We start from the raw sequence: 127,109 nt of genomic DNA, 5'->3' as shown, positions 1-127,109 counted from the left end.
CAGAACTACGATCTGCTGGGGAAGACAGAGTTCAAGACTTGCTCACAACTTTTCAGCTCAGTTCCTGTTTTCGAATTTACCGCAATCTCACCGCACTTTGACAGCCAATTCAAATGTGGCCAGACGGGTGTTTGCTAGGTATGGCAAATTCAATCACTGACTCGGCCCATCACTTTACTTCTCCCATTCAGTTGTGGTACAACAAAGCAAAGTAAAGTGAACTTTATTGTCATCTCAATCATATATACAAGCATACAGATAGACAAAATAGCAAAGCTCAGGGTCTACAGTGTAACAACATGAAGTGCAGAGAAACATTTAAATTAAAAATGAAAACTTAAAAATTAAAATTAAAACACAAACAAGACAAGACATTGTGCAATGACAAGTGTGGAAGACGAATGTTCTCTTCGTTCCCTTGTACTAATTCATGTCTGAGAAGTAAGCTTTATGAAACCAAGTAATAGCATGCTTTGTTTTAGCAAACAGAAAAATGTTTGTGCAAAGGACTCAAGGTCTGAGCATTCCACACATGAGTCTGCCTTATCACTTTTTCCCTTAGCTTACATCTGAACGCCATAACAAAAGGAGCCAAGAAATCAAGTTGCACAAGGGGCGTTGAAGGGGCTAAAGGTTTGTGTATAATAAATGTGTTGACTGTTACATTTTATAATGATATTAAATTACGCATTCTTGGGGTATAAAACTGGACCCCACCCAACAGACGGGGTTCAGAAGAGCCCTGACGCTGTCATGTATATTTGATTGTCTGCTTTTCTGAAACTCTTCTCACCGTGACTCTGAAAATAAAGCTGCTTTATAACCGCACCTGCTGTCGGGTCTGAGATTTCGTCCACACAAGACAAAGAAGTAGCAGCAATATGACATGTAGTAGGCATTATGAACATTGATGCAATGTACAGTGGTGTGAAAAACTATTTGCCCCCTTCCTGATTTCTTATTCTTTTGCATGTTTGTCACACAAAATGTTTCTGATCATCAAACACATTTAACCATTAGTCAAATATAACACAAGTAAACACAAAATGCAGTTTTTAAATAATGATGGTTTTTATTATTTAGGAGAAAAAATCCAAACCTACATGGCCCTGTGTGAAAAAGTAATTGCCCCCTGAACCTAATAACTGGTTGGGCCACCCTTAGCAGCAATAACTGCAATCAAGCGTTTGCGATAACTTGCAATGAGTCTTTTACGGCGCTCTGGAGGAATTTTGGCCCACTCATCTTTGCAGAATTGTTGTAAGTCAGCTTTATTTGAGGGTTTTCTAGCATGAACCGCCTTTTTAAGGTCATGCCATAGCATCTCAATTGGATTCAGGTCAGGACTTTGACTAGGCCACTCCAAAGTCTTCATTTTGTTTTTCTTCAGCCATTCAGAGGTGGATTTGCTGGTGTGTTTTGGGTCATTGTCCTGTTGCAGCACCCAAGATCGCTTCAGCTTGAGTTGACGAACAGATGGCCGGACATTCTCCTTCAGGATTTTTTGGTAGACAGTAGAATTCATGGTTCCATCTATCACAGCAAGCCTTCCAGGTCCTGAAGCAGCAAAACCCCAGACCATCACACTACCACCACCATATTTTACTGTTGGTATGATGTTCTTTTTCTGAAATGCTGTGTTCCTTTTACGCCAGATGTAACGGACATTTGCCTTCCAAAAGTTCAACTTTTGTCTCATCAGTCCACAAGGTATTTTCCCAAAAGTCTTGGCAATCATTGAGATGTTTCTTAGCAAAATTGAGACGAGCCCTAATGTTCTTTTTGCTTAACAGTGGTTTGTGTCTTGGAAATCTGCCATGCAGGCCGTTTTTGCCCAGTCTCTTTCTTATGGTGTAGTCGTGAACACTGACCTTAATTGAGGCCAGTGAGGCCTGCAGTTCTTTAGACGTTGTCCTGGGGTCTTTGTGATCTCGGATGAGTCGTCTCTGCGCTCTTGGGGTAATTTTGGTTGGCCGGCCACTCCTGGGAAGGTTCACCACTGTTCCATGTTTTTGCCATTTGTGGATAATGGCTCTCACTGTGGTTCACTGGAGTCCCAAAGCTTTAGAAATGGCTTTATAACCTTTACCAGACTGATAGATCTCAATTACTTCTGTTCTCATTTGTTCCTGAATTTCTTTGGATCTTGGCATGATGTCTAGCTTTTGAGGTGCTTTTGGTCTACTTCACTGTGTCAGGCAGCTCCTATTTAAGTGATTTCTAGATTGAAACAGGTGTGGCAGTAGTCAGGCCTGGGGGTGACTACGGAAATTGAACTCAGGTGTGATACACCACAGTTAGGTGATTTTTGAACAAGGGGGCAATTACTTTTTCACATAGGGCCATGTAGGTTTGGATTTTTTTTCTCCCTAAATTATAAAAACCATCATTTAAAAACTGCATTTTGTGTTTACATGTGTTATATTTGACTAATGGTTAAATGTGTTTGATGATCAGAAACATTTTGTGTGACAAACATGCAAAAGAATAAGAAATCAGGAAGGGGGCAAATAGTTTTTCACACCACTGTATGGTATTGTGCAATCTAGATACATAAATATATTCAATAAATATGTAATATAATAAATAAATAGAGTGGAACCTCAGGTCACGACCATAATTCGTTCCAAAACTGCAACCCGATTTGGTTGTGACCCGAAGTAATTTCCCCCATAGGATTGTATGTAAACACAATTAATCCGTTCCAGACCGTACAAGCTGTACTGTATATAAATATATTTTTTTAAGATTTTTAAGCACAGAAATAGTTAATTATACCATAGAATGCACAGTGTAATAGTAAACTAAATGTAAAAACATTGAATAACACTGAGAAAACCTTTAACAGAGAAAACTAACTAAGTTTTAAGCACAGGAGAAAAAAATGAGCATTTGAAAAATCCTTAATTTATACAAAAACTAACCATAAACAACCAAGAAAACTAGCCTTGCATGAGTCGAGTTCTGGCGTGAAGAAAATGAGGAGGAACTGGGTGGAGAGAAGATTACAGTTTTGAGGTAAAGTCTGTGACGATGCAGGTTCGCTGCATGCTCCCATCTCGCTTCCCGGGAGTCCTTAAACCCGTCACCGTCTGTAATCTTACCGATGAGCACGACATTGAGGCACTACAATGGAGAAATCGAATGGTGCAAAAAGTGCCAAGTGCTTTTATTAAAATCAACGAAACAACAATCAAAAACAAAGTCCCAATTAAATGAAGTGCAGTGCTTTCAGAATCCTTCAATAAATAAATGATCCCATAAAAACAGAAGTGAAGTGGAGGTTAAAATCCAATAGAAAAAAGTCTTCATTAAATACGACGAGATTAAAACAATGCTCGAAGCAGTCTCTTTAAAAACCAGCCCGGTGCATTCTTTAACTGCCTTCTTGCGCTCTCTCTCTCTCTGTCTCTAGCACTCTCTTGCACTCTCTATATCTATCGCTCGCTCGCTGCACAGGGAGAGACGGAACACCTGCGGAAATCATCGGTGCGTACGAACCGGAAGGGAAACTATCTTGTTCGTCACCCGAGTGTGTGGTCGTGAACAGATGCAAAAGTTTGGTGAACTCTTTGGTCGTAATCCGATTTGTACGTGGTTCGAGACATTCGTGACCCGAGGTTCCACTGTAATAGATAATACAGCACAGTGTGAAGTAGTACAGAAATGGCTGCATGACTCAGTGTATGATAATAGTTGTTTAAGACATTTACAGTAAACGATGACAGGTCAGAATGTTTCAAAGAATGTCAAAGTGCAGTGTGCAAAATCCTTAAAGGTCAGCGTGAGATTTTCAGTTCTTCTCTACATGCACACTCGTCTTTGCAGGACAGTGGTTTTCATGTATAAAAGCTCTGTTTTCAGAGGTGGTTGAGGCCGTGTGGAAGATCCCAGGGGGCAGCATGGCGTTAAAGAGTCTGACAGCTTGGGGGTAAAAACTCTCCTGCAGCCTGGCAGATTTGGCTCTGATGCTGCAGTATCTTCTCTTGGACGGCAGAAGTGTGAAAAGTCAATGTGAGGGGTGTAAGGGGGTCCTGCACAATATTTCAGGCCTTGTGGACACCGCGTTTGAAAAATATGTCCTGAAGTGAAGGGAGAGGCAACCCCAATAATGTTCTCTGCTGTCTTCACTACCCTTTGCAGGCGCTTGCAGTCGGATATGTTGCAGTTGCCATACCAGACAGTGATGCAGCTGGTCAGAACACTCTCAATGGTGCCTCTGTAGAACATGGCGAGGATGGAAGGGGGAAGACTTGCTCGCTTCAGCCGCCTCAGGAAGTGTAGTCTTTGCTGGGCTTGATTAGTGATGAGGTGATATGCGCCCACGTAAGTTCCTCAGTTATGTGCACACCGAGGAACTTGGTACTCCTAACAGTCTCCACATCTAAACCATTGATGCTGATGTGGACAGGATGTGATTTTCTGAAGTCTACTATTATCTCTTTTGTCTTGTTGACACTGAGAGATAGATTGTTGTCTTCACAGCATGCGGACAGCCATTCCTCCTCATCTCTGTATGTTGTTCCATAAACCGTAGGACTGGTGGGCCTCCCTTCTGTTTGTTTGGCCCAAAACAACTGAGCTCCTTTCTTTTCTTGCAGCCACCTGAACACTCATAGATTGCCATTTCACAAGAACCAACCTCTATGACTTATTTTGTTGGGACAAGCCGTACATGACTGTGATAAGAGACTCTAGGGGATGCCACACTACGTGACTGGTGGCCTTGAGGGGCACACCATGAACTGTACACATCACAGTAAGACTATGTAAGTAAAGGCTACTGTTCTGCCAAGAGAAGGAAAATGGCAAAACATGGAGAGAAAAATCAGGAAAGACACCTAACAGACATCTAATCCCAAAACATTCTTCAAAATCAAAGTCAAGAAACAGTCGTAGAATCGGAGCTACAGGATTCAAAACCTGAAACAGCGAAACCTGGACAGTGACTGCACTGAGGAGCCGGTTTAGGTGTCATTGCCTTTAGTCGGGTCATTCAAAAAGGTTTGTGTTGCCGACCACAAAATGGTGACACCCGTAACAACAACAAGATGGCATAAAATAGCGGTTCTTAAACTTTCGTATTTCGCGCCCCCCCTTTTCTACGTGGAATAATTCTGCGCCCCCTGCATTATATAAGATAGATGAGAATAACCAATGATACAACTAACAAAGGTATGATACTCGTGTGGTGTCGCGGTATCCTATCATTTTTACTTCCATAAGATTTGCATGTGTTTGGCTAACCTCGATGAAATATTTGCAATTTATTTTTTTTAAAGTGCTTTAATAACTGTTAAAATGCCTTGTGGGTTTTTGGTAGTAATTCTAATCCCAAAAACAAAGAATAAATTATTTATTCTTATTTAATTATTTTTTATGAAAAGAAATGATTAAATATGTTTAATTTTTAAAAATCTCGTAAATGAGGACACCGATGAAGTCAATCTGCACGAGACAAACGTATTTTCGTCCGACAAATATTATACCGCTGTTAGTTGTATCATGAAAATAACCCAATAGGCAGTAAATTATTTAACTCAATTTGGCAATATCAATCAACATTTATTTATATAGCACATATTCATAGAAAAAAATGTAGCTCCAAGTGCTTTACAAAATGAATAGAAAAATAGAAGACACAATAAAAAATAAACATAAGTTGGCTACAGTGCCAGTGTGGTGCAGCCGCGCTGCGTTATCACCTGATCTACTGTTACCTGAATGTTCACGAAAGATACCGATACGTCTCGAACTTTCTGGATTGAATAAACTATATGCTTACAAATTTAAATTTAAAATAAAAATGTAAAAAATGTATTTTAATTTCTTGTTTATTTATTCGATGCTCCCCTTGTACAGCTTTGAGAACCGCTGGCATAAAACAAAAATGAACACTAACAAATTTATACACACACACAAAAATTTAGGGTGGAGTGGTGGCTCTGGGGCTAAGGATCCGCGCTGGTATCCTGAAGGTTGCCGGTTTGAATCCCCGTCACTGCCAAAAGAGATCCTACTCTGCTGGGCCCTTGAGCAAGGCCCTTAACCAGCAATTGCTCCAGAGGCGCTGTACAATGGCTGACCCTGCGCTCTGACCACAAGGGGTATGCGAAAACTTACAAATTCCTAATACAGTAGGATGCAAAAGTTTGGGCAACCTTGTTAATAGTCATTATTTTCCTGTATAAATCGTTGGTTGTTACGATAAAAAATGTCAGTTAAATATATCATATAGGAGACACACACTGTGATATTTGAGAAGTGAAATGAAGTTTATTGGATTTACAGAAAGTGTGCAATAATTGTTCAAACAAAATCAGGCAGGTGCATAAATTTGGGCACCGTTGTCATTTTATTGATTCCAAAACTTTTAGAACTAATTATTGGAACTCCAATTGGCTTGGTAAGCTCAGTGACCCCTGACCTACATACACAGGTGAATCCGAGTATTTAAGGGGGTCAATTGTAAGTTTCCCTCCTCCTTTAATTTTCTCTGAAGTGTAGCAACATGGGGGTCACAAAACAACCCTCAAATGACCTGAAGACAAGGATTGTTCACCATCATGGTTTAGGGGAAGGATACAGAAAGCTGTCCCAGAGATTGAAGCTGTCTGTTTCCACAGTTAGGAACATATTGAGGAAATGGAAGACCACAGGCTCAGTTCAAGTTAAGGCTCGAAGTGGCAGACCAAGAAAGATTTCGGATAGACAGAAGCGACAAATGGCGAGAACAGTCAGAGTCAACCCACAGACCAGCACCAAAGACCTACAACATCATCTTGCAGCAGATGGAGTCACTGGGCATCGTTCAACCATTCGGCGCACTTTACACAAGGAGATGCTGTATGCGAGAGTGATGCAGAGGAAGCACAAACAGAGCCGCTTGAGGTCTGCTCAAGCACATTTGGACAAGCCAGCTTCATTTTGGAATAAGGTGCTGTGGACTGATGAAACTAAAATGGAGTTATTTGGGCATAACAAGGGGCGTTATGCATGGAGGAAAAAGAACACAGCATTCCAAGAAAAACACCTGCTACCTACAGTAAAATATGGTGGTGGTTCCATCATGCTGTGGGGCTGTGTGGCCAGTGCAGGGACTGGGAATCTTGTCAAAGTTGAGGGATGCATGGATTCCACTCAGTATCAGCAGATTCTGGAGACCAATGTCCAGGAATCAGTGACAAAGCTGAAGCTGCGCCGGGGCTGGATCTTTCAACAAGACAACGACCAAACACTGCTCAAAATCCACTAAGGCATTCATGCAGAGGAACAAGTACAACGTTCTGGAATGGCCATCTCAGTCCCCAGACCTGAATATAATTGAAAATCTGTGGTGTGAGTTAAAGAGAGCTGTCCATGCTCGGAAGCCATCAAACCTGAATGAACTCGAGATGTTTTGTAAAGAGGAATGGTCCAAAATACCTTCAACCACAATCCAGACTCTCATTGGAACCTACAGGAAGCGTTTAGAGGCTGTAATTTCTGCAAAAGGCAGATCTACTTTAAACACAATAAACTACAATAAACTTCAGGTAACCTCTCAAATATCACTGTGTGTGTCTCCTATATGATATATTTAACGGACATTTTTTATCGTAACAACCAACGAAAATAATGACTATTAACAAGGTTGCCCAAACTTTTGCATCCCACTGTACAAGAAATTGTATAAGGTGAAATAAGCAACAAAAAAATTCATAACACCTATGACTGAAAATTGCTGGAAAACTCGTGCAGTGTGACAACAGCATAATGTGACTTTTACGTTTAATTCCTTTTTTACATTAAAATTAGACTTGGTTAAGGTGGCCTGGGTTTTGATGGGTTCCCCATTCCCGTTTTCGCCATTTTTACAATCATACAAATCATAGGTCTTCTTAATTAAAGTAGTTATGGGAAGCTGTGCTGCAGTGAGTAGGCAAGAACTGATACAGAAAACAAAAGACTAGATCAACAATTATTTTTATGTAAGAACATTTCTTAACATTTATTTACAGTACTAGAATGCAAGTACAGAGTGGCAATAAGGAGAAACAGGAGGTGACAACGGGCGTAGCAACCCACGTAAAGCTGGCAAGCTTCTCCTGCTGGGGGTGGCATCCATTAGAAGGTCACATGGCACACACAGCTGTCAGCTGATGGATGAGGTGGCTGCTATGGTCCACTGTGTGGGGGACAGCAGGCCACAGAACATCTAGATATTTGTAACTATTCTTCTTCTTCTTCTTCTTCCATAGCTATTCTCATTTTTATATCCCATGGACTATTCAGTCTCTTTGACACACCACACTCCAGCCGTCCATCTGTTTAATCCCATTCAGTGCCTCTTATGGAGTCAAATAGCAATACGGCCAAAAATGTCATCAAACAGAAAAAGAAAGGTTTGAAGAGTGAACAACACCTCAACATCCGGTTATGTTAACTAATGGCCAGTTAGTGCTTTAGTTGATCATCATTGAGCTTCCAGTTACTCATATTATTTTTCTTCTTCTTGTCATTATGATGATGTATTATTTTAACTGATGGCTTTATCCAAAGTGACTTACAACATTCTGGTTCCATTTCTTTTGTTTGTACAACTGGAGCACAGGCAGGTGAGGTAACTTGCTCGTGGTGACGCTGTGTCAGCAGTCAGATTTGAACACCCAACCTCAGGATGCCATGGAACAGGAGGTCACACTGGCAGAAATATTCCATTATAGCCTTGGCTCCTGAATGACATCTTTTTTCTCATCAGTACTTGAAAGCAAGAATTGCAGCTTGAGCCAAAACTATAGCACAGACAACATACAACAAGCCGGGCGCCCCCTAGAGAGCAGCCTGAGAGACGTTAAAATGAAGTTTTTATTTTCTTTTTAAATTTATGGCCTAATTAATGGGCACAAAGCTGGCACCATGTATGTTTCCCCACACTGACAGTATAAGGTGCACATGAGTTTGGTGCAGAGAGGCCTTTATGATTTCAGACACTGGCGGTTTACATTTACAGTGTACAAGTGCACATGAACTTTATACACATATATACATAAATACAACTACAAAAGGCTTCAGAACAGCTTAACTATATAAATAAGTGTAATAACTTACAATATGTACACCAATAATTACACTTCATTATATACAAATAAATACTCTATATACACACGCAGCACAAAATAATTAAACCTGGGACAAGAGGTCCAGTCTGCATGGAAAATGACACTGAAGAGCAGCCTGGCTGAGTCAGTTAGGGGTTTCTTTTGCATATTTGATTTACTGTTATTTTGAAGAAATGTACGGAATGGGATTGTTGGGCTCAATGGTCTGTTCTCATCAAAATTAGTCAAATATTCAAAATACTTTTGGGAGGACTTGAGAAATCCAGGGAAATAATATGAAGATGTTAGACCTTTTTGATGAGATGATTCATGAGTTTTGTTTATTTTAGCTTACCTACAGTTTTTATTTTAAATGACATTTTACATTGTAATGTCATAGATTGTTAGGTTAAATCCTTAGTTAGACAAACACAGGTCTTAAAATAATTTTTCTAATGCCAAAATCAGAGATCAGAATTCATGTAAAATGCAGCAAATCTATTCATCTTCCTATCTATTATATAGTGCCTTTCACATCTATCTATTTATTAAATAGTCTTTCACATCTATCTATCTATCTATCTTTTGTAAATGCTAAGGAAGACTGAAGGGCGTCCCGGCTGGGATGAAGGGTGATACCTTATTTGGCCGGGAGGCTGTACTGGAAGGACTGGATGGTTGGAGACACAACTTGGTTGAAGCGTCCTGCAACTTTCGTCCCAGCTGGAATAACTAGAGATGAGGACTGGTTTATTTTAAGCGTCTTAAGCATGGGAAAGGCGCTATATAAATAAAATTTGTTGTTATTATTGTCTTCCCTCATACAACAGGTGGCAGTGTCCATTCACAAGCCATCCATTTTGGACACCCGCAGGGCTGCATGGAATTTGGTGTGCAGAAGTGCAACCCTGTTGGGTTCCCTTGGTGCCACCAGAGTGTGTTTTTTCGGAGGACTATCCTGGTTTCCACATAATCCAGAAGAGCTTCCAACATGTTTTGTCGTGATACTGGAAGCAATCTCAGGTCCAGTGTAGAAGGGAGCCCATTGCCTTACCTCGAGGCAGAGGACAAAGCTCATGGAGGAGTGGAAGGAGGACGGAGGACTTGCATTTATCTCTGTATTTGGTACTTTGACTAGTCCTATCTGTCCAATAAGGTATTGTGAGTAATAAAAGGGACAAAGTTTGAGCCCATCATTGTATTGGGTTTGACTGTATCTGGGGTTTGGAGGCCTGCGGTGGGCTGGCACCCTGCCCAGGGTTTGTTTCCTGCCTTGCGCCATGTGTTGGCTGGGATTGGCCCTGGTGGACCCCCATGACCCTGTAGTTAGGATAAAGCAGGTTGGATAATGGATGGATGGATGCGGTTTAGTGGCACCCCTACTGTTCACACTATCTATGTATCTATCTATTATATATTGCCTCTCACATCTCTTTTTATTATATAGTCCCTTTCATATCTATCTATTATATAGCACCTTTCAGATCTATCCATCTATTTATTTATCTATATACCCATATTTTATAATATATATATATATATATATTTAGTTGGCCAACTTCTGTATGTCTAGCACATCTACTGTTTAAAGGATTCAGTGTTAACATTTGCAGTGAGCCACCTGTTGGAATGTGCTTTGCAATGCATACAGCATCCAACCTGCACTTCAGAAAAGGTCGTCCACCTGAAGCTAAGCATATTCAGTCCCAGCCCGTACACGGACGGGAGACCATCTATGAAGAAGCTTGGGTGGCAAATGGAAGAGGTGTTGGTGAGATTGTGTGGTCTGTGTGTGGATCCGAATGCCCCAGTGCTGTGAAATGGACAATGTGCTGTAAATAGAGCCCTGTAACTTTGGGTGAGACATAAAAAGAAGGTCCTGACTCTCTGCGGCCATATAACGATCCTTGGGCATCTTTTAAAAAAAGTAGAGTATACTCCAATGTCCTGGCTAAATTGCCCATCATGCCTCATTCATTCTGGCCCCCTAATCACTCCGTGTTTTTAATTGGCTAACTGTCTCTGTCATCCTTTCAACACAAACAAATTCCATAACTGATCTCCCTACAGGGGTTTAAACTTCTTGTCAGAGTTTCCAAAACTACTTTAGAATTTTTTTCCAAGAATTCGCAACACCATCAGACTACTTTCAACAGGGAGATTAAAGGAAATTTCACAAAAAAAAAATGCTAGATGCTAATTGAGAAATGATACTGGCAAAGCGATTCTCTACCAACTCCCAGACTTCATTCAATGTCAATCTGGCATTTCTGACTCCACTTGAAAGTACATTTGCTGATTGGTCTCCAGTTTGTACCCCACTTTTCATGCCAACTGGACCACTGCTTCTCGGTGCAAATATTTTTTCTTTACTACAGTATATTTACACAAACAGATATTTACAGGACAATTCACATGAAAACCTTCCTCGATAGCAGCTCACAGTTGACGCTCAGTGTGTTTTGGTTGCAGGTCTGCAAAAAAGACAAAGTCAGGTTGTTAAGCATTAAGCTTTACACCACTTTCACTAAACACTGAGAGCAAACGTTCTTCAGCTATCATCATTATGCTCCTGTGCATTGCCAAATTCAGAAACAGGGATGGAGTTCACCCTAGAAGCATTAGGAACAATAAGGGAATCACTCATACATCCATCCATCCATCCATTTTCCAACCCACTGAATCCGAATACAAGGTCACGGGGGTCTGCTGGAGCCAATCCCAGCCAACACAGGGCACGAGGCAGGAACCAATCCTGGGCAGGGTGCCAACCCACCACCGGACACACACCAGGGCCAATTTAGAATCGCCAATCCACCTAACCTGCATGTCTTTGGATTGTGGGAGGAAACCCACGCAGACACGGGGAGAACATGCAAACTCCACGCAGGGAGGACCCGGGAAGCAAACCTGGGTCTCCTAACTGCGAGGCAGCAGCGCTACCACTGCACCACCGTGCCGCCCCATCACTCATACAAACTCATCCAAATCAGAATCATCAGTGAACCAGACTTGTATGTCTTGGGGCAGTGACAAGAAATTCAAAAGTGCAGACATGGAGGGAACATGCAAACACCACACAGGGTGTGTGAGATCCAAATCTAGGACACTGGATCATCACCAAAAACTTAGTGGTCGTGCAGGAAGACAACGACTGAAGGAGGCCACCAAGAGACCTATGAGAATTCTGACGAAGTTCCAACCTTGGTGGCCTCCTTCACTTGCCATCTTCTTTTACCATCACTCAGTTTCTGCACACAGTCTGCTCTACCAGATTTACACCCTTCCATACTCTTTCCATTTCTTCACAATTGATATAACCAGATATTAGATACCAGATTTAGATATTTCCTTGCCTCTATCCCCTGATTTTTCTTTTTCACTGAACTGTTTGGTGTCAGGTTGTTAAGCATTGAGGATTGCTCCATTTTCACTAAACTCTGAGAGACAGGTCTTCAACTATCATCATTATGGATGGAGCCCTCCTTAGGAGCAATGAGCACAAGATGGAAATCACTCACACACACTTGTTCAATTCAGAATCATCAGTGAAACAGACATGTATGTCTTGGGGTTGTGAGAAGAAAACCAGAGTGCAGACATGAGGAGATTGATCTCTCTCTCTATCTATCCTGCCTACTATACTAAAATTAAAATCTATCATATAGTGCATGTCACGTCTATCTATCTGTTCTGCCTACTATACTACAATTAAAACCACTCTATGATATAGTGCCTTTCACATCTATCTATCTTGCCTACTATACTAAAATGAAAATCTATCTATCTATCTATCAATCATATAATGCCTGTCACTTCTGTCTATACAGTATATCCTGCCTAATATACTAAAACTAAAATCTATCTATCTATCATATAGTGCCTGTCACTTCTATCTATATATCCTGTCTACTATACTAAAATTAAAATCTATCTATCATGCCTACTACAGTGATCCCTCGCTATATCGCACTTCGACTTTCGCAGCTTCACTCCATCGTGGATTTTAAATGTAAGCATATCTAAATATATATTAAGGATTTTTTGCTGGTTCGCAGATTTCTGCGGACAATGGGTCTTTTAATTTATGGTACATGCTTCCTCAGTTTGTTTGCTTAGTTGATTTCATACAAGGGACGCTATTGGCAGATGGCTGAGAAGCTACCCAATCAGAGCATGGATTACGTATTAACTAAAACTCCTCAATGATATACGATATGCTTCCCGTGCTGTGCTTCGCACACTTCAAAACTCTAACAGCCCGTATTGATTTTTGATTGTTTGCTTTTTTTCTGTCTCTCTCACTCTCTCTGCCTGACGGAGGGGGTTTGAGCAGAGGGGCTGTTTGCACAGAGGCTGTTTGCTTAGAAGATACGGACGCTCCTCTAAAAAATGCTGAAAGACTACCTTAAAATTGATCCCTTCATTGCGGCCGCTTTATCGGGGGTCCTTCGTATATTTAAAAGCCCAACAGCATGTATTGATTTTTGATTATTTACTTTTCTCTCTCTCTCTCTGACATTCTCTGCTCCTGACGTGCACTCCTTTGAAGAGGAAGATATGTTTGCATTCTTTTAATTGTGAGAAAGAACTGTCATCTCTGTCTTGTCATGGAGCACAGTTTAAACTTTTGACTAAAGGGTGTTATTTTATGTCTAGAGGGCTTTAATAATGTTAAAACACGTATTTAGAAGGTCATAAACAGGTTTTCTATGCTCTAACTGCGAAAATATTAGATCTATAAATAAAGAATACTACTTCGTGGAAATTCATTTATCTGTCTGGAGCGGATTAAACGCGATAAATGAGGGTTTACTGTATAACTGTGCGGAGAATATTTATAAACAGTGTGGGAGAGTTTCTAAGGGCGTAAAATATATAAAAATAACCATACAAACTTAAAATATATAAAAATAACCATACAAACATATGGTTTCTACTTCACGGATTTTCACCTATCACGGGGGGGTCTGGAACGCAACCCCCACGATCAAGGAGGGATTACTGTACACAAAAACTAAAATCTATCTAATTATCATATAGTGCCTGTCACTTCTATCCATCTATCTATCTATCATATAGTGCCTGTCACTTCTATCTATCTATCTATCATATAGTGCCTGTCACTTTTACCTATCTATCTATCTATCTATCTATCATATAGTGCCTGTCACTTCTATCTATCATATAGTGCCTGTCACTTCCATCTATCTATCTATCTCTCTCCCATTTCTTTATGATTGATTTAATTAGATATTCGGTGATTTCTTCTTCTCTCCATCCCCTGACTTGTCCTTTTCATGAAGTTGTTCAGCATGTTCTTCGGTCTTCATTGTGTAGGTCAGCCCACCACATTAACTCACCACACGTTGTCCCTTCCACACTGAGGTGCATTTATACTACAATCAAGGTAAACCCCAGACTGGTGACCCTCATTGAATTAATTTTGGGACTTCTAAAACCAATGGCTGCAGCAGAGATGGTGTAGGGGGTGAATACTTCTGCTATCAGTTATTGTGTTTTATATTTGTCAATAATTAGGTCACTTTACAGATATCTGCCTTCATTTTGATATAAAACAATCTTTTTCTGTTGATCACTCTCAAAAAAAACCAAATTTGATCCACTGAAAGTTTTCTAACAATGAAATGTGAAAACTTCTAAGGGGTGAAGACTTTTTATAGGCACCCTATATAAAATAAGGCCTGCCTGACTGGATGAAAAGCTAGTCAGTCAAATCTGCAGTACCTGTTTGGCTGTCTCTTCCATCCTTCTTGGCACCGGACAAAGGTGAGTGCTTGGTCTAACATAAATTCAGGTGAGTCTTTGGAGCAGAACACCATCCTAAATAAAATGAGTGCATTTATATTACCAACTGGTACTCCAGTGCATCATCAATATGACTACATGGTTAGAAAAAGCAATGGACATCTGGAAGGCAGAAAGAAAAATACAGCAGAAGAAGCACATGCAAAGTATTAAAATGAATAGAAGCCTCGGAGATAACATGAGAGTAGTGAGAAGTTGAATATTGTGACCTTGTTAGTCATGTCAAGCCACCCATATGAACTGTTAATGGTGCTGGTGACGTCCCCTTGTTGCATTAAACATCTTTTGTGGTCATGTTTTAGTGTACTTGAGTTTTTTCCCTGACGTGCATATTCTGGTTATAAGTTTATTGTTTATTTAGCCTCCTTCTGAAAGAGTTCAATTTGATTTCCATTTGGATTTTCTCATTTATGTGACATTGTCAGGATACGTCACATGACAGCATTAGTCGCACTTCTGATGCCGTGAAAGTCACATTACAAATTTTCTACGGCTTTACTACCCGCTGTCCCTTTGGTGGGTATTCTATGAATTGATTCACTTTATAGTAGTTAGCTTTTTATTCAATTAGGCCCCAGCGCTAGGATTGTTTTCTGGTTTTCCGGCATGATTTTGCCTTCGACTAATAGATGTCCTGAGTTTTGACCCTTTGCTATTCCCGACTCCTCTATTCAGGCATCTCCCGGTTTTATTAATTTTCACAATAAGCCTAAGGCACTCCACGTGTTTCTTTTTTTTTTTTTAAGCGTTTAATTGACAATTACATATAAGTAAGCCAAACTTTAGAAAACTAAGTTCACACCAAATCAACCCCCATCCATGAGAAAGAGAGCAAGGCCAACAGAGCAAAACTTTAATAGTAGTAAAAACAAGTAAATAATTAGATAAATACATACATACATACATACATATACATACATACATACATACATACATACATACATACATAAATTCATCCATTATCCAACCTGCTATATCCTAACTACAGGGTCACAGGGGTCTGCTGGAGCCAATCCCAGCCAACACAGGGCACAAGGTAGGAATAAATCCCCAGGCAGGGCACACACACCCACACACCAAGCACAATTTCGGATCACCAATCCACCTAACCTGCATGTCTTTGGACTGTGGGAGGAAACCCACGCAGACACGGGGAGAACATGCAAACTCCACGCAGGGAGGACCTGGGAAGCGAACCGTGCCGCCCTACATAAATAAATAACTAAAATGAATTAAAATAAATAAGGGAAGAGAATCCACTTCCTCAATTTAAATGTTTATTCTAAAATGTTATTGATTGATGAGATCCTGCCAGATTTTTAAAAAGTTTTGCACAGATCCTCTAAGTTAGAATTAGATTTTTTCCAATTTTAAATAGTAGATAACATCAGGTACCCACTGACTTAGAACAGGAGAGTTAGGATTCGTCCAGTTGAGCGAGATAAGTCTACGTGCCAATACGTGCCAGTTTGTTTGTCCTTCTCCACTTTAAGCCCCTCTGTGAGCCCACCAAACACAGCTGTTAGTGGGTTAGGAGGGATTGTGACACCACGGCTGTCTGAAAGGCATTTAAAGATGTTTGTCCAGAATGATGATAATTTGGTGCAGGCCCAAAACATGTGGCCTGGTGAGGCTGGAGCTCGATTGTAACGTTCACAGTTTGAATCTCGCCCTTGAAACATTTTGGACAATTTTAAATAAGTTAAATGTGCTTGATAAAAGATTTTAAGTTAAATGATTGAATTCTTTGTGCATATGGAGCTTGAGTGAACTCCGTGCATTGCTGCCTTCCACTCCTTTTCCCACCGTACTCTGGGATCTTTGCAAGGGAGGGACTTTAAACTGTTTTTATATATTACAGAAATGTTGTCCGAGTCCTCAAGACTGAACAATATTTTTTCCGGCATAGACTTAGGTGGGAGGTGAGGAAAATTGAGCAAGTTTTGCTTAAGAAAGTTTCTAATCTGCAGGTAGTGAAAGAACTGTATTGTTGGAAAGTTTGATTTGGAGTGTCATTGTTCATAGGATGTGAAGATGTTGTCTATGTACAGATCTCTAAGTGATTTAATCCCAAATGTTTTCCAGACCTGTGGTGGGCTGGCGCCCTGCCCAGGGTTTGTTTCCTTACCTCGAGGCAGAGGACAAAGCTCATGGAGGAGTGGAAGGAGAGCGGAGGACTTGCATTTATCTGTGTATTTGGTAATTTGACTGGTCCTATCTGTCCAATAAGGTATTGTGAGTACTAAAACCCATCATTGTATTGGGTTTGACTGTATCTGGGGTTTGGTGGCCTGCGGTGGGATTGGCTCCAGCAGACCCTCTGTGAACCTGTAGTTAGGATATAGAGGGTTGGATAATGGATGGATGGATGGATGGATGTTTTCCAGACATTAAAAACTGCATACGTTTGCGAGGGTTGAAAAAGGTGGTTCTCATGCAGAGGTGCCACAGATAAAAGGTTCTCTATCTTAAAATACTTCCTACATTGGTTCCATATTCTGAGTGAATGAAACACAATTGGGTTGTTAGTATATTGGTGATAACTTGCATTTATTGGGGTGCAACGCAAATGTTTCTTAATACCTTCAATACTCTTCTGCCAGTGGAAGGAACAACGATGATTGAGTACTGGGAATGTCAACAGATTGGGTAAAGGAGCTAAAACACTAAAACTAAGCCACAGTAAAACATTATAAATAGGTTTTATGGAGAAGACTCTCATCTAAATCAAACCCCATCGAAAATGGTGTCAAATGAGGTTGTGATAAGATGGGAATTGGACGTTACCACCACTTTAAATAAAGCTATAAATGTTAGATTTTGGTTTACCACAAGCAGATCATTACACCACTAACTCACTTTCTAAGGTTGTACTGACCTCATCTGAGCTTCTCCAGACTTGACGCGGATTCTGTGGATGGGTACACTGGTGTCTGGCACCTTCTCTCCTGACCACCAGGTGGAGAACATCTTGAGCAGTGACAGACTGGACCAGCTGGCAGACTCCTCCCACCGAAACTGGATCATGAGCAGCTCACCAAGGTCCACTTCCGTGACCAAGAGGAAAGATTGCGTCTTGTTGGGGGTGATCTTTTCTTTGCTAGGTGGAAGGAGAACAAACCATCTTAGTAGAGCGAAGGGCCATCCACCATTACTGGGACAGGGAAGAGTAGCAAGGAAGTAATCCATAGGGGATAGAGAGGTGAGGAAGGCAAGGACCAACTAGAGAAAGGGCTTCAATGGGTAGGGGTGGGCTGTGACTTATTGCATCTATTCACTTTTGGAGATTTCATCCAACTTGTATTATTAATTACAATGAGATCTTTAAGCAAAATATAATTTGATATAAAAAAGTAGAGAAGGCAGGAACAGCCCTGGAAGGGATACCAGCTGATCAGCGGATAAAGTGACAGACACCCAGCACCAAAATACATGCAGAAGAATTATTATCCAAACTACATACTGTATTTTTAATAATAGAAAATGATCTGTTATTATAGGGCGGCAGTTCTCAATCTGTGAGGCGCACCCCCTGAAGTAACAAAAAAGGGGGCATGAAGATGTGAAAAAAAGAAAACAAGAATCGAAAATATGAAAAACACATCTATTAGAAACCAAAACAAATGAACATAAACTACATTCTGATACTAGAAAAATAAATATAGAGTTAGATAAATGTCGATAAAAGTTAACTAGGTATAATAAAACTTGTAGCAATGTATCGGCAGCAAAAAATATAGGAATACATTTTATTAGGGTTTCAAAAAAACGTTAGGGGGCATGATTAAAACTGTTATGAAAACTCGGGTCGAGGTTGAGAAACGCTGCTATAGGGGAAAAAACAACATCACCCCCCATTAGTATTGCACAATATTTAGACAGTTCAGTCTTCATTTTCATCTGTTTCTTTATTTTACACTATCTTATTGTTTGGAAGCAGAATAGCATATTTTGATTTCCTTTAGATTTTCCAATGCCTTCTTTAATTTAAAGTATATTAAATAATCAGAACATTTGCCATCTTCATCTATCCTACACATATCCCAGTTACTCCTGCACAAATATTTAATTTTATATGATCACTCCAGTTCATGAGCATGTCTTTAGTTTTCCATACACTTCACTGTTTATGTATGTACTATCAAGATAACTGAGTCCAGGAGAAAACATACACATGTATACTATATTATTATTATTAGTAGTACATAGAAGAGAAGAGAAGAGAAGAAAAATACTAAAGTCTGTGAGTCTCTCAGAGCAATCTGATTGGTGAATATGCCTGGGTATGATAAGTCAGTTTGGCTTTGGTTTGATTGGTCAGTATGGCTGTGGTTGTGATTGGTCAGTTTGGCTTTGATTTGATTGGTCAGTATGGCTTTGGTTGTGATTGGTCAGTATGGCTTTGGTTGTGATTGGTCAGTTTGGCTTTGGATTTGATTGGTCAGTTTGGCTTTGGATGTGATTGGTCAGTATGGCTTTGGTTGTGATTGGTCAGTTTGGCTGTGGTTGTGATTGGTCAGAATGGCTTTGGATGTGATTGGTCAGTATGGCTTTGGTTGTGATTGGTCAGTTTGGCTTTGGTTGTGATTAGTCAGTTTGGCTTTGGATGTGATTGGTCAGTATGGCTGTGGTTGTGATTGGTCAGTTTGGCTGTGGTTGTGATTGGTTACTTTTGCTTTGGTTGTGATCACTTAGTTTGCAGAGGAAGTGTGAGTGTGAGACACATGAGGAGGAGTAAAGGTGCTCCCTGAGAGCATCACCTTTAAAGAGGGAACGGTATAAAACCAGACAGGAGAGGAGAAAGGTGCATCGAAAATGATGAGTCGGAGAAGCAGGCTTTACAGGAACATGCTGGAGAAAGGGAGTGTCAGAGAAGAGATGGTCAGACACAGGCAAATACAGAGGAAAGGCGCTGAAAGTATATGAAGGGCAAGAGATAGGAAATATTTTTACATGATTCTACTATGTGTCTCTGACAGGTTCTGTGGCTAGAAAAATATAAAAAATATAGGAGGTTTTCATAACCCTTCACTTTTCACATTTTGTTATGCTCCAGACTTGTGTTAAAATTGTTTACATTTATTTTTTCCCTCATCGTCAATCAATAATAAATACTCAAAAATGACAAATAAAGTCATGTAGCTTTGAAGGTTTGTTCCTAAGATCACAGTGCCCTCCACAGTTCTTAAATGGAATACATTTAGAACGACCACAGGTCTTTCAAGAGCTGACTACTCAAACTTAATAACTGATGGAAAGGGGCCTTAGTAAGAGAGGAGACCGAGAACAAAATGGACATCATGGCCGAGCTCAAGAGATCCTGTATGGAAATGGGAGAAACATCCAAACGGACAACCACTCCATGCAACACTCCATTAATGAACAAACCAAAAGTGTCGAAACATCTCAGCGATGATCAGTAGAATGGGAGGCACCAGAGGCAGTGTCAGAGCAAAATGGTCTGAAACCTTCTCTCAAAAGTCATAAAATCCTCTTTTTACTTTGTCATTTAGGGTATTAAGTGTTGCTTGATTATTTTAAGACAAGGCTGCAACACAACAAAATGTGAAAAAAGTGAAGGGGTCTGAATATTTTCTGAAGGTGCTGCGTAAAAAGCTAATTGTGTGTTTATGCAGTGTGCAAATCAAACAGCTGAGGAAAGTAAGGAAGCGAGTGAGGAGGCACATGAGCGCGGGATGTCATTATTGTAGATAGGCAGGGAGCCAAAACATGGTAGGTACACGGACAGTGGCCATGTGGAAAAAGGAAGGGGGACCGGGAGCGGCCCATGTGCGTCTCTGCCGTCAAATAAATCGTCTGTTAACGGAAATAAGGAATGAAGTTCCTTACGGCATAATGGCGAGAACCACCAAAAAGAAGACATTATTTTCGAAAGTTCGTTACGGGGCACAGCGCAAAATGAAACATACTCAACATTTGTAAGTACAGTGTAAAGGATGAGCATGGGAAATATGGGCTTCCTACGTATATTGGAAGTCACAGAAATAGTGAGGAGGGGTTTCCCCTATCTATATATACAGTTTAGGGGGTACACTTGTGTCCCCCTCTTCGGTGTTGCAATAGGACATGAAACATACCTAACTTTTGTAAGTACACTGCAAGGAATGAGCACATGAAATTCAGCTTCCACCTGAATGGAAATTGGGAGAATTAGTGCTGAGTCAGTGGGGGCTTTGCCTTTTATACAGTATGTATTGATGATGGTCGCACCTGCTCTTTACTGGGTTGGGTACCTCTGCTAACATAATATAATATAATATAATATAATATAATATAATATAATATAATATAATATAATATAATATAATATAATAGCCCTGCCCGGGGTTTGTTTTCTGCCTTGCGCCCTGTGTTGGCTGGGATTGGCTCCAGCAGACCCCCGTGACCCTGTAGTTAGGATATAGCGGGTTGGATAATGGATGGATAATATAATATAATATAATATAATATAATATAATATAATATAATATAATATAATATAATATAATATAATATAATATAATATTTGGGGGTGGCATGGTTGCGCAGTAGTAATGTTGCTCCCTCGCAGTAAGTAGACTAGGCTTCTTCTCTCGGGTCCTCTCTGTGTGGAGCTTGCATCTTTCCCCCGTGTCTGTGTTGGTTTCCTCAGGGTGGTCTGGGTTCCCCCCGCAGTCCAAAGGCATGCAGGTTAGGTGGATTGGTGGCACTAAGTTGGTGTGTGTGTGTGTTCTTCCTGTAATGCAGTGGCACTCTGTCCAGGTGTTGCTCCTGCCTTGCACCCTGTGCTTACTGGGATGGGCTTCAGGTCTCAATGATCTTACTCAGAATTAAGTGGGTCATAATATACTATAATCCACTTAATCCAGTTTAGGATCATGGAAGGGCCAGAAACTATCCAATATTTTTTTAATGCAATATTATATAACATTACAGTATTGGCATATCATAAATAGGCTGCAGTGTCCATGACCTTTCTTATAATGCAATACAATCACAGAACATTCTCCGTCTGAATCAGAATCATAAGAAGGCTATCCTGCCTTAAGGTCAAGTCTAAGACTGGTCGTGATTCAGGGACACGGACTCAAAAGTGAAGCCACCAGTGTGGCCTTACATGTTTAATTTCAGGTTTTCTGTATCTCCTTTGGTGCCATAGAGGGAGGCGGTCAGCGTGGGGTTCACTTCTGCATGGTCTGGTGTGTCGGAGAACTGGATCTTCAGCTGGTAGTGGTAGACTGAAAACAAAGACCAGAGAAACAGATTTAATAATAATAATAATAGTAATAATAATAATACATTTTATTTATTTGTAGGCGCTTTTCTAAACACTCAAGGACACCGAACAATAGATAAAACACAGATTATAAACAAAAGTAAAATACAAAAGTTAAAATCAGGCAGAGCAATTGCAATCAAAGAGAAAAAGCAGTCTTAAACAAACAAGTTGTAAGTTTAGATTTGAAAAGTGAAAATGATTCAATATTTCTAAGCTCAGGTGGTAGTGAGTTCCAGAGCTGGAGAGCAGAACAACTGAACGCTGTGCTCCGCATAGTGGTAAGACAGACGAAGGGGACAGTCAAGTGGATGGAAGAAGAGGATCTAAGGGTACGGGAGGAAATGGCAACATGGAGGAGGTCAGACAGATATGGAGGGGCGAGGTTGTGGAGAGCCTTAAAAGTTAGTAGGAGAATTTTGAATTGAATTCGGAACTGAACAGGAAGCCAGTCAAGCTGCTGCAAAACGGGAGTGATATGGCGAGTAGAGGGGGTTCTAGTAATGATGCGGGCAGCTAAATTCTGGACCAGTTGAAACTTACAACACCACCAAAAACATTTATTTATAAAGCACACTTTCATACAAATAATGTAGCTCAAAGTGCTTTACATTAAGAGCTTATAAAGAGATTTGCGAGAAAGACCAAAGAAAAGGGAATTGCAATAATCCAGACAAAATACCTAATGTGTGGAGAGCGTTCGGACGCAAGAATGGCTGCCGTCATATCATTCAGGCGGATGTTACACATTGATGGTGGTTGAAGTCACTTCCCACTGTTTATGTAAAGTGGACTGAGTACGTTATAGAAGAGCCCTATGGGCAAGAGTCAACCTGTGAACATTGCAATCGAGCTCCAGCCTCACTGAGCCACATGCTCATTAACGATTAAGATCGTTTTGAATATAAATCTTTGAATGCCTGTCAGACAGCCTTGGTGTCACAAGCACTGCTAGCCCATTAACGGCTGTGTTTGGTGGGCTCCCAGGTGGGCTGAAAGTGGAGGAGGACAAACAAATCGTAATTGCCTTCACTTCACTATTAGAACGTAGGCTTATTTTGCTCAACTGGAAGAATCCTAACTCACCGCCTATAAGTCAGTGGGTAACTGAAGTCCTATACTTTCTGAAATTAGAAAAAATCAAATTCTCACTCAGAGGATCTCTTCAAAAGTTTTCTGTTTTTTTTTAAAAAATATGGTAGGATCTAATCAATAACATTTTAGAATAAGCTTCAATATTGGGGAAAAGGATACTCTTGCTTCCTTGTTGCTTTTAAAGATTTCTTTCTTTTGGGTAGGGGCTGAATTTTGGTTTTGTTAAGGTTGATTTGATGGTATGGATTGTTATTTGCTTTTAATTAAAATCAATAAAAAAAACGCTATGTAAATGTAATTAATTAATTAATTAATTAACATATTACCAGTGCTCAGAGCCACAACATCTTACTCAGGTGGGATGGGATCATCTGTTGTGTTTTTATATCCACATTTACTCATTAATGTTATGATTTGGTTTCCTTATAAATTTCTTTCCTAGTTTAATATGAACCATAATTGGAATTTTTATTTTATTTTACTTATTTATTTTTTGCTGTAAGGGTTTTAACATGTTCTAAACTAAAAGTCAAGAGGTGTAAAACCAAAAGCGTCAAAAATCGGGAGTGCGTTCCCCTTGACTTTCTCGTATACTGAGATGGAGGAAAAGGTCATCAGTACCACTTCTAGTTGAGCAAAATTTCTCAAATATCATATCTCTTTGTTTCTCATCATAACTAATTGATTATATTGATACACAATCATTTACCTCTATGTATAATCAAACTTTATATTAAAATGATATTTTCGCACAGAAGTTGAAAACGGCAGTGGAATTTTTTCAAGGTTACATATGCATTACCGTGCAAAGTAAAAAGAGTTATAGTGACCTAAAAAGTATTATGTCATTTTTCTTGCAATAAACTGCTAGAAGTAAAAACTGCACTTAGCTACATTTAATTATGAAAATGATGCTGAAAATAAAAAAAAAATATATCAAAAAATTAAATGCATTACCAGGAACACAACAAAGACGTGGCAGCTTATTGTTCCCATTACATCATTATACTTACATGGCATGTTCAATGTTTACACATTATTGTTAAACTGATGATGTATAAATTAAAATAAAATTAAAAATCGTTATTGAAAGAAATGGGCGGCACGGTGGCGCAGTGGTAGCGCTGCTGCCTCGCAGTTAGGAGACCCGGGTTCGCTTCCGGGTTCTCCCTGCGTGAGTTTGCATGTTCTCCCGTGTCTGCGTGGGTTTCCTCCGGGCGCTCCGGTTTCCTCCCACAATCCAAAGACATGCAGGTTAGGTGGATTGGCGATTCTAAATTGGCCCTGGTGTGTGCTTGGTGTGTGGGTGTGTTTGTGTGTGTCCTGCGGTAGGTTGGCACCCTGCCCAGGATTGGTTCCTGCCTTGTTGGCTGGGATTGGCTCCAGTAGACCCCCGTGACCCTGTATTCGGATTCAGCGGGTTAGACAATGGGTGGATGGATATTGAAAGAATATGTGTTATATTCAGGGCTGGATTAAAACGAAGTTGAGCCTGATGCTGCAGCGCATGAAAGGCCTATTTTTTCTCGGCACTGGTGCATTCGACACTCACCGTACCTGCGCACTCAGACCGACCAAACTATATAACTTAATTAACTTATAACTTAATTGCTTGCGACGCAACCAGCCAGCCTTTATTGAACATGATATGATTAATAATAACGACGTAGTGTCGTAACAACTCAAGATTAACATCAAACTATGCAACATCAACATTCAATAGCAATTGTCTGAAAAGTGCACTTAATGCAGAAAACCTAACAATGAAATACACAAAATTTCACAATTCTCTTACGAAACAGAGTAAGAAAAAATAAATTTGCCGAGACATTGGGTCAAAGTGACTCAGTTCAGGCTCTTGAGGGTAAGAATTTGTCCACGATTTAAATTTCATAATAGACCAGAATCCTGTTGAGGATTTTAAAAATTCTAAACATCCATGCCAGACCTGCGGGCCGGCTTTTCATTTTACCTTTACAGATAACCATTTAAATAGCCATCGACTTTTACTGTAAAACTAACTTTCAAGGTGAAAAATTGACTACGTGGCATTTACTGAACAATAATAAAGTGGCAAGAATTCCCCAAGATATTGCAAAAAAACGCAGCTAAATTACTAAGTAAGCTGTTTAACATAAAATTGATAGCATTAACTTGAAATCTTTGGTTTAACAATAAACACAACGACGTTATAGTTACATCGCAGCGCAAAGAACACTAGTAACTGTATAATAATTAGTAACGCTCTGTCTAGGCGTCCGAAAGTCGAACTCTAAGAATTTTTTTGAGGTTAAAATAGCAAATGAAAACTGTTCAGTTTCTGGAAAATTCTCGTCTGTTTTCATCTGGGCCTTTTTCAGGAATGGGCCTAACGCTGCAGCATCAATAGCACCCACCTTAATCCGGCCCTGGTTATATTGAATACAGTTTTTAATATCATGTACACATTTATATTTCCATGACACAAAAAATTTGGATGGTTGTTTAAATAAAAATAATACGGTTGTGTGATTTTTCTCAAATTTGATATCTACTTATTTTTCATCATTTCTAATATCCACACAAAATTTGAATCATATATCTTTATTTATAGCCATAGTTTACTTGAAAAAATATGAAACATGTTCAGTTAACGTACCATTTCCGGTTGGTGCAAAAGGCCCAAAAGTTGATAAGATTCCTTATTTTTGATATAACGCAAGTGCACACAATCTCATTGACCAGGTCAAAGCATTTTTGAGTTATCGTGTTTACACACAGACAGACACACAGACAAACGTAACTTCAAAAATGGTATTTTCGGATTCAATATTTTTAATATTCATCAAAATCTCAAGGCCAAATTTTTTTCACGATTCAGAAACTTTCTCAATACTATGTATACAAGAAAGTAAAAATGAAATACAAAAGGCAGCTGAAGGTTGCAAAAGCGAACTAAATCTGTGATAATTAGCTGATGGCCTGCAGGAGTCTCATACAGGCTGTCACCTCCTCCTAAAATATGTGGTACCACCCTGGGACAAGAAGGGGCACTGTTGCTAATAGTCTTGTCTCCCGTTTCCTTCACAGTCTCGAGAAGCCGTCCCCTTGACGCCAAGAGAGCCAAAGAAGCCCCGCCCCCTCTGGTCTGGCTGGTGTAAAGGAGAGACACTCCTAGGAGATCCTGACACGCCACGAGGAAGGTCATACAGATGCCTCGGAGCTTTACACACATTGGCAACTTGCCCAACCGAGTTTTTTGTGGCAACGAATTAAACATGGTTTTGTCCAGTTGGCACCCCAAATATTTTTCAGCTCACCTTGCATTGCCTGTTGCCCCAGTACAAGGGGTCTCAGGTAACAACTAAGTGTATTAAAGTAGCAGTTCATTGGTCTGCCTGGGGGGGTTGGCAACCAGGATCCCGAGCTGTTTTGGCGTGTGGTGGGTGCGGCAACGTGCTGTACCAGTGCAGGCTCCCCAACCTAACCTGACCTGAACCACATCTATTCCTTGGAAAGTTTATGGAGGACAACCACACTTGAAAATTAGTACAGAAACATTGAAATTTACATCAAATCTCACCATCTTTGAGGATCACATAAAGTGGTGACAATAAACATGGATCTCAACGTTCCACGGAAATGGAAAGCTTAAAAGACTGAAGCTACAGCCTCCTTCTAGAACTTGTACCTCGGAAGGGCATTGTTGCCCGGGTCCTGGTGAACATCTTGGTGCTCCGACGGTTGCGAACAGGCTGGACGTCGTAACCCACAGTGTTGCAGCGGTGCTTGCGGCAGCTGAGGCAGAAGCCATGATCGAACATCTCCTTGCTGCTGCAGCGGTACGCCAGGCTGGGCTCCTGCTTGTGCAGCAGGGAGTCGATAAAAAGATGAATGGAGCGTTCGTGTTCGCACTTTACCGCCTCGGAGAAACCTGCATGAAGGAAAGCCACAAACGTTAAGAGTTATTTACCCTCCAAAGGATCCACAGTTTTATTTTCACACTTATACACCTGTTTGACAGTTTGTTCAATGTTAGAGCATTAGCACTACGCTTAGCTGCCACTGATGAAATATAATAATTGTTTCTGAAAAATGTCGTAAAACACTGAGAACATGTCATATTACTAGAGCATGGAGACTTGTTAACACAGTGAAGCAGAGGAGAATGAAGTCATTAACCCGTGTCGGCAAGGTGGCCAAAAATAGAAGGAGGAAGGGAAGGCATGGCGTCTGTTACAGAGAGTTGGGTGCGGGGAGTGAGAAGGGGGCCGGGCGGGACGCCTGGCTAAGATCTCATTTTGGACGACCCTGCCAACTGCCCTCCCCACAGTGAGGAGTAGGGCCGGGGCAGGACTGGTGGAGGAGGGACATCTGCACTTGCCCCTCGAGACTCAGTAATGATCTTTCCACAGGTTCACTTACAAAAACCTTATTATGACTTTTACTTCCTCTTGATCAGGGTGGGCAGCGTCAGTCCTGGAGGGCCGTAGTGGCTGCAAATTTTTGTTCCAACCCAGTTTTCTTAATGAGATGTCAATTATTGCTGATGAAGCGCTTCTTGCTCCAGTGACATTTTGATGCTTCATTTTTAGTGGTCTCGCGTGTTAAGGTTGTCCACCCATAATTGCTTATTTCAGTCTTAAACAGCTGCTTTTGTTGTTTTTGGTGGCTTCTTATTAACAATAAGATGCAAATAACAAAGTCACCAATAGTTCTACATCTAACGTGTTTCCATGTGCACCTGTGTAGATTCATCATTAACTTCTTCTTCTTTTGGCTACTCCCGTTAGGGGTTGCCACAGCGGATCATCTTCTTCCATATCTTTCTGTCCTCTGCATCTTGATCTGTTACACCCATCACCTGCATGTCCTCTCTCACCACATCCATAAACCTTCCTCTTCCCTGGCAGCGCTATCCTTAACATCCTTCTCCCAATATACCCAGCATCTTTCCTCTGTACATGTCCAAACCAACGCAACCTCGCCTCTCTGACTTTGTCTCCCAACCATCAAACTTGAGCTGACCCTCTAATGTCCTCATTTCTAATCCTGTCCATCCTCGTCACACCCTATGCAAATCTTAGGATCTTTAACTCTGCCACCTCTAGCTCTGTCTCCTGCTTTCTGGTCAGTGCCACCGTCTCCAGCCCATATAACATAGCTGGTCTCACTACCGTCCTGTAGACGTTCCCTTTCACTCTTGTTGATACCCGTCTGTCACAAATCACTCCTGTCACTCTTCTCCACCCATTCCACCCTGCCTGCACTTTCTTCTTCACTTCTCTTCCACAATCCCCATTACTCTGTACTGTTCATCCCAAATATTTAAACTCCTCCACCTTCACCAACTCTACTCCCTTATCCTCATAATTCCACTCACCTTCCTCTCATTCACACACATATATTCTGTATTGTTGCTACTGACCTTCATTCCTCTCCTCTCTAGAGCAGATCTCCACCTCTCCCGGGTCTCCTCGACCTGCTCCCTACTATCGCTACAGATCACAATGTCATCAGCAAACATCATAGTCCACGGGGACTCCTGTCTAATCTCATCTGTCAACCTGTCCATCACCATTGCAAATAAGAAAGGGCTCAGAGCAGATCCCTGACGTAATCCCACCTCCACCTTGAATGCATCCATCACTCCTACTGCAGACCTCACCACAGTCACACTCCCCTCATATATATATTATGTACCACTCTTACATACTTCTCTGCCACTCCTGACTTCCTCATACAATACCACAGCTCCTCTCGAGGCACCCTGTCATATGCTTTCACAGGTCCACAAAGACACAATGCAACTCCTTCTGGCCTTCTCTAAACTTCTCCATCAACATCCTCAGAGCAAACATCACATCTGTGGTGCTCTTTCTTGGCATGAAACCATACTGCTGCTCACTAATCATCACCTCACTTCTTAACTGAGCTTCCACTACTCTTTCCCATAACTTCATGCTGTGGCTCATCAATTTTATTCCCTTGTAGTTACTGCAGTCCTGCACATCCCCCTTATTCTTAAATATCAGCACCAGTACACTTCTTCTCCACTCCTCAGGCATCCTCTCACTTTCCAAGATTCCATTAAACAATCTGGTTAAAAACTCCACAGCCATCTCTCCTAAATACCTCCATGATTCCACAGGTATATCATCAGGACTTTCTATTTTAAATCCTCTTCATAGCTGTCCTTACTTCCTCCTTGCTAATCCGTTGCACTTCCTGATTCACTATCTCCACATCATCCAACCTCTTCTCTCTCTCATTCTCTTCATTCATCAGCCTCTCAAAGTACTCTTTCCATCTGCTCAACACACTCTCCTCACTTGTGAGTACGTTTCCATCTTTATCCTTTATCACTCTAACCTGCTGCTCATCTTTCCCAGCTCGGCCCCTCTGTGTAGCCCACCGGTCCTTTTCTCCCTCCTTAGTATCCAACCTCTCATACAACTCATCATATGCCTTTTCTTTAGCCTTCGCCACCTCTTTCTTCACCTTGCGCCTTATCTCCTTGTACTCTTGTCTACTTTCTGCATCTCTCTGACTATCCCACTTTTTCTTCACCACCCTCTTCCTCTGTATATTCTCCTGTATTTCCTCATTCCACCACCAGGTTTCCTTTTCCTCCTTTCTCTTTGCAGATGTCACACCAAGCACCCTTCTTGCTGTCACCCTTACTACATCTGCTGTAGTTTCCCAGCTGTCAAGTAACTCTTCACTTCCACCCAGTGCCTGTCTCACTTCCTCCCTAAACTCATCCTTGCAGTCTTTCTTTTTCAGCTTCCACCATTTGATCCTTGGCTCTGTCCTCCCTCTCCTCCTCTTCTTGATCTCTGTCATCCTACAGACCACCATCCTATGCTGCTTAACTACACTTTCCCCTGCCACCACTTTGCAGTCTTCAATCTCCTTCAGATCGACTCTTCTGCATAGGATGTAATCTACCTGTGTGCATCTTCCTCCACTCTTGTACGTCACCCTATGTTCCTCCCTCTTCTTAAAATACGCATTCACCACAGCCATGTCCATCCTTTTGGCAAAATCCACTATCACTTCATATCACTTCACTTCATCCACTTCATTCCTCTCCTTGACACCATACCTACCCATCACCTCCTCGTCTCCTCTGTTCCCTTCACAAACATGCCCATTGAAATCAGCTCCAGAGGACAGGAACTTAATCCACACCAGTTTATTCATACTGGGAATTCCTCATTTATGGGGAAACAATTGCAAACTCCAGTCCCCATCATAAACTGGGGTTCAATGGCTGACCCACACATCTTGGCAAACGTTGAACCATTCAGCTGTACATCGAAATTCAATCACAGACCTGTTATTGCTTATGGGTTGCTGCTCCGTGACAGGCCCCCCAGAATTTTGTTTCTACTACACATGGCTGCAAATAGGTGTGAGTAAACTGCTGATGTTACAAAATGAGTTACACTTTTATAGTAGCAGGTAAGTGAATCTGTGGAAAGAGAACTCACAGATAGTGAGGATTTAGACAGATAGAGAGATAGATAGAAAAGGCACTATATAATAGATAGATGGATTGATATGAAAGGCACTATATAATAAATATATTATATATATATATATAACAGATAGATAGATAGATAGATAGATAGATAGATAGATAGATAGATAGATAAGGCACTATATAACAGATAGATATGAAACGCACTATATAATAGATAGATAGATAGATAGATAGATAGATAGATAGATATGAAAGGCACTATATAATAGATAGATGGATGGTTATGAAAGGCACTATGTAATAGATAGATATATAGATAGATAGATAGATAGATTTATAGATAGATAGATATGAAAGGCACTATATAATAGATAGATGGATGGTTATGAAACGCACTATATAATAGATAGATAGATATGAAATGTACTATATGATAGATAGATAGATAGATAGATAGATAGATAGATAGATAGATAGATAGATAGATAGATAGATAGATAGATCTTTGTTTGTTCAATGGGGGAAATGTGGCTTTTTACAGAAGCCCTTTAAATAAATAAACAAATAAATAAACCCAAACACTTTGGTCTCCAGACACACTTCTGCTGAATGATTCGTTGGCTGAAGGTCTTCATTGTTAGTGTGTCACAGAGAGGATGTGCAGCATTGTTCATAATGCCACTCAGTTTTGTTTAAATTCTCTCCTTTGTGTGTCCCATAGGTGAGGCTGCCCTTTAAGGCCAGGGATATACTTAACGCTGCGCTTAAGAACACTAATTCTATGCCAGCACTGCACTGACTATACTTGCATGCGTACTTCAAGTAAATCTGGAGGATTCCACCAGGTGACAGTGTGAGGAATCATCACAGTTTTGCTGAGTTGTGAGTTGAGGAAAGAAAGATGCTAAAGCTAACAATTCTTTGCATTCTGATAATATTGCAAAGTTGCAAAAAAAAACCAAAAAGACGGCAACAGCGACACAGAAGACGGTATGCGACACCTTATAAGCGTATTGCGTCATTAAGGGTGAATATGTGGCACTTGTATTGCCTATGTGAGAAACGGATGAATAAAAGCACCATGAATACATTCACAAGTCAGCATTTAAGTCACACGATTTGCTTCATGGCATCGAACCATTCATCAAACACTGAAGCACGCAGATTGATCCTTTGGAGCAGTACTGCGGTTTGCCGTCACATGTTGATAGTAAACCATGATGCTGATGTCACGTACTAAAAACTAAACAAACGCATTTCATTAACTTCAGACAACGTGCTCAGAAGACGAGTCAAAAGAATGCTGGGAACGTATGGCAGCCATGAAGCATTCTGAGCATGAAGTATAAACCTGCTCTTGCTTAGCTTGTTGATTCAGTGGGCCTCCCTTGATGTGATATTACCAGCTTGTTTACGGTAATTAATGAATAGTAAACTAAGCCAACAGAAATGACACAAAAATATGAATAATAACAATTTAAAAAGAACAATAAAACAGGATATATACAACGAAGGGGACCAAACACTGACTGTAACGTAGCAATAACAACAATCACAATGTTGTTTTTAAATAATATTAATAATAGGCTATGAAACTAGACAAAACCTGTCCGAAACAAATCCATGTATAGGAGTCATGACACACTCACCCAGCATTCCCATTCCATGTTGTGAATGAGCTTAATGGAGAACAGGGTCTGTGAAGAGGACTCATCCCCACTCTGCAGACACTGGGTACACATGGCATGACATCGCTGGTGGCACACTCTCCCTAACCCAGAAGAACATCAATCTACTTTAAAGTTTTTGTCTAGAATGCTGAATGAAAGCAGAATCTACGGAGGATCCCCCCATCCATGAACAGGCAGGCTGTATAAAGGGCACTGAGATGTAGTCCAGCCAGGAATCAAACTTGGGTTCCTGACGCTTTGACATTGACACCACTGTGCCACCCTCCTTCTAGACACAATGTGCAAATCCAAGGCTGCTTCTTATTCCTTTCCATTCTTTTTTCTCTCAGACAAGCCCCCACCACCCCCAATTTGGGCTGTACTCCTCGTGATGGGATTTCAAGGGCAACATGGATTTAAGTGCATTCCTAATGAGTAGCTCTGTTTGAGCCTGTGCCAAATGAGTGCTGGCATTAGAATGCAGCTCAAGTGAGGCCCCTCACACAGAATGTGAATTTTCCTTAATAACAGAGTTGGGATTAGAAAGGCGATACCGAAAACAAACGTGGGAAATCCTGTGCTTTATTCATTTTTGGGGGGAGCGGGGGGAGGCACCATTTTTGGTTTCTAGGACAGAGACATAAAGAATAAGATATCTAGGCAAACAAGTATGATGCTGATTTCTTTAGGCCATTTTTTAAATAATAGGCCATCCATCCATTATTCAACCCGTTATATCCTAACTACAGGGTCACGGGGGTCTGCTGGAGCCAGTCCCAGCCAACACAGGGTGCAAGGCAGGAAACAAACCCCGAGCAGGGCGCCAGCCCACCGCAGGGCACACACAAACAAACACCCACACTTGGGACAATTTAGAATCGCCAATGCACCTAACCTGCATGTCTTTGGATTGTGGGAGGAAACCCACGCAGACACGGGGGCAGACACATGCAAACTCCACGCAGGGAGGACCCTGGACTTGAACCCTGGTCTCCTTACCACTGTGTCACCGTGCCGCCCTCTTGCTCCATTCAGTTTTTCCTAAACCTTATCTAGTCTTCCAGTCCCCTACTTCTAAAAAAATAACCCCACATCATGATGTTGCCAGCACCATGCTTCATGTTTGGAATGGTACCATGTGGGTGATGAGTGGTCCCTGCCCCTGCGAGGCAGCAGCACTACCCACTGCGCCACCTTAAATAATTATGTTGAAGTGAGTAAACATTGCATATTTAATCAAATTTGATAGTTGCGGATTAATAAGGATGTCCTTGAGCTGCACAGACTGAAGGCAGATATGGCTTAAAGGAAAATTATTCAGACCTCTTCACTTTTGGTTTTTGTTTGACTTTATGTTATGTTGCAGCCTTGTGCTAAAATCATTTAAATTCATTTTTTTTTCTCTCATCGAGTAACAGTCAATACCTCCGAACGTGAACGTGAAAACAAGACTTTAGTGACTTTTGCAAATTTATTAAAAATTAGCTGTCCCCTGCAGCTCTGCCCGTGTCGTAATGAAACAGGACAAACTTTAAAAACACTGCACAACAATTTTGTTTCCTGAACAGTTGTTGCTAATTGTGACAGGTACCTACTGGGTATGCACAAATATAGTTTTGGTGTTACTGCATCACGTAGGAACTCTGAGAAATAGAAATGTATATGTTTACTGACAATAATGTATTTAGTCACGTTAATGTTTCGCATAAGCTATTAAAGTCAACAGAATTAAAAGTGTTTTGCTCCTGATTTTCTTTTGTATTCAATGTCTGGTGCATCACGTTGCAGTGTTCAACAGTAATCAGCAAGCATTGATGGATTCCAGTTGCCCTGGTATCATCTCTCCATCGTAGCAATGTCCCGGTGAAGCCTTTCACCGTGTTTGTCACTGACAGCACTGAGATTTGCAGGGAAGAAGCCTAAGTGTGAGTGGAGGAAATGAATCTTGAGTGACATGTTGCACTTCATTGTCTTTTATGCTTTGAGAAGTTTGTCTACCAGCTGAATGTAGTTTGGGGCTCTGTAATTGCCCAGAAAATTGTCAACAACGTCTTTGAAGGCTTTCCAAGCAATTTTTTCTGGCCCAACTAACGGATCTTTAAACCACTTGTCACTCATAACATGTTTGATCTGAGGCCAACAAAAATGCCCTCTTTGATCTTGGCGTCAGTTATTCTTGTGAACATCTGTCTTAAATAACGAAAACCTTCGCCTTCCTTGTTCAGTGCTTTCATGAAATTCTTCATGAGTCCCAGCTTTATGTGAAGAAGAGGCAAAAATATCTTTGCTGGGTCGACAAGCAATTCATGTGCCACATTTTTCTGTCCTGGAACTAACTTTTTACGGAGTGGCCAGTTCTGTCGAGATGGCACGGCTGTCCCATTCACAGATGAAACAACAGTACTTTGTATAGCCGAGCTGCAGTCCTAGTAAAGAGCAACAACTTTAAGATCTTCACAGATATTCCAGTTGTACCTGCTATACTGGATGAGCTTCAGCAACAATTCCATATTCTCATATGTTTCTTTCATGTGTGCTGCACTGCCAACAGGTACTGAAGGATAAACGTTGCCATTGTGTAGCAGAACAGCTTTCAGGCTTACCATTGACAAATCAATGGAGAGATGCCACTCTTCCGGGTTGTGATCACAACCCAAGGTCAAGAACAATCCTTCAATGTCACAAAAGAAACAGAGACTGTCAACTTGTGCAAAACATTTGGTTATATCATGATGTCGGCCTCGAAACACAGATTTTTTGTACCTGGTGACAGCATTCCTGCTGTCTCGAAACCAGAAGCTCGGGTTTTGCTTTTGACAGACCCAAATCTCTGACCAAATTGTTCAATTCGGACTGTGTTATCAGATGTGGATCACCTGATGAACACGGTTCAAAACCCTGACGTCATGCTTCCCTTCCCCTCAGCCCGCTGCATGTCTCTCGGATTCTCTTCCAAATAAATCGGTACCGCAAGCAAGCTATGACATTTAGTGCAATGAGAGAAGTCGCAAAATCAACCGGAATGTTCAAGCAAATTCTAGAAAAAACCTGGTCTAAATCTGTGAAGTAGTTCTCTCATTTGCAAGCTAAGGTACGGTAAGGTACACGCCCTGAGGCTTGTGCGTGAGTGAGCCTCCCCTCGGCCCGCAGTGTCTCCCTCAGATTTGATCTTTTAAATCAGTACCGCAAATGAACTATGACACTGAGAGTGATGAGAGAAGTCGCAAAATCAACCGGAATGTTCAAGCAAAAAAAAACGATCTAAATCCGTAAAGTTGTTCTCTCATGAAAAGCGGACAGACAGACGGACATTTTTAATTTTATATATAGAGAGATAAAAAAAACTCAAATATGCCCTTGACATAAGCATTCAGACCCTTTACTTTGGCTCTGGTGTATCCCATTCCGCTGATCCCCATTGAGACGTTTCTACACCTCATTTGGGGGTCCACCTGCGGTCAATTCAATTGAGTGGACTGAATGGAAAAGGCTCACAGCTGTCTAAAGAATGAACTACAGCTGATCAAAATCCAAGCCATGAGGTCGAATGAATGGCCTGCCGAGCTTTCAGACAACAGTATGTGGAGACGCAGATCTGGAGAAGGCGACAAAAACTCCCAACAGCATCGAAGATTCCCAAGAGCACAGTGGCCTCCATAATTCTTCATTAGAAGAAGTTGGGAACAAGCACAAGTCTTCCTAGAGCTGGTCACATGGAATAACTTAGCAATTAGAGGGGTGAGTAGGGCCTTGGTACTGTTTTTAGCAGTAGTGGACTGGAAGACTAGATAAGGTTTAGGGAAAGCTGAATGGAGCAAGAGGGCGGCACAGTGACACAGTGGTAAGGAGACCAGGATTCAAGTCCAGGGTCCTCCCAGCATGGAGTTTGCATGTTGTTCCTGTGTCTGTGGGGGTTTCTTTCAAGGGCTTCAGTTTCCTCCCACAGTCCAAATACATGCAGGTTAGCTGAATTGGCCCAAGTATCCGATTGAGGTAGATGTGCGTTTTCGTCCTGCAATGGACTGGTGCCCAGTTCAGGGTTTTTTCCTGACTTGCACCCTGTGCTAGCTGGGACAGACCCCAGCAGACCCCCTGGACCCTGTCCAGGACAAAGTGGATTAGACAATGACTGACTGAATGAGTGAAGCAACGAGAGATATCCTTAACGAAAATCTAATCCAGAGTGCTCTGGACCACAGACTGGGCCAAAGGGTTATCATCTGCCAGGACAATGATCCTAAGCACAAAGTAGACATAATGCCGAAGTGGCTTACGGGCAACTCCATGAATTGAGCATCTCTGGAGAGACCTGACAACAGCTGTCCACCGACAGACTCCATCCAACCTGACAGAGCTTGAGAGGATCAGCAGAGAAGAATGGCAGAAAATCCCCAAATCCACATGTGTGAAGCTTCAGACCTAAAAAGACTCTGGGATAGAATTGCTGCCAAAGGGGCTTCAACGAAGTACTGAGCAAAGGGTCTGAATACTTGTGTCAATGGGAAATTTCAGTTTTTTATTTTGAATACATTTCTGAAATCCTGTTTTTGTCTTTGTCATTCTGAGGTATTGAGCTTTGCTTTGATGAGGGAAATAATGAATTAAAATGCTTCCGACACAAGGCCGAAACATAACAAAATGTGAAAAATAAAAAATGAAAGGCTCAGAGTACTTCCTGAAGGCACAGTAACAAACGAGCACCTGTGCTTTGTACTGACTGGCACTGGGTTACCTGAAAATCCAGGCCTACATCTGGCTGCTAACAGCATTCACTTCTCTGTTTGTGCCTTGAACATCAAATTTATTCCTAATTTGCACACCACACTACATTAGGAAAACGCTTTGTGTAAGTCTTCTGTTACGAAAGTCACTATAAAAGCAAGGTGTTCTAGACCTCCACTGTTTGCTCACTTCCTAGGCTAATGACTATGAATATGACTTCTAGGCCAGGGGTCTTTACAAAGGCCCCCTAGTCAATAATTATGAGTATGACTTCCATCCAGGGTGAGAGGCTTTGCACAGAACCCCTGGTCAACAACTGTGGGTAGGACTTCCAACCAGGGTGAGAGGTTTTGTTTAATCCGAGTCAATAATTGTGTGTCTGACCTACATCAGGGCAAACAGTCTTTGTGTAGCCCAGTGTCAATGACTTTCATCCAATGTGATAAAGCTTTGTGAAGGTCCACCCTGGTCAAAATATTGTGGGTATGATTTGCATCCAGGTTGAGATGCTTTTTGCAGGTTCCTCTTGTCAACAGCTGTGGATATGACTTCTACCTGGGCCAAGAATCTTGGTGTAGTCACCCTAGTCAATAACAATGGGTATGACTTCCACCCATGAGGAGAGTCTTTGTGTAAGCCCCCCTCGTCAACAATTGTGGGTAGGACTTCCATCAAGGGTGAGAGACCTTGTGTATGCCCCCTAGTTAACAACTATGGGTATGACATCTATCCACAGTGAGAAGCTTTGTGTAGACCCTCTGGTCAACAAATGTGGGCATGACGTCTATCCACGGTGAGAAACTTTCTGTAGATCCTTTGCTCAGCAGATGTGGGTTTGACTTCCAACTGGGGTGAAAGGTTTTGTGTAACCCGAGTCAATATTTGTAGGTATGACCTCCACCTGGTCCAAGATACTTTGTGTAGGCCTCCTAATCAATAATTATAGTATAACTTCCATCCATGGTGAGAAGCTTTGTGTAGACTCCCTAGTCAACAACTGTGGATAGGACTTCCATTAAGGTTGTGAGGCTTTGTGTAGCCCGCTGCTTTTCCACCCCCCAGTTAACAACTGTGAGTACGATGTCTATCCATGGTGAGAAGCTTTGTCTTGACACCCTGGTCAATAAATGTGGGCATGACTTCCAACAAGGGTAAAAGGTTTTGTGTAGGACCTCCCCCGCCCCCTACCCCTCAGTCAATACTTGTGGATATGACCTCCATCTGGTCAAGGATACTTTGTTTAGGCCCTCCTAGTTAACAATTGTGGGTATGACATCTATCCACGTTGAGAAGCTTTGTGTAGACCCCTGGTCAACAAATGTGGTTATGACTACCAACTAGGGTGAGAAGATTTGTGTAAAACACCCCTTCCCCTGGTCAATATTTGTGGGTATGACCTCCTTCTGGTCAAAGATACTCTGTGTAGGTCCCCTAATCAATAATTACAGTATGACTTCCATCCATGGTGAGAAGCTTTGTGTAGACCTCCTGCTCAACAACTTTCGGTAGGACTTCCATCAAGGGTGAGAGGCTTTCTGTAGGCCCCCCTAGTTAACAATTGTGGGTATGATGTCTATCCATGGTGAGAAGCTTTGTGTAGACCCCATGGTCAACATATGTGGGTATTTTAAGAAGCACATAACGATTAACGAGTGGTTTATTACAGATAATTTACTGTGCTGCTTTAGTTATGATGGATTTCTGGAAAGCTTCCTAAACTAATGACTAATCTTACAGTTGAGTTTATGGAGTTCTTAGCATTACAGTTGTATGTACCTGGAAGGAAGGAGTGGCATCCTGGCCAGGATAAAGGAAGGAATATTGTTCAGCCAGGAGGCCACAATGGATAGACTGGGTGAAAGGGCTTACTGGGAGCAGCTCATTCCTCTACATGACAGGTGGCAGTGTTCCTCAGGGCTGAACCCAATTAAAACACCCACAGGGTGGCATGGGAGTTGGAGTCCAGAAATGCAAACCTGGTGGGGTCTTTGTGGACCACCAGAGGGCATTGCTGGGTGATGCCATCTGACCTGGCACCTGCAACATCTATCCATTTAATAACAACAACAATAATAATAACAATAGTAACAATAAAAACAATAATAATGATAATAATAATAAACACATCATGCAACTCAAATTCTCACATTTCACCTACCGAATATCCCATAAGTTGAAATGCTCTCCAGTGCCCCTCTCAGGTTGCAGCCTGGTTGGAAACTCCCACCATTGGGATAAATGTCCACATGGCCCACGGGCTGTTGGATGCCAATGCTCAGCCCCAGAGACCCCCGGGTGAAGGTGTGCAGCACATCCACAAAGTGGGCGTCATCTGGAGACAGGCGGCCGTGTGCATGTGCCCCCTCAAACAATGGCCCGGCAGGGTCAAGACCTGGAGGAGAGGCACCACTTGATTTATTTGTCTCAATCCCATAATCCCACTCTCCCTTCTCACATTAATGCAGACATCCTGCAGACAAGCGGGACACTCAACACAGCCCTGCACGGTCGTTTTTTCCGTTGAGAGCTGTGAACATCTTTTTTATATTAGAGACCAGAAAGGAGTCAGTCCTTCACTAAATCACTGGCTCACTCACACACGCATCTCTTCTTCAAATGCTTACAGCACTTCAAAGACGTTTTGGCACTAAGGACACCAAGCGAAGAAGCATTTCAGGTGTTATTTTGCCCCATTCTTCCTGCAAACACATCTTAAGGTGTGCAACAGTACGGGGTCATTGTTGCCACATTTTCATTTCCAAATTCTCCACACATTCTCTACTGGTCAGAACTGCAGGTGGGCCAGGCCAGTACCCAGACCCCTTTCTTCTGCAGCCATGCCTTTGTAATGTGTGCACAATGTGGTTTTGCATTGTTGTGTTGAAAAATGTATGGACGTTCCTGGAGTAGATGTCATCTTGAAGGCAGCATATGTTGCTCTAAAACCTCAATGTACTTTAATACCATCACAGAAGTATAAAAGACCTTTGCCAAGGGGTCCGTGTACTTTTTGGTATTTGAAATTCCATTTTAGAAGCAAAAACGAAAAAACAAAAATGAAAGGAATTTTCAGATTTAGATTTTTGATTAAAGAATAAAATGAGGGAAAATAAGGTATTTTTTAATTCTTTGGTAACAAATAGCAGTCATAAACTTAAAATTACACATACTTTTCTGGATTTGTTTGAGATTCAAATAATGAAAGTGTAATAGCTAAAAAACAACAATACAGACACATTTTCGTTGTCTGAAACCAGAGGTACTTCTTCTTCTGCGCAGTTTTTGACGACACGTGCGAACAGTCCTCCTCACAACACATCGATCGACGGCCTTCAAGTTACACTGCATGGCATCAGCAGAGGATGGACCATTACGTTGTTTTCCAGAACAGTAAAAGAGTAAAACTCCGGGACGAGGACATGACTGCAGAAAAACTGAGTCGCATCTTTCCGGTAAAAATACAAGCTTTGCAGACTTTGCTTCATTGATGTAACAGCTCTTTTATGAACGTTATTGTTGTTACTTACTGTGAAACAGCTAACATTTGGTGATTTCATTTACTAACACTAAGTCTGGAAATTTTTAAAGGGCTAGCAATTTGAATACGTTTAAATGTGTGAATGGTTGCTCATTGACAAGTGTAACACATGTTAAGAAAACTTTCTGTAACTCACGTTGCTCTCCTACTTGTGCACGCTGTTAATACTCGAAACGTTTACTACCATTCAAATTGCTAGCACTCTAAAAATTGCCAGACTTAGTATTAGTAAATGAAATCACCAAATGTTAGCTGTTTCACAGTAAGTAACAACAATAACGTTCATAAAAGAACTGCTACATCAATGAAGCAAAGTCTGCAAAGCTTGTATTTTTACCTGAAAGATGCGACTCAGTGTCCTCGTCCTGGAGTGTCACTCTTTACTGTTCTGAAAAACAACGTAACGGTCCATCCTCTGCTGATGCCATGCAGTGTAACTTCAAGGCCGTAGATCGATGTGTTGTGAGGAATACGTTGGGAGGTTCGCACGTGTCATCAAAAATCGCGCAGAAGGAGAAGTACCTCCGGTTTCAGACAACGAAAATGCGTCTGTTTTGTTGTTTTTCAGCTATTACACTTTCATTATTTGAATCACAAACAAATACAGAAAAGTATGTGTAATTTTAAGTTTATGACTGCTATTTGTTACCACAGAATTAAAAAATACCTTATTTTCCCTCATTTTATTCTTTAATCAAAAATCTAAATCTGAAAATTCCTTTCATTTTCGTTTTTTCGTTTTTGCTTCTAAAATGAAATTTCAAATACCAAAAAGTACACGGACCGCCAAGGGCGCTGACACAACCCCATACCATGGCAGACCCTGGCTTTGGAACTTTGGAACAGTCCGGCTGCTAATTTTCATCTTTGGTCTGGAGCACACGGGATTCATTTCTTATAAAAATGATGTGGAATACTAACTTGTCTGACCACAATACACGTTTCTGCTGTGTGATGGTCCATCCCAGATGCCTCTGAGACCAGAGAAGTCGATGCCACCTCTGGACATGGCTATCACGAGGCTTCTTTTTTGCAGAATAAAGTATGAAGAGGCATTTGTGAATGTAACTCCGTATTGTTGTGCCTGACAAAGGCTTGCCAAAGTCATCAGGCCTTGTCCATGTGGTTCTATCAGCCATTGATGAGCGACGCTTCTCGATGCAGTGCCTGCCAGCTTAGGCGTGCACCCTTGCCCTTTATGCACTGAAATTTCACAGATTCCTTGAATCGTTTAATGATATTATGCACTGCAGAGGAAGAAAAATCTGCAAATCCCTTCCAATTTTTCTTTGAGGAACATTGTTTTGAAAAATTTGAATCATTTTCTCACACATCTGTTGACAAACTGGAGATTCTCTGCCCCTCTTTGCTCCTCAAGGACTCGGCCTGTCATGGATACCAAATCAAAATTATAAGCACCGGTTTTACATCTGTTGTGGTGTGAAATTTTGTATATAAGTTGATAAATAAATATTAGTGTTATATCATTGATAAGAACAGCAATGGTTTGATGCTTAAGAACCACCCCTAGGACTGAGTCCTTATGATTTTATGTCAGGGTTGGCGGAAAGGGCCTAAAACCAGCTTGGCGAGCGATTCTCTGCAGGACATTCTCTCTCAATCAACCCCCAAAAGAAAGCCAAGCTACCTACCTGGCAAGCTACTTAGCTTAACAAATGGTTTTGGGGGCAGGTGTGAAAGTATTGTGTGCCCCCATTGGTCTGAAGTATGGCTGTTTGGGATTGGTTTGAATCAGAGGTCATTCTGTAGCACGATGCCATATTGGCAGGCCCGGTTCTGCCGGTCATGCAAAGGATGCATGCATGAAGGCAGCCGAACATAACAAAACGCAGGCTCGGCGCGGGGCTCATCTTTTCCCATCGAATGTCGATAACTTGCTTCAAAGAAAAACGGGCAAGTCACGCAAGTACGCAGCACATCAATCAAAAGTTTTTGTAGTGTTAATCGGAATTTTACTAATGAATTAATTAAACTGTGTCGCTGATTCGTTAAATGTGTTAGTCAAGTTTTCTTCTACCTACGAAGAAATTTTCTTTAATGTTTTTTGACATTAAGGAAATAGTGAAAAATTTTAATTTTAAATACACTGGTTTAGAAAACAAGTGAAGGTATTATAGGGTGAGGAGCGGCTGAAATTAAATGGCACGATGGCGGCTTCGCCTTTAGAACCGGGCCTGCTCATTGGTGTAAGGATTTGGACAAAGAATGTGTAAATTGGGTTGCTTTACCCCTCCCTATCTCTTTCTCTTACACCATCATGATGGAGCATCTCACACACCATGGACTGAAAAGAAGACCAAACTGAGAAGCAAAGCTCGGCAGCCATATTGAGACAGGCCTAAAAAAAGCCATAAAATGATGACTTAACTAGAGACATTTTAAAGTAACTAAGAAGTCTGTGTGCCGCCTGAAATATCAGCATTTATAAGGCTGTATGGTTGCCAATGTTCACTTGTGGTTTGCTTATTATTATTATACAAACCGGATTCCAAAAAAGTTGGGACACTACACTGTGTGCACAATTATTAGGCAAGTGAGTATTTTGACCATATCATCATTTTTAATGCGTATATTCCAACTCCAAGCTGTATTAACTTGAATGCTTATTGGATTTAAGCACGTCAGGTGATGTGTATTTGTGTAATGAGGGAGGGTGTGGCCTAAGGAGATCAACACCCTATATCAAGGTGTGCAGAATTATTAGGCAGCTAGTTTTCCTCAGGCAAAATGGGCCAAAAAAGAGATTTAACGGACTCTGAAAAGTCAAAAATTGTAAAAAGTCTTTCCGAGGGATGCAGCACTTTTGGAATTGCTAAGATATTGGTGTGTGATCACAGAACCATCAAACATTTTGTTGCAAATAGTCAACAGGGTCGCAAGAAACGTGTTGAGAACAGAAGACGTAAATTAGCTGCCAAAGATTTGAGAAGAATCAAACGTGAAGCTACCAGGAACCCATTCTCCTCCAGTACTTTCATATTCCAGAGCTGCAACCTACCTGGAGTGCCCAGAAGTACAAGGTGTTCAGTGCTCAAAGACATGGCCAAGGTAAGGAGGGCTGAAACCCAACCACCACTGAACAAGAAACATAAGTTGAAACGTCAAAACTGGGCCAAGAAATATCTGAAGACAGATTTTTTTCAAAGGTTTTATGGACCGATGAGATGAGAGTGACTCTTGATGGACCAGATGGATGGACCTGTGGATCAGTAATGGGCACAGAGCTCCACTCCAACGTGGAGGTGGGGTACTGGTATGAGCTGGTATTTTTAAAGATGAGCTAGTTGGACCTTTTTGCATTGAAGATGAAGTCAAAATCAACTCCCAAACCTACTGCCAGTTTTTGAAGACACTTTCTTCAAACAGTGATACAGGAAAAAGACCATGATTTTTATGCAGGCCAATGCTCCATCACTTGCATCGAAGTTCTCCACTGCGTGGCCAGCCAGTAAAGGCCTTAAAGATGAAGGAATAATGACATGGCCCCCCTTCCTCATCTGACCTAAACCCTATCGAGAACTTGTGGGCACTTCTTAAACGCTAGATTTACGGGGAGAAAAACAATACACCTCTCTGAAGAGTGTCTGGGAGGCTGTAGTCACTGCTCGACAAAAAGCTGATCGTCAACAGATCAAGAAACTGACAGACTCCATGAATGGAAAGGCTTATGACTGTTATTGGAAAGAAGGGTGGCTATATTGGTCATTGATTGATTGATTTATTTTTTTGAAATGTCAGAGATGTTTATTTGTAAATTTTGAGGTGTTTGTTTATTATTCTCACTATAACAGATGAAAATAAACAAGTGAGATGGGAAAATTTTCATTTCCGTTGTGAAACATTCAGGTTTCAGGTTTATTAACATTTTGGATTGACTGATAGCACTGTGTTTGTTCCATATTAAAATTAATCCTCAAAAATACAACTTGCCTAATAATTGTGCACACAGTGTATACAAATTGTGAATAAAAACTGAATGCAATGATGTGGAGGTGCCAACTTCTAATATTTTATTCAGAATAGAACATAAATCACGGAACAAAAGTTTAAGAGAAAATGAGAAAATGTAGCATTTTAAGGGAAAAATATGTTGATTCAGAATTTCATGGTGTCAACAAATCCCAAAAAGTTGGGACAAGGCCATTTTCACCACTGTGTGGCATCTCTCCTTCTTCTTACAACACTCAACAGACGTCTGGGGACCGAGGAGACCAGTTTCTCAAGTTTAGAAATAGGAATGCTCTCCCATTCTTGTCTAATACAGGCCTCTAACTGTTCAATCGTCTTGGGCCTTCTTTGTCGCACCTTCCTCTTTATGATGTGCCAAATGTTCTCTATAGGTGAAAGATCTGGACTGCAGACTGGCCATTTCAGTACCCGGATCCTTCTCCTCGCAGCCATGATGTTGTGATTGATGCAGAATGTGGTCTGGCATTATCTTGTTGAAAAATGCAGGGTCTTCCCTGAAAGAGATGACGTCTGGATGGGAGCATATGTTGTTCTAGAACCTGAATATATTTTTCTGCATTGATGGTGCCTTTCCAGACATGCAAGCTGCCCATGCCACACGCACTCATGCAACCCCATACCATCAGAGATGCAGGCTTCTGAACTGAGCGTTGATAACAACTTGGGTTGTCCTTGTCCTCTTTGGTCCGGATGACATGGCGTCCCAGATTTCCAAAAGAACTTGAATCGTGACTCCTGACCACAGAACAGTCTTCCATTTTGCCACACTCCATTTTAAATGATCCCTGGCCCAGTGACAACGCCTGAGCTTGTGGATCTTGCTTAGAAATGGCTTCTTCTTTGCACTGTAGAGTTTCAGCTGGCAACGGCGGATGGCACGGTGGATTGTGTTCACTGACAATGGTTTCTGGAAGTATTCCTGAGCCCATTCTGTGATTTCCTTTACAGTAGCATTCCTGTTTGTGGTGCAGTGTCGTTTAAGGGCCCGGAGATCACGGGCATCCAGTATGGTTTTACGGCCTTGACCCTTACGCACAGAGATTGTTCCAGATTCTCTGAATCTTCGGATGATGTTATGCACAGTTGATGATGATAGATGCAAAGTCTTTGCAATTTTTCGCTGGGTAACACCTTTCTGATATTGCTCCACTGTCTTTCTGCGCAACATTGTGGGAATTGGTGATCCTCTACCCATCTTGGCTTCTGAGAGACACTGCCACTCTGAGAAGCTCTTTTTATACCCAATCATGTTGCCAATTGACCTAATTAGTGTTTATTGGTCTTTCAGCTCTTCGTTATGCTCAAATTTACTTTTCCAGCCTCTTATTGCTACTTGTCCCAACTTTTTTGGGATTTGTTGACACCGTGAAATTTTGAATCAACATATTTTTCCTTTAAAATGATACATTTACTCGGATTAAACGTTTGATCTGTCATCTACGTTCTATTACAAATAAAATATTGACATTTGCCATCTCCACATCATTGCATTCAGTTTTTATTCACAATTTGTTTATTGTCCCAACTTTTTTGGAATCCGGTTTGTACTAGCAAAATACCCGCGGTTTGCAGCGGCAAAGTACTGCCTTAAAATTTTTATTAAGAAGAAAATTTAACCTTTTTAAACTGAGGGAAAATATACTAATAACTATTTGTAAATGATCTCTTTGTATACCACATTGTCAGTTCGGCCCCCCGGTTGTAATATGACCAAGCTGTGCGCTCAGCTTACTCTTAAGCATGTAACTTACAGTTGGCCATGTGAACAGTAATCTTCTTTCAAATCTCACAGCTTGGATTGCTGCTGTCATAATCGGTTTGAGTTTCATGGTTTGTTTCAATTACGACGGTATTTGTAGGACTTGTGTTGAAGAGACATTCGGCATCTGTCAAATAAGTACGTACATTGGTTTCAGTTAGCGCAGGGAAGCCGCCTACCAAATTTCGTGAAGATGGGGCCATGAATAAGAAAGTTCAACATGGCGGACGTTGTTGACCGTTATGACCATTACGTGTAGAATTTCGAAATGAAACCTGCTTAACTTTTGTAAGTATGCTGTAAGGAATGAGCCTGCCAAATTTCAGCCTTCTACCGACACGGGAAGTTGGAGAATTAGTGATGTTTGGAAAATTCAATATGGCGACCGACAGTGGCGTCATACCACCGAAATAAGTATGTACATCGGTTTTGGTTAGCGCAGGGAAGCCACCTACCAAATTTCGTGAAGATGGGGTCAGCCTTCTACCTACACAGGAAGTTGGAGAATTAGTGACGTTGGAAAGTTCAGTATGGCGGCCGACAGTGGCGTCCTACCATCGAAATAAGTACATACATCGGTTTCGGTTAGTGCAGGGAAGCCGCCTACCAAATTTCGTGAAAATGGGGCCATGAATAAGAAAGTTCAACATGGCGAACGTTGTTGACCGTTATGACCGTTACGTGTAGAATTGCGAAATGAAACCTGCTAAACTTTTGTAAGTAAGCTGTAAGGAATGAGCCTGCCAAATTTCAGCCTTCTACCTACACAGGAAGTTGGAGAATTAGTGACGAGTGAGTGAGTGAGTGAGTGAGTGAGGGCTTTGCCTTTTATTAGTATAAATTTACGAGTTCATTACTGTCCAGTGTTTCCAAACCATTCAGCCTTTCTCAGGATGTACGGGCTCATCAATGGCTGATATAACCACATGGAGAAGGCCTGATGATGAAACACGTCATGGCCTGAATGTCATCTTGTGGAAGCTCCTAGTAAGTTAGGACAACACACAAGCTCTCCTATATCCTAGTGAAGTTACGCGTAGTTTCCTAACTTAGTAAAATGGATGAAATGCTTTTATTTGTACTCCTAAGAGTAGGACCAAGTCTGTGACACTCTTGAGATTTTTGAGCCAGTTAGGACCTTTTGCCTACACTGAGACGCTTGATAAATACGGGCACTGAACATAAAATGACAAAACTTCAACAACAAAAGGGATCAAGCTCTTTAACATTACACTAGCAAATCGTGCTTGCGAAAATTTTGCAAGAATAAAAGCGTTAAAGAAATGATGATAAGGGAGAGAAGAACATCACACATTACAGTAAGAAAGGAGATTATTTTAATAAGTAGTGACTTGTGAATGGACTCCATATTAGAATAGTCACATGATTAGTATGGGATGTTATTATAGTCACTTACAACAGCAGGAACATTTACAATACAAAGTGTCACATGAACATGTTAACATATTGAATAAGAAGGGAAATGCACGTCACATGTAAGTCAGTAAGTGTGAAGTATGGCCGTCAGGTCATGTAGTATACCGATGTCTAGTAGGCTACAAAAAGGACATAGCAGCACTAGAAAAGGTCCAGAGAAGAGCGACTAGGCTGATTCCAGGTCTACAGGGGATGAGTTAGGAGGAAAGATTAAAAGAGCTGAGCCTTTACAGTTTAAGCAAAAGAAGATTAAGAGGTGACACGACTGAAGTGTTTAAAATTATGAAGGGAATTAGTCCAGTGGATCGAGACTGGTATTTTAAAATGAGTTCATCAAGAACACGGGGACACAGTTGGAAACTTGTTAAGGGGAAATTTCGCACAAACATTAGGAAGTTTTTCTTTACACAAAGAACGATAGACACTTGGAATAAGCTACCAAGTAGTGTGGTAGACAGTAAGACATTAGGGACTTTCAAAACTCGACTTGATGTTTTCTTGGAGGAAACAAGTGGATAGGACTGGCGAGCTTTGTTGGGCTGAATGGCCTGTTCTCGCCTAGATTGTTCTAATGTTCTAATGTTCTAATTGTCGGAAAATGCAATTTGTTGCATGAACGTTATTGTCAGCGAAAATATTCCCCAGTGTGTAACCTGCAAGTACCTGTACGTTTAAACCAGAGTTTCGATGTAACTCTAGAAAATGTTGTGTACAACTGGCCATCGATAACAACGCGACCTGTCAAATAAACTCCGATGTTATTAAACGTTTGTCCTCGTGACTTGGCTGATGCTAAACGAACGAGAAATTGCCTACGCCGTAATATAAAGAGAATATCTTGTTCCGAGTTGTCAGTGTTATGGAATCCTTGTGATTTTTCTGTTGTAACGTTTCTTGTTGTCTGGCAGTTTGCCGCTGCTCTTCAGAAAGGTCGTGTGTGTAATTCATTTTTTCGTTCACTGTCGAGGTGCAAGACTTGCTGCCACTGATCTTCGGATAATGTCACTCTGTGGTTTGTCATACGTTGTCTTTATTGTTCTAAGACATCTTGCCTGTGCTGGTTGGTCTGGCGTGATGTCGATGTTTCTGCTTCTTTGCGTTGGTGTGAGTATGTAGGCCGGCGAGACCATTTCTGTTGGTCGCAGCTAGGCAGTATGTGCCTTTTAATTTTATCTGGACACTTACGTTGAAGTGAAGGAAAGAGGAGGTGTAAAATGGTAATGTCATAATGCGGTTTTGGTGAATAACAAAGTATATACCGAATACACAGTCAAATGCCACAGTCGATAATTGGTCACATTGAACAACTGAAGATAAACCTAAGACCAAAACTCTGCCAGGAACACAAATTCCTCGCTATTGTTGTGGAGGGATATGGTAGTTTATATCGAGCACAGATGGACACAAGCAAAATAATATAAGGATTTACAATGAAAAGATCCATATCCAATAGTGGAAATTTAACATCTCCTCCTTTCTCTGCAGGATTTACGTAATGTTAATTGAAAAGGACACCAAGAGAAACTGGGACTGTGTGGTGTAAAGGTAATCGGGCTCAGGGCTGATGCTGGAGCACAATTCGTACTGAACACCACCACAGGTGAAATGCCACTTGGAGACACTTGGCTAACATGAAGCTTCAACAAACAACACATGGAGTCACACCGTAGGCTTAACTGCTTTGTACAGCGCAATGGTCGGTCGGAAAGGTTCTGCATAAAATACGGACTGCCACCCGCGAAAACGGACTGGCAGACACAGGCGGCACCAGCACCACACACATGGTCAAAGAAAAAGCCTTACCAGTTATTCTTCCCACTTTATTGGTGGTGTGACTTCCTGCAAACCCAGCTACATGTGCGCCCAGGCTGTACCCGATCAGATGAACATTCTCTAGAGGGATGTTTGCCGTTTCCTGTGGGTGAAACACGTCACTGAGGTTGGGACCGCTTATGGCCAATCATACCCACCAACTTTCTGCAGGGATCAACAGAATTTGATGTTTGGACTCACCCACCTCCATCCAGTCAATAAGCCAGGCAATGTCACACCCCACCAGCTTGGTGTTTTCAGCAGCAACGGAGTAATGCTGGTGGGCCCTGTTCAGCCAGTCCACCACAATCACATTGGCATCCCTTTCTCTCTCATAGAGAGCGGCCACCAATTTTGGGACCCAACTTTCAAACATGCCACTCACCTGGAAGAGAGACGAAAGAAAAAAAAAACAAGAAAAAACAAACCCAGTTGTGGTTAACACCTTGTAAGGTTCATGGAGGGTCCCACGATCACTTTAACATCAATGACATTCCTTCCTCCGGTCTACCCCCAAGCTCTGAATATGGCGGTCTCAGTCTACAGGTCACTGAGATCAGCTTTAGATAGACAGATGTGAAAGGCACTATATAATACATAGATTTTTTTTTTATTTTTAAAATGACCTTTATTGTGAACATAAAAAGATAAATATTAACAATTGTGGTATTTGGCCGGCTTGTCATCCCGGCCAATACCCCCAGGCCGCCAGATGGAGCCCTCCCTGCAGTATGGAGGTGCCCCGGAGACCAGCAGGGAGTCATGGACTTTGTAGTTTTTATCCTCAGCCCTGCTGGGTACCACAGGGGCCGCAAGAGGGAGCTGCAGGGAGGACCGAAGACTTCTTTGTGCCCTATGACCCGGAAGTGCGTCAAAGGTAGTGCGACGTGCTTCTGGGGTGAAGAAGAAGGACTTGTACCTGACCCAGAAGTGATATTGAATCACATGGACTGGAGATTGGGAACACTTCCGGGTCAGGGAGAATAAAAGGACTATGGGAGCTCCCAGACGGAGAGCTGAGCTGGGTGGAAGGGTGGCAACGCGTCTGGGAGTTGGAGGATTGTTTATTGTATTTATTATTGTTGATTTATGAATATAGTGGAGGAGAGGGTGCTTTGTGCACTGTGGCAATTTAATAAAGTCATCGTTTGGACTTTTACCTGGTGTCTGGAGTCGTGGAAAGGGGTTCAAGGGAGCGATACAGCCCTAATCTGTCACACAATATACACAGTCAAATGACAAACAAGCCCAATATTCAGGATAAAACAAAAAGGCATATATCAGACTACCACCACTACTCCCCCTTTACACTCCTCCTACTCCGCACATTAATAAGAAAATCAAAAAGTTAACAATTCATTATAACATAGATAGATAGATAGATAGATAGATAGATAGATAGATAGATAGATAGATAGATAGATAGATAGATAGACAGACACTAGTTCTACTGTAGGTGCAAATGAAAACTTTATTATGATTCTAATTCATGTATTCATGTTATTTAATGTATTAATTTTTATTTACTTTATGTATTATTAATTATTAACTTATTAAAATAAAAAGTTTATTAGGTTTATTAAACCTTAGAAAGGCTTCCTTCTGATAGTAACACAAGTACAATTTATTTATTCTTTCTTTCTTGTCCACACCTCCCAGGTGAACTTTGTCTGTCCTCCACACTTGGCTCCAACTTACCTGGATGAGGTTGAGTAGCTTCTTTTCTCTTGGACCCAGGAGGGTTTCCAATACTAGCCTGTTGGAAACGCTTCTGGGTCAAATAGAAGCCCCACAAAGTAGGTATTGCTAATCCTGGCAGCCCCCCATGGAACCCAACAGGGCATACCCTGCAGGTGTCTGTGTGGGAATCCTAGCCCAGGGATGCTGCCCTCTAGTGCATTGGTGTAGTCACTGATGTGAATAAATTGTCTCCCCATGTCCCTCCATTACACTGGCCGGGATAACAGCATATTGACTCTGAGATTGACTCTTCCTACCAACCTCCTGGCAAAGACTGGAAATACCCTGCCTTTCTTCTCAGCCATTGAGTACACCGGCCTTCATCCAGGTAATTAATCATGTACTATCCAGCCAGCCAATGCCTGCCGTCCATCACAATAGATAGATAGATAGATAGATAGATAGATAGATAGATAGATAGATAGATAGATAGATAGATAGATATGAAAGACACAATAGATAGATAGATAGATAGATAGATAGATAGATAGATAGATAGATAGATAGATAGATAGATAGATAGATAATTTTTATAATCACACATTGATGTTAGTTAAACTTTTCTGAATTTTCCTTCCAGGTGAAACTCTTACCGTCCATCCATGAATCACTATGAAGGTTTTGGAGGTCAAGTTAAAATTACAAGAGTGAAGACTATCTGCATTTCCTGGGATGATGTAGCAGACATCTTCCTCGGGCTCTGAAGGCTGTCGCAGAGAGAATCTCGTTAAAATTGATTTAGAAGTATCTGGCAGTGAAAGCTTTGCCTCTGCAGTAGTAGGAGAACCTGTAAGGAGAGATGGTGGGTTAAGAATGAATTCAAGGCGTCTGTGTAACAAACAGTCATCACATAAAGCACCTTTCCAATTACATTTCACAAATGTACAGTATATAAAACTGGTTCAACGAAAATTCCCAAAGCGGTTTTCCTATCTTGGCAGAAGAAGGAAGAAGACACCACAATTGATGTGTACACAGTAGTGCAATACCAAGAATAAAGTGTCTGTACAGATGAGAGACAGTCGTAAAATATTCGATTAGACAACTTTATTAATCACATGGGGAAATTCAGATGCATACAGCAGCAGAAACAAAAAAAGGATACAGGACAAATAAATACAACCAATCAATCAATCAATAAATAAATAAATATCTCTATTATATAAAAAAAAATGTTCGACGTTTGCAAGACTTTTTAGGAGAAGATTTTTGTCAAGTCCCGCGAGATGAGACTTTTGCCATGAGATTTTTGTCATGTCCCGCCCTCCTCTCGACCATTTTCAAACAAGACCACGGTCCACTCACCTCTCAGTCGTGTGAATGCTTTTGTAGACACAGTTCCTGCACTCTCAACTCTTATAAATTTAAATGTTTTCCTCACTTTAAGTTCCCAATTAAAGACGACTTATTATGTCAAAATCTTATTGAAGAATTTCATCCGAAAGGGTTATCAACAGAAAAAATAAGTGCACAGGCAATCCTAGCACAGAGAAATGAGGAAGTCAAATGAATTAACGCCAAAATTGTCAATCGGTTACACGGCAAATTGGTTAAATGCGTATCAATAGACTCTGCTGAAACAGTTGGTGGTGATAGTGTGGAAGATGAAAACATCAACTGACAATATCACGAAGAATATCTACAACCATTAACACCATCTGGTCTTTCACTGCACAAATTACTGTAAAAAGAAGGACGTATCCAGGAAAGGTAATGTATGCCATTCGTATTAAAATGTTAACAGAATAACGATAGAATAGCTTTTGCAAAGACAATTTACAAATCACAGGGACAAACATTCGAAAAAGTCGTTTTATTCAATAGAGAGAAAGAAATGAAATTCAATCACGTGCAGTTATATGTCGCATGGATGCAAATGAAACACTTCACATGAAAATTAAAATCTGCTTAAATTGTACGTCCACATCCCCATATGCGAGCGGCAGGACTGCAAAGCGACTAGCGTGTAGCTCTGGCCAGGGGGTTGGCGAGCGAAGTGAGCAGGGGGGCAAAGCCCCCTAGTAAATAAATAAAAATAAATGTATATTGTGTTGATATTTCATAATGAACTTAAAGACTACATCAGGTGGAAACACTGAATTGCCTGATCGCAATGGGCAGAAATGACCCTAAAAAAACTAGAAAAATATCTTTTCATAACCAGGAAACGAGACATCAAGTGAAAGCGGTGCCCACCAGTACAGGAATCCTAACATCAGAGGCTCTGGAGTGGAATGCACCCGCCTTTGTACCACCGCTAGAGATGACGTCACATGTCGTGTACTCCCAAGTAATTCTGGGAAGAATCATTATGGCGACAGTTGACATGATCATTAAAAAAAGGTGACAGCCAACACAGAATGTCATCACGATAAAACATTATTAAGATTCAACTTTTGAAATAGATGTGAAAAAACACCATATTCCAGGTACAACATGTACTCAGATCTCATAGGGAAGGCACGTATAGGCATATACAGGGTGGTCCAGATCGAATTATGCAGATCCGGATCGTCTCGATGACTTTGATTTATGCGGGGACGATTCCAGTTTGACGCAAAGACGATTCTTCATGTCGTGAGTTCACACACTTCTCAATGGTCCAGGATTTTTTGGGTCATGTAATAAACTTAAGTTATATCGTAATGGAAATTGCATAATTAGATCTGGACCACCCTATAGAATGACATGCTGTTGTCTGTCTGTGTGTGTGTGTGTGTGTGTGTGTGAGTTTGGTACCTCTGAGCAATCTGACTGGTCAGTTTGGCTTTGGTGGCTCAGTGGTTGGGATGATGACAGAATACAGTAGGACATTGTGGTCTCTGTGTGTGGCTCTCAATGTCCCAGTGCAGTGACCTTAAAGAAGGACCTGGATGAGACATTAGGGACAGCTTAGCTAGCAGCTAAACAAATGGGCTTGATGGACTGAATGGTCTCCTCTTGTTTGTCAAGTTTCTTATGTCCTTATGTAGTGACAGAGGCATCGTTCTGTAAAATAATTGCTGCCATCCTTTGGATGATGTGTAAGACTGGGGTCCTGACTCTCTCTGGTCATAAAAATTCCCTGGGCATCCTTCGCAAAAAGTAGGGTATACCCTGATATCCAGGCTAAATTGCCCACCGTGGCCCCAACATCATTATTTTAGTAAATGACAGCCATGACAATTATGAGTCTGTGTGCTCAGGTTCCTCTCTATAAGCTTTGCAAATCCTAACTCTGCCATTTGTTGCGATTATTCTGAGCAAAACTGTTCAGGTTCTGACAGATGTCATGGTGGTCTTGAGTGAACAGCCTTTGTCAAGTCCAGCCACAAATTCTCCATTGGATTGCGTTCTGGACTCTGATTCAGCCACTCCAGGACATTCACATTGTTGTTTTGTAGCCATTCCTTCTGCTGGAACTCAAATCTTCTCCCAAGGTGCAGGCTTTTTGCAAACCCCATCAGGTTTTCCTTCATATTTTACTGCATCCACTTTACCCTCACATGCCTTCCAAGACCTACTGCAGAAAAGCACCTCCATGGTCTGATTTTTCCAAACATGGTGTTTAGTCTGACAGTTTCTTAAATTGGCTTGAGTCTTACTTGACAGGTAGAAAATTCTTTGTTAGCTGTGGTGATTGTACTTCAAAGCCACCTGATATTTTGTATGGTGTCCCACAAGGATCTCTCCTGGATCGGCTGCTCTTGTTGATCTCCATGCTCCTCCATGAGGTCAGAATATCTCAAGGCATAACATGAGCTACCACAGCTATGCTGACGACACACAACTGTATTTTAATAACAGCGCCTGATGACCCCGACTCTCTTGGTTCACTGACCCCCAATGCCTTCCTTGTGTTTCTGAGTGGATGAGTAGTAATTTTCACAAACTTAATAAGTAGAAAACAGAACTCTAAGTTGTTGGCAAACATGGATATAATTAAGATATTAGAAATAAACATGAGGTAAAGAATTAAGGGGTGATTATTGAATCAGACTTGAATTTGAAATCACATGTTAATTAGATTACTAGGACAGCATTTTTTCACTTAAGAAATATAACAAAAGTTAGACCCCTTATAACTTAGGAAGATGAAGAAAAATGAGTTCACGCTTTTGTTTTTAGTCGACTAGATTACTGTAACGCACTCCTCTTAGGACCACCCAAAACATGACAATAAGTGCAGAATGCAGCTGCTAGAATCTTAACTAGGAGCACATCATACCAGCCTTAGCATCACTACACTGGTTACCGGTGCCATTTAGAATTGACTTTAAAATCCTGCTCATGGTTTACAAAGCCTTCAGTAATCTGCTCCATCTTATATCTCAGAATGACTGTCACCTTACACTCCAAATCGTAACCTTAGATCTTGAAATGAGTGTCTGCCTAGTAAACTTAGAAGAAGTGGTGAGACGGCCTTCTTCTGTTATGCACCTCAAATCTGGAATAGCTGACCGAAAGAAATTCGCCAGGCTAATACGGTGGAGCACTTTAAACAAACTGATAAAAACTCATTACTTTGACATGTCTTCCTCATAGCGTCATTTTAGTGTAACTCTGATATTCTGTATATTTATTGAATGATCGTTATTATCATGGCTCCGTACTAACCCTTACTATTCTCTGCTGTTCTCTTTTAGTTTTTCTGTGGTGGCGATCTGCGCCCTCAACACCTGATCAGGGCACCGTGCCGTCCCTACATTAATGGACTGAAGGCCAGAGGTCCACATGACCATTATCATCTAATTCTTCCACGTGGAGCCTGAAAACCATTTCTGTTAGGTTGAATGCCCAGTGGGGCGGCTGGGTGGTCCCGTGGCCTTGGAACCCCTGCAGATTTTGTTTTTTCTCCAGCTCTCTGGAGTTTTTTTTTTGTTTCTTTTGTCTGTCCTCATGGCCTTCGGACCTTACTTTATTCTTTGTTACTTAGTATTGCCTAATCATATTTTTCTTTCTTAATCTTGTACGGCACTTTGAGCTACATTGTTTGTATGAAAACGTTGTATAGAAATAAATGTTGTTGTTGCTGTAGTCGGATAGTAAAAAAAGTTCAATTTTGTTCTCCTTCATCCAGCTTACTTCAGAGTCTCCCAAGCGCCTTCTCCCAAGATGTCCTCTGTTTTCCACTCTACATAAATCTGTGACTGGTGAAGCGCAGCTGCTGTCTGCACAGTCTTGCCAATGTAAGCCACTGTAGCTTGTGACTCCTTCAGCGTTTCTCAGAGGTCTCTTGATGGCCTCCCTCACTCATCTTCTTCAGTTTTTGTGGACAGCCTGCTCTTGCAGATCATTTCTTCACGATTAATTCAACTGCGTCTTCAGTTACTTGGATATTTTCTCGTCTCCATCCCTTGACGTGTTCCTTTTTACGGAGGTGCTTGCAGTGTCTTCATTGAGTAGGTGAGCCCACCACAAGTTGTCCCTTCCACAGTGTTAATCAGGCGAAACACCAGACTGACGAAATCCATTGGACTTCCAAACCCAATGGGGCAGCATCAGTGAAGATTTTGGTGGCTCAAACAAACTACGTATGGGATCATTTATTTTGTGCTTATGTTCGTCCTTAATTTGAAGCACTATGCACAGATCGATTTTCATTTCATCATGAATGAATCTTTGTCTGTTGATCTCTGTCAAAGAAAGGCAAATTAAATCCACCGGGATTCAATGTTGTAGAGCAAGAAAATGTGAGAACTTCCAAGGGGAGGAATGCTTTTAATGAGGTCTGTATAGTGCCTTATACTAAATCGTGGCATCCATTAGTGTCTTGAAGATATGAAATTAACCCACAGCATGCATGTGGAAACTCCAGATGGAAGTCGCTCCCAGCTCCCTCCACCTCTGAGTTTGGTGCCCTAATTGCTGAGCCGCTGTGCTCCTAAAACATGTTCAGAATATTCAGTAAATAGCTTGAAGCAATAGATCCGAATAGAGGGCTACCCTTGTTTTCCTTCTTTTCCAAACTTCAAACAGGAAAGAAGAGAGCAGTAAGTGCTGAAGAGGCCTCAACAGACCCTACAAGACTTCAATTCATTTGTATTTTTCACGCTAACTCAGATATTCGAATGGGATTGCTTTGATCTTGCACATTTTGAGGAAAACAAAATACAAAACGCTTCCAAAAAGAATTCCTTTTCACCCTACAAATGCACGCCTGTGAACTTGACACTGAACGCTGCAGCTTTAAGCATCCTGTGAAGTGCAGCCGGTCATCTGAGGTTACTGGAGTTCGTTCCACAATACCCGATTGTCTGGGAAGGCATCCCGAATGAGAGGCCAGGAACGCGGCCCCTGCCTTTGTTCCATTCAAGCCTTTCTCTTTCTGCTTTCAGGGGCAGCCAGTGCACGGTGCAGTGGAGCACGTGAGTCACAGCCCCATTAGTATGCCGGGTGACAACAACGACAACCACAACACACCACTCTGTACGTCTGGCCGGGGTCCCAGTAGGTGATACGAGCCTCTACTGGGGCCTCTCGCGTCAGCTGGGGTGACTAAAGGGTTCATGGACTCTCTGTTATGCTGTTAGACTTTGAGTTCTAACTGGTGGACTTATCAATTCAGGGGCCATTTTACACTTTAAACATTAAGTAACAATGACATGAGAGGGAAACCAAGAAAACAATACAAAAGTGAAGGCATTGGATCAGAAAGGCGCCATTCATGCAAGTAATCAAAAGGCGTAGTTGGTTCAAATGTCACACCTGGGGAAAAACTGCCACTGTGGAACAAACCCTGCATCCATAAAATAAAAACAAACAGATGGATATCTGCACTACACGCTGCTTCCGAGCGGAAGAACATTAAGAACTGCAGTGGAACTCCTCTCTCTTTCCCTACTTCTGGAAGAAGAATCAGGAGCCCCCCCCACACACACACACATAAAGAAGATTCAGAGACAGGCAATAAGATGGCCGAATACGCATTGACTGGCAGTGCGGGCACCATTAACCCGTAGTGATGCACACTTACATATTCCAGACTTCCTTCCGCTGTACCAATTATCTGACTCTACCGTGACCTTTATATTAATGTCACCTTATATTTGTCATATTGTTACAAAATCGGTAATTTATTACTTAACGGGTGATGGATAGCCTGTATCTTTTACTATGTGACTTACAATGTCACTGACTGGACTTCCAAGCCCAAGAACTGTCAGTTCTCTGTGAGCTGCGGACTGCAGGCCCTGCTTTGCTTGATCTGATCTGCGCTTTATCCTCATTGCTGAATCTCAGAACTGTTACTTTACGGCTTAATTCATAAGCTGCTCCACTGACTACAATCCTTGTCACTTTATTATACTGCCCTTCTTCTTCTACCTCATTTGTACGACTCCAGGCTCCATATTCTATTCTGAGAGATAGACAGTCAGGTTATAATTACATTACACTTGCACACTGCACTCTGTATACAGGGATGTGAAACAGTAAGTACAACCCATAACACGTTTCTCTTTTTAACTGTAATGTAAACAATCAAAGGATAAATTTCCGTGTGTCTGTCCAGTCACTATTTCTCTGTCTTTCCAATGGATGGCGCATCACAAATATTTTCAGTAATAAAATCATCACATTTTTATTCCTGCAGATGGCACATCACATGCATTTTCAGTAATAAAATGCATTGCATTTTTCATTCCAACAGATGGTGCATCACAAACATTTGCAGTAATACAATGCATTGCATTTTTCTTCCCAACAGATGGCTCATCATTTTCAGTAATAAAAGGCATTGCAGTTTTCATTCCAGCAGATGGCGCATCACAAACATTTTCAGTAATAAAATGCATTGCATTTTTCATTCCAACAAAGGTTGCAACACATACATTTTCAATAATAAAATGTATTTCAGTTTTCATTTCACATTTCATTTTCTGGCGATTCACACACATGAACACTGCTTTTACAACTGCCACGTACAAAAAGCCATATAACAAAGACATATGCATTGCATTTGTCATTGCAACAGATGCATTAAAACCACTTTTACAAATTTCATACCAGACGGCATAATGCCTTACATTAAGGAGAGCAGGGTTTGCATCCTGGGTCCTCACAGTGTGGAGTTTGTATGTTCAAACTGTGTCTGCATGAGATTCCTCTCACAGTCCAAAGACATGCAAGTTGGGTGGATTGGCGATACTAAGTTGGACCAATTGTGTGGCTGGGGTGGATGTGTGTGTGGGTGTGTGTGTGTGTGCGCTTTGTATATCCTGTATTTATCTTTATTTAGTATTTACAGTATGTAGATACTATTTGTATCCGGTGTTATATATGCCCTGCTGTTCTTTTTAAATTTCTGTGAAGAGATTTGAACATGTGAAAAGTGCTATATAAATAAAATGCATTATTATTATTATTATTTATTATTATCAAAAGGAGTGGCACAGTGGCAGCTTTGCTGCCTCACAGTAAGGAGACCAGGGTGTGTGTCCCCATGTCTATGTAAGTTTCCTCCCACAGTCCAAACACATGCAGGTCAGGTGGGATTGTGATCCTAAATTGGCTCTTTGTGTGTGTGTGTTCACCCTGTGATGGACCGACTCCCTGCCCAGGGTTTGTTCCTGCCCTGTGCCCTTTGCTAGCTTGGATAGGCCCCAGCAGACCCCCAGGTCCCTGTTCAGATCTAAGAGGGCTAGTACTACCACTAATGTAGTCTACCTAATCATGGGCATAAGGTGCCCCAACACTGGACTGTATGTAGGGGAAACTGGTCAGACACAGCGCCAGCGAATGAACTCACATATTATCAGTACAATATTGATCTTCTGGTGGCAGCACACTTTAACAGTAATGGCCACAGCATAAAGGATCTGAGGGTCACTGTGCTTATGGGTAATTTCAACCCAACAGGAGCGGAGAGAATGGGAATACAAACTTATGCTTAAATTCAACACTCTGCAAAATGGTCTGAATAGACACAAGAGTTTTATGAGCAGATATGTGGACTAACATACTGACTGACCAGCGGACTACATCAGAGGCCTATCTTACAGACAATGCACTTCAAAAAAACCTTACAGGACTTTCTCTAGTGATGGTTATCTTATCTCTACATTTTATTAGTTCTATGGATCTATGGATAATACGGTACAACACTCTACTGCTATAAATACAACTGTAAGTGCCACACAAGGTGCTTCTTCATATTTTTGTTTTTTTCTTTTCTGCATTTCTGACTGGTGTGGACTGTCCACTCGTTAATAGAAAATGATCTGATAATGACGTTACTCTGATGATTCATGAAACAGCAGTAACATCTTTAGCTCACCCATCAGTCCTTCATTTACAGGCTCCATGCGCAGTGCATGATGGGTGTATAGGATGGGACGGCTCTGCATCAGTGTGTGTACAGTATAGATAGATAGAGAGAGAGATAGATAGATATGAAAGGCACTATATAATAGATAGATAGATAGATAGATATGAAAGGCACTATATAATAGATAGATAGATAGATAGATAGATAGATAGATAGATAGATAGATAGATAGATAGATAGATATGAAAGGCACTATATAATAGATAGATAGATAGATAGATAGATAGATAGATAGATAGATAGATAGATAGATAGATAGATAGATAGATAGATATGAAAGGCACTATATAATAGATACATAGATAGATAGATAGATACATACATACATACATATGAAAGGCACTATATAATAGACTAGCCATGTGCGCCCAACTACGTTGCACGTGCTAAAGTTGTCTGTGAAGGGCTCCCTGTTTAAACGCGCCTGCCAGTCGTGAACTGGGCCCTTTGTCGTACAACATTATGATTTTTTTATAAGGGAAAAAAAATTACAAAAGAAAACCCTTGGATATTGATTCGATAGGAACGGCCTACTCGGAATCACTGTCCGAATCGTAATTATGTGGTGGTGTAAGAGCATTTCTGCTTTTGTCCGTTCACAGTCCGACTCGTTTTCACGACGCTATCGTTTCCTCTCACGATGTCTTCTCAACCGTTCTCCAATCTCACAGGTTGCTTTGTGGCGATCCAAAGAGTAAGGCAATATACACGGAGCAATGGTTATAAAAGGGGGACACATAGGTATCCAGGCTCTTTAAAGCATAAATAGGGATCACTTCACTGACATGTGAGCAAGCCATGGTACAACTGTGAGACGCGCAACACTCGCCGGCTACAATGTAACAATAATAATTTCCTGAACGTGCTGTTACGTTGTCATTCATTTTACTCACTGTCTTTCTTTCATTCATATGTCACGTAGGCACGTACCTTTAATCTTCGGCAATCTCATTCTCTAACCAGGCCTCAGGAGCTAACCAGCGTAACAATGTCCACCACCCCTTTTGTTATTCCAGCACATTGTTGACATCCGTGAGTAACAACAACGTACTAAACTGGAAGGTGGTCTACGCATGCATGGAATTCGCGGACAAACAAAGATCAAGATCTAAATGAAGATCTCTTTAGTTAATTTAAAGCACAACAATTTGTTTAGTTTGAATGTCTGTGTTTTGAGGTGTGACTGGCGTACTACAGTCTTCAGTAGTATAAGCCTGGAGGAGATTCTTAATGCAATGCCTATGTTTTAGCTGTCTCTCTACTGCCATCTAGTGCTTCTTCTAATTAATTTGCGGACAAACAAAGATTAAGATCCAAATGAAGATTATATACATAGATAGATAGATAGATAGATAGATAGATAGATAGATAGATAGATAGATAGATAGATAGATAGATAGATAGATAGATAGATAGATAGATATGTAAGGCACTATATAATAGAGAGATAGATAGATAGACAGAGGATCTCCATAATCACAAGTGTAAAAATCATGCAAATCCAGAGTTCTGGTCCAATGACGAAAGGCTGCAAAACCTCAAACAAACTTGACCAAATTCTACAGCAGTCATCGTTGCACATGAGTGTTTGAGGGCTATGGAGACGAGTGCTCGACTATCTGGGCCAAAACCAACAGGCCAGCGACAGCACAAACGCGGTGCATCTTGTTTGACAACCACAGATCCGTTTTTTCGGACGTTATTGGTGTACTTTTGACTCTGCATTCAGAGTGGATATCTCAGAGACCGCAGGTTGTAAATTATTCTGTCGTTGGTGGATGAGGTCATCACAGAGCTCCACAAAATGTAAAAAACACATACATTTCTGACGAAAATTGTAATGTCAGGACATGAAAATCAATTTCAATTTTTCACTCACATACACACACACACCGGGCTAAAATCAACTATTCCTAACATTGTGAACTTCACAGAATCAGAGTGTGAACGTCAGCTCATTAGCTAATTTTTGACTCCATCGGGAAATTAAAACAGAATGGGAATGAAATGAAACTTTGTCAAAATAAATCTAAATCTCTCTCTATATATGAAATCCAATATAGTCTGTATGTCTGTCCGCTTTTCACGAGAGAACTACTCCACGGATTTAGATCGGGCTGTTTTCTATAATTTGTTTGACCACTCCAGTCTCATCGCGCTAAGAATCACAGTTCACTTGAGGTATCGATTTTAAAATTGAGGGCTGGCCTCGGTATGACAGGCTGGTGTAAAGAATACAGGTGAGATAAAGTCCAAACGACAGCAGCCACGATCAGATGTCTGGCCACGGGAGGTGCCGCTATTAACTCCACATCTGCACAACTTTGCTGTTGTAAACCCCCCTTTCCAAATATTAAAGTAAGGAATCACTTCAAATGCAATCTGAACTCAGAAAGTACTTTAATTCCTGTTGCTGTGGTCTGTAAACAAAATGAAATACATACACTAAGTCACAACGTTACATACAAGTACACAATTGAAATACTCTGCATGTGCAAGTTTAACAAACATTTGAACCTCTTTATATCAAATTATCTATAATCAGTGGTTCTCAACCTGTGGAGCGGGCACCCCAAGGGGGGCGTGAAGTAACAAAAAGGGGGGCGCGAAGATGTGAAAAAAAGAAAACAAGAATCAAAAGTATGAAAAATACATCTATTGAAACCAAAACAAATTAACTTAAACTACATTCTGATACCAGAAAAATAAATATAGAGTTAGATAAATGTCGATAAAACTTAAGTAAGTATAATAAAATATGCATCTATGACATATCATTAATTAAAAAAGAACAAATTGGTATTAGTGGACTCCTTTCAAAAAAACGTTAGGGGGGCGCGATTAAAACTGTTATGAAAACTCGGGTCGCAAATACTTAAAGGTTGAGAAACGCTGATCTATAATAGACTTACTTTTCCGCAAGGACGCACAGCATTAATGGCTCAAGTGATACGAGAAAAGGACAAACTATTCTCAAAATGTGCAGCAAGTAAACAGACAAACAAACAAATGAAGTACGAAGCCTGAACTTTCACCCGGAAATTTCTAAGAAAAGTTCTACAGGTGTTTCTAATTGTGTGCCATTAGAGGTCGCCATTTAAAATGACAAAGATTGTGCGAGTCTGAGAAAAACGCAACAGGCCGAGGGGAGGGGGCGGGGCCTCCTCACTCACCAACCGGCCTCGGGGCGTGTACCTTACCTCCGCTTAGCTAGCGAGATTTACGGATTTAGAGCGGGTTGTTTTCTAGAATCTGCTTGAACATTCCGGTTGATTTTGCGACTTTTCTCATCGTGCTAAGAATCAGAGTTCACTTGTGTGAATCCAAGAGAGAGAGAGTAGTCTGTGGGAAGAGGGAGTGGGGGAAACGTGATGCCAGGAGTGAGGAGCTGGGCCGGGCCCTCCTCACTGTCCTGTTTCACTTCTACATGGGGCCGGCTAGTGGGGGACGGCTAGTCATTAATCTTCTTCTTCTTTCGGCTGCTCCTGTTAGGGGTTGCCACAGCAGATCATCTTCTTCCATATCTTCCTGTCCTCGTCATCTTGTTCTGTCACACCCATCACCTCATGTCCTCTCTCACCACATCCATAAACCTCCTCTTAGGCCTTCCTCTCTTCCCCTTTCCTGGCAGCTCTATCCTTAGCACCCTTCTCTCAATATACTCAGCATCTCTCCTCTGCACATGTCCAAACTAACGCAATCTCACCCAAAAACCTGCATGATAAAAGCCACAAAATAAACCCAAACACACATATAAAACAGCAATAATGAGCAAAACAATCAGCATGAATTTCATAAAATTAAAAATCAGGAGTGGTCTCCCCTCAACTTTCTCGTATACTAAGATATGGGGATGGATATTTGAGGAGTGAACTGCAAGACAATGATTATAGTTTTATATTATGTATATTAAGGAACCATCAACAAGAAATCAAATTAATAATATATTGAACAGTTATTATAAAAGTAAAATCTCATCATAAAATCGGTCATTAAGACAGCAACTGACGAGAAGTATTCAGAATTCATTGCAGAATTACGGTATTTTATCTAGAGCTCCTCTTTCTCTTGCACGGTTTAGTTCAAAAACTAATCAGCACATCGTCATCTCATAACAGGCTTAAGCTTCGAGTTTGGTATTTTTCCATCCAGCCTTTTTAGCTTGAGATCGTCCCCAAGAAACTGTGACACACAGACACACACCCATCGTCAAGATATCCATGTTTTCGATATCAGGGGACCCTAAAATGTCGAGATACGACGAAAACCGGAAATCAAAATCTAATATATAAAGCAGAGTCAATGTATGTGTGTATGTATGTTTGTTTGTCCGCCATACAAATCTGCACCGGTTGTCCGATTGCCACCAAACTGGGCATGGGGCTCCTTTGTGACCAGGAGGAGGTCATGGGGTATGTTTGGTTAGAAAAAATGTTCGTGGTGAAGCACAGGACACCTTTTCACCGACACACCATTCGGCGCACGTCCCCGTCCTTATAATCGACAAGGTGGTCGCAAGTTAAAACAGACGTTCATGGCGGCACCATCTAGCGGCACGTTTGGTCCCTGTGCGTCGCTCTTTACCCACGTTTCCTTAAATTGCCAAGAGATGGTGGAACTGTCCAAGTATGAGAAGACCGACTACTTTCATCGGGTGAAGGGGAACTGGCGTACGCATGTAAAACGTGAACGACCCAGTGCACGTGACCGGCTGACACACCCGTGTTTCCCCACGTCACACTCCCACACACACTGATAGTGCTGTATTTCACTCACCAACATCCATTATATGGCAGCACATTTGAACAGAGACTCACCTTAAAAAGACAGAATCCTTCCCCCACCATTTTCCCAACATACAGCACGGGTTGTATGTCACTTCTCTCTGTAATTACCATCGCCAACGTTCATTAGATGGCACCACGGCTCAACACAGACGCTCCTTACAAACAGAGCACCCCTCCCCGCCATTTTTCCCAGTACGGTCTCAGTGCTACTCTTTCTCACTGGCTTTCCATATTTGTGGTGCTATTTGCTCGTTTTCCAACTCACAGTACGACTTCAGTGTTCCTCTTTCTGACTGACTGATGCTATTTGTTGGCTTTTCAACGTATTGTAAATAACGTAAATTCATCTCACTGTGGTGCTTATTCCATACGTAATACCAAGTAACACATTATAAATTGTCCTGCTTTTCTCTAATATACCCATACCACCAAAAAAAAAAGACGTGAATTGGAAGGTCCACTTCAGATGCCAGAAGAAAGTCTATTTCAAGGGCGTCTGAAATGCCACAGCACACAGAATCCAGAGTGGAGCAACTTACAATAAAATGTCAATCAGAAAACCGTTTCTTCTATTTCTATGTTCTGTTTCTTTCATTTAGGAAATTCACCGGTTTATATTCCCGGGCAATGCCGGGTACTCCTGCTAGTTTTTGATAAATCTAAAGCTTTCACTCCCCTCCATTGACAATAGGTTATGGTGAAGAAGGGCGCAAAGCAAAAAAAAAGGAGCTCATGGTTTGGAAAGTTCGAAGCCCCTACGGGCAGAAGAGGAATTGCCAACACTACATAAGTAGTGATATTAACAATGAATTGTTTATTACTCTTTATCATTGAAAAACATATAGCCCCACATTGTCTTAAAAACTGTAAGCTTTGTCAGATATTCCCACCGTTCACTCTTTACTTCTATCCGTTTCTTAAGATGGGGATTTATTTTACATTATTATGTTTAGAACACTAGAACAATTTGGATGAGAACTGGCCATTCAGCCCAATAAAGCTCACCAGTCCATGCCATTTAATTCTTCCATAATAACATCAAGTCAAGTTTCTAAGGTCCCTAAAGTCTTCCTGCCCACCACACTACTTGATCGCTTATTCCAAGTGTCTGTAGTTCTCTGTGTGAAGAGAAACGTCCTAATGTTTGTGTAAAATTTTCCCTTCACAAGTTTCCAACTGTGTCCCCGTGTTCTCGATGAACTCATTTTAAAGTCACCGTCTCGATCCACTGCACTAATTCTCTTGATAATTTTAAACACGTCAATCAGATCTCCTCTTATAAACCGTAAAGGCTCAGCTCTTTGACTCATCCCCTGTAGCCCCATAATCAGCCCTGTTACTCTCTTCTGGACCTTTTCTAGCTCTGCTATGTCCTTTTTGTAGCCTGGAGACCAAAACTGCACCCAGGACTCCAGATGAGGCCTCACCAGTGTGTTATAAGGGTTGAGCAGAACCTCAAGTGACTTGTACTCCACACATCAAGGCGCTATATAACCTGACATTCTGTTAAGACTTCTTAATGGCTTCTCAACACTGTCTGGCAGTTGATCGTGTGAAGTCCACTATGACTCCTAAATCTTCTCATAAGGCGTACTTTTGATTTTCAGACCACTCCATCGTGTATTCAAACCTCACATTTTTACTTCCTACATGTAATTCTTTACATTTACTGACGTTGAGCTTCATCTGCCCGAGCCCCTCTGCTGTCCAAGTCCCTCTGTGATGACATAACAGATTCTCGATGATCTGCCAATCCATCTATCTTGGTATCATCTTCAAACTTGACCAGCTTGTTATTTATATTCCTAAACAAATCACTTGTATATACAGTGGTGGGCAAAAGTAGCTTGCAAGCTTTCATATGGAAAAAGACATGCAGGTTATGATTATTACAATAGCTTTATTAACTTTATTAACTCAAAAGAATGTCACAATGGCACAATCTCTTAAGTGCTCAAATTTCTGGCATCATGCACCCACGACTTTTGCCCACCCCTGTATATTAAACAGGGGCGGCACGGTGGCGCAGTGGTAGCGCTGCAGCCTCACAGTTAGGAGCCCAGGTTCGCTTCCCAGGTCCTCCCTGCATGGAGTTTGCATGTTCTCCCCATGTCTGCGTGGGTTTCCTCCCACAGTCCAAAGATGTGCTGGTTAGGTGGATTGGCGATTCTAAATTGGCCCTAGTGTGTGTCCTGTGGTGGGTTGGCACCCTGCCCAGGACTGGTTCCTGCCTTGTGCCCTGTGTTAGCTGGGATTGGCTCCAAAAGACCCCCCGTGACCCTGTGTTCAGATTCAGCGGCTTGGAAAATGAATGAATGAATGAATGTATATTAAACACAACAGCGGTCCTAGCACCACTCACATCATCGCCTCTGCTTTCTATGTCTGTGCCAATTTTGCACTTATCTACACACCACATCCTGAACTCCTACTTCTTTTCGTTTGATGCCCACCTTCTCATGTGGCACCTTATCAATTCATTTCCTTTGCTGTCTTCCATGTTGTGCGATTTACACACGACTACATCACAAACCTATCTTAAGAAGTCAGAAGCGTCCCCATCTCTGCTTATCTTGCATTGTTCACCAAAGCAGAGCAGTGAGTCCTGATCCAATTCAGCCCCTTGATACACATTCAGCCCATAAAAAGCGGACCCCTGCTCATTGCTCTTCTTTGGTGCAAATGTTTATTCCTGGAGAAAACAACCAAAGAAACTGACTGACTAAGGTCCAGACTTGACCCCTGTGCCTACAGGTACACCGTGTCTCCATGTATGCGCAGGTGAGATGTCCAGCCAACCCAAACAAAAAGATCACAAATGGACTTAACTCTCACACAACTGGAGCACCGACAAGTAAAAGTGACTCGCTCAGGGTCAGTGAGTGAGTCAGTGGTTGGGGTAAAACAATCCAACTTGTGCTTCATTATAAACAGCGTCCCTGCTGGGATAAGAGCCACACAGAGCAATCACTTCTATGTTTCTACTATTTAAGCCCTGGTAGATGAAGTAGCGATAAACTCAGGGATACAGACTGCATATGTCTTTTATACCTATATACCGTTTGGTATGGGATTCATAAAAGCAATGCTAATGTTTGTGATGTGCCATCTGTTGGAATGACAAGTACAACTCATACGTCTCTGTTAAATGCCATTTGATATGGGACTCTTAAAAGCAGGGTTAATGTTTGTGAAGCGCCATCTGTTGGAATGACAAATGCAACCCTCTTATTATTAAAAATGGTTGTGATGCACCATCTTTTGGAGAGACAGAGACATAGAAGCCAGACAGACTGATCCACAGACACTGATCCTTTTATTAAGGTGGATGTCCATAATAAGGGAGATGTGTCTAACCTCAGCCTGCAATCACAGTGATGTAAGTTAGGTAATGCCCATTGCGCCCTCTGAGTCAGATAACCCTGAAACAACACTAATCTTAGGAATCATGTAACCGGGCATGAGATGAGAGTTTCATGACTGATGTTATGGGCGTTTCATGATGCTGGGGTGTTATGTGACTGACTTCATAGGCACTGCGGTCTGCAGTTACACTCTCTTGTGGTTTACCGGTAAAACACGATTGTTTCTAAAATGGGAGGCCAAAAGACAAACTCTAGGCTACCCAAAGAGTCACAGGGAGGTATTGAACCAGCAGCCTTGTGATTTACAGTCCAGCTCCTATGGCACCAGACCACCCTGCTTATGTATCCAGCCACTTCCCAATATGCTTAACACAAAGAGATGATGATAAGAAGCCTGATTCTATCTTGGTGGCCATATCAAGCACAAGGCAGGGACCAGCCCTGGTTTAGGATGACACATATAAATAAGAAAGAAAGATATTGATGGTGTCATGCAAGTATATTTCAACAGCTGATTACTCTGCCCGATTCCCACTGCTGCCTCTGAGGTTCAAGGTCCACACTTTCTGTATAAATTAGTGAATGCACTTAGCAGAAGTAGCATAACACAGCATTCTCAAACTTGATAAGTTCATTTCAGGGTCGTGGGGGGCCACAGCCAAATCCAGGATTACCAGGTACAAACGAGAAACCAACCCAGGATGGGGTGCCAGTAGTAATAACAGTTAGACAGCTCTAAGAGACAGCCATTGATGTGCTGCAGCAGATAGCCTAGCAGTTCCACAATGCGGAGCTCAAGTCTCAGCCTGAGCACAGGGTTTGCATGTTCAAACTGTGTCCGGGTACTCAACTTCATCGCCACTTATTTCAAAGATCTGAAAGTTAGATTATATGGGGATGTTAAACTGGTTGTGTGTGTGTGTGTGTGATTGTGAGGGTGTCCTGGGATGGGATGGACTGGTGCCTCTTCCAGGGATGCTTCCTGCCTTGTGCCCACCGCTGTTGGATCAGGCACCATTTCTCTTTTTTTTTTTTTTTGAGATATCAGTTATATTGGGTGGGCCTGTGGGTGCCCCAAAATTTCTCACTGTCTTTGGTTTCTTATTACAATATACACACATTGTGGGTGTGTGTGTGTGTAATACATATTTTATATATATACACACATATGTTATATATATATATATATATATATATATATATATATATATATAAAACATACTGGTCAAAAGTTTTAGAACACCTCAGTTTTTCTTTAAATGCAATCAGTTGAAATGCAATGAATGATCTAAAATGTTGACAAGTAAGCAGTAAACTACCAGAGGTTTAAATGTAAAGTTTAGGTTAGCAATAACTGAACAAAAAAAAAGACTTTTCAGAATATTACAAATGGGCCTTCATCAGGGCACAACTAATAGATTACAACCTACAGATTTTCTGCAGCAATTAAAGTAAAGGAATCCTTATAGGTTGAAACAAACAATTTGCACAGGTGTCCCAGATTCCGATGATTACTTAAAAACCCTCTGTCTGTCTTAAAGCAGAGTTACTACAGCCTCTGAAGTCCTACTTGGACAATATTACACTGTAGAAAATTGTAAATTACAGTGATAATGACCAAACAAACGGCAATTAACAAATGAAATGAGACAGAGTATTATTGCACTTAGAAGTGTAGGCCTTTCATTTAGAGAAACTGCAAAAAAAGAATCAAAGTGTTAGCGAGCGCAGTGGTGTCCTATACAATCTAAAGGCAACTGGAAACTGGAAGAAACTCTGATAGGAAGAGAACTGGCAGAGCCAAAGTCACCAGCCAATCAGAAGACACGTTTCTGAGGGTCACCAGCTGTGAGACTCGCCTGCTTACTAGTTAATGGCTGAACTGTGGAAAAGCACCAGGCAAGCAACTCTGAGAAACAAAAAGAGCAATGAACTCAGATGAACTTCAACTCTTAGTTCATTTTATTAGCAGCTAACATTACTGATTTAGTTAAAGCCATGTTGCTATCTGCTGTCATTGGAAGAACAAAATGAAGTTTAAATCAATTCAGAAGTGTAGCTTAAACACTCACATGTTCACTTTATAAATACCTAAATATTCAGCTTCATTTTGACCAGCTGTTTACTGTTTATTAAGCACATTCAGAAGTAGTCGTTTTTATTTTATTTTTTTATTATTTATAGTAGTAGTTGTACTTTATAGAATTCTATTTATTAGTAGTAGTAGTAGTAGCATTTTATATATTAGTAGCAGTAGTTTTAATTTATATTATTTGATTTATTATTATTATTAATAGTAGTATTTTATATATTAGTATAGTAATACTTAATATTATTCTATTTATTATTATTTTGTTTATTATTATTATTGATGTATTTTATATTATCTTTATTAATATTGGCAGCAATAGAATAAAAAATGTTTTTGCTGTTGTATCATATACAGTATCATAAGTGATACTGTTAGTTGTATCAATTAATAGCACACTGATACCCTAGACAAGTATTATTATTATTACTAATTAGGCCTTAATTTATAAAGGAAACAAATCAACTGGCATATCATTGCCAATGAAGTCCAAATCTTTGGTGTTGCCCCCCCAGACTGCAGCAGCCTACTCTCTTTCCAGATCTTCCAAACTTCAGCTTGTCATGCCATTCCTGAGATCATCCATGGCACACAACACAACAGTATTTGTACAGTATTTGACGTTAAAAGGTACAGTGAAATTTGTGCACGTTTATTTATTAATTATTGCTCAGATTAAAGCTGTAATAAGAAATATTATTGCAGTAGAATCAGGGAGGGGTGGATTGGGGAAGCCTGGCAGAGTCCACTTTGGGCCCCAGTTTGGTTAGGCCGCTCACTGCACACAGCAGCACAGACTAAGTTCAGGTTCTCTTATTCTGTTAGTGTCCTGTTAGGTAGCCTACCATAAATTAAAGATTTCTATTTTTTTTAACATATTAGGAGGATTTTCAAAGCATAAAGAACCAACTTCATATGTAAATAACCCGTCCCAGAATGAAATGGTGCTTTGTCAAGCTATGGCTCTGTGAGGAACCACACAATCCACTGAAGAGTCATAAAGTGCCATTAAAGAAGCAGCATTTTTAACGGCACACAGTTCAGTATCTTTGTTTTCTGATGGTGTATTCGTAGTGGACCCACCTGCACTTCTGCCAATGTGACTCTCAAGTTTCACTCAATTGTGAGAAGTTTACCATTTCAATCAAGGCCTCTCATTAATTCCACTAACAGTTTCCAGGATTCCTGTAAAACCTTTTGCCACTTGTGTAACCAGCTGGTTGCCTTAATGTATGGGCACAACGGGCACTGGCCGGGGGCCCCAGGAGCACAGGATGTTTCTGATGCCTTTGTATGTTTCTGTTTTGCAATTAAAACTGGGTCCTCAGTGGGGGTCCAAATCCATGCCGCGACCCTTGAGCTGGCACACCTGGGCGACACTGACAGCGCCCGACAGCCAATGAATGAATGGAGCGCTCCGAGCGGCTCGACCCTCCCTCGGCGGCCCTGGTAACCGAGCGAACTCAATGACAAGGCGCATTTCCGTCTATTTTTACAACAAAATAGGAGGGGCGCGTGGGTCGTACGAGTGTCCAGTTACAGAATCTCAAGGTCACTTTCGAATCTGTCTGGTTTTCGCCCCTCAGATCGAACACGTGCATTTGGGAGGTGGCGCTTTATGGTTAGTTAAAGCAACGAGAATCAAAAGTAGAAAGAAGTGAAACGTGAAGTGGAGGAGCATAACGTGCGTCCACACTACTCACCGGCAGAGGTGACAGACGCGACCTCCTCTACAGTTGTGGCGCACAGCAGCTGGCAGCTGAAGAAAAACAAGAGCAGACGGGACAAAGTGTCGCTTTTCATGTCTTACTGCAGAATGGCGGCTTTTCGGCAATTCGTGCTAGGTGCCCGGCGGTGCAGAAGGGGCTGTCTGCGGAGTGCGCACGGCGCTTCCTTTGAGGCAGAGGCTGGCAGAACTCATCTTAAATAGACTCTCCCGTCCAGTTTTACAAGTTTCCCATTGGTGCAGGGGAGGGCAGCACTACCGAGAAAAAAAAAATCCACAAAGAAAAGTTTGTGCGCAGTCACTTCCACATTAGCGCAGGGTCGGAGCTCCTCCCGATAACACTGCAGGCGTCTGCTGCTTTGTTTGAACTTGAGAGAGAGAGAGAGAGAGAGAAAAAGAAAAGGTAAAAAACATATACAAAACAAAAAAAAAATAGAGTGAATGGAACAAAAACGCGAGTGACATCTTTAACAGCCCGCGGCATCTGTTTAACTGAAAATTGGGCAATCAAGAAAATGTTGTCCTCTTGCCGTAACACGAATGTCGCCGTCACCTGCTGAAGGGTTACCAAGTTAATTTTCCTCCTCACCTTAAAGGATGCGAAAGGGAAACCGCTGAGCTTGCGTGTGGAGCTGCGAGTCCTCAAAGGGTACGAGCAGAGTCGGATTAAGACATTTGGAGGCCCTAAGCACTTAAAAGAATTTTGGTGCCCCCAAACCTCTATTGTTATTTTATTATTGTGTATATTTGTAACGGGGCTCCACTGCTGTGCCCCGGCCGAGGGTCTGGTTAACGCTTGACGCTTCTGCGTTGTGATTTGTAATGTGCCGTACAAACCGCCACGAAGGAGTAATGCAACCGCAATGAATTCCTTTATTTTATTTGTGATGCTTTTTTATTAACATGCTAAACTGAAATTTTAAAACAGAGAAGATAAAACATGCTTGTTCAAGCTGTACTGATACAATTCCTCCTCCTCTCACGGTAAAACAACGGACACTGGGATGCGATACTAAATTACAAAATAAATATATTCATTCACCGCTCAATATACAAATAAACAACCTGAAATGTTAAAACAGAGAAAAAAAAACTTTGAAGCCGTACTGATACAATTCCTCCAATTAACAAAAAACACGTGGTTGGTTGATCGCTCACATAACCAAAATTAATGGAAAATCATTCAAAACATTTCAAAACAACACTTGTACACTACAAAGATCATATTATTACAAAACTCAAGCAACTTAAAATAATTTAATTAATTCTACTATACAGAGAATAGTGGCGTGCGCACTTCGTCTCTCAGTAACACAACAAACATTGGGCGAGGCTCACACTGATGACGTAACATTTACCCAATAAACGGAGTAAGGAAATAAAACAGGGAAATCAACATCATGAATGTTATCATGATTTAGTGAAGTTTCAAATAACTACATTTGGTATTTTAGACACCTGTTACATATACAGTGGTGTGAAAAACTATTTGCCCCCTTCCTGATTTCTTATTCTTTTGCATGTTTGTCACACAAAATGTTTCTGATCATCAAACACATTTAACCATTAGTCAAATATAACACAAGTAAACACAAAATGCAGTTTTTAAATGATGGTTTTAGTTATTTAGGGAGAAAAAAAATCCAAACCTACATGGCCCTGTGTGAAAAAGTAATTGCCCCCTTGTTAAAAAATAACCTAACTGTGGTGTATCACACCTGAGTTCAATTTCCGTAGCCACCCCCAGGCCTGATTACTGCCACACCTGTTTCAATCAAGAAATCTCTTAAATAGGAGCTGCCTGACACAGAGAAGTAGACCAAAAGCACCTCAAAAGCTAGACATCATGCCAAGATCCAAAGAAATTCAGGAACAAATGAGAAGAGAAGTAATTGAGATCTATCAGTCTGGTAAAGGTTATAAAGCCATTTCTAAAGCTTTGGGACTCCAGCGAACCACAGTGAGAGCCATTATCCACAAATGGCAAAAACATGGAACAGTGGTGAACCTTCCCAGGAGTGGCCGGCCGACCAAAATTACCCCAAGAGCACAGAAACGACTCATCCGAGAGGTCACAAAAGACCCCAGGACAACATCTAAAGAACTGCAGGCCTCACTTTCCTCAATTAAGGTCAGTGTTCACGACTCCACCATAAGAAAGAGACTGGGCAAAAACGGCCTGCATGGCAGATTTCCAAGACGCAAACCACTGTTAAGCAAAAGAACATTGGGGCTCGTCTCAATTTTGCTAAGAAACATCTCAATGATTGCCAAGACTTTTGGGAAAATACCTTGTGGACTGATGAGACAAAAGTTGAAGTTTTTGGAAGGCAAATGTCCCGTTACATCTGGCGTAAAAGGAACACAGCATTTCAGAAAAAGAACATCATACCAACAGTAAAATATGGTGATGGTAGTGTGATGGTCTGGGGTTGTTTTGCTGCTTCAGGACCTGGAAGGCTTGCTGTGATAGATGGAACCATGAATTCTACTGTCTACCAAAAAATCCTGAAGGAGAATGTCCGGCCATCTGTTCGTCAACTCAAGCTGAAGCGATCTTGGGTGCTGCAACAGGACAATGACCCAAAACACACCAGCAAATCCACCTCTGAATGGCTGAAGAAAAACAAAATGAAGACTTTGGAGTGGCCTAGTCAAAGTCCTGACCTGAATCCAACTGAGATGCTATCTCATGACCTTATAAAGGCGGTTCATGCTAGAAAGCCCTCAAATAAAGCTGAATTACAACAATTCTGCAAAGATGAGTGGGCCAAAATTCCTCCAGAGCGCTGTAAAAGACTCATTGCAAGTTATCGCAAACGCTTGATTGCAGTTATTGCTGCTAAGGGTGGCCCAACCAGTTATTAGGTTCAGGGGGCAATTACTTTTTCACACAGGGACATGTAGGTTTGGATTTTTTTTCTCCCTAAATAATAAAAACCATCATTTAAAAATTGCATTTTGTGTTTACTTGTGTTATATTTGACTAATGGTTAAATGTGTTTGATGATCAGAAACATTTTGTGTGACAAACATGCAAAAGAATAAGAAATCAGGAAGGGGGCAAATAGTTTTTCACACCACTGTATATGTATATATTTTTTTTATTTAATGTGGGAGCCCCTTTTTGTGGATCCTGATTCAGCTGCACCATTTGCAGTTTTCCACCATTATGGTCCATGGTAAATCAGGCAATGGAAAATTTCTGCGGTGCCCCCAACCCCTTCCTTAATGCGCTAAGCACATGTTTATTTGGCCTAACGGTTAATCCAGCCCTGGGTACAAGTAAAAAAAAAAATGAGCCAATCACATTGAACGAGGAGTAGGGAGGGTCCCATAAATGTGCCAATATTAGGATATGAGGGTCTCTAAAGTTATATGAACACCACAGGCAGATTCCACAGATCCAGGTATAAAGTCCATATGGGCCCCCAAATGTGCGTTATGGGCCAACGTATGGGTGACCCATCAAGTTGTGCACCCAGTGCTGCTAAAAAAATAAAAGTACAAGAGTGGTTCTTCAGAGCAATGCCATAGGTCAGCCATTTTTGGTTCTTAAAAGACCCTTCCAAATGAAGGTTCCAGAAAAAAAAAAATCTTTAATTATATCCTTAACAGGCTTCAGAAACAATCATGAACAATGGTAAGAGATTTGTGAAATACCATTGGGTCTTGATTTTAAAAGGACTCTTGCTGCACACAATAACACGGACTAAGTCCAGATTTTCTAGCATTGAAGTGTTTAGGAGAGATGGAAGTGGACTTTTTAACCAGATTGTTTAATTGAATCTTGGAAAGTGAGAGGATGCCTGAGGAGTGGAGAAGAAGTGTATTGGTGCCGATATTTAAGAATACGGGGAATGTGCAGGACTGCAGTAACTACAGGGGGATAAAATTGATGAGCCACAGCATGAAGTTATGGGAAAGAGTAGTGGAAGCACAGTTAAGAAGTGAGGTGATGATTAGTGAGCAGCAGGATGGTTTCATGCCAAGAAAGAGCACCAAAGATGTGTTCTGTGGGTGTTGATGGAGAAGTTTAGAGAAGGCCAGAAGGAGTTGCATTGTGTCTTTGTGGACCTGGAGAAAGCATATGATAGGGTGACTTGAGAGGAGCTGTGGTATTGTATGAGGAAGTCGGGAGTGGCAGAGAAGCACGTAAGAGTTGTACAGGATATGTACGAGGGAAGTGTGACAGTGGCGAGGTCTGCGGTAGGAGTGACAGATGCTTTCAAGGTGGAGGTGGGATTACATCAGGGATCGGCTCTGAGCCCTTTCTTATTTGCAATGGTGATGGACAGATTGATAGACGAGATTAGACAGGAGTCCCCGTGGACTGTGATGTTTGTGATCTGTAGCGAGAGTAGGGAGCAGGTTGAGGAGACCCTGGAGAGGTGGAGATCTGCTCTAGAGAGGAGAGGAATGTAGGACCACCAAGACAGAATACATGTGTGTAAATGAGAGGAAGGTCAAAGGAATGGTGAGGGTGCAGGGAGTAGAGCTGGTGAAGGTGGAGGAGTTTAAATACTTGGGATCAACAGTACAGAGTAATGGGGATTGTGGAAGAGAAGTGAAAAAGAGAGTGCAGGCAGGGTGGAATGGGTGGAGAAGAGTGTCAGGAGTGATTTGTGACAGACAGGTGTCAACAAGAGTGAAAGGGAAGGTCTACAGAACAGTAGTGAGACCAGCTATGTTATATGGGCTGGAGATGGTGACACTGACCAGAAAGCAGGAGACAGAGATGTAGGTGGCAGAGTTAAAGATGCCAAGATTTGCGTTGGGTGTGACGAGGATGGACAGGATTAGAAATGAGGACATTAGATAGTCAGCTCAAGTGGGACGGTGGGGAGACAAAGTCAGAGAGGAGAGATTGCGTTAGTTTGGACATGTGCAGAGGAGAGATGCTGGGTATATTGGGAGAAGGATGCTAAAGATACAGATTTTATTTTTTTCTCCAGCCTTTGGAGTTTTTTTTTTGTTTTTTCTGTCCACCCTGGCCATCAGACCTTACTCCTATTCTATGTTAATTAATATTGACTTATGTTTATTTTTTATTGTGTCTTCTATTTCTCCATTCATTTTGTAAAGCACTTTGAGCTACATTTTTTTGTATGAATATGTGCTATATAAATAAATGTTGATTGATTGATTAAAGATAGAGCTGCCAGGGAAGAGGAAAAGTGGAAGGCCTAAGAGAAGGTTTATGGATGTGGTGAGAGAGGACATGCAGGTCATAGCGGTGACAGAACAAGATGACGAGGACAGAAAGATATAGAAGAAGATTTCATAAGTGACTAATGTGGCTCATTCTTCTTCTACCTCAGGAGGTGTTGATGTGTAGCCCGTTCAGGGGAATGCGGCTTGTGAATGGAGTGCCGTCTTGGCCCTGCTAAGGCTTTGAAGCCATGTTGCTCTCTTTGATTTGCTCAGCCTTTTCAAAGGTAGCAATCTGGGATTGCTACCTTTCCATCATGGGTTCCATCAGGACGGTGGCTCTTGAAGCAGCTCTTGGCCTTTGTTAAGGTTTCCTGAAGTTGCTTTGTATTTGCAGGTCTTTGGCTGCTGTTGTGTTTGAGACGTGAGTGATGACTGCCGGGATGTACATGTAAATCAAGGCTAATCATTTAGGCATTTCCTATATTAACTTGTCAGCCATTATATAAAGAACCATAGATGTTAAAGTAAGTTTCATCCAGTTGTGGTTACTGGGACCTTAGCACAGGGTCTCAAGCATTTATCAGGGCCGTCTTAACAGCATCATGGGCCCCCAGGTAAAGTAGTGCCCTGGGACCCCTGTTTTGATTGCATAGGCATCAAAAACATTGTGGGCCCCTGTGCTCCTGGGGTCCCCAGCCAGTGCCCATTGTGCCAATTCGTTAAGACGGCCCTGTGTTTAGCCCATGATCAACTGGAATTCTTTCTCCAATCTGTCTAATGAACATATCCTTCTAGCCCCTGATCTTTGAGACCCCAGCTCTTGCTCCTTCCATTTAGCATTCTGAAACCAGTTGTTTCCAGCATGAAAACTCCAAGGGGAACCTGCTTTTCCGTCTGACTATTATGATGAGGTAATGGTTTTATCACAGAGGGGGTCTAAGCCTCTAACTGATGCTGAAGCTAGTGATGCCCCTGCCTTCTTGAACACTTTCTCACCACAAATGAATGCAGAATGGTGAAAAAGAAGCTTATGATATAATAGCAGGCAATAGCGACCAGAAGTGTTCAGCGGCAAAAGATATGAAAAATCATGTTACATTATCCGCATGTCTGTTTTCTAGATGTTATACTCAAAACATGCAAAATATTGTTGCTAAAGTATTGTTGTGTACTTACTTCCTGAATTATCAGCACACAGATTAAACAAGAAACTTAAAGCCTCATGGGAAAGCCCTTTTGAATTGAAGACCCGTCTGCCCCCGTATTTCATTGGTCAGAAGTCCTGCCTTCAATTCAACAAGTCTATTACATTTCTTTTCCTATGTCCTTATTTTCTATTTTTTATGCACAAAGCACCACAGACACTGGGGCCAGGAGCAGGAGTGAGAGGTAAAGAAAGTTTGGAGCACCAATTGGGTCGTCCCTGTTATTGTTCACGGACAACAAAATGAAAAAATGGAAAAGAAACAACACCCTGTGGGACCAGTAGCCAGTAAATGACACCCGGGACACCCTGGACAGGAAGAAGCGGGGTTAAAAGCCTTCACTGGGCAGTCTCTCAGTGCTGAGGGACAAGAAGGAGAAGACAAAGTGAGCACCAGCGCCCCCTCTTGTCCTGGTGGGGTACTACATACTCCAAATGAGTCTCTGACGAAGTCCTCCAACATGCATGTGTGACTTCATGAACACGTAGTGTACTTGATAGTAGGACTCAAATCCCAGCTTGATGTTATTTTGGACAATCTGGGCTCAATGTCCTGTTCTTGTCACAATTGTCCTAATTTTGTAAAATAAGAGTGGTACGGACAGGCAGACTGACTGATCGATGTCACACTGTATTCTCGCAGTGCATTCCTCCAAGGATCCCAAGTCTTTCATTGAACAAAACTCTCTGATGCTGATAAGCCTGAGAAGTGAGGAGGACACAAAAGATGGGGGCACAGATGGGGTCATCAAGGAGATGTGGCCTCCGGGCAGTTGAGACACAAGGGCTCCTTTAAGGAAGTCACTACAATGGCCCTTTCTGACTACAACCTTCTGTGAAGCTCGAGAAATAATATTCACACGCCGAGTGGTGGGCTTTTTTCCCCAGAGAACTCCTTTGACGGCCATTATATGGAATAGACTTATTTCAATTGAAACAGTTTGAATAGATGTTTAGAGAAATGCCTTGAAGGGTCAGATTTTTGAAGCTGATCTTCTGGAAGGGCCTACAAACTGCCCCATACAGTAACTCCACCCTATGATGTACAGTGTCCAAGCCTCAAAGGAGGAAAAATGATGATAGGGAGCAGCGCGCTATAAATGCAGAGATGTGCTGGGCCACACGGGGGCAACATCTCCCAATTCATTCGTACATTTTTACAAAGAGAGATCAAAAAGTTTAGAGGCTGACCCTTAAAGGGGCATTGCATTTTAGGCAATTCTGTGTCCTCAGATCTGTGAATGCCAAGTTCCCAAACTTTTCAGTTTATCTCATTTTTTTCTTGCTTCAGATTCAAGGTAACGGTAAGTTGAAAAACACCAAATCAAATATTGACCAATCGTTGAGGTTCTAATGCAACAGAACAATTCACCGTTACGTCAATGTCACATTACACGGGTTCTGGTCGGAGGGAACGTCAAATTTGACGACGCCAGCAGTTGCTGATCTCCTCGCCTTAAGGATGTCAGACTGCGCAACTAGAAATCGCAGAAGATGAATAATTACAGTAGCTGACCCTGAGGCAATTTTCCAGCACAGTTTCAAATTTCCAAAGTATGTCAAGCTCTCCTCTGTCTGACAGCCAGTAATGTGTGGTCTGCCAGAGCTGGTGCTGTACAAATGCTTTCCAGGTGTACTGAGCCCTTTTGATTCCTCAAATATGAGCCTCTCTTCTGCTTAAGGGGTCCAAAACACCCGCGTTACTTATTCCTTGTGCCCACATTGTACTTCTGGGTGAACTCTGGCTTGTTGTCAGCTGTCATGCACACACAGTGCCCACCTCTATGACTTAGGACAAAATTAAACATGTCATGTTGAGCCTCAGATTGGCTGGACGGAGTCACTAGCTGTGTCAAACTACATCACTGGAGGTCACGGGCGTACAGCACGACTGCCTCAGACTCACTAAAGTTATGTAAAGGAAGTCTGTGACTGATATTCACTGTACACACCTTTTGCTGTGGTGGGGTCCTAGGATGGCCCTGTGTCTTTATTGCATAGACCTGAACAGAATGCCCAAATCCATGCTATAGTCCTCATTATACTACCTTAAATGTCTGCGACCTCAGGCAACATGATGGAGCACTAAACAGGCAGAAGGTAAAGTTACAATTGTATATAATACTAGCTGTGCTACCCCACTAAGATGGGTTTAAATCAAAGTAATCAACGTAGACTTCATCACTCACATCTGAAGAGCACTGTGCAATGCATATGTCTCTGTTAAATGCCTTTTGGTATGGTATTCATAAACACAGTGTAAATGTTTGTGATGCGTCATCTACTGGAATGACAAATGTAATGCATTTGTAGGCCTCTGTTAAATGCCATTTGGTATGGTATGCTGGAGCCCCTCCCAGCTAGCATAGGGTTCAAGGCAGGAACAAACCCAGGAGAGGGCGCCAGTCCATCACAGGGCGAACACACACACACACACACACACACACACACACACAGACATGCACATACGCTCGCATACGCACTCACACCCGCACACACACAGGCACACACACTCACACACACACTCGCACAGGTGCGCACACACACACACAGACATGCACTCACACACCCGCACACACACACACGCACACACACACACGCACACACACACAGGTGCACACACACACGCACACAGGAGTGTTTTGCTGCATAGCAGGTTGATGCTGTCACTGTACATACTGATTTTTATTGTCTATTGTCTTTTATATTCTTCTAATTCACAGTCTTGGAATTTAGCAACTGAGCTTTTCATTACAATGTGTACTGTGTATATAACTGTATGTGACAAATGACATTTGCTTTGACTTGATTTGTTACACACTGTACCAAATAACTTTAAGATAATACTTCATAGTTATAAATTCCATTCCTCCATCTGTTCCATGATGCTATATTTTCCATTAGAGTATCACTGGCAGATGAATCACAGATTAAACAGAGAGATGTTAGTTATTGGAGGGAATGCTGCCGATTTCCTTAATATTTAGTTAGTAATTAACTCAGCTGGAGTCACCATTAGTTTTACTGAATCAGCCCACAATCTCAGTGTTTTCTTTGATGCCAGCATGTTGTTTACAAAACTATCCAAAACATTTTTTTTCCATCATAAAAATGTTGGAAATTGAAGGTGTTTTCTAAACATTGTGGCACACGGCTGGGGGTGGTACCCAGCCGGGACGCCCAGGAGGACCGGAGGAGGGCTTGTGCCTCCTCCAGACCACAAGGGGGCAACCGGCCTAGTTGTGTTCAGGGCCACGGGTAGAGGGCTTGGAAGCCCAACCCTGCCTTGGGAGCCCTGGACCTCATCACTTCCACCACACCAGGAAGTGCTGGGGGGAAGAGGATCAGGGACACCCGGAGGGCTTCTGGCTACACAGCTGGTGCTTCTGCCACACGGGGGTGTGTCGACGGAGGCTCCTCGGGAAACACCTGAAGCCCATCCGGGGGTGCATAAAAGGGGCCACCTCCCTCCATTCGATGGCGAGAGTCAGGTGGAAGTGGACGGAGCTCGGAGGAGAGGAGTAGAGGCGGTCTGAAGACGGAAAAGGCATTGTGTTGGCCAGGACTTGAAGGGGTGATTGGTGCTGCGGCACTGGGTTGTGCACTGTAAATAGAATTGAAAATAAAACGTGTGTGGTGAACCAACATGTCTGCCTGTCTGTGTCCGGGCTGTACCCCGCAACATGCAGGAAAATGAGAACTTAATTCATGCATTTATTTCTGGTAGGATTAACTACTGCAATGAAGTGTTCTCTGGCTCTTCAAGCTGATCTTTATGCAACTTTCAGTTAATTCAAAATGCTGCCAGAAGAATCATTACAGGAACTAGAAAATACATACTCATCACTCCTGTTCTCACGTCCTTACACTGGCTCCTGGCTAAGTTCAGGACAGATTTCAAAATCCTCCTTTTAACATATAAAGCCTTAAATGGCAGAGGATCTGATTACTTATCTGAACTTATCACGACTTACAAACCAGAGCGCACATTAAGATCTCAAGATGTTGGCCTGCTTATGAGGATTAATAAAATAACAGTGGGAGGTCGAGCTTTTAGTTACAGGACCCCTAAACTGTGGACTGGTCTGCCTGCTACTGTAAGAGATGCCCCTTCAGTCTCAGCTTTCAAATCCCGGCTGAAGACTCACGACTTCAGTTTAGCACACCCTGACTAGAGCTGCTGATCACCTGTGCAGACTGCATCTCTGTTGTCAGTTATTAGCACTAAAACATAAGTAACATGATTGTTAGAATTTGTTACTGACCCTCACCTGTTCTGTTTCGCTTCTCTGTATCCTCATGTGACACTCGGTGCCACTGCTCTACTGCCAAGTTGTTTGCCTGCCTATGGAGAAGTGGCCTCAGATAAAGGAGCACTGGAATCATTGGAATCATCTGATTGGCTGGCCCAGCACTGACTCAGCTGTAGAGTGGCCAATAGTGGGGAGGCGGCTTGTTGGCTGTTGTCTCCAGGACTCTGACTGTGTCTGCTTGTCTGACTCCAATCAGCTGATGGACAGACGTTGTTGTTTTTTCATTTATGTTAATTGGGTTCTGTTTTGTTTTTGATGTATTTAAATAAATCTGTGTCCTCATGTGTGGTAGTTCTGTTTTTAGAGAGTGGTATCATCTGTTCTTGCAGTTTGCCTTGACAGTTGCCGCAGTGGTCCGTGCCTCCACTTGGTGACGCCACTGAGCAAGAACAAAGTCGTTTGTACAGTTTCGTTGTATTTCTGAGGTGGCCATGACAGATTGACCATCGAGCTCTGTGAAGTGGATCACTTGTGTTGTATTTTCCCCACTTTTTGACAGCCATTGAGCTACCAGCATACCTGGAAGTTTTGAGGGGGTTCTCTCTGAATTGCCTTTCCGGAGATTTCTTCCATTTTTCCCAAACAATGGTTTCTTTTGGGGGAGTTTGTTCTTGTTTTCTTAGGGGCGGTCAAAAAAACAGGGCCTGTTAAAGCCAATTGTTGTATTCCTTGTGTGATTTTGAGCTATACACGAAATTAATTGATGTTGTTGATGTAAGTTGTGAAGAGCAAAACAGTGTCCCTGTTTAAGAAGAATCCTGCTCCCTTACCTGGCCATGAAGCTATGGGAGCTGGAAAGCTGGCAGCTGTGATATTCCCCTGCTGTGCCAGGACAGAAGCACAGGAAGAGGCTGTGGTAGCAGCTACAGCGGAGTTGGCATCCCAGCAACTTCAGAAGGACACTTTGATTGGGCCAGGGACCCTGGAATGCCAAGACAGTAGGTGACTACCTGCTATGGGCAGAACGTTCCCCCCTACACTGGTTGGACTGGCAAGCCCCGGTATAGATACCCACTGGGTAGCATGGGAGTTGTGGTCCGAGGGGCCTGCCCTGCCAGGTTCTGTGAGGGCCACCAGGGAGAACTGTTGGAGAATGACGACACAAGAACCATTTGGGGTCCTGCTCGACCTGGAAGTGCTTCCTGGGGGGGAAATAGATTAAGCACCGGGTCTGTAGTTAAAAGCGAGTTGGAGTTGGATGTGGAGGATGGCATGGAGCCGTAGATAAAGAAAAGAAGGAGGTACGGTGTATTGCTGAGTTGTGCAGAAGGTATTGTTCAAATTAAAAACACTTCAATTAAACTGGGAGAGTTGTGGTGTAATTGTACCTGGGGATTGGGGTGCCCCCTAGTGGCCACAAAGTCTATTCCAGCAGCACCAAGCCTACATCATCACAGGATCAGACGACACATTCGCTCACAACACAACAAATGGAGAGCCATGAATAGAAATAATGAATAAACCTCCAGGGTGAAAACCCACAGGAGCACAGCAGAGAAAGGGAAAACTCCACACGGGCAGTCATCAGGCCAGGACTTGCACCCGAGTCCCTGCCAGCTACACAGCAGCAGTTTGAATCCACGTGCCAGTACAGCGTCCATGTGCGAATCGTCATCGTCATTTTCACTGCCATTTCCAAGGTGAGGGTCACCGTGGCATGATGCCAAAAGGGACTGAGCAGGCGGCCCTCCCTGACCCCACAGCAACTTCCTCCAGCTCCCCCTGGGCTAATTATTCACAGGGCTAGGAAGCGACCCATCAAGAAGGACTGAAGCGGATGAGATGTTTAGATACTTTATCTTTGGATATGACAGTCCTAGGAAGAGCACAGGACATTACGGCCCTGCTATTGCAATTGCCAGGAAATAAGTTAAAAGATAAAGTGTTTATTATAATGTTCTCATACTGATTTCAAAATGCCATCTCATAGAAACAAGATGCTTAGATCATAAACATAGGATGATACTCTTTTGGGTATTTATACCCCATCTATGATAGGCACTGTGGTGTTTAGTGGTTAAGGCTTTGGACGTCAAACTCCAAAGCTGTGGGTTCGAATCCCACTAATGATGCTGTGTGAGCACCAGTGAGCCACTTCACCTGCCTGGGCTCCAATGGGGAAAAAAAGCAAACGTAACCGAAACGTAAAGTTCTGGAGAAGGCAGTCATTATGCAGCTAAATGACCAACTAAATAAACATGCTATTCTTGATAAATTTCAGTCGGGTTTTAGAACAAATCACAGCAAAGAAACTGCACTCGTTAAAGTAGTAAATGACTTGCGGGTAAATGCAGACAGAGGCCATTTATCTGTTCTCATCCTCTTAGATCTGAGTGCTGCATTTGACACCATTGATCACAACATTCTTAGAAATCGCCTTAGTCAATGGGTGGGCCTCTCTGGCAGTGTCTTAAATTGGTTTGAATCCTACCTGACAGGGAGAAAATTTTTTGTTAGTTGTGGGAATTACAACTCGAAGACACCCGATATCAGATATGGTGTCCCATAAGGCTCTATCCTGGGTCCGCTACTCTTCTCAATCTACATGCTCACGTTAGGTCAGATTATCTCAGGGCACAACGTGAGCTACCACAGCTATGCTGATGACACACAGCTGTACTTATCAATAGCTCCTGATGACCCTGATTCTATTGATTCACTAACAGAATGTCTGACTAGTATCTCAGAATGGATGAATAGTAATTTTCTCAAGTTAAATAAAGAGAAAACTGAAATTTTAGTGATCAGCAATAATGGATACAATGAGGCTATTAGAAATAAACTTGATACACTAGGATTAAAAGTCAAGACGGAGGTAAAAAGCTTAGGGGTGATTGTTGACTGTAATCTGAATTTTAAATCACATATTAATCAGATCACTAGGACAGCATTTTTTCACTTAAGAAACATAAGTAAAGTTAGACCTCTTATATCACTGAAAGATGCTGAGAAATTAGTTCACGCGTTTGTTTTCAGTCGACTAGATTACTGTAACGCACTCCTCTCAGGACTACCCAAAAAAGATATAAATCGTTTGCAACGAGTGCAGAATGCAGCTGCTAGAATCCTAACTAGGAAAAGAAAATCCGAGCACATTTCTCCAGTTTTAATGTCACTACACTGGTTACCTGTGTCATTCAGGATTGACTTTAAAATTCTGCTTATGGTTTATAAAGCCTTAAATAATCTCGGCCCATCTTATATATCGGAATGTCTGACACCTTATATTCCAAATCGTAACCTCAGATCCTCAAATGAGTGTCTCCTTAGAATTCCAAGAACAAAACTTAAAAGAAGTGGTGAAGCGGCCTTCTGCTGCTATGCACCTAAAATCTGGAATAGCCTGCCAATAGGAATTCGCCAGGCTGATACAGTAGAGCACTTTAAAACACTGCTGAAAACACATTACTTTAACATGGCCTTTTATAACTTCATTTTAATCGTAATTTAACTTAATCCTGATACTCTATATGTTCAATCTCCTCAAAATAACTATTCATGGTGGCTCTAAAATCGGTACTGACCCCTACTCTCTCTTCTGTTTCTTTTTCCAGTTTCTTTGTGGTGGTGGCCTGCGCCACCTCCACCTACTCAAAGCTTCATGATGCTCCAACAATGATGGACGGATTAAAAGGAAGAAATCTACGTGACCATCATCATCATCAAGCCCTTCCGTGAGAATCCTAAATCCACAGAGGACTGTTTCATTTATGTTAGGTAGAATGCCCAGAGGGGACTGGGCGGTCTCATGGTCTGGAATCCCTACAGATTTTATTTTTTCTCCAGCCGTCTGGAGTTTTTTTTTGTTTTTTCTGTCCCCCCTGGCCATTGAACCTTACTCTTATTGATGTTAATGTTGATTTATTTTGTTTTATAATTGTGTCTTTCATTTTCCTATTCTTTAATATGTAAAGCACTTTGAGCTACTGTTTGTATGAAAATGTGCTATATAAATAAATGTTGTTGTTGTTGTTAACCGACTGTATCTCAACGTTGCCATAGATTAGTAATCGTTTAAAATACTAATAATAACAGCTAGGGGGCTCTGCCACCTGCTCACTTCACTTGCCAACTCCAGGGGCAGGCGCCATGGGTGCCCGTTACGTCGCAGCTGAGACGCTCAAAGGGCATCGGGGCCGCCCTCTGTTAGAGAAAGAGATTGGTATGTAGAAGGGTATGCTGGACGGAGGAGGAAGACGGTTTGGCCTTTAGTTATTATAGATAGAAAATCAGTTACTTGAGTATTTCTCTGCAACTGTCTATTTTAAAAATCAATAAGTAATAAAATGTAGTAAAAAGTAAAAGTAGACGTGAAAATTTGCACGTGAGCGTCAGTAGGCTTTAGGAACCAACGTTATTCAAACTATTCTCTAACGTTTCAGTGGCTGCAGGTTTTCCTTCCAACTCGTTTCCTAATTAGAAAGCCGTCCATGCTGATAATGAAACTTGGTATTGAACTACAGTGGAACCTCGGTTTACGAGTAACTTGTTTTACGAATGTTTTGCAAGACGAGCAAAGATTTTTAATAAATTTTGACTTGATAAACGAGCGATGTCTTGCAATACGAGTAGTATGGATACACTTTGTCTGCTGAGCGTCATGTGATCACAACTGAGCTGATGGTGGTTCTCTCTCTCTCTCCTTATCTCGCTCTCTCATCGCGTCTTTTTCTCTCTCTCCTTATCTCAGTCGCTCGCTCGCCCAGTGCGTCTTTTTCTCTCTCTCTCCTATTCTTGCTCGCCCAGCGCTTCTCTCTATTTACAGCGCTTCTCTCTCTCTTCTTATCTCGCTCGCCCAGCGCGTCTCTCTGTTTACTACAGCATTGTGACTGTGTGTGTGTGCGCTGTGAAGTGCGAGTCCTCATCTTGCTCCCCAAAACACGAAGCTGAGTCTCAGTACTTTAACACCAGTTTGAAACAGCAACAGCGCTGTTATTTATTGCAGCGGGATCTTTATAACGTTCCTTGATCTTTTTGGATGCACTTAAATGGCGAACTGCTACAGCGCTGGGAGACTGCGATTGCTTTGGGACACTCTTCAGCGTGTGGTCCAGTTGGGTGGAATTCCACATGAGTTTAGAAACTCACACCAGCCATGATTCTTTTTAAAGGTAAATTGCAGGTTAATTTGTATTATGTATTTTACTTTATATTTTGTTTTAATCCTTTTTATATGAATAGTTTTGGGTTGTGGAACGAATCATCTGAATTTCCATTATTTCTTATGGGGAAATTCGCTTTGATATACGAGTGTTTTGGATTGCGAGCACGTTTCCGGAACGAATTATGCTCGCAAACCGAGGTTCCACTGTATTTAGCTTGTTAATGCTTGCATTCATCCAATAGCAATTTGAATTGCACTGTAGAGTTTCCTTCTGTGAGAACATTATCCAATTGTTTTGTAGACCAGAACAGATTTAAACTTAACGGTCCTTCCAATTCCCCTCTCAGTCATTTCTAAACATTTCTCTATCACAGATACTTCATGGTAAGCACGTTGGGTGGAGAGCTGCTGGTGTATTGGTTATCTGCATCTCATTATTAACTAATATCTGATTAAGAAAACAAGCAACAATTAAAACTTAAATGCAGCTGCTAAAATCTAAAATAGACAGTTAAGGGTTCTGAATGGTAACAGGCAAGAGAACTAAAATTAAGCCCAAAAAACGTATTGCTTTAGTAATAAATAGAAGGGTTCTAATTAAGAAATTGGTTAAAGTGAAAACTTGCAGCCACGGGCCTGTAATTGAGGACCTCTGATCTACAAAGTAACTCAAATTAGTCTTTGATGAATAAAGGCCCTAACATGGCATAGAGTTAAACACCAACGTTAATTACCAGCAAGGACTGAGTTCTTATTAGGACGCTGGCTGGAATGAAAACCCGTAGTCACTGCGGCCCTCCAGGATTGTGACGGAGGACCCCTGCTTTAGTTGTAATTGACAAGACTCAAACCACTTAGTTGTTTCTTTTTCCTTAATGAGCAGCCAAACAATAATGAGAAGAAAGGTGAAGGTTCTCGGTCATGTCAGTCTGCTCAGGTCACCCAAACATCTTGACGGTGGTCTTAGAAAAAAACAAAAAATCAACAATGACAGCAGCAACAAGTCGTGATATTCAATAACGGTGTTAATTAACAGCAAGAATTGGCTTCTCATTAAGAAACTGGTTGGACTGTGTGACAGTTTAAGGGTTTCCTCGCACCCTTGTACCCTCAGACCACACGTCAGACACCCGGTAAAAGTCCAAAAAATGAATATTTATTATAATAATAAGTGCACAAAGCACGCTCCTCTCCACAATTCTCAAATAAGCAATACAATAATCCAATAACCAATCCTCCATTTCCAGACGCTTAGCCACCCTGCCTGCCAACTCAGCTCGTCCGTCTGGGATTTCCCACAGTCTTTTATACTGCTTAACCCGAAAGTGTTTCACCCTCTCTGTCCACGTGACCTGGAACACTTCTGGGTCAGATAAAAAAATCCTTTTTTCTTCACCCAGGAAGCACATCGTTCTCTTTGTCCATGTGACTATGACGTACTTCCTGGGCGTAAGGTAAATAGTCTCTGGGCCTCCCTGCAACGACTCCTAGCGGCCTCCATGGTATCCAGCAGGGCTGTGAATAAAGACTCCAATGTCCATAATGCCCTGCTGGTCTTCGGGGCACCTCCATATTGCAGGGAGGGCTCCACCTGGCGGCGTGGGGGTATTGGCCGGGATGAACAGCTGGCCATACTTCACAACTGAAACTGCCTGGAGTTTGATGTTCCAGTTTAGCTGGTCTTCTGCTGGCTTGTTTCACGTCTCATTTCTGTTTGGCTGCCATTTAATGAAGAAACAAATCAATTCAGAGGACTGACTCCTTTGCCCTGCGGTGGGCTGGTGCCCTGCCCACTGTTTGTTTCCTGCCTTGCGCCCTGTGTTGTCTGGGTTTGGCTCCAGCAGACCCCCATGACCTTGCAGTTGGGATATAGCAGGTTGGATAATAGATGGACTGACTCCTTAAAAACAGGTTTTTTTTAAAATGAAGGGAAAAGGAGTTAAGGAAAAGTGTTAGAATGAAAACCCGTAGCCACTGCGGCCCTCCAGGACCGTGATTGAGGACCCCTGCTTTAAACTTTGGAGCAGAGAGGCAAATCAATGAAAAAAAATGGGTCTTTGTCCTACACATTATGGAGGGCACTGTGTGTCAAATGTTCTAAGTCACCATGGATGAAGGTGTTTGCCGAGTAATAAAGCACATTTTGTTTTTTAAAATGATACCCATTACCTAACAGGAAGGCATATTAACAAAAAAATAACAATAAAGCAGACACTTTTTTGGTCACAGTGCGTTTATTTCATAAACAGTTTGAACAGACAAAACATTTGCTTAGAACAGCAAAGCTTACCACCCAGAACATGGAAGCTCCATTTGTGCTAAAACTCGTCCCACAATGCACAGCCAGTCTTCAGTGCTAAGAGTTCACAGTATGAAGCAAATTTGTCCCATATATTTACGCATCATATATATAAATATATATATATATATATCATCATCCAAAAATGAGCTTCTAAGTAACAGACTGATCCAAAAGTCTATATGGGGTGCTGAGAAGTGAAGGTAACAAGAAAAAGAAAAAGAGGACAATTCAATCTCCTGATCAGGCATTTCTTGAATGTTCACACCACCTAAGTAACTGAAGAGGGCCTGCTTGGAGCTCCCAGACAGCCTGTTTGTTGTGCTTCCCACTTTGCCTGACTAAAGCCTTTAATAAAATATACAGAATGCGATAATCACTTTCACGGTGACAACTGAATTCAAACAGCTCAGTGGCACAGTGGTCTCCGCTGTCGATTCCCCGTCTCTGAATTGTTTCCACATTCCCTCATCTCTGTGTTTGTTGATCTCTCCATGCATTAGCCCGACTGGTGACTGTAAATCAGCCATGCTACATCAGATGACTTTTCCGGTGAGGTGAGACAGTGCTGGGTCTGAAATGTCTGCAAATCAGGGGTGCCAAACTCCTGTCCTGATGGGCCACAGTGGCTGCAGGTTTTCATTCTAACCCTTTTCCTAATCAGCGAGCAGCTATCAGCCACCCACCTCATTTACATAATCTGAGCGAGTCTAGGGACTTTTGTGGCGCACACACTGCTGACCCGTCGGTTGTGTAGTCTGACACCCCTAGGGACCCCTAGTGACCCAGTCCAACCAGTCTGCAACTCGCCCCGACTAAAGCAAGCAGATTTGACTTTGTCTTAAGTCATAGAGGTGGGCTTTGTGTGTGTGTGTCTGTGTGTGTGAGTGAGATGGCAAGAACTGAGTGCCTAACCCAGAGCTATAATGCCAATAAGCAGGGCTGGCACGGCACCACCATTAAGGTCAATCAGGCATTCACCTAGAGCGCTGATTTTGGGGGGACCCAGGTGCAGTTGGTTGGCGCCCTAATACCGTATATACTCGTGTATAAGTCGGGTCTTGAAATCTGAAAAATCAATCATAAAATCAGACCCCGACTTATACGCCCGTTCAAAAATACAACACTTTATTTACTTGTTCCTCCAATCTCGCCATCAGTTTCTCAGACGCTTTGAATTTTGTTACCAATTTCTTTCACCACTTCAACAACTTTTAATTTAAAATCAGCTTCATATTTTCAAATGCTCCATCGTAGATGAGGGATGCTGTTACGATAAAGGTGTATGAGGGTGTGAGATACAAAAAACACAAATCAGAGCAAACGTCTCTTCGGAATAGTTTGGGTATTACCGTGTGGTCACGTAGGCACAAATACATAGAAAACTAAAGACAGTGTGCTCCGTGGTTACTCTCTCAGGTGGTGTTAGAATATCATGATCTCTTGGACCAATAGCGTGAGTTTTCCACATTCGACTTATACAACTGACATTATAAAATACTGGAAATTATATGGTTAAATCAAGCGGGAGAACTTAAACGCGAGTATATACGCTAACTTTGGCATAGGGCTCAAAATACCAGGGCAATGGCACTGGTCCCAGACTTTAAATAATTAGCGTCAACCCATAATCAAATGTTATGTCTGATGAGCTCCAAAGTCGCGTTTCTCTTTTGTGTTGGTGACGTCAAACTAAGCGCGCTTTATCCGAGGTCATTTACAGCCACTCCTAACAAAAACGAAAGAAAAAAACAGAGAATGTAGACAATCGATGAATAGGATGTCTTCTAAAACACAACAGCGTTCTCCCTCTGAGGGGCTCGGCTTTTTGTTTTCCATCTATTCAGCTGCACAACATGGACGACTTGCATGTTACAGGAGCGCAACTCTGGTACTCGAACTGCAGCCAAGCAAGGGCTCGACAAAGAGAAGCAAAGTCCAAGGTCGACGGTGTGAGCAGAGTGGGATAGGGCCAGAGGTAGGCAAAGTCGATCCTGGAGAGCCACAGTGGCTGCAGGTTTTTGTTCCAACCCAGTTTTTTAATGAGAAGTCAATTATTAGGGTTAGGGTTAGGGTTAGGGTTATATGAAGCACTTGCTGCTCAAGTGACATTTTCTGCTTCATTATAGTGGTCTCTCTTGTTAAGGTTCCCCACCCTTAATTGCTTATTTCAGTCTTAAACAGCTGCATTCACTGTTTTAATGGCTTCTTATTAGCAATAAGATGCAAATGGCAATTGATCATTTATGATTTAAAGCCTAAAACAGATTAATCTGTCACATTTTACTCTTAAGTGTTTGATTAAAGCAAATAGTGCATGATGAATCCACACAGGTGTATATGGAAATAAGTTAGATGGAGAACTGCTGGCTCCATTGTCATTTGCATCTTATTGCTAATAAGAAGTCGTTAAAACTGCTGAATGCAGCTGTTTAATACTAAAATAAGCAATTAAGGGTGGGGAACCTTAACATGCAAAACCACTAAAATGAAGCAGAAAAATGTCACTTGAGCAATAAGTGCTTAAATAGCAACAATTGACTTCTCATTAAGAAACTGGGTTGAAACAAAAACCTGCAGCCACTGTGGCTCTCCAAGATCGCCTTTGCCTACCTCTGGGATAGGCGGTGTGGGCAAAAAAGGGATTTGTATTTGCATTATGCACACATTAAACTACAACAAAAAGCAAAAATTCGTTTTTAACTTCCGTCCATTATCAGACACGCCAGTCTTGCAGTGACTCAGTCCAAGTAGTCTGTGACTGGCAACACCAAAATCAAACAAGTCGTAGGGTGGGCTCTGACGACTAATGAGCACTCGCACGGAAGTACAAGACATATAACTTGGCAGCGAGGAAGAAGGAACGCGGGGGATTTGGACCACGCAAACAGAAAAGAGACTCGACTGTCTGATGACTTGTGTTTTATGTACCATGACAGAATGGAAAAAGCAGGAAAAGGGAGAGCAGAGATTGTGACTGAACCCATCGTAGAATGTTATTAGCTGCCAGAAAAAGAGACAAACTCGCCATGCTTTGGAATTGTAAAACTGCGCCGTAAAGTCTTCACGCAGTCGTCTCATTTGACATACCCCGCTATTTCGATCCGAGTAATTTGACGCAGTCCGGCAGTCGTGCAATGTGACGTTGGCTTGCTGCTTGCCTTGAATCGGGATGTGCTGTGAGTTGACCCCCATCTTGTGACAGCCTTCAAGAAGACAGAACTTTACATACTTTTACAAGATACTGTGCAAAAAATCATGAGAAATGATCGCCAAACCCTAATCCAATCCTAACCCTAACCACTTTTGACGCGGCAACGCTGTGTCCACCAGGCGGTGAGACGAATGCTCAGATGTTGGCGCTGCTAGCTCTGCAGAGTCCTGTGTCCGCGCGGAGGTCACATTTTCCGTGTTACCATTTCTTCACATACCCCCAGTTACCCTGTAATCCTAAATTGCAAAAATCGGTCATTTAGCAAAACTTTATAGGTGGGCAGTTATAAGCGAGTGTGCCCTCTGATGGATTGGCGGGCCAGGACAAGAGATTTCCTTTCACTACACCCATTTGTCAGCTAAATCTCTGCGATTTTATAGTAGAATTAAAGCATTTCAAAAATGTCTCTGGGAAAACGGAAAAACGACTTTTGCTGGATTTTTTTTTTACGAAACATTTATGACACTTTTATTTTTTAAACAAAAAAATGCTGGAGAGTGCACTAGGCAAGTTAAAAAGTTCCAGTTCCTAAAGCAGCGTCGTCCATTCTGTGTGTTCTGATGTATTAGGAGTACATGGTGTCCCCGCCATTGGACACTAAAGATTCACGTGTGGAAGTGTTGCCTGTGAGCGGCGTGACCAACTAAACGCCCACCGGATACTAAAAGAACACACGGGTGACAGTGGACTTCTCTGGAACTGCTGGCGGTGTTGCAGATTCTCACACCTGGAGTGTAAATCAAGGTGAATTCACGTCACTAATATTTAACACCAATTTGAAAATACTGCTTTAAGTATATGAATGAAATCTGAGGAAACAACATCACCACATCATTTATACAAGAATAAAAGATCAACGTATTCACGTTTGTTTTTCTAGATATATATTAAAATTAATACTAGTGATTCGAAAGTTAAAAATTAAAATTAAAAAATGTAATTAAAACCCAGCTCCTTAACTCAACTTGCATACACCAGATTGGCTTTGATTAAATTCACAGCATTTTCACATGACACAACGAGTGGCACGAGACAACCAAAATATAAAAAAATGAAAAATACAAAATAAAAGAAGAATAAATAGAGAAAATACGCAAGTCATTCTTTAGGAATATATCAAGTTTGCCGGTTTTAGCTGTGAGAATATTGATTTCGATTAAAACGTAATTCCATTTGTACAATTTTCCACGATAGGTTAGGAAATAAAATCAAAACTGGAATATACAGTACTGTCATTTGGTTAGAGCATTCTGAGCAGTCAAATAGAAGAAGTAAAGAGAATCGCAATTGGATTGAAAAAGTGCAGACCCTGGGATAAAAAAAAAAGGTTATTTTCAGAGTGTCTAAAAGAAAAATAAATAAATAAATTACCTTCATAATATATTTGTCATTGTTAAATGTTTAGATTAACATTTGAAAGTATATACAGTATAGGGAATACTGTTTTCATATTTATATACAGTATACTATACATATAAAATATATGTATTGTCATGTGTGTGTGGTTGGGAGACAGCTAAAGAACTCTACTAAATGTAATTACGCACTGAGCCAGGGGTTGGCACTGTTCTCTGATCCCTTTTCTCTTTCTCCCTCTGCAGACCTGGTGATTGGCTGCCCTACCATCACTGATGTTATCTCTGGTGTCTGTCCTCCTGGACCCGCCCCTTCCTACCTTTATAAACCGGCAAACCAGTTATTTCCGTCAGCTCCGTTTGGACTTGTGTCTGTAAAGACATCTGCACAACTATCTGTGTGTTGATTTACACAAAAAACTGTGAAATAATACGGGTTTACCAAGGTGGTACCCCAGATCTGTATCTGTGTTCTGTGTGTCATTTTACATTATATATAGTATACTGCATATAAAATGTATATGTATGTATATATATATATACAGTATATATATACATACATTCATATATATATATATATATATATATATATATATATATGTTCGCTTCCCGGGTCCTCCCTGTGTGTGTTTCCTCAGGGTGCTCCGGTTTCCTCCCACAGTCCAAAGATATGTGGGTTAGGTGCATTGGCGATTCTAAATTGTCCATAGTGTGTGCTTGGTGTAAGGGTGTTTGTGTGTTTGTGTGTGCGCCCTGCGGTGGGCTGGTGCCCTGCCCGGGGTTTATTTCCTGCCTTGTGTCCTGTGTTGGCTGGGATTGGCTCCAGCAGACCCCTGTGACCCTGTAGTTAGGATATAGCAGGTTGGATAATGGATATATATATATATATATATATAGTCATGTGCCAATTTTTGGCCATGTGAGTTGATTCATACTTAAGGCTGAGGGCCATATGAAAACAAAAGGGTAATAATGTTCTAGAAATTGCCAAAACCAGCTGCAGTAATTTTCATTATTATTATTATTGTACAGGGTCTCCTATGTTTTCTGACTCTTAGAGGGTACTTTAAGGTTTGTTTAGCTCCATGTGGCTAATTCTTAGGCATTTAACCCACATCATCTTCCTTACATCAGTGTTTCTCAGCCTTTATGGTCCTGCACCCCAGTTTTGCCTTTTTAAATTCATTGACAACCCACAAGCAGCAAATGTGAACTGCGTCCTTGGTGAAATAAATGCAATTGGGGCTCTCCCTTGGTGTAACAGACTCACTTAGAAACATTGAAATATATGGCACAGCGCTGTCGATCACTTAGACATCCCATCATCACCCAGTCACAGCCCACTGTAACTCACTTGTGAACCAGTGATGGCAACCTGTGACAGCCCAGTGCTTGAAAAACACTTAACGCATGGGCACACTGGGCAGTTGCCTGGTGGGCTATAATGCTGTTAAAATGGTCCCTGCCTTACAAGGACATGACGTGCAGACAGTGAGACATGAAGAGTTTGTGTTCTCCATACCAGCAAAGTATGCATACCAGTGACCTACAGAGTGTTAATTGGAATGACCTGAACGACATACAGCCAATTTGACAAATGGACCCATGGCCAGTACCAAGTGGAGCTGTAAGGTGGCGTGTGACTGTATGTGTATGTGTATTATACAGTATATATATATATATATATATATATATACTAGGGGGCTTTGCCTCCGGCTCGCTTTGCTCGCCAACCCCGCTCCTGAGGCGCGCCCCTATGAAGAGGAAGATTTTCTATTCCTTTATTTGAGAGACAGAACTGTCCCCTCCGACTACACATGGATCTCGATTCACTCCTAAAAGAGACTTATGTTTGTTTGAAGTGTTTGAATAATGTTTCTGTCTCTAAAATCTCCTATGCATTGGTGCAACTCTGTGACCTAAGCGTGACAGCGTGGATTTCACTTTCACCAAACAACTAATCTTTTAATTCTTGCGGATACGCCTCTTTATTGGGAAGAAAGACTACTTTTCCCTGATGGCAACACGAATTAGACAATCTACAAGTCTCCGACATAAAATGTTTAAATCCGAACAATATAGTCAATCTTTTTTCGCTGTTCCGTTATTTCACCAAGCAATAATTTCTGTTTGTTTGCGCTAATGTGATCTTTACTATCATTTTTTAAGACTTTCGAATTTTAGTACTTTCATTATTTCTAACCTGCTCTGCATGTGTATCGCGCCAACGTTTTTGAATTCTTTACGACGTTCTACTTTGTCATCTACTCTTTGTCTTTTATTTCCAGCCCCGGCCTTGGTTAAATCTCTTGGCACAAAGTCTCATCTCACGGGACATGAAAGTGTCTCTCTGAGAAGGTCACGTCTCATTCTCCTCCCAAGATTTTTTTATTATAATAGAGAGATATACTGTACAGTCCATAGGTCTGAATTGAAGTCTGGTTATTTGGCTGGTCACCTAACAGGAAATGGTTGTGGTGAGCAAACATCTGCCAGGCCCTCCCTGTTGCAACAAGCAAATCATATATATATACATAGATATATGCAGTATCTATCTATCTATCTATCTATCTATCTATCTATCTATCTATCTATCTATCTATCTATCTATCTATCTATCTATCTATATATATATATACATAGATATATATATACATAGATATATGCAGTATCTATATAATCTATATATATATGTATACACCATACATATACACATATATACATCTGCATACACACACTATACACATTATGTATATACTTTAAAATGTTAATGAGGCAAGGTAAAACTTGGCCTTGCACCCTAAGCCATGAAGCTGCACTCACATCTTACAAAGGAAGGAGGGCCATCACCCTGCTGTTACTGAATTTATGGCAGAGTCCTGTAAGTCAACTTCCGTCAAACAGACCTCAATCCAAAGAGACAGCTGAGCCTGGACAACAAGCTGGGGATCCCAGACTCAATAAAACAGAAACCACAGAGGAATGCTGCTGAGCATCTGTCCAAGCTAATGATGGTTCGTCTTCTTGAAACATTATCCCAGTGTATATAATCCTCAAAAAATATGTTGGAAATTGTTAAAAACAGGATGCCAAGATGCCTACAAGCCTGGCAGCCTCCAGTTGCTGAAGTGAAGACCATGACCTTGGCACAACACGGTATAAGAGAAAGGATGGAAGCAGATACAGTTCACCAAGATGAATATCAGAAACCAACCAAAAGAACTGAGCTGAGCTGATGTCTTTGCTAGGTGACAAGTGCTAGAAGAGGTTCTTATCCCATGTTTCGGTTTTCCAATTTGATCCTTGTAGTCTAGGATGCATATACAACCACTGGGCAGGCATGTATATAAATATAAATATACTGTGTCACTGTCCATCGACGGCAGTCTGTATTTGTTCTTCAATCACTGTTTGACTTCCAAGGGTTTTTAGATCTTCGGTGTCCATGTCGCCTACAAGAGAAAAAAGAGAAAATTAACTATTGAATTAAGAATGGAAAACACTATGTCAGTAGACCATTTAATCACAATAAGACAAAAAGGAGAAGTCTGAAACAATGAAAGAAGCAGTTTTACATTATATGACACCCTTATGCAAGGCCTGCCATCCCAAGACACTTAACGCTACGGTGCCACTCATTTGCTTCTACCATTAGACTCTTAGTAAATTTGGTGACTCCTTAAGGGTCCAGACTTTCGCTAACCTGCCAAACTTTGCAGGTTAAGTGACTCCGCATCACACAGTTAAGTTAGAAATGGGGGCCACCTGCAGCTGTAAATGGTGCCTTCCTATAGAGAACACAATGCCAACTCGCTCCTGTTATTTAACAGAATTACACAGCTTGACAGGTTAAGTGACCCCCCCCCCACAGTCACAGAGCATGTGATTTGACTGCTTGTCTTCATAGGGAGTCGAAGCTGGGGGGCTGTCAAAAAAGACGGCCTGTTAAAGCCCACTGAGGTGTGATTTTGGACAATATGAGGAACCACAACTGAATCTGCATGCTTATAGTTTTATATAGCGCCTTTCTGTAGTGAAAAAAACAACTTTAATTGATTCAGTTTAACTGAGCAAATTCTTAGTACCACCATACAAATACTGGGTAGAACCTTTTGTTCTCAAAACAGCCTCAATTCTTCCACAAGATATAGTATACTATAGTATATACTACGAGGGGCATTCAAAACGTGTCTGCACTGTTTTAACTCTCTTTATTAAGGATTCCAAAAACAAATGACATCACTTTTCTACAAAGTCACCTTTGTTTGCGATATAATTTTCACAGACACATGACACTCTTAGACACGACCAATTACTACTCTTCCCGCCTTCACCGTTTCCAACAAAAATATAAAAGTGCGGAAACTCTTTGAACGTTCCTCGTATATATACACAATACAATACAATACTATACTATACTATACAATATATAGTATGGACATACTGTATTATATATAAACTGCTCAAAAAAAACACTTTAAAAACACATCAGATCTCACTGGGAAAAAAATCCTGCTGGCTATCTCTACTGATATGGACTGATATGGTGATGTGTTAGGAACGAAAGGATGGCACATCGTTTGATGGAAATGAAAATGATCAACATACAGAGGGCTGAATTCAAAGACACCCGAAAATCAAAGTGAAAAAATGATGCAGCAGGTAGGTGAGTCCATTTTGCCAAAATTTCATTGCAACAACTCCAAATCGTACTTAGTAGTTTGTATGCCCCCCCAACCCACGTGCTTGTATGCAGACCTGACAACGTCCTAATGAGACGGCAGATGGTGTCCTGGGGGATCTCCTCCCAGATCTGGACCAGGGCATCAATGAGCTCCTGGACAGTCTGAGGTGCGTCAAATATACCGAAACATAATGTCTGACACAGAGGTGTTCTATTGGATTGAGGTCAGGCGATGGTGGTGGTGGTATCAATTCCTTCTTTCTCCAGGAACTGCCTGCATACTCTCGCCACATGAGGCCGAGCATTGCCGTACACCAGGAGGAACCCAGGAGCCACTGCACCAGCATAGGGTCTGACAATCAGTCCAAGGATTTCATCTCAATACCTAATGGCAGTCAAGGTGCTGTTGTCTAGCCTGTAGAGGTCTGTGTGTCCCTCCATGAATATGCCTCCCCAGACCATCATTGACCCACCACCAAAGCAGTCATGCTGAACGATGTTCCAGGCAGCATAATGTTCTCCACGGCTTCTCCAGACCCTTTCACGTCTGCCACATGTGCTCAGGGTGAACCTGCTCTCATCTGTGAAAAGCACAGGGCACCAGTGGTGGACCTGCCAATTCTTGTATTCTATGCAAATGCCAATCAAGCTCTGTGGTGCCAGGAAGTGAGCACAGGGCCCACTAGAGGCCACCCTCATGAAGTCTGTTTCTGATTGTTTGGGCAGAGATATTCACACCAGTGGCCTGCCTGCTGGAGGTCATTTTGTAGGCTCTGGCTTTGCTCATCCTGTTACTCTTTGCCCAAAGAAGCAAATACTGGTGGGTCCTGCTGATGTGTTAAGGACCTTCTACGAGGGGCCCTGTCCAGCTCTCCTAGAGCAACTGCCTGTCTCCTGGAATCTCCTCCATGCCCTTGAGACTATGCTGGGAGACACAGCAAACCTGGCAATGGCACGTATTGATGTGCCTGCCATCCAGGAGAAGTTGGACTACCTGTGCCACCTCTGTAGGGTCCAGTAATAGCATCATGCTACCAGTAGTGACACTGACCGTAGCCAAATGCAAAACGAGTGACAAAACAGATGAGGAAGGAAAAATGTCAGCGGCCTCCTTCCACCTGTGAAACCATTCATTCCTGTTTTGGGGGTCATCTCATTGTTGCCCCTCTAGTGCACCAAATCAGCTGAAACTGAAGAACAAGCCCCTCTACTACTTAACTGACCAGATCAACAGCCAAGAAGCTTCACTGACTTGATGCTATACTCGGATTCAAATGTATTCCTTTAATTGTTTTGAGCAGTATATATATATATATATATATATATATATATATATATATATATATATATATATATATATATACAGTATATATAGTGAGAGAAAGATAGTATAGAGATTATAGACATATTATATATATATTTATATAGTGTTAAGTGAAAAAGTAAGTGTACCCGACAGTTGCGTTTTTTTCCACATACTGTATTTAAACAGGCCACCAGCAGATCTTATGTTTTCCAGTGGCGCTCCCTGACCCCTGACTTCCATTTTAAAACGCCAGGACTGGCTGTGTATTTTTTAAAATTCATAGAGAACACTTAAGCTTAGACCACAATTTCATGTGGAAAATGCACGTATGTACCATGTTTGTGAGGAAACCACTTTGACTTGAAAAAAAATGCCAGACAGCCTTTAATTTTAAAAAGTCACCACTGTATATTAATGAAGGTTGTTGGGCCTGATCTGTTATGTGCTCCTTTGAGAGCCACTTAAGGGGTCTTATGTTTCAGTAAATATGTAAATGTCAGTCAGTCAGTCGTTTTCTAACCCATTTAGTCTGAAAGAGAGTGAGGGGGTCTGCAGGAGCCTATCCCATCAAGCACAGGGCACAAGGCAGGAACAAACCCTGGACAGGACGCCAGTCCATTGCTGTTATGTAAATGTAATGGCAGTATAACCAGGTATTTGTATAATCCTTCTAGGACTAATGTCTGTTTATAAAAGGCACTATATACTGCATTATTAAGGAGGTTTGCTTGATTCACTGTTGGCGCCCTGGGCAATTCACTTACCATAATTGTATTTTAACTATAAAACATTATACTGTAAAATGTGCATTATAGCTCTGCACTTTGGATATAGTTGACCATAAAAAGGCACTATATAAAATCAATGTTGCTTATTTGTAGACAGTGTGGCCCCCTTGTGCCTGAGGTGTTGAAGTGTGGAGCACAAGTCCTCACTGATTCTAATGTGTGACTCATTTAGCCACTTGATGAATGTAGAATTACTGCACGCAACAAATTTACCCAAATGCAACATCAACTAAATCCATAAAATGTGACATTGTGAACCTGCGGAAGTCGACGGCCACTTTCTTAGCAGACGTACCTTGCGTGTCTTTTGCTTGCTTGGTCTTCTTTAGATTTCACAAAATCCACAAATTCACCTCCTCTTACTAAGGCGGCCATCTCACCATCCTTGGCGCTGAATGTCATCCTGTAAGGAAGAACACAAAGGGTTTAGTGCGCCTGTCACGAGTGAGAACAGAGGCTCTACGGTGGGTAAGGGGTATGCACTTGGCCTGGGTCTCTCCGGCTTTCACTCTGATCTTGCGAATGTTGAACTTGTAACCTTTCCACCAGTCAGTCCAGCTGAAATAGGAGTCCTTCTCCCACATGAGCTTCACCATCAGGAGGTCTCCGATGTTGACGTCAGTAGTCACCAGGAAGGAGAAGGTCTTGTTGGTTGAGAGTTTTGGTCTGTGAACAGAAAAAAAACATGGATGTTGATTTTCGATCAACTCCATTGGGTCTCTCTCCACAACAGTCCTTATATGATTACATCTTTGGCAGGCCTGGTCTTAGGGTCATCACTGCTGCTTCACATCTCCATGGACCCAAATCACATTGTGTATGGAGTTTGAACGTTGGGTTTACTCCCACTTGCCAAAGACGTGCATATTAGCTAATGACCGGCTGGTGAGTGTGCCCAACGTATGAGTCGGTGCGAGTGTGTGAGAGTGTACTGGACTGGCCTTCATGAGAATGCGTGTGTGACTGTGTGCCATTTTCTGGATTGGTGTGAGTAAATGCGAGTTTGCCAGTGACCGAGTGGGCCTGAGTGACCCCGAGTGACCCCGTGGTGGACTGATGTGCAATTGTCAGAGTGTGCCCTGTGCTGGACTGTCATTTATAAATAATGGATTTGTGCATTGTGATTCAAGATTCAGGATTCAAGATCTAAGATGGATGGAGTTAGTTAGTGTAAGTGTGTCTTCAAGCGTACTACTGATGTGAGTGTGAGTGTGCACTGTGATTTGATTGATTGAGTTGATTCAGATCTGTGTGTGAGTGCCCTGTGATGGGCTGGTGTGAGTTTTATGAAGGTGCCTTATGATGGAGAAAGTGTGATTTAGAGTTTGGACTGTGATGGACTGGTGTGAGTGAGTGTGATTGTAACCTATGAGAGATGGAGTGAACCCTGCGTTAGGCTGGTGTGAGAAGATGCGTGTGAATCCGCTCTCTGATGGAGGAAGTGATTCAGAGTGGGGAGATGGGTTGTGACGGATTGGTGTAACTGAGTGTGATTGTAAACTCTGATCATTGGAGTCAGGAAATGTGGATAGACTGGAGTAAATGGGTGAGTGTTAGTGCATCGTATAAGGTGTCACACACGTGCTCATGGAAGGCAGCTAAAGGGCTTGAATGAGGGCAATTCCGAATCTGACCGGGATGTGGCATAGTGAACTGATTCTTTTTCTCACTTTCCTGCAGACCATTCGCTGGCAATTCCACCTGGCCCTGTTGACGTCACTTCCGGGCGCGAGCCTATAGATGAAGACCCTTCCGATCCCGGCTCTTCTGACATCACTTCCTATCCAGACCTTTAAAAGTCTCCACCTTTCCCCTATTCCCTCAGTTCTGTTTTGGACTCCAGTTTGTCCACATCAGTGCTATCATTTTTTTTACAATTTGCAGCCAGGAAATGAATATACGGGTGGCTGCCCCAAACCTTGCTATGGCTCTGCGTGGAGTTTGTAACAAAGGGAAACAGTGATAGGCTGGTGTGAGTGGATGAGTGTGAGTGTGAGCACATCGTATAATGAAAACAGTGATTTGGAGTGTGTGTGTGTGCTTTGGGGAGCTGTGATGGACTGTAACCGAGTGTGATTGTCCATTCTGATGGATGGAGTAAGGGGGGTGTAAGTACATCCTGTGATAGACTGGCACCAGTGGAGAACTGTGAGTGCATTGTATAATGGATTGTGTGATTTAAAAATGTGTGTGTGTGTGTGCGGGTGGGTGTTTTGGTGGGCTGTGACAGATTGGTGTAATTGAGTGTGACTGCGAACTCAGATGGATGGAGTAAGGAGGTGTGAGTACACCTGGTGATAGTCTGGTGTAAGTGGACGAGTGTGAATGTGTCGTGGGATGGATATTATGATTTGGAGTGTATGTGGGTGGGTGGGTTCTTTGGTGGTCTTTGATGGACTGGTGTAATTCAGTGTGATTGTGAACTCTGATGGATGGAGTAAGGAGGCGTGAGTAAATCCTGAAATACACCAGTGTGTAAGTGGATAAGTTTGTGTGTGTGTGTGTTTTGTATAACAGAAACAGTGATTTGAAGTGTGCGTGTGTACTTTGGTGGACTTTGATAGATTGGTGTAATTGAATGATTGTGAAGTAAGGAGAAAGGAGGTGTGAGGACACCTTGTGACAGGCTGGTGTAAGTGAATGAGTGTGTCGTAGGATGGATATTGTGATCTGCAGTGTGGGTGGGTGCTTTGGTGGGCTGTGATGGACTGCTGTAAACTCAGATAGCCTGGTGTGAGTAGATGTGTGTGTTTTTCCACTCTGCGATGGATGGAGTGAGTTGCTGTGAGTGTATATTTAAGTGTGCCACTGATACAAGTATGACTGGATGACTGTGAATGTCACGGCCATCTTAACAGAATCATAGGCCCTCGGGCAAAGTAGAGCACTGGGGTTTCTGTTTTGCGAAACATACATAGACATCAGAAACATCATGGGTCCCTGTGCTTGTGGTGCCCCTGGGCAACTGCCCAGCGTACCCATGGCCCTGATGAGTGTGCACTCTGATAGGCTGGTGTGAATGGATGGCTGTACCCTGTGATGGATGGAGTGATTTCCTCTGGGATGGACTTGTCTAAGTGAGCTATGATGGATGGAGTGAGCTGGTATGTGTGTGTCTCCTGATGGACTGATGTGAGTGGGTGTACAGTATGTGAATTTGCTCTGTGAAGCTAATTTAAGATCAACTTTACTGTCATGTGTAACTGCATGTCTCCTCAGAAGAGTGACATTAATAGTGCATTAGCTGGTGTGAGTGTGCCCAGTGATTTATAGTGTCACACAGGTGTGCTTGGGAGGCAGTAAAAGGGTTCAAATCAGGGTATTGACAAGCCAAACCAAGGATGGGCACCGAGTATTAATGCCTCTTCTTCTCTCCCCACAGACCCTCTGAGGAGAAGTCCAATTAAATACCTCACTTCCGCCATCCACAGATGACCTCACTCCACTTCCTGTCCTGAAAACACGCCCTTCCTGCTTTCCCGCTATAAATTCAATCAGTAAAACTCATTTGCTCAGTCCAGTCATATGGTACTTGTCACAGTCCTTTGAGACAACTCAACATCTTCTTCCATATACGGGGTAGTTCCTCAGCTCTTTTTGATTTGACTTGTGCTTTATTAAAATCAAAAGTGAGTGTGTGTGTGTGTGTGTGTGTGTGTGTGTGTGTGTGTGAACGCACCCTGTAATGGCCAGTGTGGCCGGGTGTATGTGAATGTGAGTCTGCCGTTTGATGGACCAGTAGGCCCCTCCAGGCCGATTTCTCACTTGCTGGTGTCAGCTGTCATTCTTTAAGCCACCATACCAGACACCACAATGTGGATGGACACCATTTCACCTAAACGACACCTTCTCACATTTTAATCATAAGAGCGTCAGTGTCCAAAACCCCGACCGGACTCTTGAGCGATACTCACAGGACAAGCGCGATGTTCTGGGCCTCATCATGGGTGCCATACAGGGACACTTGAACTGGCTGCTCTGTGAAGGTGATGTTCTCTTGACTAAAGAAGTGGATCTTCAACTGATAATGGAAAACTGTGGAGAGACACACAAAAAGGGGCGTCACCTCAGGAGTCGGTGCCCAGAGGACCCGTCTACCTTGGTCGTGCCAGCCCTCCGCTCACCTTTGTAAGGCATCACCTCGCGGGTCTTCAGATACATGCGGCTGCTGCGCTTGCTGCGCACCTTGTTGATCTCGTAGCCCAGAGTGTTGCAGCGGTTTTTACGGCAGCTGAGGCACAAGCCCTTCTCGAAAGTCTCCTTGGCGTTGCAGCGGTACGCCATGCTTTGCTTTTCCTCGTTCAGGAGAGAGTCGATGAACAGGTGAATGGAGCGTTCGTGAGAGCACTTGACAATCTGGTCCATTTCTGTCAAGAGATCACAGACAATTGGTATAGTCTGAGCTCACTATGGGGTCTCTTCCCACCTTGCACTCAGTGCTGTGGAGGTAAGCTGCAGCCCCCAACACCCCTGACATTGAATTATGCTGGTCTAAGAATGTTTTGTAATGATCAATCAGCTGTGATGGACTGGTCACCTGTCCAGGGATGTTGGCTGCCTTACACAGAGTACTGCTGGGGTAGGCGCCAGCCCCCCATGACCCTGAACTGAGCTAAGCTGGTTTGAGAATATTATTTTGTGTTATAATCAATGGTTCTGCTGAACTGGGGTGCTGTCCAGTGCTGGTTTCTTCCCTGAACTCAGTAATGTTTGGATAGGCTTCGGCCCCCTCATGATCCTGATCTGGATTAAGAAGGCTGTTATTTCATAAAATAAGGAATGGCTGTGATGGACTGGTATGCCACCCAGAGCCCTGCACCCAGCACTACTGAGATAAGCCATTTTGAGAATGTTATATTATAATTGGCTGCAATGGGCCGACATCCCATCCAGTGCTGCTTTCTGCCTTGCACCCAGTACTTGTGGGATAGGCTCAAGCCCCCATGAATCTGATTTAGATTAAGAAGTGTGGCTATGATGGACTGGTCGCCTGTCCAGGGATGATGGCTGCCTTACACAGAGTACTGGTGGGGTAGGCTTCAGCCCCCCATGACTCTGAATGGAGTTAGGCTGGTTTGAGAATGTTATTTTATGTTATAATCAATGGCTATGCTGAACTGGGGTCCTGTCCAGTGCTGGTTCCTGGTTGCACCCAGTCCTGTTGGGAGTGGCTCCAGCCCCCCTTGACCCCATGAATCTGAATTAGATTAAGCAGGGTGTTATTTTCAATTTTAACGTGTAGCTGTGATGCACTCACTCACCTGCAAAACCATTGGCGGCAATCATGAGCATAGCCTTGTGCAAGTCGCAGCCTGGCTGGAAGCTTCCTCCATTGGGGTAGATGTCCACATGGCCCACGGGTTTCTGGATGCCAATGCTGCGATCTGGAGAGCCACGGGTGTAGGTGTGGAGCACGTCCACGAAGTTTGCATCATCAGGTGAGAGGCGCACCTTCTCCTCCGCGTATTCAAAATTGGGGCCGGCAGGGTCCAGACCTAAAAAGAGGAGTACATTATGGTGGCGATTTGGATTTGTGTGAGCGGAGTATGAATTCAGAGGGGGTGAAAGTGCTGGAGCCAAGGTTCTGAAACTTTACTGTACTACTTACTTTAGACACATTGATAGATATGAAAGGCGCTATATGATAGATAGATAGATAGATAGATAGATAGATAGATAGATAGATAGATATGAAAGGCACTATATAAGACAGACAGATAGATATGAAAGGCACTATATGATAGATAGATAGATAGATAGATAGATAGACAGACAGATAGATATGAAAGGCACTATATGATAGATAGATAGATAGATAGATAGATAGATAGATAGATAGATAGGAAAGGCAATAATAAAAAGATATGAAAGATGCTATAAAAAGAGATATGAAAAGGTCTATAAATTATATAAATATGGAAGGTTTAATCAATAATCAAATATATGAATATAAAATGTTCTATCTAGATAGGCAAATATGAAAGGCACTATAAAAAGACATGGACAGGTAGGTTTAACTTCAGCCATTTCAGATTTGCTGCTCACCTGTAATTCGGCTGACTTTGTTGTTGGTCAGGCTTCCAGCGATGCCTGCAACATGTGCACCCAGGCTGTACCCAAGCAGATGCAGGTTATTTAAGGTGTAGTTTCCCTCTACCTGAATGAGGCAAATGAAGAACAGAGCGAGACAATAAACATTACATTTAAAATTAGTTAGCATTGGAGAGGAGCAGTTTAAGTTAGACAGGTGATGAGCTTTGACATACAGCCATATAGTCTCCAGTAGCAAACAGTGGCAGTAAAGCGGGTCATACTGAAGAGCTCAGTGACTTTAAACTTGGCACTGTAGGATGTCACCTTTGCCACAGGTCAGTATATACAATTTCTGCTCTTCCCCAGTCAATGCTATTGTTGTGAAGTGGAAGAGCATCGATGAGCAACAACAGATCAGCCATGATGTGGTAAACCACCCAAAATTACAAGGTGGCATCACTCACAGAAGAGTTCCAAACTGCCTCTGGAAGTAACATCAGCACAAAAAAACTGCTCACCAGAAGCTTCCTGAAGTGGGCTTCCATGGCCCTGCAGCTGCCCTCAAGCCTATGTGAGGAGCTCTTGGCTGTTCAGTGTTACACGATGACTGTAGATGATGTTCTCTTGACTGAGCGAACATAGAGTCAGGGGGATTCATTTGGATCTGGAATCATCATCAGCAGACAGTTCCTCATGACAATTCTTTACCAGATTAATGAAATAATGAGTTCTGAGGCTTTACATCTGAATGGATGTCCAATCTTTTGCAAATACCACATTTACTCAATTTTTTTAATGTTTTTTTTAGTCCAACAGAGTGTCTGAGTGGAGTATAAGGCCCCCTTACTGGGTGACCCCTTGCTGGTACTCCAGACCCCACAGTTCTCCCAGTCCTAGCTTAGTTTAACTTTGGATGGATTTCTGACCCTGAGGAGGCTTGGGGTTATGGGGATTGATCTGAGTGAAGTGTCAAATGACAAGGCTCATCCCCCTCTAATAGATCCCCCCACCAGGACCCCTGCCATCTTGGTTCTCCTAACACTAGGACCCCTTAATGTTTGAGGCTGTTTTGCAGGTCTGAATGAGGTGTCGGAGGACGGAGCTCCACCCCTTCTACCGGACACACCCCTCTACCCTTCAGCAGAGGAAGAGCAGCTAAATTCAGTTAAAATGCAACCCAGGCTGGTGGCAGTCCAAAATGCCAGTTCCTGTAAGAGAGCAGGTTCAGGCCTTTGCAGCAGACCCTCCCGTTACCATCCTCTGCTGAGTCTGAAAGTTGCCCCCATTCCCTTTCCAAAATTCTGGTCCCAGCTGATATGCTCCTGGATACTATGGCACCTTCAAACACAGGGTAAAGGTCCTAAGGTACCAAAACTTTCCCCTTTGTGCCTTGGGGCAAACTGAGGAACCTGTGAAGTTAAACAATTCATCTTCTTATTTTGGCTGCTCCTGTTAGGGGTCGCCACAGCGGAACATCTTCTTCCATATCTTTCTGTCCTCGTCATCTTGTTCTGTCACACCCACTACCTGCATGTCCTCTCTCACCACATCCATAAACCTTCTCTTAGGCTTTCCTCTTTTCCTCTTGCCTGGCAGCTCTATCCTTAGCACTCTTCTCTCAATATACCCAACAATTAAGTCCCAAAAATTTTAAATTAGTGGCACAGTGGTGAGAGTTGCTGCCTCACAGTTTCCATTAACCTGTAATCAACTTCATGCCTGGTCACTGTTCATGTGGAGATCCCCATTAGTCTTTGTGTCTTCTAACGCGTCTGTATTGGCATGGTGTGGCTGAGTGTGCCCTGCAAATGTACTGGCATCCCTTCCAGGGTTGGCTCATGCCAATAGCCAGGACAGATACACAGCTTTAAACTGGAATGAGGGGATAGATAGATGGAAGGTTTAACCAAAGTGTTAGCCATTCCTCAACATACGGTATCTGTTTTCTCTTCTTGTGGTCCTTCCTCCTGTACCATGATGACCTTCGCTTTCTCCACGGCCATCTCCCCTCATCCGGGTACTGAAATGGTTTATCTGTTTTTTATCATTAGTCAGGACCTCCCCATTCATTTCAACCAGTCATGGCGAAGCAATGAAGCACGGGATGTATTTCAGGTTTTTTGCTCCTATCTTTTAAATTGTATATATTATACCATTTCTATTTTGTAAAGTTAAATACTGGCAAGTCTACCAGAAAATGAGACTCATTCCAGATTGGATGCCAGCTGGGTTTGCCATGCCCTGTCCGTTACCGGCTAACGCCTGACCCCGCTCTCTTAAAGTCTCATGCCAGCAGTTTATACCTACCTCAATCCAGTTCATGAACTTGGCAAGGTCCTGCCCGACCAGCTTGGTGTAGGCTGCCGACGTGGGATAATGCTGCTGGGCTCTGTACAGCCAGTCCACCACGATCACGTTGGCGCTAGGCTCCCGCTCAAACAGAGCTGCCACCAGCTTCGCAATCCAGCTTTCATACAGGCCAGTCACCTGGAAGAAGACCGTTGAACTTGTTTAGTTCAACTAAATCGGCAACCACAGAGAGAGCAGAACGTGTCAGCCATGACGCATTAAGCAGGCTTACCGTCCACCCGTGAATGACGACAAAGGTTTTTGAGGTCCGCTTAAAGTTGCACTCTTCAATGGTGTCAATCTGTCCAGGAACCAGGTAGCAGAGATCATCATCTGGGACCTCAGGACTGCGGAGGGAAAATTTCGACTCAATGCTGGTGTAGTCGGTAAGCCACTCTGTGCTGTTGCCTGGAGAAGAAAATACAACCAGGGTCAGCATTTTAATAGGCAAACAATTTGAGCAAAGGCCCACTGACTGACTCTAGACAACCTTCTTGATGGACATTGTAACAATATGCTTGGCTCAAAGTGGAGTGCAGGTATTATATATCAGTAATGAACTTTCCAAAAATGGTCAGAAATCTTTTCACAGGAAGCTGAAGTTTAGGACATAGGACAGGACATCTGGTCCATCACTGCACCTAACACCTACCCTTCTACCCATTGATGCAGCAAAGCTCAAGAGAATTATGAGATGTCCATTAACCAGGCGATGGTTAGATGTGGTTAAACCAGGCAAGGGTCAAAGCTGTGAAACTGTGCCAAAATAAGCAAACTGAGAATCATACGTCAAGAACAAAAGGAAGTCGAAACCAAAATCATAAACCGAGCGCCAGGGCCTACTTCAGTGGTTCTCAAACTGTGGGGCGGTTGAAAAAAATATGAAAATATGAAAAAAATAAAACAAGAATCGAAAATATGAAAAATATATCTATTGAAACCAAAACAAATTAACTTAAACTAAATTCTGATACAAGAAAAATAAATATGAGTCAGAAAAATGTCGATAAAAGTTAAGTAGGTATAATAAAATATGCATCTATGATATATCATTAATTAAAAAAGAACAGATTGGTATTAGTGGGCTCCTTTCAAAAAGACTTTGGGGCGCAATTAAAACTGTTATGAAAACTCGGGTCGCAAACGTGTAAAGGTTGAGAAACGCTGTATTGAACAATAATTATAAAAATATAGTTGAATAAATTGGACTGTGCAGCTGAATGGATATAAAGTTCCACTTCCGGTTAACAGAAATAGCCCAAAAGTTGATAGGTACAAAATGTAAATTTCTAATACTTGTATGCATAATTTGGTTGACCTAAGTGAAAGCGTACTCAAGTTATCGCGTTTACATACACACACACAGACAGACAAACAGACAGAATTCCAAAAATGAAATTTTCAGACTCATGGAGGTCTAAAACATCGAGATTCATCAAAATCGCGAAATTACATTTTTGGACGATTACAATACTTTCCCTACACTTCCTATGCGAGAAAGTAAAAAAAAAAAAAATGTCAAAAAGACAATGATATCAACTAACAGTGAAAAAATAAATTTGGATGGAAATGGTGTTTTCGGACTCAGGGAGGTCTAAAATATTAAGATTGGTCAAAATCGCGAAATTGAATCTTTTGCCGATTACAAGACTTTCCCTACACTTTGTATATGAGAAAGTAAAACTTGTAGTCCTTGGTTCTAAATAATAGTATTAGTTGCTCTAATCTATCGATTATTTGATCAAACTCATTCTGGAAGATAAGGCAGGCAACATGACATTGGACTTCAAGCCCTGAAGTTAGGTGTTTAAATCCCACTGCTGACACCACGTGACTATGAGTGTGTCACTTCACCTGCCTGCGCTCCAATTAGAAACACAAAAGAAATTGAACCAATCATCTCTCCAATGTCGTAAGTCACCTCGGATAAAGGAATCAGTCCAACAATACGTACACAATATCGTCTTTGCAGAGATTACAACAACATTACAAAAGACATCTCACAAAACATACCAAGCCTTTCAAAGCAAATTCTCCATTTTCCCTCAGTTGTATCTCATGTCTCCATTTTGTCTAAATTCATTTCTCCTAAGGAATTTCAGGACAAAGTTGATTCTTCACTGACACATGCGTGAGAATCTCTTATTAAGTCTCATTTGCCATCAAAGATCAACTTTTGAGCAGTAACATTTTCCTATGGGAGTTTGCAATTTGAAGGTGTCATTTTAATTTTGCTAGCTGATTAGATCATCACTATTGCCTTTACATTTAAGGATATGTGGGAATTACAATTTACAAGTAACATTAAGACATTACTAAAGATTATGAATGATCTGATGGGGTGGGGCTGGGGGGACACCACAAGTTACTGCAATGGGTGACACCAACCCTAGTGACGCCACTGGAGGTTCAGGAGGTGCTCTAATAACTGCACCACAATGTCACCCCAATAGGCTCAACATAAATAACCCGTAAAAGTGTGACAGTATGTTGGATACTTCATAAAGAGTGTGACGCAGTGGCATAGCAGACAAGCTACTGAATACACACCTCCTGGAGTTTGGTTCTAATTTAAATTCCGCCACTATGTGTGAGGACTTTGCATATTTACTCCCTATCCATATGAGATTCCTTCAAACACTGTGGTGTCCTCACACACCCCAAGGATGTACATCTGGGATCAGTTGAGCACTCCAAATAAAAAAAAAAAATGTGGGTAAATCCACACTGTATTAGACCCGTGCCCCATCCATCATGTCTGGCACCTGATGCTGCCATGCAAGGTTCTGCTTCATGTGCCTCTCCATGGCCTTGTCATTTAAAAGGGGGGGAGAGGGTAGGGGGGGGGGCAATGTATGATTCAGTGATGAGTGACTTGTAGGAGTCCACCATTAATCACACCATCTCATCAGGGAATATGTTGTCACATTTCTGTATTTAATGCTCTGTACACCATTACTGTCTACTCTAAGTTTCTTTTTATACTTGTATAGCTCAGGCAAAGCCTCCATCTTCTTAACACATCTATTTACATAAAGGGTCATGAGGACCAAAAAGCTATTTAGGCAGCAGAGTCCAGGAAGGCAAACTTCATACTGGATAGTATATCCTTCATCAAAGACCACTTTCACAGATACACACACACACACACACACACACACACTCATAAACACACAGCGACCCTGCTAAAGAAGTAAGTCTGGACTGCAAGATCGATCTGGAGACCCGAGAAGAAGGCCACATGAGCACAGCTTAATGCAAATGACACACACCTCTTAATGTGTCTAAAGGCTGTGAGGACTTCTACAGTAGGTGGCAGCTAAATGACAATATTGATAAACCTGTAGAAGAGGGGCTCATTGTGACTGGAGCTGTTGGAATTGAATCTCCATTACTGTCTCTAAGGATTACAGATGTATTCACATCCACATTATAAATACATACACCAAATGAAGCTAGACGTGAAAGACACTTTATAACAAGTAGGTAGAAAAGGTGCCTTAAGATAGATAGATAGATAGATAGATAGATAGATAGATAGATAGATAGATAGATAGATAGATAGATAGATAGATAGATAGGAAAGGTACTATATAATAGATAGATAGATAGATAGATAGATAGATAGATAGATAGATGTGAAAGGCACTATATAATAGATAGATAGATAGATAGATAGATAGATAGATAGATAGATAGATAGATAGATAGATAGATAGATAGATAGATAGGAAAGGCACTATATAATAGATAGATAGATAGATAGATAGATAGATAGATAGATAGATAGATATGAAAGGCGCTATATAATAGATAGATAGATAGATAGATAGATAGATAGATAGATAGATAGATAGGAAAGGCACTATATAATAGATAGATAGATAGATAGATAGATAGATAGATAGATAGATAGATAGATAGATAGATATGTGAAAGGCACTATATAATAGATTGATCGGACTGCTTCTTACAGCAAGAGGAGCTCAGATGGAAGTCTGTGCCAGAGTGTGAAATGTACTTTTTAAAAATCAACACTCCATTGTGAGTTTTGAGGCTGTGCCAGTCGGTGTAACTCTTTGTTAATTGCTGGTTTGGGTGGCACTCAGCATGTCAGTGCCATTCATAGCCCATGCTGACACCACACCCTTTGAAAAACTCTGTAGCAAGCTGACATAACACAGGAACAGAGAGGAGGAACATTCCTAAATTAAGATAAACAGAGGAAGTAACTGCAGGATCGAACAGAGCAGCCTCCCCGCCACACCCTGGGCCACACCTGCCACCAGAGGTGACTTCAGCTGCGGTAGCTTAGCGAAGCCTCACGTTAACTATACCTGTGCAAAAGGAGTAATTTTGACCCCTTTAGATCCCCAATGGAAGTGAACCCCTGGGGTCAGCTGATGTGGCCTTCTTAATTTCAAGTCCTTGTGATGACTTTTGCTGAAGACACCTATTGGGTTACTCTTTATTATAAGGGTGTAATTTCCTGCACAGCATATGGCCCAGTATGATGTAAAACTAAGGTGTTTGGGGGTCTAGAGGGCAAGATAAAGGAGGTCTTGCAGAGCTAGACATTGAATGGTGTATCATATCATGCAGGTTTTCTCATACCAGTTAAGGAGACGCCAGAAAATAAATAAAACAAAAACCTGAAGTGGTTTCTAAGTAATTTTTATGAACTCAAAATGACAACAAACCTGAACTTTATATGTGACATACTTATTAATTAATTGACATTTTTATTCATTCAATTTCTAACAATTGAGCAGAATATGACAGGGGTTACACATTGTTTTGCTGTACCCCCAAAGCCTGCAGCATCAACCCCCCCGGAATGGCAGTCTGTCGAAATTCTTGCACATAAGCCACTCTCCACGCCCCCTGCCGAGTCCCAGAAGGGGTAGGACCTGCCTGCACATGCCGCTGTGACCTCCGCTTCGGGATTACTGCCCAGCCCGTGACCAATCGAATGACTCTCGAGCGTTCTGATTGGCCAGAATTAAGACACGATTTACATAAATTCCATACACGCGTAATTCTAAACTGCCGAGTTGCGAGCCGGCTGGGGAGTTTTTTTTTTTTTTTTTTTGTGGAGACGGCGCACTTTTTATGCAGGATAAAGAAAATGAATTCCAACCTCATTGACTTTCAAAATAGCAAAACTTTCCGCACGCGATCACAACACCAGTCGTATCAGTAAATCAAACAGTCAGCCGCAACCCCTCAAAAAGAAACACGCCGGTTAATTATTGACTTCATTTGGCTGTCTTTCTGCCAGGTGTAAGATTTCTCAAACGATTAGAAAGGCCGTGAGAGAACTCGGCATTTATTTAGAGCTGACTGAGCGCCCGCCGATGTGTTAAACAGTACCGACGGGAAATCCGAGGAGCCAAATCAAGTGGCGCACTGACGCCGGCAGTTACGGGACTGTCGACCGCCACGTCACACTTCTCCGACTGGAGAAAAAAAAAATATGAGAGGGAAAACAATTTATGCAATGAATTTAAATTGGTGGATTTTTATTTATTGGATTTAACGGGTTTGAAACTTGATTTGTATAAAGGGGTAATGTTATACGCTGGGCTGTGGGTACTTTACATTATTTGAACTATGAATATTCAATATATTAATAGAGCCTGCTGCCCGGCTGGCACACAAATACACACTGGTAGTGTCACAGACCCGCTGTGTCGGTTGGAGTGGCGCTCAGTCTACGACCGGTTTGCGCTCAACGGTCCCGAAAAGCGCTCACGCTGCAAGCCCCTGTATGGGAGAATGAATGAATGAATGAGGTCATGAGGGTCTGGGATTTATAAAAGAACCTCAGATATCTTGCTAAGCACAAGGCAGCAAAATGGTTAGCCGGTCTGTCAACCCGGGTTCGAATCCGCGTAGAGCTTCCACGTCCCCAAAGCCAAGCAGGCTACAGGTGAATGGACACCAGCGTGGGTAGAGTGCTCTTTTCATGCCCAGCGTTCGATGCCACTGTGATCAGATCTTAAACTGTCAACTGAAATAGATGGGTTAAGAGAATGAATGGAGGGATACATTTGGGGATTTCTGAACCTGCTATAGGGCATCCATAGGTATTTAGAGCTGAGAATTACAAATAAAGCCATTAGTAACCCCCAGGGGGCCTCATGCATTTCACACTAAAACATGGTGTAGGGACAAAAGTGGAAATGTGCGTATGCACCGTTTATACTTGAGGCTCCAGGTTCTGTAATTCTTATTAAGACTGAACAAAGTGTTAAGATCTTAAACAGTTCTGACAAGAACGGGCCATTGAGCTCAACTGGTTCCTTAACGGCTGGTGTTTGTGGGTTCCTTGTAGCTCCATTGCTTGACAAAGATTCATTTCATTCTGGGAAGGATTCTTTGCATATGAAAGTGATGTTTTTGAGCTTTCAAAAGATTCCTAATATGTTCACAAAACAGAAACCTTTAGTGCCTGATAGGCTCCCTAGCAGGATACAAACAGAACGTGGTCCATGTTATTGTATGAAGGAAGAGTCCTTTAAAATTGTCCCTTCACAAATTTCTTAGAGTTATTTATGGAGTCTATTATGGATCAAAAGAAAAGGTCCATTCTGTGAACTTCATATATGGATGGTTCCTCTATATGCCATTGCCCTGAAGAAACGCCCGGGCACCTTTATTGAGTGGAGCTTGTCCATCCCGTTCACCCAAATTCTCCAAAATAACATTACGTCGAAGTTTGAAGGTTCCTAAAGTCCTCTTCACTTATTCCACATGTCTGTGAAGGGAAAAATGTCTGCCGAAATCTGCTCTTACCAAGTTTCCTGCCCCGTGTTTTGTTGCGTACTGATGTGTAATTTAATTAATAGACGCACGATCAGTAGTAGTCCTTATCTAAGATATTAACGTTGGTGCTTTAGGCCCTATAAGGACAAGCCTGCTGCCGCATAGAAGTAGATGGCTAACAGGAGCCCCCACTTTGAAGTGTTGGCCCAAAAACATTCATAAGCCCGCATTATTCAAGTTCTTGTCTCTCAATTAGATGGACCACAAACAGAGTGATGTTCACTGCTTCTAAGGACCAAATCACTGGCTACAGACTAAGATTTTAAGGGTGCTGGATGTCTAAAATACTGGTGGGGCGAAGAGGGTCATGATATGATAAATACCCAAAAATCCTGCCACTTCTGTCATACCTTGACATGATATTGGGGGGTCGGGGGGCTTAAGCAAGCTAAAGGACTCCCTGGATGGCAGAAGATTCACTGTGTGCACAGAAATAGATGCAGAGGAGACTGCTGCCAAGTGTTCAGCCAATCACAAAGTCACCAAAATTTACCATCTAACACTCTTAAAAAATCAAAGTGCCAGAGCGGTTCTTCAGAGAGATGTCACAAGGGAACCAAAGACCCATCCATCCATCCATTATCCAACAACTATATCCTAACTACAGGGTCACAGGGGTCTGCTGGAGCCAATCCTAGCCAACACAGGGAGCAAGGCAGGAAACCAACCCTGGGCAGGGTGCCAGCCCACTGCAGGGCACACACACACAGACCAAGCACACACTAGGGACAATTTAGAATGGCCAATGCACCTGACCTACATGTCTTTTGAAACCGGAGTACCCGCAGGAAACCCACGCAGACACGGGGAGAACATGCAAACTCCACGCTGGGAGGACCCAGGAAGCGAACCTCCCAAAGACCCATCCACTTGAAAGTTCCAGAAAGTGCTGTTTATTTATTTAGAATTGTAACAGGCTTCAGAAATAATGATGAATAATGATAACAGATTTGTGAAATCCCAATGGGTTCCTGATTTTAAAAGGATCCTCGTGGTATAGAACCACACAAGTTTAGTGAGGGTTTTCTTAATCTGTTAGTGTCACACTTAAATTGCCCAACTTACAATAAAGAATTCATTTTCATTTTTTTTTCCCCCTAGATATTAGGAAAGTTTCAAAGCACAAAGAACCAACTACATACCCAAAGAACCCATCCCAGAATTAAATGGTGCTTTGTCAAGTAATGGGGCCACGAGGAACCACACGACCCAGTGTAGAGCCATAAAGTGCCATTAAAGACCCAGCATTTTTGGCTGCTTTCTACCTTCCGAGGGGTGCTGCCTGTTTTTATTTTGTGACATAATATATCAAATGTACCAAATGTTAAAACAGAACAAGGCATATAATCAAATACTTCTATATCTCATATAGCGCCTTTCATTAGTTAGTAGAGTTGTTGGACTCCCTGAGTCTCACAGGCTGAGTCAAGTGACAAGTGGTAATCCTGTGGGCCGAAGTTTTAATTTAGAGACCACCCACACCTGTTACGATATAACAAACTCAAGACAAAATCGTGTTCGGGTCGGCAGAAGTCCACTTACAGTCACAAGTGGATAATGCACCAAACAATACATCAGAAATGCAGGTGTCATATTATAGTACCAATAATGTAACGTTTAGGACCAGGAAAGTGCTAAACACTAAAGTTATTTGCAAAAGATCAAAAAAAAGGAACAGCAACAACAAACTAAAATTTGACTGATCTGGTCGTTGAGAACCTGAGGCGACATTCGGAGTAAAAATCTCACACCCGAACAAGCTCGTCGGAGTAGTGCTCTACTGCCATCTACTGGTTGAAAAAATACATTTCAAAAATAAGGCGCTCTAACTACACACTTCAGCGATATTCGGCAAACACAAGCTGGCGGCCTTTCTTTGTATTGAATTCTATTAACTTCTGGAACTAATAGCAATTATTTTAGTTGTGTTACTGGCTATGTATAATATAAACTTCAATTCTTGGATCATCTGCTACTAATGTTGAGCTGTGAGAATTTTGTATTATTTTTTGTGGCGACGCCGCTATTTCTGTATTGAGGTTTTTTTGGGCGAGTTACCACTTGACACGCACAAAATAATAATAAAAAAATAAAAAGTAGCATCTTTATGGCAGCACATGCTCTCATTTAATTTTACAATAAATAAAATATTATTTTCAAACAAAACGTACAAAGATCCTGCGCTGCAGCGAATGCATAATAATCATGCTGCACTCTTAAAAATAAACCTGCCAGAGCGGTTCTTCAGGGTGATGCCACAGGGGACTATTTTTGGTTGCCAATAGAACCATCCATATATATGTTCCAGAAAGAACCTTTTATTTATTTAGATTTTTTTTTATTTATTTAGAAGCGCATTGAGCATTGGAAAGGCGCTATGTAAACAAAAATTATTATTATTAATATCTATAACAGGTTCCATACTTGAAGAGACCGGAACAGATTTCTGGAATCCCAATGGACTCTCACTGTTTACAATAACTCAGACTAAGTTCAGGTTTTTCTTACTCTGCAGGTAGTCTACCATACATTAAAGATTGTTTTCTACGTTTTTTCAAAGCTCAAAGAACCAACTTCATATTCAGAGAACACGTCCCAGAATGAAATGGTGCTTGGTCAAGCAATACATCTAGGAGGAACCACAAAACCCAGTAAAGAGCCATTAAAAGACCAGCATTTCTAAGAGAGTGTGGTGTCATTATGAAAAGATTCCGTTACACATAAAAGGTTTCTACAGACATGCATCTTACGTTTTTAGGCATAAAAGCCTTAAACTGTAATACAGTCAGGTTACTGAACCTAATTGAAAAATAACATTTTTTTTTTGTTTTATTATAGATTTGGAAACAAATCCCAAGTAGAACTCTTCACCTATGTGTTTAATCAGTTTTCTTTTTTGATAACATTGCCCGCCTCATTGCATTCATGAAATCACATAAATTATTAGCAATATACACGATAACCTCGGGCCTTTTTGCGACAGAGAGTTTATCTTTCCGTTTCTTCCGAGTCGATGCCAGTTTACTTTTTTGGCTCACATGCCACTGCTGTGCAAATGAAAAGTAAACGAGCAAGTCGCTCGGGAGGCGTGATGAGATTTTTCTTAGAAGACAATCATCAAGTCTGCAATGACTCATTCTTTTTCTTCTCAGACCGGCCGCGCTGGGTTACTTTCGGTCAGCGAGCTCACTCAAACTTTTCCCAAGCACCAGATTGGAAGAAAGAAAAAAAATAACGATCACTTTTAAAACTTCAGAATAATAAAAATCTCACACGTACTTCAGATTTTACGATGGCAGGCGCGTGGGTCCTAAAAGGCTATAAACACAATCAAAAGCCCCTTTCGCTTTAATCAGGTGAAGAATCCCCCCTGAGCAGTTACAGTTGTGGTCACTCACCTAACGGAGACTCCTCTGTGGTCGCTATAAAGTCAGCGCGTGTTTCCAGTGCGTAAAATAACACCACGAACAATAAAATACTTGGTCGTCCCATAATAGAAGTGGCTGGATTAAAAGTTCCAAATAAATAAATAGTTGATAAACAAAATATGAAATACTTCTGCTTCACAATTAAATGATGCTCTCAATGCAGGGATGTGCCTGCACGGACTAAAGTGCTTTTTTTGCAGTACAAAAAGTGCAGTTTCTTCCCTACGGCCAGGACTTCAAGGCTCCTTGCGCCTTTTTACTTGTTCACCCCCCTTCGGCGTCTTCGCTTTCTTTCATGATATGCTGGTATGCAAATCGTGTGTCTCCTTATTGGGCAGACGCGGGAGGCGGAGCCCCAACGGATTTTCTCAAACTGGAATCACTCGAGTAGTCCGTGTTCGTGGTGCTTGGACCGAGGGACCTCATACTTGGGGATTGGTGGGGGTTTTGGGGTGTGTGTGTTTTGGTCTGGGTTTGGGGCTAAGCGTGCGCCTGCTTGAAAGTAAACAAACATCTTTAGGCTCATAAGGTTGCTTACCGATCACACGATTGCATTTTGAGATGCCCAGGAGTTTCATTTCTGCCGACTCTGTAATGACTTTCTGAATTAATTTAACAGATTCTGCTTATAACTGGCATATGCATATCATTTTATGCCATTTTAAATCGCAAGGGCTCACACCTATCTTGGTAAGGTGGAACCCATTCCTGCATTCCTGGACCGGGAGACCGCTCGTCCCAGCGCTGTAAAGTCGATTCGGGCGGTTTCAAAGCTTGTAGATGCATCCGTGTTTATTTTATTATTGACTTCCAAGACAAGATGCAACAATTCGTTAATCTTTACGTGGTCTAGACACGTTTTTTTTTTTGCAGTATGGGGTAGCGAATGAACTCCGCAATCTTTCACATCGGTCAGTTTAAAACTCCTCAGTTCACCGGATAAGATGTGTTGGTGGTGTTAGACGAAACCTGGAGACTCATAACGGGAAGAAAATTTAAAAATGATTAAAACTGCACACGGATTCGAATTACCAGTCAAGAGAAGTGCGCGGAGGGTCGTAATCTGCTCAACTCAAATCAATCCGTGTTTAACTGATAAAATGCTAAAATTAATAATGATAATAATTTCATCGTCGTTTACGCAACACATTTAGAGATCCAGAAATGTAAAAAGCGGATTCCAAAAATGACTAAGGTGGCTTTTGTAGCGCCTTTTCTGGTCAAAACCCACCTAAACGTCTTATTTTAGCAGCTCGTGTCTGCATCGAAGTTTTTAAAATGCAGAGTAAGTGACTTACGCGGCATGTTTGCGAATGGTGGGTGCACTTCTCCTTCAATGAATTGTAACGAAACCCTTAGTTAAATAAACCTTATATTGAATAATAGGTGGTTAATAGGTGTGGAGCCCCTTCAACTGGGTGTACATTACTTTGTTAAAGTGACATTCAGGCGCTATTTTTGCAGTTGTCGCTACTTTTCCAGTGTGTCATCAAACCTTGTTGTTACACTTGATCACTTGTCGGGTGTGTCCCAGTTGTTTCATTTCAAAAAGCAGTCAGCCTCCGCACTAATCACACACACACACGCGCACACACCCTCTAAATCACACACGCACATTGTGTGCAACAAGAACTGAATTCGGATAACGGTGCGTGCCTCCTCACGTAAGGAGCGGATGGGGGAAGGGGAGGGGCGGGGAAGGGGTGTGTACGGGCAGCGCTCGCCGTGATTGGACAGCGGTGGAGTCTCCTGTTACTTTGAGCAGTTAGGCAGACAGACGTCTCCCGGCTTTTTTTTTTCAGTCTGCTTAGGCAGCGTCTGGTCGCAGTCGCTCAGGTGACAACGCGTTCTGAATACGGTGACTCGAGCAACACCGTAACTCGAAATTATTAAACGGATGCATGTATGTTTTTGCGCCATTGTAGCTTATTTCCATCACCTCTCTTTTATAATGTGTGAGTTAAAATACAAAAGTTCGTACAACAGTCCTAAGTAATGCATACTCAATGTTAGTGGAAACAGAATAACACAATAAGAAGCTACGAAATGGCAGTATAACTTGCACCTTAAAAAACAGAGAGAAACACTACGTATAAACCTTGGTAACTGAATGTCCAACAACAATAACTCTTTTTCTGTTAGGTGACTGTTCGTGACAGCAGTGGCATCGCTAGCTGCAGCACTTATTAAGAGCTTAGCCCCCCTCTCTGATAAAGCGAATGGAAAAGTGGGGTGGGTTCGCACGGTCAATACCCGGGGGAGGAGAATTTGGGGTATATTCTCTATTATAGTTTTCGTGGCATTGAGAAGCACAGGGATTTGATTGGGCCACATCCCACCCAGGAATCCCCCCCTTGAAGGAACAAGGGTTTGGCTTGAGAATATGGGGTGGCTAGAAGCCTAAGTGTATTGGACAGGTGTTGTTATTGATCAGGGGGCAAACTAGCTGAGATCAGGGGCTAAAATCCCTGAAGCAAAAATGACACCACTTCTGCTTCTTAGATCCAGTCAGTGTCAGTTGAAGCCCATTTGGAACCCTAGGATTGGGTGGGGTGCAGCCCCCTGCAGTGTCCATAGTGGGTAGTCAGTTTTAAATTTCGATGAGCAGGGGGATCCCACTCTGCGTCTGGAGTGAGCTCCCCTTCTGTTACTTACTTGGTGCCCCTCTCTTTACAGAACGTGTGCCCCTTAGTGTCCAGAGCGCACGCCACTTACTTTAACTTTCATAAATGGCACCCCTAATGGATTGACTAGCTCAGGCTGTAATCAACATTCTGATATTTTTGGTGTGGGCACCCCATAACACCCCCAGCAATATGTTGGCTATGGTGCCCCTCTGGGGGAGGTTTGAGGTGAACACTTTCTGCCCTTCCTGGAGATTTAGGTTTAGGGCGAACATGTTTGCAGTGGTGCTTTGGCCCCTCTGAAGAAGGGGAATACTTTCGCCATGGTAACTCATTCCAATTGGGAAAAGGGGGGCGGTGAAAACTTCTGCAAACCCTTCTCGACCCCACTTGGGAGCTGTTGGGGGTGAAGACTTTTGCAATGATATTTTAGCTGCTTCAGAGAATGTTGGGTTGGGGGGAAACTTTCACAACCACATCTTGATCCCCTCTGTTGAGGGATGGGGGTGAATAATTTTACAAATCCAGTAAAGCCCCATCACAGAGGTTTAGGTGTGAAGACTTTTGCAATGGCATTTCGGCCCTTCTGGAGAAAGATGGGGATGAATAGTTTTGCGTTGGCAACTAGTCCCTTCTTGGGAACTGTGGGGGTGAACACTTTTGTAGTGGTAGCTTGGCCCCTCCGGAGAAGGGTGGGGGTGGATACTTTAGCAAGTGCAATTCACTCCCCTCTGGGGAGGGCTGGGGGTGAATAATTTTGAAAATCTATCAAAGGAAGTTTAGGGATGAACACTTACACTTCGCACTCTCCTGGAAAAGTTTGGTGTTGGATACTTTCACAGCAGAAACTCATCCTCTCTTGGCAGGGGTGGGGATAAATGATTTTGGAATCCCAGCTCGGCCCCTTCTGTGGAGGTTTTGGGGTGAACACCTTGTCACACACGTGTGCATAGGAGGCAGCTGAAGGGCTTAGAGAGGACTGATTAAATATCTGCCCACGGGGTACGCTGACGCTCTTTCTAAGTTCCCTACAGGTCTTTCCTGGGAAATCCCACCAGGAGCCACCACCTCAAAGCGGGACACATCACTTCCAGTCCCGGCCCTGAGGACGACGTCACTTCCGTCCAACGTCCTATAAAGCCTCCCGCCTTTGCTCTGGGAGGCAGTTCTGTTTTGGTCTCTGTCGTATAAACTTGTCTTACATGAATCATTTGCTTTTGCAGCCAGGAAACCACATTAAACAGGTGGCTGCCCCAAACCTTGTCATGCCTCGTGTCTCTTCTTATTACAACCTTTGCAATGGAACTTCAGTCACACCAGAGAAAGGTGTGTGTGTGTGTGTTGAGAACTCTTGTAAAACCCTTCGCACCCCCTCTTGGCCCCTCTGCGTGTGACATTTCTTTTGGGCACACAAGACTGTACTGCAGCACATAAAGAGATGTGCAAGGTTAGGTAAAGTTGTGATTCCAAAATGACCCTGGTGGGCATGACCCAGCGCTGTACTATGCGACTCTTCAATTCCACTCGGGGGAGTAAATGCTAACATTATTATTATATTGTCTGTTTTTACATGCATTTTTATTGCTCTTTAATTTAAAATTGTTTTTGTATCAGTATACTGCTGCTGGATATGTGAATTTCCCCTTGGGATTAATAAAATATCTATCTATCTATCTATCTATCTATCTATCTATCTATCTATCTATCTATCTATCTATCTATCTATCTATCTATCTATCTATCTATCTATGATATAGTGCCTTTCACATCTTTCTATCTATCTATCTATCTATCTATCTATCTATCTATCTATCTATCTATCTATCTATCTATCTATCTATCTATCTATTATATAGTGCCTTTCACATCTATCTATCTATCTATCTATCTATCTATCTATCTATCTATCTATCTGTCTATTATATAGTGCCTTACACATCTATCTATCTATCTATCTATCTATCTATCTATCTATCTATCTATCTATCTATCTATCTATCTATCTACACTTTTTCAGAAATAAATATGCCAAAGTGGTGATGCCATAGGGGAACCATTTTTGGATACTGCTAGCATCACCATGTGTAAGAGTTGAAATGCAGTCCCCTGTTTAATAACCAATAATAATACATTTGATTTATATAGCGCCTTTGCCATGCTCAAGACACTTTTGGGGTCCTCTTTTGTCTGTGGGGTCCCATCTGTCAAGCCGGCAGTGCGTCCAGAGCTGAGTGTGTCTTTTCAGCGAGTGCTTGCTGTATGAACAGTGAAGCATATCAGGGGCTCACAGTGTCATCAGCGCGACATGTCGAACACCACGTGCATGCGCACAGTGTCTTGATGGAATGACGTAGTACTGCGCACTGCGTGAATGTGTGTCGGGTGTCCCGGGGTCTGATTGCTCTTTCTATCCGTAGCACAGTTCATCCACACATCATAGTCAGCACCTTGTGTCGATGTGTTGAAGCAGATTAGGCATCACGGGCACCCTCAGCCCCAATGAAGGCACTCAGAGTCTCGGGACAGGCAGCAGAATCAGGATTTATTATATGGCGCACCTTTTATGTTTATTACAATTATTCTTCCTCATCTGGCTTCTAGCATTCTGTTGCTCTAGTCCTTTCTCTAATTAATCCCACCAATAATTCTTAGTTGAGGGGGTTCTGTCTATCTTATCTCTCCCCCTACTATCTCAGCACTTGCTATCATGATTTACAACCAAAGAGTTCACATTCCCTTCTCTGAGCGAGGGGCCCATCCTCTCAGCTCTCTGGCACGTCTGACCTTTGGCTTATGAAGAAACGGGTGTTTTCTGGCTTATACAAGGTAATAAAGAAACTGTAGGCATTAAGTCTTTTCAATCCTATCTCTTACATCTTCATGCTTAAAATAAAACAATGCTTTCTTTCTCATGTGCTTGTAATACTTTTCTACTATGTGTAAATTATCGGTTTTAAGAATACAATTTTCTGTTGATGCAGCACCGGGTTTTCTCAGGTCAACGTTTCCTCACAATGTATAAAGACATCACTCCATTAAAAGCATCGTTTATCAAATCGAAAACATGTCTACTTCTCACTACCCGGACAGCAGAGCATAAGGAGAGCACAGAATATGAAGTTTACGGTGCATGGCATCACTCTTCACAGTCAACTCCTATCATGCACTGCATTGAAGCCATAATCTCCCCTCTTTTGTGCATCGATCAATCACAGTGGTACTCAAACTGTAAAACATATTAATAATTTTCATTTGGGGTCGGGGGGTCATTACTTAGTTAATAATGGCGACACACCTACCTTGCCACCTCTTGTGCTGCACTAGTGGCCATTTGAGAACCACTCGTTTATCAAGCCACCACTAGGTGGCACCGCTGGGTCTGCCTGCAGTGTAATAGTTTGCCTGTAACAGCTGGCATATTTATTCTAATTCGGTGTCCTATGTGTAGCACCCTCAGGCCCAGTCGTTATTTTATTTATTTAAAAGTTAAATAACACATTGGGGAAAGGATCTGTCACTCAATATTTCCAAAAAGGAGTGGAAGGCAGCTCCATATGCATCAAGCATTCAATCAGTCAGTCTCCAACCCGCTATATCCTAACACAGGGGTCTGCTGGAGCCAATCCCAGCCAGCACAGGGTACAAGGCATAAACAAATCCTGGGCAGGGTGCCAGCCCACCGCAGGGCACACACACACCAAGCACACTCCTCCCTGCGTGGAGTTTGCATGTTCTC

The 127,109-nt window shown here is 42.0% G+C and overlaps 2 protein-coding genes across 3 annotated transcripts; both read right to left on the bottom strand.

Annotated features, from left to right (window-relative positions):
* Positions 1-10,554: 10,554 nt before the first annotated feature.
* On the bottom strand, positions 10,555-72,868 carry LOC120537801 (lipoprotein lipase). 2 transcript variants are annotated; one of them, XM_039767004.1, is made up of 10 exons: positions 72,668-72,868; positions 52,010-52,203; positions 49,882-50,061; positions 49,668-49,779; positions 39,299-39,532; positions 26,951-27,193; positions 22,027-22,147; positions 17,788-18,009; positions 14,829-14,924; positions 10,555-11,554 (listed from the first exon to the last, which is right to left on the bottom strand). In XM_039767004.1, the coding sequence occupies exons 1-10, from the start codon at positions 72,765-72,767 to the stop codon at positions 11,533-11,535; spliced, it is 1,524 nt and encodes a 507-aa protein (XP_039622938.1). In that variant the 5' UTR covers positions 72,768-72,868; the 3' UTR covers positions 10,555-11,532. The 2 variants fall into 2 exon arrangements, with proteins under 2 accessions (XP_039622938.1, XP_039622939.1); XM_039767005.1 differs by lacking the exon at positions 39,299-39,532.
* A 25,167-nt stretch (positions 72,869-98,035) lies between these two features.
* lpl (lipoprotein lipase) lies at positions 98,036-121,034 on the bottom strand. The gene is made up of 10 exons (XM_039767003.1): positions 120,720-121,034; positions 110,726-110,901; positions 110,452-110,631; positions 108,157-108,268; positions 107,373-107,606; positions 106,236-106,478; positions 106,026-106,146; positions 102,595-102,777; positions 102,407-102,514; positions 98,036-98,785 (listed from the first exon to the last, which is right to left on the bottom strand). Exons 1-10 carry the CDS (start codon positions 120,811-120,813, stop codon positions 98,734-98,736), a joined length of 1,503 nt encoding a protein of 500 aa, XP_039622937.1. The 5' UTR covers positions 120,814-121,034; the 3' UTR covers positions 98,036-98,733.
* Between the last annotated feature and the right edge of the window lie 6,075 nt (positions 121,035-127,109).

This window comes from Polypterus senegalus, chromosome 10, assembly GCF_016835505.1.
Source record: "Polypterus senegalus isolate Bchr_013 chromosome 10, ASM1683550v1, whole genome shotgun sequence".
Taxonomy (NCBI): domain Eukaryota; kingdom Metazoa; phylum Chordata; class Cladistia; order Polypteriformes; family Polypteridae; genus Polypterus; species Polypterus senegalus.
This window is presented reverse-complemented; position numbering and strand designations above follow the sequence as displayed.

Excerpts from the sequence above, each read along its gene's own strand:
- LOC120537801 (XM_039767004.1), bottom strand. The coding sequence starts at position 72,767 with ATGAAAAGCGACACTTTGTCCCGTCTGCTCTTGTTTTTCTTCAGCTGC. Across the intron at positions 39,533-49,667 it reads TAAAGTGGGAAGAATAACTG|GTCTTGACCCTGCCGGGCCA; the intron begins GTAAGGCTTTTT and ends CCTCTCCTCCAG. Across the intron at positions 18,010-22,026 it reads GAAAACCTGAAATTAAACAT|CAAAGAAAAGATCACCCCCA; the intron begins GTAAGGCCACAC and ends CCTTCCACCTAG.
- lpl (XM_039767003.1), bottom strand. The coding sequence starts at position 120,813 with ATGGGACGACCAAGTATTTTATTGTTCGTGGTGTTATTTTACGCACTG. Across the intron at positions 110,632-110,725 it reads TCGTCATTCACGGGTGGACG|GTGACTGGCCTGTATGAAAG; the intron begins GTAAGCCTGCTT and ends GTCTTCTTCCAG. Across the intron at positions 107,607-108,156 it reads CAAAGTCAGCCGAATTACAG|GTCTGGACCCTGCCGGCCCC; the intron begins GTGAGCAGCAAA and ends TCCTCTTTTTAG.